Source organism: Plecotus auritus, assembly GCF_963455305.1.
Source record: "Plecotus auritus genome assembly, chromosome: 9".
NCBI lineage: Eukaryota > Metazoa > Chordata > Mammalia > Chiroptera > Vespertilionidae > Plecotus > Plecotus auritus.
Window position 1 is genome coordinate 130,433,573 of NC_137783.1, and position 144,179 is coordinate 130,577,751.

A 144,179-nucleotide genomic window follows, 5' to 3' on the forward strand; every position below is an offset into this window, starting at 1 on the left:
TCTTTCACAAAGTAAGCTATTGGTAAATAAGTGGTGGGCTCTACTATTACATGTGACAAAATATGCATTAGGTGAAAGACTCAGTTCTCAGTCCTCATTCGAGAAGAAAGCAGTCTCCTGGAGTGCCTCGCCCCCACTGTGGGTCTCATACTCCCTCCCTCCTATCCCCCCCTTTCCCCTAACAAAGTCCCAGGACATGATTCGGCCCAATCTCACTGAGTTTCTCCTCCCGATCAAGGATGGGTAGGGCCAACTGTGGGTCCTAAGAGTGGAAGCAGACAGAAGAAACCATATTGGACAGAGGTCTGAGGCTCAAGATGGAGAAGCCAAATCAGATGTAAGGATGAAGGAGCAAAGGAATGGAGGACAAGGGACAACTTTCAGGAACAAAATAAGAGGAGCAAGAAAGTGGGGAGTAAGAATCCACCATGGAGGTGCGACCTGCCAGGAAGTCATCCTGCATGAGACGACCGCTGCGTGGTATGTGAGGGACTTGGCCTGGGATGGATACCCCAAAACCAAGATCCGGGCCAGAGGGGCTGATGACCACAGAGGGCCTGGCCCCAGGCATCAGATTGTGAAACTGTCTAAGGTGATGGAGGGGAGGCCGGACAATGAACCAAGGGCTCTGGGAGGGTTTAGAAAAATACCTCTGGGTTGAAATTAGAAAATCATCTTGCTAATATCACTAAACCAGAAAAATAACTTTGGAGGGAGAAAGCCACACACACATCAAAAGCAAACCTGAATTAGAATTCTGGCTATCTGACTTACTAGCTAGAGGGATTCAGGCAAACAATTTAGACAAGTAACCTCTGTGCACTTGGGTTTTCATGGTGAAATGCAGATAATATCCATGGGCTGTTGTAAGGACTCAGTGAGATGCTAAGCTATGGGTAGTGATGATTTATTGAATACTTATTATGTACCAGGGGCTTTCATATACTTTGTCTTATTTCCTATAATAATCCTACAAGGTAGGTGAGCTATCTAATTTTTTTTCACTATAATTCTTATTTTACAGATGCAAATTGAGTCTCAGTCTGGTTAAGGAACTTGTGCTATGTTCCATAGCTAGAGAATATACAGGGTGTTCCCCCAAAATGTATTCACTTTAACAGCTGATCGCTCAATTGATGTTTCTTTCCTTTCAGTTTTAACCCATTGGAATTAATAATTATTCAGAGTGTGTACACATTTAGGGGGACACGCTTATATAACCATCATGCATGGACAATAATACTAGGTGTTTAACACCTGAGTCCTCTCCTTTCACTCTCCTGGCAGTACTAGCCACAGATGTTTTTAAAATCGTCTGCCTATTAAAGAGAAAGTTCTGGGAGAGTATTCCCTCTCTGCTGAGCTGGGATTTAACTGCCACCATGCTCTTTGTGAATTTGATAGCTTCCTAACCCGTGGAGGCTGTGACCTTATTGTAATGTGTTGACTTCCTCTGCTGCCAGTGCCCCCCTCCCAACTTCCCCCACCTCACTCTGCATTCATTTGTGGCTGTCTCTCACAGTGACATTTCCTCCTCTACCTGATTCCCAAGATGATTTGCTTCTCATTTGAGCTATAGCAGCCTAAGAGATAATGTCAAAATCCATCAATCACCGACAAGCTTTGTAAATAGCATCCCTCAGCTTTGCAGAAAGGATAATCTCTACTGCCCAGTCCCCTCAGGAACAGCCAGCACCTCTCTCCCCTCAGGAGAGAACCAGGATATCAGAATCCTTCCTAGAACGCGGAATCTCATGCCTGGGGGCAGGGAGGGATTTCAGCCACATAACACCTGAGTCCAAGCATAGGAAGATGGGAGTTGAGGAGGTGACATTCCCTGGGAGTTCTGGGAGCTACAGGTGAGACATGGGAGCCCTTGATCAACGTGGATAAACAAGAGCCCCTTTAGAGAGCCACAGGAACAATACCTGGGTCTTGTTTTTTCTCTCCCTCGGTATGGAATTCTGTTTGGGCCAACAATGCCTTGGGTGGTGTGAACTGGTTTTTGAGAAGAGATTAAGGTTGAGATCTCATGGTCACCTCTTCTCTCAAGACAAGCAGCAGCCACGGCTGAATGTAGCCTGTTGTAGATTTGCCTTATAATGTGTTTGTTAAAAAAGAAAAAGAAAAAAGGAATTAGTTGCAGCATTTCAAATGAGAGACTGACTGCATATGAAATTGCACATTTCTGATTTCTCTAGGAAAATCACATCAGATAATCTTGGCTGGCATTTCCACGGCAAGAGGGAGCTGGAACTAAGGAAATCTCTTTGGATGGGGTGGGCACTGTCTTCTATGTCCCGGTCCCCCTGTGACTTCACACTCACATAGGTTATTTGCCTGTTCCCCTGAGCATTTGAATTTTAACAGAGAGAGTAGGAAAAAATCACAATGGGGTTAAAAGAGAGCCCTAGTTTATAAGAAGAAAAGTAAAATAAAAGGTGCTTTATAACTATTGCCTTTATATATTGTTATCCCCGTTTTACAGAAAGAGAAACTGGAGACCTGAGAAGTTAATTAACATGCTCAACGTCACATGATTGGTAAGTGGTGGCATCATAATTTGAGGTCGGGATTCCCTGGCTCCCAGTTGTGTGACCACAAAATTTCACTCTGCATTTCTACCACACGGGCCTCCCCAGGGATCCAATCCCCTTATGAGTAGATTGCCCACACATTCCTGCTTCCCCAGGGAACCTGAGGCTCTGGCAGGCCCCACAGAGTTGATATTTTACCAACTGCTGTACTTGACACCAGAAAACTCCAAATGGAGTCTTACTTTTCTCTTCCCCTGGCTGGCATCCTCTCTGCTCTCTGAATCCTGAACGAGCATATATGATACTCAAATAGGAGAGGAGAAACTGCTTTATATATCATGGAGCTTGCCCTGTGCATTGAGGTTCAGAGGTTAAATGGCTCTCAGTCCTGCACTCAGCAGCCATCTGTACTATACATCACTGGCCTGAATTTTCAGCCCCATCAAATTCTTGAAGGCATCTGGTCCCAATTTTTGTGGTTGCCTGAGTGTGTGTTTATGTCCCAGGAATTACTGCCATTTCTAACCTGTGCTTTATGGCTCCCACTGCCCCACTACCCTTAATTGCTCTTGCAGTACATAGGGTTTTGTTTGAAGAGTCTTTCCTCTCTGGATTATTTCTGAGAGCCCTCAAGGGCTGCATGGATAGCAGACATTTGTCCATCGGGTTTCTGCATGGCATCTGCCCAGTTCTGTCAAAGCGTGCTGGACACTCCAATCTCCCACTGGACACCACTGCCAAGAGGTGTCAAGGTCATATGGGCTTCCATGCAGTGATAGTTACAATAGATGCTCCTCTCTCATGTTTTGTGTTTCTGCATGGCTATCAAACTGCTGGTAGCCTCATCGTTTTAGAGTCTTAGTTTGGTTGCTTTTTATCGCAGCAGCCCTCTGCCTTCATATATACCTATACTTTGCTTCATAAGGTCCAGAGAAAATGCCATGAGGAACTGGGCTGGAGGTATAATACTGAGCCAGGGTTTGCCCCTCTCCTTCAATAACAAAGGCTTTAAGTGAAGGCCATAAAAAGAGATAATGAAGGTCACTTCATAATACTAAATGGATCAATACAGTAAGAAGATATAACTCTGGTAAGCATATATGCACCTAATTCAGGGGCACCCAAATACATAAAAAAAAACTTCTGGAAGAAATCAAGGAAGAGATAGATAACAATACAATCATGGTAGGGAACTTCGATACCCCACTGACATCACCGGATAAATCCTCTGGACAAAAAACCAGTAAAGAAACAGCAATCTTAAATGACTCACTAGATCAGATTGACCTAATTGACATCTTCAGAACATTTAACCCCAAAGCTACGGAATATACATTCTTCTCAATGGGACATTTTCAAAGATAGACCACATATTGGGTCACAAGCAAAGTCTCTCCAAATTCAAGAAAACTGAAATCATATCAAGCATCTTCTCAGACCACAATGGCATAATATTAGAAATCAACTGCAATAAAAACAGTAAAAAAATTTCAAACACTTGGAGGCTGAATAGCATGCTATTAAACAATGATTGGGTTACCAAAGAGATCAAAGAAGAAATTAAAAACATCCTGAAAATTGATGACAATGAAAACACAACAATCCAAAATCTGGGACACAGTGAAAGCAGTCCTGAGAGGGAAGTTCATAGCTCTACAGGCCTACCTCAAAAAGCAAGAAAAAAATGGTAATAAATTATTTAACCCTGAAACTTAGAGAATTAGAAAGAGAGCAACAAGAAAGGCTCACAGCATCCAGAAGGAAGGAGATAATAAAGATTAGAGCAGAAATAAATGACATAGAGACCAAAAAAAACCCCCCCCAAAAAACCACCAAAAACCAAAACAAACAAACAAACAAACAAACAAAAACAATACAAAAGATCAATGAAACCAAGAGTTGGTTCTTTGAAAGTATAAACAAGATTGATGAAGCTCTAGCCAGTCTCTCCAAGAAACAAAAAGAGAGGACTCAAATAAACAAAATCAGAAATGAAAGAGGTAAAGTAACAACCGACCTCACAGACATACAAAGGATTATAAAAAAAAAATACTCTGAACAACTCTACTCCAACAAACTGGACAAACTTGACGAAATGGACACATTCCTAGAAAATTACAAGCTTCCAAAACTCAATCAGGAAGAATAAAAAAACCTGAATAGGCTGATAACTACTGATGAATTTGAAACAGTAATCAAAAAGCTTCCAGCAAACAAAAGCCCTGGACCTGATGGCTTCACAGGGGAGTTTTACCAAACATTCAAAGAAGAACTAAAACCTATCCTTCTCATACTATTTCAAAAAATTCCAGAGGAAAGCACACTTCCAAGCTCTTTCTATGAAGCCAGCATTACCCTAATCCCAAAACCAGATAAAGACACTACAAAGAAAGAGAATTACAGGCCAATATCCCTCATGGACATAGATGCTAAAATCCTCAACGGAATTCTAGCAAATCGGATCCAGCATTACATTACAAAAATCATACACCATGACCAAGTGGGATTTATTCCAGGGATGCAAGACTGGTACAATATCCACAAATCAATAAATGTGACACATCACGTAAACAAATTGAGAGACAAAAATCACATAATCATATCAATTGATGCAAAAAAAAAAAAGGCATTTGACAAAATCCAACACCCTTTCCTGATAAAAACTCTCTGCAAAGTGGGAATAGAGGGATCATACTTCAACATAATAAAAACCTTATATGAAAAACCCACTTCTAGGAATATATCCCAAAAAGCTGGAAACACCAATCAGAAAGGATATATGCACCCATATGTTCATAGCAGCACACTTCACCATAGCTAAGATTTGGAAACAGCCTAAGTGCCCATCAGCAGATGAGTGGATTAAAAAGAAGGAATTCTTACCATTTGCAACAGCATGGATGGAACTGGAGAGCATTATGCTAAGTGTAATAAGCCAGTTAGAGAAAGATAAATACTACATGATATCACTCACTTATGGAATATAATGAACAACATAAACTGATGAACAAAAACAGATCCAGAGACAGAGAAGCATCGATCAGACTGTCAAACCTCAGAGGGAAGGTAGGGGAGGGTGGGGGTAAGGGGGAGAGATCAACCAAAGGACTTGTATGCATGCATATAAGCCTAACCAATTGACACAGACAACAGGGGGGTGAGGGCATGAATGGGGGGGGGGTTGGGGAGTTAATGGGGGGATGAGGACACATATGTAATACCTTAATCAATAAAGAAATTAAAAAAAAAGAAAAAGAAAAACCTACAGCCAACATCATACTTAATGGGCAAAAACTAAAACCATTTCCCCTAAGAACAGGGACAAGACAGGGATGCCCACTTTTACCACTCCTATCTGACATAGTACTGGAAGTGCTAGCCATAGTGATCAGACAAGAAGAAGAAATAAAAGGCATCCAAATTGGAAAAGAAGAAGTAAAATTGTCATTATTCTCAGATTACATGATATTGTACATAGAAAACTGTAAAGACTCCATCAAAAAAACTGCTAGATTAATAAATGAATTCAGCAATGTAGCAGGATACAAAATTAACATCCAGAAATCTATGGCTCTTTTATACACCAATAATGAACTAACAGAAAGAGAAACAAAACAAAACAAAAAAATCCCATTTACCATTGCAACAAAAAAATTAAGATACCTAGAAATAAATTTAACCAAAGAGGTATAGGACCTGTACTCAAGAAATTACAGGATGCAGAAAAAAAGAAATAGAGGAAGACAAAAACAAATGGAAGAATATATCGTGTTCATTGATTGGTAGAATCAACATCATTAAAATGTCCATACTATCCAAAGCAACCTATAGATTCAATGCAATCCCCATTAAAATACCAATGGCATATTTCAAAGACCTAGAACAAACTCTCCAAAAATTCATCTGGAATAAAAAAAGACCCCGAATAGCTGCAGCAATCTTGAGAAAGAAGAACAAACTTAGAGGGATCACAATACCAGATATCAAGCTATACTACAAAGCCACTGTTCTTAAAACTGCCTGGTACTGGCACAAGAACAGACATATAGACCAATGGAACAGAACAGGGAACTCAGAAATTGACCCAAGCCATTATGCTCAATTAATATTTGACAAAGGAGGCAAGACAGTCTCTTGAATAAATGGTGTTGGGAAAATTGGACACATACATGCAAAAAAAATGAAACTAGACCACCAACTTACACTATACACAAAAATAAACTCAAAATGGGTAAAGGACTTAAAAGTAAGATGGAAACCACAAAAAAATCTTAGAAGAAGCCATCAGCAGCAAAATAGCAGACATTTGTCATATCAATATCTTTATTGATACAGCTCCTAGGGGCTTAATCACAAGGAACAACAACAGCCTGTAATTATTGAAATCGAGAGTCAGCAATGGAAACTAAGAAGAAAATAAACAAATGAAACTACATCAAAATAAAAAGTTTCTGCACAGCAAAAGAAACCATCAACAAAACAACAAGAAAGCCCACTGTATGGGAGAACATATTTGCAAATGTTATCTCCGATAAGGGTCTAATCTCCAAAATTTACAGAGAACTCATACAACTTAACAAAATAAAGATAAACAATCCAATAATAAAAAAAAAAACAACGGGCAAAGGACCTAAATAGACACTTTTCAAAAGAAGGTATACAGAAGGCCAAGAGACATATGAAAACATGCTCAAAGTCACTAATCATCCCGGAGATGCAAATCAAAATGACAATGAGGTACCATCTCACTCTTGTCAGAATGGCTATCATCAACAAATCAACAAATGACAAGTGCTGGTGAGGATGTGGAGAAATAGGAACCCTCTTGCACTGCTGGTGGGAATGCAGATTGGTGCAGCCACTGTGGAAAACAGTAGGGAGTTTCCTCAAAAAAACTAAAAATGGAACTCCCATTTGACCCGGTAATCTTACTTCTATATCCCAAGAAAACAGAAACACCAAACAGAAAGAATATATGCGCCCCTATGTTCATAGCAGCACAATTCACCATAGCTAAAATTCGGAAACAGCCTAAGTGCCCATCAGCAGATGAGTGGATTAGAAAACTATGGTACATCTACACAATAGAATTGTGTAAAAAAGAAGAAATTCCTACCATTTGCAGCAGCATGGATGGAACTGGAGAGCATTATACCAAGTGAAATAAGCCAGTCAGAGAAAGATAAACATCACATGATCTCACTCATTTGTGGAATATAATGAACAACATAAACTGATGAACAAAAATAGAACCAGAGTCATAGAAGCATCAAACAGAGTGCTCAACCTATGAGGGAAGGCGGGGGTGAGGGGGTAAGAGATCATCCAAAGGACTTGTATGCATGCATGTGAGCATAACCAATGGACACAGACAGTAGGGGGGGTGAGGGCATGTGCTGGGGGTTGGGAGCAGCATGGGAGCAGTCAATGGGGAAAAAAAGAGACTTATGTAATACTTTAAGCAATAAAGAATTAAAAAAAAAAGACTGCCTGCCTAATGCCTTCTTCCTTTAGATTGAGTTTTCTGTGCAAAGTTGACTATCTTGCCCACATTGAGCATGGCTGGGTCTCCGTGATGATTCAGCCTCCAGTTGGGATCCCTGAAATCTTGAGTGGCAGTCTTTTATATTATCTCAGGTCCTTAAAGCAAATCATTTGAAATAGGCTCATTACACAGTCTCATTCCAGACACAGGTTGGCTTAGTGTTCCTCTGGGAGCTTGGGTAGGCAGCTTCAGGGTCCTCTTTCCTAAAGAAGCAGCCTTCCTGACTCGAAGGAGAGTTGGCGTTTGGCTTCTGCACGGTGTGAGCTGAGTAACGGGCTACAGGGCCACAGTCACCCTGCAATAGGTGGGGCTCCTTGAGCCAACTTAAGCAACAGGGAGGATATGGAAGTGGAGCACACCCAAGGACAGAGTTATTGCTGGGTCTTTGGAAGGGACACAGGCAATAAACTCTCTTGTTACTGCCTTGCTCTGCAGACTGGTTTCATCCTCTCTCTCTGCAGACTGTCTGTCTTTGCCTCTTCAGTTCACTGGGTGGCCTGTGATTATCCCATAGCTCTCAGGTTATCATGTAATAGTTGCAAAATTGGCAAAACTCGTCATATCTTTCCCAATCCCAATTTCAGATTTCCTTAGGGAAGACCTTATGGTTTCCACTTGTACCAGTGTTTCCCTCTGATCCAAGAAGCCTGACCCATCCACCATGTCTGCATCTATGGACCAAAGGCAGTCCACAGAGAACGTCGATGTGATCATATTTTTTTCCCATCTTCGTACATTCACTTGTACCTTTCTGGGAAGGCATTTAAGAGGTGAGGGAAGAGGAAAACCAAGATGGCGGCATAGGTAAACACCTAAACTGCTGCCTCGCACAACAATTTCAAAACTACAACTAAAAGACAGAACGGACACCATCCAGAACCGCAGGAAAGCTGACTGAGTGAAAATTCTACAACTAGAAGGATAGAGAAAAGCTCACAGAGAATTGGAGGTACGGCAAAGGGGCTTTGTGCGCGCAGAGAGGAAGGGCGGCTGAGAGCCTGGCTGACTTTCTCTGGCGGAAGGGGGAAGGGAGCCCCCGACCGAACTGAACCCCGGTTCTGACTGCACTGAAACCCTGTTCCGGGCGAGCCCCTGGGGACCCACGCTCTTGTGGGGGGAGTCTGGACTCTCGGGCGGAGACTCAGGAGCCGGGGAAGGCGGAGGACTGAAAGTCCGCTCGCGACAGTGCGCACAAAGGCTGCGGAGGCTGCCACAGGCTTTCCCTAGCGGAAGGGAGTGAGAGGCTCCTGACGGCACTGAACCTCAGTTCTGACTGAAGTGAGCCCCAGTTCTGACTGCAGTGAACCCCAGTTCCAGGCGAGCCCCTGGGGACCCACGCTCTTGTGGGGGGAGTCTGGACTCTCGGGCGGAGACTCAGGAGCCGGGGAAGGCGGAGGACTGAAAGTCCGCGCGCGCGCCAGTGCGCACAAAGGCTGCGGAGGCTGCCACAGGCTTTCCCTAGCGGAAGGGAGTGAGAGGCTCCTGACGGCACTGAACCTCAGTTCTGACTGAAGTGAGCCCCAGTTCTGACTGCAGTGAACCCCAGTTCCAGGCGAGCCCCTGGGGACCCACGCTCTTGTCGGGGGAGTCTGGACTCTCGGGCGGAGAATCGGGAGCCGGGAAGGCAGAGGACTGAAGGCACACACGTGCGCGCAAGGGCAAGGCTGACGGGAAGCCAAGACTGAGACTCCACCCCATCCAAGCTGAGCACAGAGGCTATTGCAATTTGGCAAGTCTAATCCTATAAGGCTGTCTCCAGCACCGGACTTCTCCCAGCATAGACACAGCTGATCCTTACAGCCAACTGGCCTGGAGGTCAATTCTTCCCAGTTACACCAACAACAATCAAGACTTAATTACAACAAGGCTGTACACACAGTCCACAAAGGGGTGCACCAAGAGTGTCCACCTCAGGTTAACTGGGGAGGCAGACCCACTAGGCCAAATTGGAAACCTAGCACACAAATCTACCAACCCAGGGAAGCAGTGAAAATGCGGCGTCTAAGAATCAGATCACAAACAAAAGAAATGGAGGAAAACAAACGACTGGACATAGAATTCAAAACCACAGTTATAAGGCTTTTTAAGAATATCCTAGAAAAGGCCGATAAATATAACGAGACCCTCGAAGAGATGAAAAAGGACCAACTAGAAATTAAACATACACTGACTGAAATAAAAAATATTATACAGAGACCCAAAAACAGACAAGAGGAACACAAAAATCAAGTCAAAGAATTGAAATACAAAGAAGCAAAAAACACTCAACCGAAAAAGCAAAAAGCAAAAAAAAAAATCCAAAAAGTTGAAGATAATCTAAGAAGACTCTGGGACAACTTCAAGCGTACCAACATCAGAATTATGGGGGTGCCAGAAGAAGAGAGAGAGCAAGATACTGAAAACCTATTGGAAGAAATAATGACCGAAAACTTCCCCCACCTGGTGAAAGAAATAGACTTACAAGTCCAGGAAGCCCACAGAACCCCAAACAAAAGGAATCCAAAGAGGACTACACCAAGACACATCATAATTAAAATGCCAAGAGCAAAAGACAAAGAGAGAACATTAAAAGCAGCAAGAGAAAAACAGTTAATTACGTACAAGGAAGCACCCATATGATTGTCAGCTGACTTTTCAACATAAACTATGCAGGCCAGACGGGAGTGGCAAGAAATTTTCAATGTGATGAGTAGCAAGAACCTACAACCAAGATTACTCTACCCAGCAAAGCTATCATTCAGAATTGAAGGGCAGGTAAAGAGTTTCACAGACAAGAAAAAGCTAAAGGAGTTCATCACCACCAAACCAGTATTATATGAAATGCTGAAAGGTATTCTTAAAGAAGAGGAAGAAGAAAAAAGGAAAGATAAAAATTATGAACAACAAATACATATCTATCAACAAGTGAACCTAAAAATCAAGTAAATTAAAAACCTGAGGAACAGAATAATCTGGTGAATATAATAGAATCAGGGGCATAGAAAGGGAGTGGACTGATAATTCTCAGGGGGAAAGGGGTATGGGGGGGTTCATAAAGAGACTGGACAAAAATCATACACCTATGGATGAGGACAGTGGGGGGTAGGTAAGGGCAGAAGGTGGGGTGGGAAATGGGTGGAGGGGAGCTATGGGGGAAAAAAGGAGAAATAATTGTAATAATCTGAATAAAGATTTATTTAATAAAAAAAAAAAAAAGAGGTGAGGGAAGGTACTCAAGAGAAGCAGTGATGTCTAGCAAACAATCTTGGTAGCCAATAGTTCCTGAACAGTTCCTGTGTGTATGGAGTGTGTCACAGGAATCATCTCACCTAATATACACCACAAGATCGTATCAGCGCTGAAGAAACCAAGATGGCAGCATAGGTAAGCACCTAAACTGCTGCCCCGCACAACAATTTTAAAACTATAACTAAAAGACAGAACAGACACCATCCAGAACCACAGGAAAGCTGGCTGAGTGGAAATTCTACAACTAGAAGGAAAGAGGAAAGCTCACGGAGAAGGAGAGGCAAAGAGCTGAGGTACGAAGACGCGCGCGCAGAGAGGAAGGGTGGCAGAGTGCCTGGCTGGCTTTCTCTGGCAGGAGGGGGAAGGAAGCCCCCGACTGCACTGAACCCCAGTTCCTACTGCACTGAATCTCAGTTCTGGGAGAAACCCTGTGGACCCAGGATCATACAGGGGGAGTTTGGACTGTCAGGTAGAAAGAAAGGCACACAGAGACTCGGAGACTCAGGGAAGCCGCGGCGGCAGGGGTCTGGAGGCGCGAGTGCACACAAAGACTGGCTGCGGAGGTTACCACAGGCTATCCCTAATGGAAGGGAGTCGGAAGCACCTGACTGCACTGAACCCCAGTTCTGACTGCACTGAACCGCAGTTCTGGGCGAGCCCCTGGGGACCCACGCTCTTACAGGGGAAATCTGGACTGTAAGGCGGAAACTCAGGAACCGCGGAAGGCAGAGGTCTGGAGACTCACGCACAAGGGCAGGGCTGACAGGAAGCCAAGACTGTCTGCTCCACCCTGAGACTCCGCCCCTTCCAAGCTGAGCGCAGAGGCTTTTGCAATCTGGCAAGGCTAATCCTATAAGGCTGTCTCCAGCACCAAAAATCTCCCAGTGTAGACACAGCTGATCCTCACAGCCAATTGGCCTGCAGGTCAATTCCTCCCAGTGATACCAACAACAATAAAGACTTAACTACAACAAGGCTGTACACACAGTCCACAAAGGGGTTCACAAAGAGTGTCCATCTCAGGTTAACTGGGGAGGCCAACCCACTGGGCCCTATAGGACACCTAGCACACAAAGCTACCCTACCAACTCAGGGAAGAAGTGAAAAATGGGGAGACGAAGAAACAGATCACAAATGAAAGAAATGGAGGAAAACAAATGACTGGATATAGAATTCAAAACCACGGTTATAAGGCTTTTCAAGAATATCCTAGGGTCGGGGGGGTGGGGGAGGAAAAAAAAAAAGAATATCCTAGAAAAGGCCAATAAATATAACGAGACCCTCGAAGATATGAAAAAGGACCAACTAGAAATTAAACATACACTGACTGAAATAAAAAATATTACACAGAGACCCAACAGCAGACTAGAGGAATGCAAGAATCAAGTCAAAGATTTGAAATACAAAGAAGCAAAAAACACTCAACCAGTAAAGCAAAAAAAAAGAAAAAAGAATCCAAAAAGTTAAAGATAGTGTAAGAAGCCTCTGGGACAACTTCAAGCGTACCAATATCAGAATTATGGGGGTGCCAGAAGAAGAGAGGGAGCAAGATACTGAAAACCTATTGGAAGAAATAATGACTGAAAACTTCCCCCACCTGGTGAAAGAAATAGACTTACAAGTCCAGGAAGTGCACAGAACCCCAAACAAAAGGAATCCAAAGAGGACCACACCAAGACACATCATAATTAAAATGCCAAGAGCAAAAGACAAAGAGAGAATCTTAAAAGCAGCAAGAGAAAAACAGTTAATTACCTACAAGGAAGCACCCATATGATTGTCAGCTGATTTCTCAACATAAACTATGTAGGCCAGATGGGAGTGGCAAGAAATATTCAAAGTGATGAATAGCAAGAACCTACAACCAAGACTACTCTACCCAGCAAAGCTATTATTCAGAATGGAAGGTCAGATAAAGAGCTTCACAGATAAGAAAAAGCTAAAGGAGTTCATCACCACCAAACCAGTATTATATGAAATGCTGAAAGGTATTCTTTAAGAAGAGGAAGAAGAAAAAAGTAAAGATAAAAATTATGAACAACAAATACCTATCTATTAACAAGTGAACCTAACAATCAAGTGAATTAAAAATCTGAGGAACAGAATAAACTGGTGAATATAATAGAATCAGGGGCATAGAAAGGGAGTGGACTGATAATTCTCAGGGGGAAAGGGTTATGGGGGGTGCAGGAAGAGACTGGACAAAAATAGTACACCTATGGATGAGGACAGTGGGGGGAAGGTAAGGGCAAAGGGTGGGGTGAGAACCGGGTGGAGGGAAGCTATGGGGGGAAAAAGGAGAAACAATTGTAATAATCTGAACAATAAAGATTAAATTTAAAAAAATAAATAAATACTGATCAAAAAAAAGAAGATCTTATCAGTGCTTGTGATTAGCCTCATTTCACGGTGAGGACATCAGGTTTCAGGAGCTAGTTTAAAAAGTGACAAGAAAGCAGGATTTGGAGTCAGAAGATCTAGATTTGAATCTTGTGTCAGCATTATACTAATTTCTTGACCTAAGGCACGTCTTTTTATAGCTCTGAGTCACAGTTTCCCCATCTGTAAGGGAAGGATAATGCATAAAGAAGTAGAGGAGCAGGTGGTGGGGTGTGTGTGTTCTAAGGATTAAATTAAGGAATGCATCTGAAATGTTCTGGAAACTCGATGGCACGACACACTTAAAAGGGATTATTACTATTAAGGCAGAAAACTGTGGGAATAACCTTTTGGCCTTTGCCTGGTTCCCAGGATGTTTTAGGCAGGCCATTGTTTGCATAGTACTTTCATGCTCCTAATTTGTAGTGCATATGTTTGCATGTTTTACCTTTTAGGTGGCACCTTGAGTCTAGGGTGTGTCTTTCAAGTTTCTTTACATGACTTAGAAATGATGGGTGCCTAATGAATGCTAGATATACAGATGGAAATTCAGGCTTTCTGTGCATCTGTCTTTTATGTTTTTGTCACAATGTTTTTACATAGTCTGGAGACCTCTTAACAATGAGGGTGAAAGCCTTTGGAAATCTCAAAAAGCCCTGGATAAATGAAAGGTATTAAATGTAAAGGAGGCGCTATTACCACTACTGCTATTCAAATTTATAAGTAGTACTGGGGATAATAAATCTATAAGAAAAAAAGCTTTTATTTATGTTTTCTTCTTTGGACTTGGCAAATGCATTCTATATGGGTCATGTTTCTACTTTTCTGCTCGCTGTGTGCCTGAAGGCACATATTGAAATATCAAAAGAAGAAAGGGAAGTATAACAACATGGAATCACAAAATGTTGGAGCACAGAGATCATTATGTTCAGCCTTGTCACTTTACAGATGAGAAGACCAACTCTAAGCGACATGAAATGACTTGCCTAAGGTCACACAACGAAACAGTAACCTTATGTCATTATTCCTCCTCAGAAGAATGTCTAGTTTGTTGGCATTTCCTTGGAAAGAGAACAATTTTTAAAATAAAATCTCTTCTTCCAAGGGCCATTGCCATGGATCTTCGGCTCACTGATGGAAATGAGGCTGTGGAGGGAAAGTGAGGAAGGCCTGCAGGCCACCTTGCTTGTCGGCTCACTCTAAATGCACCACTCAAGTAGCTAATCATGTAACAGCAAAAACACATTCATCCAGGTGAATTTCTTCATATTAAATATCAAATCACTTCATTCAAATCATTATTTCTTTTTTAATATCTGTAGTTTATTTCATTTTAAAATATATTTTTATTGATTTCAGAGAGGAAGGGAGAGGGAGAGAGAGATAGAAACATCAATGATGACAGAATCATTGATTGGCTGCCTCCTGCACGCTCTCTACTGGGGATGGAGCCCACAACCCAGGCATGTGCTCTTGACTAGAATCAAACCAGAGACCTATCAGTACGCAGGCTGACGCTCTATTCACTGAGCCAAATGGGCTAGGGCTCATCCTTATTTTTCAAAGTCTCCATTCTAAGAACCCATCAATTTACAGTGAAACACACTAAAAGGAATTCTGCTCTGCACTGGCTGGAAGAACTTCAAGTGGAATGTATCTAAACCAGGAGGAAGCCATTCCCTTATTTTTCCTCTGGGTCAGAGGTCAGCAAACTGCGACTCGCGAGCCACATGTGGCTCTTTGGCCCCTTGAGTGTGGCTCTTCCACAAAATACCACGGCCTGGGTGAGTCTATTTTTTTTTTTAAAGTATATTTTATTGATATTTCACAGAGAGGAAGGAAGAGGGATAGAGAGCTAGAAACATCGATGAGAGAGAAACATCGATCAGCTGCCTCCTGCACACTCCCTACTGGGGATGTGCCCGCAACCAAGGTACATGCCCTTGACCGGAATCGAACCTGGGACCTTTCAGTCTGCAGGCCGACGCTCTATCCACTGAGCCAAACCGGTTTCGGCAGGGTGAGTCTATTTTGAAGAAGTGGCGTTAGAAGAAGTTAAAGTTTAAAAAATTTGGCTCTCAAAAGAAATTTCAATCGTACTGTTGATATTTGGCTCTGTTGACTAATGAGTTTGCCGACACTGCTCTGGGTGGTCGGTTCAGGTTCATGCTTGATTGAAAAATTGCTTTGATAAGTCCACCATCCGGTGTAAAAGAGCCTGTGTTTGGGTGTGGAAGATGCAGGCTTCTTTGCATAATAGAGTGGGAGCAGGGGAGCAGCTGAATGCTTTGTAGAAGATAGGTCAAAAATGCCGTTGGTATTTTAATGGGAATTGCATTGAATCTATAGATTGCTTTGGGTAGTATGGACATTTTAATGATGTTGATTCTACCAATCCATGAACACGGTATGTTCTTCTATCTGTTTACGTCTTCCTCTATCTCTTTTTTCAGTGTCCTGTAGATTTCCGTGTATAGGTCTTTTACCTCCTTAGTTAAGTTTATTCCTAGGTATCTTAATATTTTTGGTGAGATGGTAAATGGGATTGCTTTTTTAGTCTCTCTTTCTGTAAGTTCACTATTGGTGTATAGAAATGCCATAGATTTCTTGGCGTTAATTTTGTATCTTGCTACATTGCAGAATTCATTTATTAAATCTAATAGTTTTTGATGGAGTCTTTTGGGTTTTTTATGTACAATATCATGTCATCTGCAAATAAGGACAGCTTTACTTCTTCTTTTCCAGTTTGGATGCCTTTTATTTCTTCTTGTCTAATTGCAATGGCTAATACTTCCAGTACTATGTAGAACAGGAGTGGTGAGAGTGGGTATCCCTGTCTTGTTCCTATTCTTAGGGGAAATGGTTTTAGTTTTTGCCCATTGAGTGTGATGTTGGCTGTGGGTTTTTCATATATGGCTTTTATTATGTTGAGGTTTGATCCTTCTATTCCCACCTTGCTCAGAATTTTTATCAAGAAAGGGTGTTGGATTTTGTCAAATGCTTTTTCTACCTTAATTGATATGACTATGTGATTTTTATCTCTCAATTTGTTTATGTGATGTATCATGTTTATTGATTTGTGGATATTGTACCATCCTTGCATCCCCGGGATAAATCCTACTTGGTCATGGTGTATAATCTTTCTGATGTACTGCTGGATCCGATTTGGTAGAATTTTGTTGAGGATTTTGGCACCTATGTTCATGAGGGATATTGGCCTGTAATTCTCTTTCATTGTGTTGTCTTTATCTGGTTTTGGTATTAGGGTGATGCTGGCTTCATAGAATGAGCTTGGGAGTGTTTCTTCCTCTTGAATTTTTTGGAATAGTCTGAGGAGGATGGGTTTTAGTTCTCCTTTGAATGTTTGGTAAAACTCCCCTGTGACCAATAAAAAAATGGGCAACAGACCTAAATAGAATCTTTTCGAAAGAAGACAGAAGGAAGGCCAAGAGACACATGAAAACATGCTCAAAGTCACTAATTATCCGAGAGATGCAAATCAAAACGACAATGCAATACCATCTCACACCTGTCAGAATGGCTATCATCAACAAATCAACAAACGACAAGTGTTGGCGAGGATGAGGAGAAAAAGGAACCCTCGTGCACTGCTGGTGGGAATGCAGACTGGTGCAGCCACTGTGGAGAACAGTATGGAGTTTCCTCAAAAAACTGAAAATGGAACTCCCATTTGACCCAGTAATCCCACTCCTAGGAATATATCCTAAGAAACCAGAAACACCAATCAGAAAGGATATATGCACCCCTATGTTCATAGCAGCACAATTTACAATAGCTAAGATTTGGAAACAGCCTAGGTGTCCGTCAGCAGATGACTGGATCAGAAAACTATGGTACATCTACACAATGGAATACTATGCTGCCATAAAAAAGAAGGACTTACTACCATTTGTAGACACCTGGATGGAATTAGAGAACATTATGCTAAGTGAAATAAGCCAGTAAATGAAAGAAAAATACCACATGATCTCACTCATTTGGGGATAATGAAAAACATTATAAACTGATGAACAAAAAGATAGTTACAGAGGCAGTAAAGCATCAAACAGACTGTCTAATTACAGCGGTAAGGTTAGGGAGAGGTGGGGGAAATAAGAGATCAACCGAAGGACTTGTATACATGCATATAAGAGTAACCAACAGATGCAAAACATTGGGGGGTGAGGGCATGTATGGGAGTGGGGTGGGGGGGGTAATGGTAAGATATGTACACATATAATACCTTAATAAAAATTTGAAAAAAAAAATAAAATATCTTAAAAAAACAAACAAACAACAACAACAAAAAAACTCCCCTGTGAAGCCATCTGGCCCCGGGCTTTTGTTTTCTGGAAGCTTTTTGATGACTGCTTCAATTTCTTCCATAGTTATTGGCCTATTGAGATGTTTAGATTCTTCCTGATTGAGTTTTGGAAGGTTGTATTTTTCTAGAAATATGTCCATTTCCTCCAGTTTGTCCAGTTTGTTGGAATAGAGTTGTTCATAGTATTTTTTAACAATCCTTTGTATTTTGGTGGGGTCTGTTGTTATTTCACCTCTTTCATTTCTGATTTTGTTTATTTGGGTCCTCTCTCTTTGCTTCTTGGTGAGCCTGGCTAGAGGTTCATCAATCTTGTTTATCCTTTCAAAGAACCAGCTCTTGGTTTTATTGATCTTTGGTATTGTTTTTTTTTTTTTGTCTCTATGTCATTTATCTCCGTTCTGATCTTTATTATTTCCTTCCTTCTGCTTACACTGGGCTTTTCTTGTTGCTCTCTTTCTAACTCTTTGAGTTGTAGGGTTAGATAATTTATTACCATTGTTTCTTGTTTTTTGCAGTAGGCTTGTAGAGCTATGAACTTCTCTCTCAAGACTACTTTTGCTGTGTCCCATACATTTTGGATTGTTGTGTTTTCATTGTAATTTGTTGCCATGATGTTTTTTATTTCTTCTTTGATCTCTCTGGTAACCCAGTCATTGTTTAATAGCATGCTGTTTAGTCTCCATGTGTTTGATTTTTTGGATTGTTTTTATTGTAGTTGATTTCCAGTTTTATGCCACTGTGATCTGAGAAGATGCTTGATATGATTTCTATCTTCTTGAATTTGAAGAGACTTTGCCTATGACCCAACATATGGTCTATCTTTGAAAATGACCCATGTGCACTTGAGAAGAATGTATATTCTGTGGCTTTGGGGTGAAATGTTCTGAAGATGTCAATTAATTCCATCTGGTCTAGTGAGTTATTTAGGATTGATGTTTCTTTGCTGATTTTTTGTTTAGAGGATTTGTCCAGTGGTGATAGTGGGGTGTTAAAGTCTCCTACTATGATTGTATTGCTGTCAATCTCTCCCTTGATATCCTCCAGGAGTTTTTTTATGTATTTGGGTGCTCCTGTATTGGGTGCATATATGTTTACCAGAGTTATTTCTTCTTGTTGGATTGCTCCCTTTAGTATTATGAAGTGGCCTTCCTTATCTCTTTTTATGTCCTTCACTTTGAGATCTAATTTGTCAGATATAAGTATTGCTACCCCAGCTTTTTTTTCATTTCCATTCGCCTGAAAAATCTTTTTCCATCTCTTCACCCTCAGTCTGTGTGTGTCTTTTTTTCTGAGGTGGGTTTCTTGTAGACACTACTGTGGGTAAGGTTTTCTTATCCAATCCATTACCCTATGTCTTTTGATTGGGGCATTTAATCCATTTACATTTAAAGTAATTATTAATAGGTACTTGTTTGTCGCCATTTTTATTCTTTACCCCTGTGTTCTTTCTTCACTTCTTATTTCTTTTTACAGCAGACTCTTTAGCATTTCTCGCGTTGCTGGTTTGGTGGTAATAAACTCCCTTAGTCCTTTTTTGTCTGTAAAGCTCCTGATTTCACCCTCAATTTTGATTGATAGCCTTGCTGGGTACAGTATTCTTGGATTCAGACCCTTCCTTTGCATGACTTTGTATATTTCATTCCATTCCCTTCTGGCCTGATGTGTTTCTGTTGAGAAATCAGTCACTAGTCTGATGCGGGCTCCTTTGTAGGTAACTTTCTGTCTCTCTCTGGCCACTTTTAAGATTCTTACTTTGTCGTTGGTGTTTGCCAATTTAATTATAATGTGCCTTGGCGTCGGTCTTTTGGGGTTCATTTTGCTTGGGACTCTGTGAGCTTCTTAAATTTGCGTGGGTTTTTCTTCCCTATATCAGGGAAGTTTTCTGTCATTATTTCTTCAAACAGGTTTTCTATTCCTTGCTCAGTTTCCTCTCCTTCTGGCACCCCTATTATGCGGATGTTGTTTTGTTTCATGTTGTTTTGTTTCATGTTGTCCCAAAGTTCCCTTAGGCTCTCCTCCTGCTTTTTAATTTTTTTTCCTAGAAGCTGCTCTATTTGGGTACTTTTTCCTACCTTGTCTTCTAGCTCACTGATGCAGTCCTCTGCTTCTTCTAGTATACTCTTGATGCTTTCTATTGAGTTCTTTACAGCAGCAATGTCATTTTTCATTTCTTCTTGGTTCTTCTTCATTTCCTCTTGGTTCTTACACATATTGTCAAATTTGTCTTCCATTCTTTTCATCCACCTTAAGATCATTTCTCTGAATTCTTTCTCTGACAGGTTGCTTGACTCCATTTCGTTTACTTCCTTTTCTGGTGATGCCTGCTTTCCTTTCATATGCAGGCTGTTTCTTTGTCTCCCCATGATCTCTCTTCTCCAGGTGTCTGGTTATGTAGTACTCTCTCTCTCTCCTTATCCCAGGTGAAATCTGACCCTTTTGTGAGGGAGTGTAGAGCTCCTCTGAATCCACGTGCTTGTGGCTCTTTGGGACCAGTGTTCTCAGGTTTGCAGCTGTTTGGTGGGTGCCGTAGTTGTAGATTCCCTGGGCTTTTCAGGTTTCAGATAATATCCCTTTCCCCTTCACGATGGTGCGGTCTCCGCATCTGAGCGGGTTGCTCCGGGAGGTAACCCAGCAGCAGTGGGGGCTGCCTGGTCAGGGGAGCCCCGTCCAGCAGTCCCCCACAGTCTCCTGGAGTATAGCTGTCCCTCAACTCATCAACAAAAACTCCCCATGCAACCACACACTCTCCCTTTGTTTTCTCACTCACACACTATCTTGCAGTCTGCCTTCCCGTCGGCAGCCATCTCTGTTTTCTCGATAAGGACACATATATAATACCTTAATCAATAAAGGGGGAAAAAACAAAGTAAAAAAAAAAAAAGAGTGAATTGTGTAGGGAAAATATAAAAAAGTGTCGAATCTCACTTTGGGATGGGCAGAGTAAATCATGGATGCGTATGGGCATTAGCTTATGGGTAGGGTTGAAGGATTTATCAAATAAATTATAAGACACCGAGTTAAATTTGAATTTAAGTAAACAAATAATTTTTTTTAATTTAAGTATGTTTCATGCAGTTTTTGAACATACTCCTATGAACCGATTATTCATTATTTATCTGAAATTCAAATTTAACAGGGCATCCTGTTTTTTATCTGGCACTCCAACTATGGGTTAGGTTGGGTGGGGTTTTTACAATCAGAGAGGGAAACAGGAAGTGAGCAAAGGCACTGAAGAGACAGAATTCAAGGTGTATTTGATGAATAGGGAGGGAATGCAGCATAGGGAGTGTTGGGAGTTGTCTGAGCAATGAGGTAGAAAAATAATCTAAAACCAGATCCCAGGAAGCCACAGATGCCAGTCTCACTGATTTATGTTCTGTCAGCAATGGAGAGCTCTTCCATATGTTAAAGAGAGGGAAATCATATGCTCCCCCCACTGGACCATCCATCCCTCTATCCATTTATCAACTACATCAATATGACACATTAGACATTTATATTCTTGTTCTGCATTGCACTTGCTAAGTGATGTTTAACAAGTCACCTAGACCAGTGGTCGGCAAACTCATTAGTCAACAGAACCAAATATCAACAGTACAACGATTGAAATTTCTTTTGAGAGCCAAATTTTTTAAACTTAAACTTCTTCTAATGCCACTTCTTCAAAATAGACTCGCCCAGGCCATGGTATTTTGTGGAAGAGCCACACTCAAGGGGCCAAAGAGCCACATATGGCTCATGAGCCACAGTTTGCCGACCACTGACCTAGACTCACCCCCTAGCGGTTTGGCTCAGTGGATAGAACCTTGGCCTGTGGACCAAAGGGTTCCAGGTTTGATTCTGGTCAATGGCATGTACCTAGGTTGCAGGCTCCTCCCCAGTCTGGGCCCTGGTCGGGCTCTTGCAGAAGGCAACCAACCAAACAAACAAATCACACAATTGTTGAGCAGACAAGGCCACCTTGAATGCTTTCTTGAGAACTTGTTTGAAGATTTCAGGACTGTATGTAGGGATTCATAACCTTTTTACCCTAAAACATCCATTTCAGTCTGTCCATTTCATCCTTTTGCTAAAGCACTGGACTTTATCCCCGCGTTCTCACCAGTGAGTGAAAACCACATCCCTGTCTTTTGCCAAGTCAGTTGATTTGTGTGTAGGTGGGTGTTGCTGTTTGCATCATGTGTTCCAAAGCAGGTTTGCATGCATTATTTCCATTGACCCTTCAAGGAGCTCATTCTGCTATGATGATAGATTCTGCTATCATTCTGCTAGGAGGATAGATAGGGGTGGGGGTAACAGATTGGAGGTAGTGAGCCCACCAGGAGGCTGCTGTGAGAGTCCAGGTGACACAGGAGGTAGACCTGAACCAGAGTAGTGGAAGGTAGAACTAAAAATAGGAGGAATGAATGGAAAGAAATGACGCAAATAAAAACAAAGGGAAGTTCTGACACCCACATTTCAGGCTCCTTGACACTGCTTCCATTTCCTCTACGGACATGTCCTGGATGAGGGTGAAACCGGATGAGCCTTGGAAGTTTCAGATGACACCACCCCTAACTTTCCATTGGATAAAGAAGGGCCCAAAATAGCCTCTGGTCCCACAGGCTAGTGATTACTGGGACTCAGATTCCTGTTTGGAAAATGTGAGGAAGAAGCCAGACACTTGCCCACTTACCCTCTCACCAGCTGACCTGCGACACTGGTGCCTGCTGACTCAGAGTGTTTGCCAACTTCGATTAGCCTCGTGGCCTGGCTCAGCCGGGCATGTCTTGCACTGCTGCTAAAAGAAGCCTCCAGGGAGGGGCTGTGAGACTAGAGCCCTTTTCTTTCCTACTAAGTGTCAATCCAGACTGACTGCTTGACAGTTTGAGGTAGGGGTGGGGAGAGATAACAGTATTAGGAGAAGCAGAAGACAAAGCCAACTGTTAACCTAATGGTTACTTATAAAAAAGAGAAAACACGCCAAACGATCCTTGTGGATGACTTGTTTTTCTTCTCTTTGTTGGGACTTTGTAAAGTCCTCTGGAGTCCAGCAGAGTAAGATGGGCATTAGTGAGATGCTGTGTGGGAGCTTGTCACTGGCTCAGATCAGGCTGGTGGGATTTGGTACAGGTGATGACCTGCCTGCTCTCTGGCCCCTGAAACTCTATTCTTTGCACCATTGGGACAGGTGACGCCCATCGACAGGCTGAGCCCTCCCCTAGCATGTAACAATGCTCTTGTTCCAGGGAATGTAAAGGAATGTGAGAATCTCAGGTCAGGATTCAGTGTGAGAGGGAGCTTTGTGGTCATCCCATTCTGACTCTGAAGGTTGATTTTAGTATCAAAGGCTGTTTTTCTTGTTATTTTGTGGTTGGGCTCCTACTTATATTTCCTCTAGGACTAAGGTCCTGTCTAGTCAATCACCAGCATTAGAATCCCTGGCCACCAGGATAGGACCCTGCTTCCCGTGAGCGGAATTCTCTGCTGCCTCTGACTGGTGCTTACCTGGAGGAAGAAGAATCTGGGGCAGTGGTTCTAGCCTGGCTGGTCAACAGAACCACTGGGAAGCTCTGGGATTCTGAGTTAACTCATCTGGAATTGGTCTGGGAATAGGTTTTTTTTTTTTTATTAAGTTGCCTAAGTGATTTAAATGTATAGATCAGGATTGAGAGCCACAGGTCTGGTGGTTAAGATTGGGGACCTTGGTGTTTGCAATGACATGGTTGGGTCTTGAGGACATGGTTGATGTTAAGTGAAATCAGTGAAGTCAGATGAAGACAAATACTATGTGATATCACTTTTATGTGGAATCTAAAAAAGCTGAACCCATAGAGACAGACTAGAATGGTAGTTTCCAAGGGCTGGGGAGTGGAGGAAATGGGAAAAGACTGGTCAGAGTACAAACTTCCAGCTACAAGATGAATAACTCCTGGGGATCTAATGCACAGCATGATGATAATAATTAATAATACTGGATTGTATACTGGAAAGTTGCTAAGAGAGTAGATCTTGAGTGTTCTCACCACAAAAAGAAACGGTAATTATGTGATATGACGTGTTAGCTAACATGATGGTGATAATCATTTTGCAATGTATCAAATCAACATATTGTACATCTTAAACTTATACAATATTATGTCAATTATATCTCAATAAGCTTGGAGGGGATGCCAGAAAATACAGAATTATACAAAGAATGTCAAGAGATTATTAACATAGGGGCAGCAGTAAATTTACTAAAATTTTTAGGTAACATTTGAGCAATTTAAGGAAATAAAAGAATGCTTATTTGAAAAAAAAAAGAGATTTGGGGCCTTGGGATTAGATGCACGTGGCTACAAATCTGACTTTATTGTTTATTAACTGTGTGACCTTGGGGCTAGTTATTTAGCCTTGTGTGTTGTCAGCGTCCTTGTCTCTAAAATTACTCCTATCGCGTGGTTGACATGGATTTTAGATAGCATGCAAAGCATCTAGCATGGCATCTGGTACAAAATAGGGATGTATTACTACTGCCTGTTGCCAAACTCTTTTTCTTGTGCTCAACCAATGCCTTGAATAATTATTCCTACTGGGCTTCTGGAATTGGATTATCTGCCTGCGGCCCTCAGATGCCTCACTCTATGTACATGTCTGAAGAGTATTCTTTACCCTTTTTCACACCAAAATTCTGCTCACACCCAGTCCTCAACACTTTGACTTTGCTGCTTAGCCTATCACCTATAAGATCTGTTCTTGAGAAACTGGGAAACCAGGATAGCAAACCTAGTTCATCTTTTGGGTCAGTTCTAATCGATTGGTAGTGCTATATAGAGCACAGCCTTAAGGGCCTGAGGCTGAAACTAAGGATCATGAGTGACATTCCTCTGGGAGAATGAGGAAGAGCTGGCACCCCTCTGCCGATGTTGGTGTCCAGGATGATAGCAGACCCAGGAGCATGGACCACTGCTCTCTCTCTCCTCCGCCAACTCCAAACACAAAACAACTCAGTAAATTTTTGACCTGGGGAGGATTGGGCATTCCTGAATTTAGGAAGTGGTTCCAGAATACTGTCCTGGCAACTCACAGGAAGCCCTTCTGCTCTGCTCTGAGGTGGAAGGGGTGACAGCTGCCCCATTTCCAGGTATTGGAAACAGTTGGCACAGAACTCTAGAAACCCTGCCCTGGATTGTTCGGCACCGGGCAGTGTTGTGCCAACCTTTGGAAGGGCTTCCATGCAACATGAGCCTCTTTGCATGTTAACCCTTGAGAGAGCCAGCCTATGTTCTCTTGAAAGCTAGAAAGTGTAAATACCCCGGGCACTCCTCCTTTTTGATGGAAGCTCAGATCTTCTTAGGCATGCAGCTATTTTCCATTTCTTCTGTTTTCACAGTTCTCCAGTTTCACGCGTTTCCATGTTGCAGTGGTTAGTGGAGGGGCTCCATATCCAAACTGCACGGATACTTTGCTACTCACTAGTATGGGACTTTTGGCTACTTAATTGAACTGTGCCTTCATTTCCTCATCTACAAAATGCGAGTACAACCTGGGTGGGTGGATAGGGGCTTGGAGGAAGTGTATGGTGGGGGGGGGGGGGGCGGAATGGGAGATATCTGTAATACTATCAACAATAAAAAATATATTACAAAATAAAATAAAATGGGAGTACAAATACTGCCACATGGACTATGGATTGTTGTAAAGATAAGTGAGTGAATCCACATCAGGTGGCCCTGACAGTGCCTGCTTACAGTGAACACCGGTCATTATAATTGAGTAATGGGCTAGATGACAGGCAGCTGAACGGTGAGAGAGGACCTTCCTGATGGGCCACGGCTGTTTTTAGAAATGTGACTGGGGCTTCTTGCTCCTCTTTCAGACCATGCGAGGTCATCCATTTTGCCCTGGCTTCAGTCATTTCCAGTCAGCTGGGAGGGACACGTAAGGATAATGGGCTTCATTTGGAATGCACAGTCTAGAAAAATGTCTTTTATTGCAGTGTATCTCCTTCTCCATTTGCCTAAGTGTGTGTAGTGGTTGCATCTTAACTGCCAAGGAGTATTTCCAGTGGATAAACAAGAGTTGCCTCTTTGCATCTTCCAGAATAGACGAATGGCCCTGGATGCTGATGGAACACCAGGGAAATGAGACCCCCTCTAAGGGTCAGAGAAGAGTCTCAGATACCTGCACTAGGTGGGCCCAGTTTATCTGTCAGTAAAGGAAGAGCCTGTGAACACTTTGAGACTTGTCCATGGGACCCATAACTTCTCTAAGTGCTTTATGTGTATTAGTTCATCTAATGCTCACAAGATCCTATGAGGTAAGTGATAATATTTGATTACTTGTCCTTTACAAGTGAGGAAATTGGGGCACAGAGACATTAAGTACCTTTCCCATAGTCACACAGCTCTAGTAGCAGAGCTGGGGTTCAGACTCGAGCACCTATACTCTTAGTTACCATATTAAGCTGCCTTCTGGGAGGTGAGAAGTTGAATGCCAGAAAAAAAAAAAAAAAAAAAAAACAGACTGCCAAGGTCACCAGGAAGAGAAGATGGGCGTGCACTGGGTGCTGAAGTGGACTGAGCTTGAAAGAAAATGGAGGTTTCTCAAGCATTTGGGCCCAGAGGGCAGCTGGAACAAGGAATCCTGGACCCTGCTGTGCCAGGGAGGCCTATCTCCTGCACTGGCCAAAGCCCCGCTCAGCATGGCCTTCCCTATAGTCCGCTTTGAAGAAGTCTGCTATTGGGTATGGTTCTGTCATGACTTATCACGTGACACCCTTGTTTTCAAGGCCATTGTCTCAAGAAAGAAGATATATCCAGAGTGCTGGGGACGGTAGTGAGGCAAGTTGAAGGCTGCATTTCCTTGATGATGTCATGAACCCCAAGGAGCCGCAAGCCCCTTTTGGTTCAGACAGCTGCTATAAACAGTGGCTCCCCAGGATACAATCCCCACGGTTTGATACAGGTTTTCCTGACTCTGCCACTCAGCACCACACGGGATATCCCTTTGCCAGATGCTGTGTAATAGGGAGTGACAGCAAACACAAGCCAGTATCGTCTGCCTGGGAAAGTGTTATTCAGAGCCAGGCAGAAAGTTTGCACCGTGAATCTTTGGACACGTTCCCCAAGGCCCGATTGTCAAACAATTGGTAACATTTTCATAGTCACATATGAAGTGAAAACCTTCACTGGGGCACATTCCACCCCCCTCCCTAACTCCCATGCTGACCCAAGCCCCTCCTGATTTCAATCTTGTGACGAGTGCCCAACAGGAAAACATCCATGATGGAGGAGGCAGGAGATGAACAGTGAATTCTCGGAATGGTCCCCAGCCTTTAGGTGCTTGAGAAATCTCTTTAATCTATCTTTCTTTTTTTTTTTTAAGCACCACAGATGAAGCAGGAAGAACGAATGATAGACTCTGAAAGCTGAAATGTACCTCCAACACCCAGGTCAGTCTCTCCCTCTGACAGACAAAGGCTGAAGGCTGAGACCAGAAATGGCTTGGCCAACCGACTTAATGGCTAACCTACCAGGACTCCTGGCTCCTAAGGCAGGCTGGTCAGAATTCAGGTTGCCATATCGCCTGAGATGGGTAATGTGGACACCCTCCACCCCGGCCCATAGACAGAAAATCTTCAAATGCCATTTGCAGTGTCTAAACTGTGCACACACAGACACACACATACACACAGAGATTATGTCATTGTCCTACTTCCAGACACCAGTTCCTACCATCAGAGAAAGGTTGGCCACGAAGACCGGAGAAGCCCTTTGTATTCACAGTGTGGTCATTCTGGAGGGGCGAACCTGGGACTCCCCCACTGGAAGTTAATAGCTGATGAATTCAGGAAGCTTATTTAATTTGTGACCAACATAGCAGTTTCACAGAGAGAGGGCCGTGTTGGCAGGTGCAGAGCCCAGCTCCCCAGATGGGATAATCTTTTCCTTATTAATTTGCTGCATGCTGCCTCTCATTTCTCGCAGTCGTTCCAAACGTGTTACAAACGACCACATGCTCTGGGTCCTGAATCCACTACTGCTGTAGCTTTGAAAGGAAAAAGCATTGCCCAAACACTGCAGTGAGTTCTGTCGGCACACATTTCACGGTTGCCTTGAAGTCACCAATGCTCTCCCCCAACCCTGAGCCCTGCTCCACCAGGGACACCCACTGTCTGCTCTCGTGTTTCTTAGGAAATGGAAATCTAGATGGTCAGAATGTTTTCAGGGCCATATCGGAACTCAGAGTTCTAATTTTGGGGCCTGCCCTATCTTGCTATTCTCTAGAGTACATGGCAGGCTGGTTGTCTATGGCCCTTAGTCCAATCACTCTCAAACTCGAGTGGGCGTCAACGTCCACCTGGAGGGCTTGTTTAAAAACACAGGCTGCTGGGCCCCCAACCCCAGAGCTTCTGACTCTACAAGTCTGGGGGCCTGAGACTATGGATGTCTAACAAGTGCCTAGAGATGCTGGGAGGCCCACCGCAGGAGTCCAGTGAGAGAGCATGGGTCCTGCTCTCTCCAGGTAAACACTGCTCAGTATCTTCTGAAGAAGTCACTGTTGTTTACGGGGTTTCTGGTTTGCTTCGTGTCTTTTTCCTCTCCCCTCCCTCATATAGATTAAAACCCAGTTCAGAAACTTTTTTTTAAATATTAGGGCTCAATGGAGAATGTAGTTGACTAAATAAATTTGAATGTGTATTGCAGTACTTGATATGGATTTTTCCAAAACATGAGCACTTAAAGCTAGACAAAAATATTTCCCCTGGGTTCAGCCATTCCACACAGATCCGCTCCTGGGTTCTAAGGAACCGTTTGGAGAGTATATAATGAATGCAAAAGTTCTGTTTAGCATATGTAAGGGGAGGGGAGTAGATTTAGCTAATTGGAAGACCAGTTTTTACAGTTCCATGCTATTGACATTAGCAAGCATTCAGGATTGTTACTCAGACAAGCAAATACCAGGTCAGAGAGGTCCTGATCTAGTGTTTTATACCTAGTAAATCATTAAAGGGCTTCAGGTAAAGGCCTATGGAAATCCTACAGTGTCACATAAATGGTTCTTTTTTTAGAAAAAAAATGAGGAATATGTGTAAAATCACAATATTTTTGTTACTATTTAAACATATTCCTTAGGCATCTATTCACATATCAAAAAGCAAGGAGGTTGTCTTGAATTAAAATGGTGGCTAGAATTGAGGAAACAGACGGAGGTACTTGGGATAGATACTTGGGACAGATGGGCAGGTGGCTCATTCATTCGGTGGGATGGACATAAACACCGGTTGCTTCGGAGTGGCTGCACCTACTCCAGTCACTGAACTGGTTCTTAGGTGGGGACTCACAGAACCAACCACCAGTGAGCTTAACGTAGACAAGAGTTAGATTCCCAACTCTCCCTCCCCCTAAACTACCAAACAACCAACAGCCTTTAAAACCCCACAGCTTAAAAAAAAGAAAAAGCCCAGATTCCATCATTCATTTTGCTGGTCAACATTTTGAAGTTCAATCAAATCCATAGATGATTACTCTTTCTAGGCTAAATACTTTACCTACATTTATGTAGATATATTGTTTCTTATCCCAATTATTAACACTCTTTACTTAACAATGGCTTGTCAAAATGCAGCCATTTCCACTGACTTACAGAATAGACTAGATGTGAGAATATGGAGGAAAACGTATGTCTTACTTTGGGCATAAGCCCTGGTACTGCAAGCGTGCTGGCTGAACTGAGGCCAGGTCTGAAGCCTTTGGTTGCCAGGCCTATGGTGTTTGACATTTTACTTAGAGTCTAGTAACCACCAAATGAATAGGGATAATTTCACACTGATCTCTTCTAAAATTTAGTTCCCATTCTCACTCAGAACTGTGATAGTAGTCATAGAGTTAGTACAGCTAATAAAAAGAAAACTCCATAGACACTGCTAACGACCACAGAGGCTTACCAAGAAACAATAGGTCAAAGCAATGGTCTGGGTTATTTCCAGGCATCTTAATGATTAAACAGGTTTAACTGCTTGTACCAGGGAATAGAATACAAGTTAGCTACTCCCACTAACTTTAAGTTGGTTGATTTAGTAGATGCTTCTATTTTTGGTTTCTTTCTTTGACCTCATCTTTTAATGAAAACTTCATTATGTTTACCAAATTCCTTTCACTGCAAGTAATTCACATTTTATTGTCATTTCTTTTTTTACCCTTTCAACAATGTTTTAGTCTTCCTTGAAGATGAAAATTGTTTAAGCCTGAAGTTTACTAGAGTTCTAATTCCACGGCCTGGTTCAGGCTTTGGTTGGCAGTGGAGGATTGCTCTTAGAGTTTAGAGTACTTTGCAAATTTACTGGTCAGATTAGGATTGAGTAATTCATCTCATTCGATCTGCTCCTCCATCTACACAACACAAGTCAGTGTTGTTATGACTTTCTTGATCCTTATTTATAAGACAATACAAGAGGAAACCATGTGTGTGTGTTTGAAATAGAAATGATACATTGCGCAGATATAGTTCACCACGTTCTGGGATGGGTTGACTGTTCAAATGGAGAGTCGGAAGAGTAGGAACAGATGCTTTTTTTCCTTAATGGCTCTTTCTCTCATTTAAAATCCTTCCATTTATTTCCCTAAGATTTAGTGATAACTTTAAACACTTTAACTAAATTACCCAGCGGCTTGGCAGCCATCACAGAGGCAATCTTTTTAGAAATCCTAGCAATCTGTTAGATCGTGGGTACTGTGACATAAAATCTGTGTGGCTCCATGTACAAAAATTAAATCAGTGCAACGGATACAAACACATAATGCAAATGGCACCGTCTCCAAACCGAGGGTACATGACCCGCCTCTAAATATTGAATTTTATTTTTTTCCCCAGTCATTGACTTTCTAAATTTGGGCCAATTTATTCTCATTATCCCTAAGTAAACCTACTTTGATTTTTTTTTAACAGTTATTTTATAATCAAATAGAGCCAGCCAGTCCTGGATCCTGATGTTGCTAGGATACATAGTTTGATACTTGATGAAAGTATATCACTTCAAAGGGGAAGGTTTTCAAGTGTCCTAGAAAATGACACTCCCGCCTTCCACTGTGGAAGACAGGCCCAATCCTCGAGCTTCTTGGGAGCTCAGGCTACAGGATTGGCCTCCCATGCTTTGAAGTAAGCATCCTCTCTGGAGGGCTTGTGCAACTGCTAAAACCAGTCAGGTTGGTCTTAAAGCAAGGAACACACGTATTTATAATAAAACACGTTTTCATGTTTGTTTTATAGTGAAGAGAAAAAAACCCAGAACCCCCAGATTTTATGTACTTTGAAAATATATTTAAAAACATTAAAAATTCTATATTTAAAACATATATTATATGTTAATTAGTACACTTAAATAGAACTTGTATTTACAATAGGCTTCTGATGCCATTAAGTTTTAATGCCAATTTTTTTTCAATAACATAATTATATAAATATACTAAAATACAATAAATATTTTTGTTTGTTTTACATGGTGAATAATATCTTTACCATAGAGAGAACAAGGCCACAGACATTTACTTACATTTTCAATGGGAATCACCATAAAAAAGCAACAGGCCCGCTGCCATGCATGAAACACTTCTGCCACAAAGAGACCACAGCACGACTTTAAACAAAACAAAACGGAACAAAACAAAAATGAACAGCAACAGAGAACGATCTTAAGAAAATAAATCTTAGGTCAACGGAAACCACCAAGCGTGTGACTGTGATGTAATTTATTGGGTAAGAGAGAGCCACTGACCACACCATTGCTGAATGTCTCTTATTCAGCCACTCAGCAGACCTGCCCTTTGAACTCTTGGAGATTGTAATGGGGACTCTTTATTTCTTTTGTGTGTGTGTGTGTGTGTGTGTGTGTGTGTGTGTGTGTTTTAAATAATTTCATCCCTCAAAACAGAGCTGCAAAAAGTTAACATACAGCGGATATTCCACGTATTCATTACATGTTCAAAATAATTACAAAGACAGTATTTTCAAACAGTACAAAACAAACCTACGCTACAGAAATGCTTCCTTCTTTCAATGACAGGTATTCAGATGGTACTGTAAAAGATAGGCTCATTCTCAGTGAAAGACTGAACAAAGGGAAGTTATTTGCTGATAGTATCTTCATTCCCTGGGTCATGGTGGACATCCCCTTTTGCTTATCCTTCACCTTACTAAGATACAGCAATGTCTTGAGGTGTTTTGATAATCAAGAGCACTGGTTCAGGACACTCTCAGATTTGGACAGTGGGCTGAAAGGAATAGGCTTAGCCCTTTCACTGGGGTCCATTTTTTGCCTGGACCACTATTCCAGGCTCTCAACTTGACTTCTCCAAACCCAAGATGGCAGAGGTGAGGCAGGGACTCTCTACGTGAACAGACAGGATGGGCAGGAAGTGGCTGTGGCCTTCACTGGGGAGCAAAACTCTGCCAGCTCTGTCCTGGCCTCTTCCATTGAACAAGGCACCTTCGAGTGTTTGGTGTCCTAGCTGTGCGGATACCTTCCCAAAGCCTTGTCTCTGGACAAGGATTTCTATTGGTAGCCTTGATCAGTCAACCTGAGTTTTGGGGTCTTTTCCTGTTCCCTTCCCCTTTCCCCAAAGTTCTCAAAGGACAAAACCCTGGTTTCCTCAAGTCTAATTTCAAAGCAGTCAGTGCTCAGGTAGCTAACGCGTTGTATCTCATAGCGGAGGTCTCATCATCACAATGTCGCACTTGGTTCTGAACCTGCTCCAGGCTATGCCAGCTTAATGCAGTTATCCAGGGGTGGAGGGCCTTAAGTTGGCTTGAGCATGGTCCTCCAGAGAGAACCTCTTAGCACAGTTAGGTAATGTAGGCACTTAAAGCGGGAGGTCCAAAGCAACTTAACACGTGTCATTCCAGAGCCACCTCTGAAGGGTCCTTCAGAGGCCTCCCTTTTGGAATGTCTCAAGTACCATTCCCCACCCCGACCTAGACCTCAGGATGGCCACTCAGAAATTCCTCCTGCACCGCCCGAAAATATGTCAGCTCCACACAGCCGCCACATGGCCAATGTTCAGTCTCATTTCACCGGCAGTGTGGGTGCCTGTTCTGATCTAGGCGTCTCTGGGTCCATACAGAACTCCACCTTTTGCTCGCAAGACATTTTTAAGCCTTACCATGATTTTTCTTTTAAGCCTTACAATGATTTACCCAAATTGTTTGCCTCTTATTTAAAAAAAAAAAATCTTGGTCTTTAATTTTTGTTCTTTTTCTCATCTAAAAAGAAAGGAATCACTGTTCTCCATGCTTATGAGTGCCACGATGTGACATTTGTTCACACATTCATAGCAGTGGTAAACTATTTCAGAGCACGGAACTGAATTTTCTTCCTTAAGAGAAAACAAGAGGGGACCCAAAGGGGAAGGGGGGAGAGAATGTGCTCTAAGTCAATGTAGGTCTTTGCAACAAAACAAGCTTTTCCTGTGACCAAGGCCCAAAGGGTGAGTGAGAGCCTAGGAGGTGCATAGTGGGAACTGGAGTGAGCAGTTCGTTCAGTTGCCTGAATTTTTATTCACTTTCTAGTCATCTGATTGATTTTGCAAACATCTCTACAACATACAAATGAGTCTTTTGTCAACCAGAATATATACTGAAGGGGTTCTTTCCCCATTCCTACTCCCTGTGGGAACTTAAAAACAAAAACAAAAACCAACAAACAAAAAAAAAACAAAACACAAAACAAACAAAAATAGACCCCTCCCATCCCCCATCCCCTAAGCCAGTAAAGCGATGACAACAGCACCTTGACATTGTTTTAATTCCAATGCTATCAGAAGTTTAAAAGCAGTAAAACAGAGTACTAACAAGAATGAAGATACTTACTGTCTAAAATGTAAACGGAATGTTTTGGTTCAAATTTTTGTTGTCGGTTTTTGTTTTGTTTTGTTTTTTTTTGTCTGTTTTCTGAAAGAGGACAGTTTGTTATCAATTCACAATTAAAGCAGCATGCAATTTATTATTATCTTTTTTAAAACTTTTTTACGTTTTTCAATTCTTGGCAACGGCAACAAACCACAACATGATCGAGGAATGTAATGCAGACTTTGAAAAGTTGTGCGCAAAATGACTGTTTCCCTTCTGGTCATGGATATGTCCAATAAATAGATTGTAGAACCACTGTACTGTATAAACTTCATTTATACATGCAGTTCATAAAATTATTTTTTTTTCTTAACTGAATAATTTACCCTGTTATGTATATATACAAATAGATAATTTTTTGTCTCAATATAATCTATACAACATAAAGCCACTATCTTCCCCTTTTAATGGTCAGTGTACATACACAGGAAGTGTCTATCCTTATGAACCGCCAGCCAATTCGCTTTTTGCTATCCATGGTGAGGGCCCGCACGTACGACTGGGTAGTTCGGCACTGGGAGTTCCAGTGCCTCTTGTCTATGCCCCTGCAGCCCTCCTTTGTGTAACCCATGGGATTGCACTTGGTCTCGTAGAAGTACTGCTTCAGCTGGCCTTTGGAGACCGGGACTTTTTCCAGGACCGTGACCGTCCCGCCCGACATGTCCACGGCAGTCTTTTTATCCGCGGCCGTGACCCACTCGCTGATGCTGTCGCACACGCTCAGCTCCCCGCGGCGGGCCGGGTCGGAGTGGCGCCGGACCCTCATGGACATGTTTGCAGCATCCAGGTAATTTTTGTATTCCTCGAGCAGAAAGAGAAGAGGCGGCTCCAAAGGCACTTGACTGCTGAGCATCACCCTGGACGTGTACAAGTCCGCGTCCTTACTGTTTTCCTCCTGGGGCCGGGCTTTCGGGTCCTCGTCCAGCAGCTCTTCGATCACGTGCTCGAAAGTGTCAGCCAACGACGTCAGGCCTCTGGAGCCTGCCTTGGGCCCATTCACGCTGTCCAGAGTCCCATGGGTCCGCATACCTGGGTAGGCCAAGCTGCCTTGTCCTGGGACGTTCGCTTCTTTCATGGGGGCAGCCTTCATGCAACCGAAGTATGAAATAACCATAGTAAGGAAAAGGATGGTCATCACTCTTCTCACCTGGTGGAACTGTGGGGAGAAAGCAGAAACAGGGCACAAAAGTGGTTAGGGCTTTCTTTGGCAGAGGGATACGATGCAGCCGATTTGATTGTCATTCCAGGCCATTCTGCAGGGTCAAGGTTTTTTTTTTGTTTTTTTATGGATCGGTGATAAACTCCAGCTGCACCAGACACAAGTTAATGTCAGTAGTGTGCTGTACGTGGTTTAATATAAACCAGAGGCGTGCAGTGTTTTCCCTGAGGTTTAGCATATAACCCTGAGATTAGGTGGCGTCCAAGCAAGTGAAAAAGATTGTGGCTTCAAGTTTTCCGCCTTCCTCCTCTCACTTTAGAAGCTTTGTGAGTTAAATTTTTAATGATCTCTGCTCAGGCTGTCACAAGGAACATAACATCAGAAATGTTACTAAGCAACAACTCTAAGTGTAATAGTAATTTTTTTTTTTCCAAGTTAGCAACAGGGTCGTTTTGCAGGAGTGTGTGGCCTGGGGGGTCTGAGGGGGCCTTTGTTGCTATGTGATAACTAGGCATGAATAGCACAATAAAACGGAAGTCGGGGTGTTATAAGAGGGCTTTTCATTGACGTTTTTTTCTCCCATAATCATCTATTACAACAAAGAAGATCCAGTATCCTGTTTTACAGATAAGGAGACCAAAGGCCACAGAGGACTTGTCTCATGTCATGAATAAAGATTACAGTAGAATGTGGGCCCCCAACCCCAGCTCCAGGGTTTTCCTACTGCACCTGGGTGGTCAGAACTGAAAATGTTTTGCTTATTTCCAAACAGAAATCATTTTCTACACATTGATTTTAATGATGTGTCTATGCCTGAGGCTGATATCATGAAAACAGAGTGTCTGCCTAAGAGAAAACTGGGAAAGTCAGCATCACAAAGGCATCGAAGTCCATTCAGATGCCTCCCATGTGCGGCTCCACATGTATTTTCAGAACTCTCGGAGCCCCTCAGCCCTGGGTTTCTCAGGCTCATAGACGGGGTCCTGTGTGTGTGTATATGTGTGTGAGCGCACACACCGAGTTTATCATACCTTTGAAAAGCCGAGTGGCATTTTGCACGTTTTTGGAATAGGCAGCCAGTGCTTCTTTCTGTGCTTTTGAAGTTTCCTGGGAAGTCCCTTAACAGCACACCACAAAATTAATCTTTTCCTGTTTGCCAGAGGGTTGCTATCCTCTAAATTTGGCTCTACTTCTACCCACATGCTCTGGGAGGCCAATTAGAATGGATGAACAAGCAAAATGAAACATACCTACAGACTAACCCAGGGTGACCGTCAGATGGCGAAGGACTTAGAGCCACTTACCTGCAGCATCGGGTCCCTCAGCAGTAAGAGAAGCCAGACACTCTAACTTTATCCCTGCGCTCAGTTCTGGAGCATGGACTTACAAGAGAACACACATGTGCCAATCAGTAGGAAAAGGGGACCATTTTCCTGTCCATGAAGTGTCACTGAATGGGAAGGCAACCTGCCTCGTCAATATATCACACTGCAAAGATGGCTGAGAACTCTGGTCTTGAGAACCAAATGTTTCTGTTCTCCACTTTTACAAGAGATCACATTTTCTACCACCAACAGACTTTATTATCATCCCCAAACACCAACAAACTTCCCCGTAGATTCATTCTCCCTTCGCACGAAGAGCAAGCCTGCTCAGCACGGCTTGCAGTGCACCATGGTCTGAGGTTAGGAAGGGTGCACTGGTTTGAGTAAAACACAGATGTCCATCCTGCTAATACCGGGACTTTTGTGAATGTTCTGGATTCTGTACCATCAAAGAAATGGATCCTCCAAGGAGGTGTTTCTATTCCTGGCAGGCAGTACTTACACCACTGAATGAAAATCCTTCCTCCTAATGTTCCCAGGCCAAATGAAAATAACCCAAGGGACACCTCTAATGTAGGCCGATGAAAGGAAGCAAATTTAGAATATTTTACTCTAGCCATCTCTAGCACACTGGTAGAGGTTTACTGTGATCAGCTCTCTTTTAATATTATATTTCCTTAAATCTAAGATATTACCATTGTAAAATATACCATTTTAGGTACCACTAAGAAATTAAAAATGCAGCCAAGTAAACTGCTGTTTACTTTATCACTTAGAACTGTTATTGTATACTTACTCAAAAGAGTTATTTTACACTTATTTGGATACATTTATCATATGTAATTTTTGTATACTGGTATATGTAATAAAATTAAGTAAAATAAATTGGCTAAGGCAATGGCAACTATATTGTAACTGCTGCATAGCCAACAAGAACAATAAAATGACATCAGCTGTAAGACACAACCCAAATTCAGAGAGGCTAAAGAAAAGAAAAAGTGCATCTTATAGTGAACGAAGCAGAGTTTCTTTTTTAAAAATCTTTATTGTTGAAATTATTACATTATGTTCCTCTTTTCCCCCCACTGGCCCCTTCTAGCCCTCCCACACCCCTAGGCCTATGTCCCTATCATCTATGTCCACAGGTTATGCATATATGCATACAAGTTCTTTGGTTGATTTCTTCCCACCCACCTACCCATCCCTGCCTTCCCTCTGAGATTCCTCAGTCTGTTCCATGCTTCCATGTCTCTGGATCTATTTTGTTCATCAGTTTATACTGTTCATTAGATTCCACATATGAGTGAGATCATGTGATACTTGTCTTTCTCTGTCTGGCTTATTTCACTTAGCATAATACTCTCCAGGTTCCTCCATGCTGTCTCAAAGGGTAAGAGATCCTTCTTTTTTACTGCTGCATAGTATTCCATGGCATAAATGTACCACAGCTTTTTTATCCACTCATCTACAGATGGGCACTTGGGCTGTTTCCAGATCTTAGCTATTGTAAATTGCATTGCTATGAACATAGGGGTGCATACATTCTTTCTGATTGATGCTTTGGGTTTCTTAGGATATATTCCTAGAAGTGGAAGCACTGGGTCAAATGGAAGTTCCATATTTAATTTTTTGAGGAAACTCCATATTGTTTTCCATAATGGTTGTACCAGTTTGCATTCCCACCAACAGTGTACTAGGGTTCACTTTTCTCCACATCCTCACCAGCACTTGTTGTTTGTTGATTTGTTGATGGTAGCCGTTCTGCAGAGTAACTTTAATAAGTATTTACTAAGTGTCCACACTAACTGCTTAAATGGTCCAAAGTACTGAGGCATCTTAACTATAGACTTGAAAATTTGTTTTATTATTACTAATATAGTACAAGTCTTTTCTTAATGTTATTTTTGATAATAAACCTTTTAATGATATCTTTTTTTATACCAGCCTTAAAGAAGTTTATCCTGCCTTCATTGGTCTCATTTATCTTTGTATTGATTTTTTTTGGTTGAAAAAATGGTTAATTCTTTATATATAATTTTCTCATTAGTTCCACAAGCAAATCTTCAGAGGGACAAATAGCGTCTGAATAAATATTACTTGGCTTCCATCCTGAAGCCTTGTAACACAGGCATGCCTCAAAGCAGAACATCTGCATAGATTTAGTAGTTAACCACCTGGTGAAAAAATCCATCCCCAGGACCCATGAGTGACACTTCTTCAATGCTAACTGCCTACTCACAAGCCCTGAAGTCAGGTACACCTGACAACAAACCCATACTTCTTGTCAGAACAATGTAACTTACTAACTTTTTTGTTTCTGACAATAGTTTCTAGATACTTTGGACCACTCAGACACAGGCTGGAAATCTTGAATCATGTTTGACAATACATTTCTTGTATAGCCTTCAAATCTGGTCAGTGGAGAAGTCCTGCTCATTTTCCCTTTAAAACACTTCTCCTGTCCATCCCTTTCTCTCCAGCCCACAGCCACCTTCTTGGCTCAGCCCTCGTCATCTCATTGTGTGACTGCAATGTTCCTCTGATGTATTTGACATCCTTTCTATTCCATTCAACCCTAATAACCACTGCCTGAATAACCATGCTCATCTTATCATTCTCTTACCCAAAAACTTACAATCATTTTATTTTCCCCCTCTACCAGATCAAATCTAATCTCTTTTATCTGGTATTCAAAATTTGGCCTCACCCTACTTAGCTAACGTTGTATATTACTCATTGTTTCATCTCCATTGCTCTGGTCAGGCCAAAGTCCTGGGAGACCTATACACATTATTGCCTGTAAGTGACTTGTTCCATTCTCTCGGCAAACTCCTTTCTCTCTATTTGACTAAATCCTGCTTATCCTTCATGACCCAGTTCAGATATCAAATCATATATGCGCACCTTCTCTAATTATTCCTACACACACTCTCCTCCTGCTCCTTTAAAATTCCACATTATATCTCATTCAGCACTTCATTCCCTACTCACTTGTTCATTGTGAATGTATTTGCCAATGATGGTCAGTCTTTAGTTGAATGATAAGTTCTCCGAGGGAATTTATCATGTCTGATCTCCCATTAGCTTAACACAGAATAATGTAATAGTGTTCAGTAAAAATGTACTGATGAGGTCATTAAACCACAAGAAAAGACAGTTCTGACATCATTTCATGATGTCCTTTGGAAAGCATCAGTGAACTCACTGAAATCATTGGATCAAGCATAGGCTGTGCTAAACCCAAATTATAAGCTCTAAGAAATTTGATGGATTATCACCCATGAGCAATCTCTGGAGTTTCTCTAATAGGATAAAACCTTACTTGAATAATTAAGCAAATAACATTACAGCATACTAACTGTCCCTACTACTTCCTGTGTAGCAGTGTTTCTGACATCAATAGAAGACTTGGACAGTACTCAGGAATAATCATAATAGTAAAATGGGGAATTTTTAGTCTTTTAACTTCCTTTTTTAAAACTGACCTCTTCAATAATTTCATATACTGCATTAAAAAATGATAAAAGTTTAAGAGCTTCTAAGATAATTTTTATGTATTAGCCGTTCAGATGAGTCTTTATTACATAAAAGGCAAAGAGGCTGCACAATATTGCTAAGGAGAGCCTGAGTTTATATATCTGTTTATAAATAATAAATTCATTGGTGCCGTGTAATTCTGCTCCAACATTTACAACAGTGCACAATCACAATCAAGTCAACCAAATCTCTAAAATGCTAGGAAGGTCTTTTTTAGACCAACTCTCAAAAATTAAATATGGCATATAGGGCTAAAAAGGAAATCCATACAGAGGGAATAAATATTAGTTTTAAATATGACTCATAAGTCTTAAACATTCAACCAGATGACTACCCATGACAGCATGCTCTCCTGCTATACTAATACCTTGTACTTGTCTAAAAGACTAGAGAACATTCGCAAGTATCATCTAACTTGGTTCTTACAAGGAGAGTGGACAGGTATTGTTGTCTCTATTTTGCAGATGAGGAAATTATGGTTCAGAAAGGTTAAGTAACTGTCAGGTATCACAAAGCTAATAGGTCATCTGTCTTCTTGCCCAAGCTTTTACCATCAAGCCATGCTGGCAGTTTTGGAATATTCAACTGCAAGGAATAGAGAGAGGCTATGCTACAAAGAATGGTCAAAGAGCGAGTTTATACAATATAGACACAGTTGTCTGCAGTTGTGTATATCCCGGGGCCCAACTTTCTAAAGGCAGCATCATAGACACTAATTTGTAGTAGTGGATTAATCATGACCTCTAAGACCCTTCAACTTTAAGGCTTGATTACTTCAGTGAGTGACTGCAATTTTAGAGCATGCAATTTTCCTCTAAAAGGAAGTTTTGCAAAAAAATTTAGACATGTTAGAACCAAGTTTCTATGACAAAAGCTAAGAAGGAAAACCAAACAATAGTACGGATAATTTGGCATACAGAGAAAAAATGCAAAGCTTTGTTCCCAGTCCCTTTGAGTTTTGTCAATGAGCATATAATCAAACACAGTTTAAAGATATGGATTCTCATCTTAGTCCTATAAGCAATAAGGATAATGGTAATGTTGAAGAAATTATCAATTTAATTCCTTACACACATAATGCAAACCTATCAAAATACCACCTTAATTAAATCTTGCAAATCAATATAATCTTTAATTTTTGTCCAGCTTAACAAAGTGCATATATTCACCTTACTTTTGTTTGTTCATTCATTAGACATGGAATCTAATTTTCAAGTCTTATAGTCTAGGGGGGAATTAGAACATATATGTAAGTAACTAAAATATAAAGGTAGAAGCGACCCAGGACAAGTAAGATAAAGTTCTATGAAGACAGAGAGGCTACTTCCTGTTAGAGAATGAAGACTGCTTTGTGAAGAAGACTGCAAGGGATGGAAAGGATTTAAGCGTATCCAGAAAAGATGCCAGTGGATGGAGTGCAGCTTGGTTAAAAGCATGAAGGTTGATAAGCATGCAGTACATTTCTGGAGAGAAGAGTTCTGGATAGAAATAGTGAGAGATAAGAGTGAATGACTGTCAGATTTTGGAAGGCTCTGAGGATGATTTTAAAGAGTTTGGCCCCTGCCTTGCAGGCACAAAAGAACTGACGGGAGTTTCTGAGCACAATGCCTCAGGAAGGCCAGTTCATCACCATGTGTAGGAGAACCCAAAAGAATGATAGACTGGAAGAGGTGAATTAATTTAATGGTTTTATTCCTAGTGGCTACTGAACTTTAAAAAGAAATATTAAATAGTTACTTAAGTTTGGGGGTGGTGTTAAGGGTCTGGATAGATTTTAAACTTCATTCACTCATTCATTTTTAGGCTGAAGTGAGTTACAAAAAGAAACATGGTTAGAGAGAGAAGTGGGCTATGTGGTAATCATGAGTACTGTTTGGGTTGGCCAAAAAGACAGCATATTGGAATGTGAAAGGAAGGCGGGAATATAAACTTTCATTCCAATTATAATTACACTGAACTTTGATTCCACTGCTCAGCACTTTTAATTCAAAGATCTCCAAACACTTTGCAAATATTAAGTAATTAAGACTCATAGGACCCTGGAGGTATAGGTAACTATAATTATCCCTGTTTCGTACCGGAGGAAAAAAGGACCAGAGTTTTTAATCAACTCCTCTACTCGCTGTGGTTCCCCTGATAGAACAAGGTCAGGACCTCAGATTCCAAAGGAAAACTAGGCCTTCAGCTACAGGCACTAGTTTCTTCCATCCCTCTGCGTTATTTCTGTAGTATTTCCCCATTAGGTATTCATTATTTAGCTAAGAAGACTAAAAACAACAAAACAAAACAAAACAACAACAACAACAACAACAACAAAAACCCAAAAAACAAAAAACACTTCATACTCCTCAAAGAAAATAATTGGTAGTTGAAATCCATAACCAAAATGGTGGTAGGGGACGGGGAGGAGGGAGCTGATGATCATTATAGATGCTCACCTACTTACCTGAAATGACCAGCCAATTGAAACCAATAAATATTTTAGTAAGTGATGTCTGATAATGCAGCTGTTCCAAAGCTTTGAAGAGGTGCCTTTAAAAATGTAGTTTTTAACCATAATGTAGTTTATGTCCAGGGTATCCAATTACACTTCCTACAAAACAGTCCTGTAGACCAGAGTACTCGCTGATCCCCTGGTACACTCATGGTGTGGACACTCGCAGACATTTCTCAGCCTCGCTAAGAGTGCCAGAGACATTGCTGGTTCTCAGTTCATACCCAGAGTGATACATACATGTAACTACCATGAAAAAAGTATATTTCCCTGAATCATGAATTTGATAGATACATTTCCATAAATCTTTAACAGAAAGCACTTTAGCTCTAGTCCTCTATTAACCCCCTGTATTCCCTGCCCCATACCTGAAAGAGTGAGGATTTTTTTATTGGTCAGAGACCTACCTTATCCAAAAGTAAAACTAAACCATATTCTCTATTAGCATAGAAATTGGGTAAAAGTGAACTGTAATGATGGAATGAATTCTGGAATAAGGGATAGTAAATGCCTGGAACAAGGACCAGGTTAGGGCAGAGAACATGCCACCTGGCATTCCAATCCCAGGCACAGCTGTCACCATCCAAAGATCTCTAAGTGCTTCCCCCATTACTACTCCCTTGGGAAACCTACTGTTCTACTGTAACTAAAGACTAATCCCTGAAAGCTAGAGCCACCCAGAGCTGGCAGTCCTATCCCTGTTCTCACCATCTTCTCCTCTTCCTCAGAGTAAACACTGCCCAAACAGAGCACATCTCTAGTCTATAAGGAAATCTTAGCATCGAGCATATATACAAGTCACTTGCATATCAAATGGGTAGGCTGTCTAAAAATGTTGTTTAAAATATATTTTAGAACCACTATTTTGTAGATTATAAGAACCAAATGGCAGTCAGCATTCAATAAAAAAAAGTGTGACCTCTTTAATTAGGATTATCCATTTTCTTTAGAATTTCAGGTGGGACTTGTTATAATGAACTAAAGTAAAGTTCAGATTTAACAATGTTCTAACTAACAAATTGCCAAAAATAATGGGTTATTTATCAAATTCCCATACATGGTAGACTGTAATTTTAATTTAGAAAATACTATCTACCTGGTTCTATAAGTGTCAGTGAGATTTAGAAAAATTATCAAGTATACATCACATTTAATGATAGGGGTGGATGTCTACAGCTACTGTGAAACCACAGGGGAAATTTCCTATAAAAGAACCATGACTCTGGAAGTAGTGAGTAGGGAGATCATCACTGTAGCACAGATATTTTAATTGCATTGAAACATACAGACTTTCAATTTATAGAAAAATTCCAAGTAAGAATTCATTTTATGCAACCTAAAGTCTCAAAATTCAGGTAATTTTTGAGAGTTACATTTATAAATTAAGTGTATTAATGCAATTCAAATTTGTGACTAAAAATACTATGACAAAAAGAGAAATTTACAGGGCCTGAAATAAGTTTTAGGAAATGTACATATGGATAAACTTCCATGCATGAATATTAAACAAAGCCTACTTCTCAAAGTGTGGTCCATGGGCCAGCAGCATCACCACAGAGTTTATGAGAAATGCAGAATCTTAGCTTCCCTTCCTCCACCCCACCTATCCTATCCACTAAATCAGAATCTGTATTTTGACAAGATTCGTATATTCAAATTGATTCAGATACTATTAAAGTTGACTAAATGATAAAGTTGACTAAATGATAAAGAGAAAGGAAATGAAAGTCATCTTTCCTCCTTGGTTCAACTTGTTTTACTGGAACATTTATTACGTAGAAAAATATTTTTGCTTTTTTAATGGTATTAAGTAAAATCAGGGTTCCCTTTATGTCAACTGGCTTTTCCACTATGGTGTTTATACAATAAAGTAGAGGATACCTATAAACGTGATTGGATGAATGAGAATTTACAGAATACTAACTAATCTAAATCTGGCCTTCCACTTAATCACTAATTTTTATCTCAATGCTACAAGGCAAGCGCAAGCATAACTGGCTTCCCTGAATTACACAGCCTAACATCACTCACTCAATCAGAATCACACTGGAAACTACACGGCCAGCTACAGCAGATGGTAGATTTCAAGGCACATTAGTATTACTTGCAGCCCAATGTATCTGAACCTTATGAGTTCTCCCTGTCCTGAAATGGGGAGACAGGGGCAGGCAGAACTGACTCATCCATTCAATGGAGATTCTTTTGGTTCTAGACTTGTCCTAAAACAGATGAACTTCATCTCCTACCAAGTACCAAGAAATTTTTTGAAAAAAAGAAAACTCACAAAATAAAACAGCAGCAATAAAACCCTAAAAAACATTAGTGTAAGTATCTAGCATCAAAACCCCCTCTCCAACCCTAACCTGTCTCTACAGGCAACCCAATTTCTCAGTTGGGTTCCAACATTTGGGATCAAAACTAAAGTACCCAAAATGGTAAAAAGAAAAAAAAAAAGCTAAATTTCCAAAGAAAAATATAAACATTTTTGAGTTGAACAATGTATGAGGGAGTTATGGGCGTAGTTCCATAAACAGAACTGGAAACTGGTCCAGTAAGCTTTTCACAAAGGACTGCAAAGACAAGCCAGTTTCCAAGCACCAAGAAGTCACCAAGCTCACCAGTACAGACACAAGTGACTCCTACTGGGAATCCTAGCAGTGTTGCTATTAAATCATTTGCAAGTGGGTAGGGCTGAGATGACACAGAACACTATTTTCCCAGGCAGTACACCAAGTATTATTGGGTTCCACCTCAAGTCCTATATAGCACAGATGCCAACACAGATAAGGGGGTGTCCCCTCCAAATTACAACAAGGCGCACCTATCCCGCCAGGAGATGTTGTGAAAGCAGAGCACTGTCTTCAAAGTTCCTGGATCCAGGAATAAGCATGCTCTGTACCTAAAAAAAAAATGCAAGGGTGACCCAATTGCATTCCTTGTCCCTAAGGGGAGAACATGCAGTAACTCTTTGAGACCAGAGGATAAAGGGGATCCTCTTTAAGAAAAGAAGATTGCCACAATGTGGAGATTGGGACCATGCCGGAATGATCACAATTAAAGAAATAACACGAAACAAAGAAAGGAAGTTAAGACCAGTCTGTCCCATTTCAATCTCGTTTTCAGAATTGGCGACTTTATATCAATAGGTTGCTTTTAGGGTGTTGCTGGACATCCTGAGTTCCTGCCATGAGATGCTATGGGAATTGTGACAGCTGTGAACCAACACCCACTAGACACCGTCACCACACAAACACACTCTTAATGGACCCCAGAGATGTGGGAAAGGCATGCCCTTCTCAGTTTTTCCACAGATGGTGCTCCTGAAATTTTCCATAGCTGTGGCTAATTAGTTACCTGAGCAATTTCCATTATAGAAAGAATATCTGTACATAATTAGAGGTAGGTTCAAACTGGAAGGTCCCAACTGGAAGGCTTTAGCATCATTAATTCAGCAGGGCTGATGTGAGAATGGGATGGGTAACGCTCACTGATGAAGAGACCTCTCTAGATTTGACCCCATCCTCTGAAGGACATAGAACATTACATTTAAAAAAGCAAAATAGCCCTAGCTGGTTTGGCTTAGTGGGTAGAGCACCAGCCTGTGGACTGAAGGGTCCCAGGTTCGAGTCCAGTCAAGAACACATGTCCAGGTTGTGGGCTCAATCCCCAGTGGAGTGTAGGAGGTAGCCAATTAATGTTTCTCTCTCCTTCTTCCTTCCTCTCTGAAATAAATAAATAAATAAATAAATATATATATATAAAGCAAAAGATAGGTGAAAGTAGGTGGAGGAAGAAACGGGAAAGATAAGTTGCGTCTAGAGACAAAAGAATAGCATTCCTTTTAAAACGACTATGAAGAAATCCTAGTGGAAAGGTAAAATTAGCGAGAAAAGGCTCTCAGCTCTCTGTTGCTCACCTTGATGAGACCATTTTCAGGAATCAGTTTGTTAAACTCCACTGAAGTGCAAAGGCACGCGGCACAGCCCTTCTTCTGGGATGCACAGTCATAGCATACAGAGCGTGTGCGTAGATGCCAGAACATGTGTGGACACGCAACTCTTTCTATAGAAACTCAATGTTCTGAGTATTAACGAGGATTAACCTGCACACATAGAGAAAACTGGTGGTTCCACACATCCAGTTGTCTTTCGGGTTATTTTTGCATCCAACTCTATAATTTCTTTTAATTGCTTACTGTAAAGAACAGGGAAGTGATCGTTGTTTGTAGCTTAATGCAGGAGCAACAATAATTGACTATGTTCCCCTGCTCACTGCCCTACCCCAGCCCCCAACTCTTCTGAGTGTCCCTGTTCATCTGAATAGCACAAGTAAGCCAGTTTTCAGGCCCTGTGCATAATGAGCCATGTGGACCCTATTTAAGAAACTGGCCATGCTCCAGAGCTACTATAAAATACTAGTACAAGGAAAATATTAACATCTCAGATGACAAAAGATCCATATGGCTGGTCAGAAAATATCCACATCACTTAAGCCAGTAGCATGCATCTATAAGGGAAGATTCAATTCTGTGGTTCCATGAGTAATCAGGGCCGTGAGAATATTTGTTTGCCTCCATCCTTTTTCACTGAGCATTGATTCCTACAGAAAATATGCAAACTCAAAACAGCAATATATTTAGTCTAAGCAATGGAGTGAGGGCGGTGTTTCTATATAGTACTTATAAATAAGTTCAGTATCGGTGGGGGTGGTGGTATGTATGGAGGGGATTTTGGAGGATGCTCTGGGAAGCTGGATGTGTTAAAAATGGTTAAAAATAATAGCTGACATGTATTAGCTATGAGGTAAATAATTAGCCACAGTTTATGGGGATGGCTGAGGCTCAGAGAGGTTCAGTAAATTGCCTGAGCCCATACCCCCAGCGTGTTATGGAAATGGAATTTGATTCAGGCCTGGCTTCCATGCCTCTTTCCACATGGGGTCAGATGTGGACGTGGTGGCTTATATTCTGAAGGAGGTCTACTTGGCAGAGATATCCTGCAGACCTAGTGCATGAATTATTTATTTAAGCAAAGCCCCATATGATCATTTCTGATAAGCAGTTTGTTTATACACTATTTCCACAGGAGTTGAACATAACTCTAATGTTTCTTCTTTACTCCCCTCTTCCCAATATTAAATTATTCCTTCAAGGGACTGACCATGCATGCATACTTCATAGGGCATAGTGTCGAAACTATGCATAAAGGTCATTTGTTTGAAATGCCAGAACATTTCCTCCCAAGAAGATCACTTTGGGCCCTGAGACAGAACCACATGCTATTCATGCCAAAAACCACAACTGAAGAATACCTGGTATCAACTCCACATGAGTCAGAATGATTGCAATCAAGACTCAAGTGACATAAAATCTTTCTTTTGTACCCTAACCTAGTCCCCTCAAAGTCTGGAGGCCTTGTTACCTTAGGCCACCCACTCCATTTGACCTATAATTATTGTTATTTAAGGATAGAGCTGAGGCCTGGCTAGTGTGGCTCAATGGTTGAGCATTGACCCATGCACCAAGAGGTCACCGGTTCATTTCCCATTCAGGGCATATGCCCAGGTTGTGGGCTTGATCTGCAGTAGATGGTGTGCAGGAGGCAACCGATGTTTCTATCTCTCTCCCTCTTCCTTTCCCTCTTTCTAAAATAAATAAAAACATTAAAAAAAAGAAAGAATAGAGCTGAAGGCCTGAGATGTGAATAAAAGAAATGTATGGCAAGATAATCTCACATTTATTCTGAAGGAGTAGTTCAGACAGCTAGTTAGGGCCACTAAGCAGAACAGATGGGCCAGCGTGAAGAGAGAGCCAATCCTCACAGACTGTGCCAACAAGAGCAGCCGAGGTGAAACAGCCAAAGGAACAAGGGTCATGGAGCGGAGACCTCATGTGGACTCTGCCACCAAACTGGTTCCCAGAGGCCCTTGGCAGGAACAGCAGAGGCAAAATGGACCCCACAGCCAGACTGAGTTGATGCGAAACATGAACCTGGGCTGCCATCCTGAATATTTGTTGCGGGTTAGATGAAGATGGCACAGAAGACAGATCACCTTGCTTCTGCCCATAGCCGGCCCTTGGGAGAGAGCAGACTTCTAGAAAAGCAGCTGCAAGGAGCTTAAGAACAAAACTGGAAATGCCTGTTGGGAAAGCCTTCCCAGGTGTTAACAAAAGACAAGGTCTGCGTGTCAGTGGTGTGTCAGCTAGCTCCTGGCAGTCCACCCTTATGCCCGGGAATTATTTCTGGTGTAGGCCAGATACTGTCATCAGTGCAACTCCCCAGGTGCAACTCGTCCTCATGGCAGAAGAGGAGTGGCTTTCCTCTTTAAAGGGGCCCCACCAACCATCCTGTAAAAAAGACATTCAGCTGGGATCACAGAACCGTTCTGCCAGGCTCCATTTAACACACTTTCCTATGTGGTGAACCTCAGGGGAATTTTTTCTCAACAGAGTGCCCTGTCCTCTGAGAAAAATAAGGTTGAAAATCAATCTTTTGCATGAGAATGATAAGGAGTTATAGGAGGATGACCTGGAATATATGTTTTTCAAAATGTAAAGATGTTATTTAGGCTATGAATCCTGTTTTTACAGGATGCCCTATTTGAACAGTGTAGGAAACTGCATGGCAACTTTAAGGGACAAGTCCAGCAATGTTGCGTCATAGTTCAATGTTGACGTTGTACCCTGGTAGTTTTAATTTATCCTATAGAGTACGAATTGCTTCATTATAAATCTTGAATTTATAATGCAAAATCATTTTTTAAAAGAGCACCCCCTGGGGTATGAAAGTTCCAAGCTTAACAGGACTTCCTCAGTGATTTGGGCTCTATCTCTTGACCTCAGTCCCTGGAACTAATGTGAACAGCTGGAAAACAAGCCTTGAAAGTCTGGTACACAGGTCACTGTGGTGGTACAATTCCCTTTTCTGTTCCAACAAACACTGGGGGCTCCTCAGATCTAGCATTACTGGTTAGATGAATAATGAATGCGTGCTCAACTTTCCACGGCAGGAAATTCTGCAAGTGGCAACGTGGGTCCATTCCATGTGTGTCACCAGAGCTGGCGTTAGTCCCTGGCCACCATGAGGCATTGTTTCCATTGGAACTAATGCCCACACCAGCTCCTGGAACTGTGCAGTGTGCCCACTGCAAACCAGGCAAGGTCAGACACTAAGACGTCACTTAGGTATCCGCCTCCCATTTCTCCCCTTTCAGATTGATCTGAACTCTTTGGTGAGGCTGTGGAGAAACAGGCATTCTCATACACTGATGGTGGGGCACAAACCGTTCAAGCCCTTTGCAGGAGTTAGGCAGCATCTATCAAAGTTATAAATGTTCCCGCTGACCCAGCAATTCCACTTCTGAGAATAAATAAATGTACACATAGAGGAAGGTGCACATATACTTAAATGATATATATACAAGTAATTAATTGCAACAAGACATATAATAGCAAAAAAAATATTAGAAATAGCCCAATTTCCAGCTACAGGAAAGCAGATAAACTACAGTACATACTTATAGTAGAATACATGTAACTGAAAAAGCAAGTTAGCTCCCCATATACTGAAATGAAAAACACTGTGAAACATTTTGTAAGTGATAAAAAGCAAGGTGCATCCCTAACCGGTTTGTCTCAGTGGACAGAGCATTGGCCTGCGGACCGAAGGGTCCCAGTTTCGATTCCGGTTAAGGGCATGTACCTTGGTTGCGGGCAAATCCCCAGTAGGGAGTGTGCAGGAGGCAGCTGATCGGTGTTTCTAACTCTCTATCCCTCTCCCTTCTTCTCTGTAAAAAAAATCAGTAAAATATATATATTTTAAAAGCAAGGTGCAGAACAATGTATGCATGACATACTACCTTTTGTTTAAAAGTGGGGGGAAGTAATATGTCTCTATATTTACTTGTAGAGACATATTATAAACACACTACAGGATTTACATGACACTAATACAAATGATCACATATAGATGGTATGTGTTGGGTGGGGAAACAGATGGGCAAGACGCAGGTGGGGAAAAACTTCTCAATGTAGACTTTTTACTACTAGTTCAATTTTTGGATCCTGTAAATAAATTAACTTTTAAAAATTAAATTTAAAATAACCAATTTTTTTTTTAAAAAGTACTTTTGGTCCCAAAGACTGTTCTACACACTTCTGATACAACAGTCAAGAGTTACACCAGTTCCTTTGTTGTCCTGGTGGTGGCTATAGTCAAGAGTCTGGTGGGTGCTATACCAATTTCTGGGACATTCTCCTAGAGAAACAGGTACAAGATAGGACAGCTGGGTATAGAGGACACTCCCTGGAATTGGAGGCTGAAGACCCAAGTTCTGGTCCTGCCTTTCCCACTTGCTATTAAGTTGACCCTCTGAAATGGCAGATAATTGGCCATTTTTAACCAACAAATTGGGCCAATGCATGGGTGCTCCTTTATGGGTGAAATAACCCAAGGATGGCTGCCTCAGCTCTGTGATGAGGATAAGAGTTCTTGGCCTACCTGACTCACAGCATCTTGCCCAGGGTCACAGACACATGAAAATAGGCTCTGTGAATATAAAGGGCAACTCCACCAGCAACTGTTGTGGAACACAATACCAGTCGGAGGGGTGACCTGGCCAAACCCAGAGGAGAATGAGACAAATTCCCAAAAGTGTCTGAGACACTGAGATGGTGGGAAGGATAAAAACTTCCAAAAGATGGAATCTAAACATAATCAGAAAACAAGGGCATGCTGACAAAGAAAGACTTGAAGAGGAAGACCTGAAGAGGAAGAGGTGCTGTTTAATGACTCCCTATATGGTCATCTGCCAATTGAACATCCTGAAAATTCTGGAAGCTTAACTGGAAAATTGGGGAGACATAGATAGGAGCAAAGTTTATGACTACAGACTTGAATACAAATGCAAGATCCATGTGAAATGAATGATCCAAAAGAATGCCCCTTATTCCTTGTAATCAGTATAGTTGTTGGAGGACATGTGCCTGTACATACAGGTAAGCCTCCAACTTTCCTTCAAAATCAGATGCAAACTTCACACACTTCTGAAAATGCTCCCTAGAGGACCTTTCACCCCACGTTTAGAAATTGAATGAAAAAACACTCTTTGAAAAGGCAAAAACACACACCCAACTTCTCATCTTCATATGCACTGTCATCTGGAAAGCAGATTTCCCATTAAATGGCTGGTCAAAGCTGCACTGCGATGTTAAACCCATCATGAAAATCCCAGGGTGGTCTTCCTCATCTTCCTGAAGCGAAACATTCCAAGAGGCGAGAGATAACCACAGGCGGAAGTTCACTGGAGGTGCCCTAACTTGGTACTGCTATCTAGAAGGCAACCAGAAGGCTATATGTGGAACTCTGAAAAAGCAAGCAAAGAACTCCTTTCTATTGTGATTAAGGAAGATCCTTGTGCAAGGTGTCCGGTTCCAGCTCCGTGTAAGTAGTCTAAGTGGCGCAATGCATTCTGGGACCACCTCTGAATAAAACGATGCACCGTGACTTTAGTCCATGCTGAGACGCTAGTTCCAATGCCATTTTGGGTCAAGTACAACATCCTCTCACCTCCAGTTTCATGTTTCACAGAAGACCATCTTTCCCCACAAAAATTTCTCCAGGAGGTCTACTATCTTATATTATTTGAAGGCAGTGTTCCCTCTTGCACAAAAGGCTTTTTAAACTATCTCTGACTAAAAATAACACATTATATTTTAGTTGATAATTCCTTTATTCATTCAGCAAAAGTTATTAAGAACTCAGCAAGTTTAGATGCACTTTGCTTTAGGAAAATTATATTCGAGGCTGCTTCATGTAAAGCAGGAATAAATTTACTTGTGTATTCTTAATAGATTTTTCAAGTGGCTACATCCTGAGTTTAAATCATCACTGATCTTCAAGTATAACAAGAGACTCAGAGACCCATGGAGGTGGGTGTACTCCCAGCCAATTACCAGTTGCTTTCAAGGGAAGTGTTCCAGTGTTACTCTAAATGGCCACTTTTACATGGTTAACCATTCAGGTAAAGGTTCACAAGATTAAAAACAATTCTTTAAAAAAAATGTTAATGGGAAAGGGACAATAAGCTGACACTTCCAAGGTGTATGTCAGGGTCATGGACATAAGCTCATGTTTCATCAGCAGAGCTCTGGGCATTCAGTTGAAGCTGAAGGTCATAACCAGCTACGTTTCTGTCATACCCTCATGTGAAGGCAACTCAGGGGTAGCCCATGTTTATTCCATGAGAGAAGAAAACCCCACACATGTTTTTAAGCTCCACTTCTGCCTCTTCTCCCTTCAAAGCTAGAAGGGTCACCCATTCTTCTGTGGTTGGGTTGTCTGTGAAAGCTTGGCATTTGGATGTCAACTTGTCAGACTTAACGCTTAGGATGACTGTGACTTAGCCTTCTCCTAGAATTTATCTTTTAGCTTTTTGTTCATTTAATAGACATTCTCTGAGCATAGGTACCGGGGACAATAAAATGAATGAGACAGAATCCCTGCCTTTGGAGACTTCACTGCTTAGACGGGGGATGGATAGCAGATTAGACACATAAACCAGTAATTATCATTCAAGGCAGTACATGCTGTAATTGACAAAAAAAGGGCATTTCCCAAAGAGGAAATGAAAAGAGGGGGTAGGGGGAAGGTGACAGAGGAGAGGAGTCTGTTGGCCCAGTATTTTTCTCAATATAGATCATATATTGCAGCACAAAGATTAGGTTACTTGATCTGTTAACCTCTTAGCACCTACAACCCATAAAGCAAGACAGAGTACCCATGAAGAGCTCAATATTGGTGAGCTTTTGGAACATATAAGCTGGAAACTAAAAGACGCATTTATGGATACTTACCTAGAACTGATTTGCCATTCAAAATGCTTTCTGAGCTGAATATGATAACACTGAAATCTGTATCTTTAAATGAAGGGAGGACATGCTGAATTATTTAGCAAGTACCTATGGCTCTGCCTACTACCAATGTGCCCATCAGTTGTCTATGTGCTATGGGGACTAAGATAATATAGGAGACATAGTTTTTGCTTTCAAGGGCTTGTACTATTTTAATTGCAGAGTGAAGACTAAAATACATGGGAGAGAAAAAGATAACTTATACGACAGCTTCTTTGAGACAAAGACCGTATCTCATTCAACTTTGAAAAAAATTACCATTTATTCAACTTTCTACTATTTTGTATTTGGGATAACCATGCTTCCTCCCCTCGGGACTCTGAATTGAAATCAGAATAGAAACAGATTGCCAAACAGGAGTCATAATACAGGGCCCAGCCTCATGTTAACAAAGCTGTGTTAGAAAAACAGTGGGACCCACTTCCCACTATCTCGAACCAAGGCCCTGGAACCCATACAGTTAGAGGCAGAAAAATGGGAACTGAGAGAGCAGAGATCTTGGCATGGGCCTGCAAGCAACCATCCCTGGGTTTACACAACCATTCCTGTGTAATGGTTAGAATGCCAAGAAACTACAAATGTGGACATAGTGGTCCTACAGAGCAAAGGAGAAATGGGCTCAACCAATGTGCAGTGGTCTGTTGCTTTGGTTTACATGCTATAGAGTCCAGCAGATGACAGATCTAGTGGGTCTCACCGGTCGGATTACTCACTCCTCTTCTCATGGAAAGGAGCAAGGAATGGGGACAAGAGAAGGGTCCAGATGCTCCTGTTAGTGTTCTCTTTTAGGAACACAGCATGGGGGAAAAGAACTTCCCTTAACTTTATTCTAGGCATAGAAAACTTAACTTGCCCAAAATCACAGGTCTAGTAAGTGGTGGACCTGGAATTAAACCTAATCATCAGGCCCAGGAATGCAGGTACCAGTCTTAGACTGCCTCATGAAGTTTCTGCTGAGGAAATGTTTCTTTAAAGTCAAGGACTACCTATCCCAAGTAGGATATTCCAGAATATTTTTCTGGACTAGAACATCATATCCAATTACAGAGAAGACACACAACGATTTAATGATTGTATAATTGTTTATATAATTAACGACTAGTTCTGATACATAGACCATACATGACCTAGGAATTCAGATAGGGCAGGTTTATTCTCGGCAGGAGTCTTTCTAGAGGAAGTAGAACTAGAGCTGGGTCTTGCTGGATTAGTAGGATTCAGATGAATGAAAGGAGGAGAGAGTCATGAATAAACAAATTAGATGACAAGGATTACAACAAAACATTTTTGGTTTTGTCAACTTTGGTACAAAATAAAGGAAACTTAGTCATAAAGCATGCTTACAAAGTTTTTAATTGTCTTGATAGTAAGTCATAAAGGTGCTCTTTTAGGACTGGAAAGTGCCAATAATAATAGTACGAACATCCATGAATCATTTATTATGCCAAGCACTTGTCTAAACACTTCTTTACATATATTAACATTATCATTACCCTGAAAAGAGCTTGTGGCCCAGATATTTGAAATAAACTGTACAAGGTGACAGGCCTAGTAAGTGGTGAACCTGGAATCTAACTTGATCCTTGGGCCCAGGAATGCTGCCCCAGGCCTTTCGCTCTCAGATGGAAGTGTCTGATTAGGAACTGGATATTTTTCATTGACTCCAGAGAGAGAAGAAAAGAAGAGAGAGAGAGAGAAACATCAATGCATCAATGTGAGAGAGAAACATTGATTGATTGCCTCACGCACACACCCTGACCAGGGATCAAACCCACAACCGGGGTATGTGCCCTGAGCAGGATGATGCTCTATCCACTGCGCCCACTGGCCAGAGCAAAAGAATTTCTTTAGCAGTCCATGCTCTCAAAACCTCTGAATTTCTGATTATTTACAAGGCTGCAAATCCCTTCTAACCATGCTCTAAACCAAGTATTGGGACAATAAAGTAAATGATGTCTCTCTAAATCACAAGATATTCCATTTATTTGGCTTCCAGTACAGAAATTCAAACTTTCCTGTATATCTGAACCACTTGTAGAAGTTTCTAATCATAACATATACCCAGACCCTGCCCTAAACCTATGAATCTCAGGAACTAGGACCCAATATCCATGTTTTAAAAAAACACCACAGACCTATGTTAAGTTCTTCAATTGTTCACTTACCAGGATCTTAAGCAAAGCTTTAAGCAAAATTACAACTTTGGAGCTCAAGGAACCAGACATCAAAAATTATATGTTCCTTTCTCCTCTTTTTTTTTTCAAAGAAAAAAAAGGAAACTAAATTTTAAAAATCAGAATAAGCATTTTTTATCTTCCTATCATCATTTCTTCCTTGGCACATAAAAGTTCTCTCAGCTCTAGGGAGAGAGTGGGCACTAGGCCAAGGTGACAATATTGGCCTATATCTGTGCCAGGCACTCACATTAATGCCTCAAGAGTGAAATATGGTTTCTTTCTTGAATACTGCAGGTCACAGTTGTAGATAGCCAAAGTAATGGTAAGGGGGCTGTGTTAGAAGTCACCTGGCTGTAATCCTCACTCCTGTTCTGGAAGCTGTGCATCTTGGATCAAGTTATTTAGCTACTCTGAGCTTCAGTTTCCTCGTCTATTATATAGGAATAATATCTGTCCAATCTTTTTTTAAAGGTTATTTGTAGGATCAAATGGAATGAGACATGTGGATGCATTTTTAATGTATGGGACACTACACCTTTGGACAAGATTATTATTAAAATGTACAATCTTGTCTAGATATGACTTTAGCCAATAAAATCATGCAGGAATGTTAGTGATGACCAACCAGCTGAATTTTAGTTTCAGTACCAATGCTATTGAGGTGCTTCACCAGAGCAAGACTTCAGAACCTCCGATACTGCGTGGAACAGAAATGGTGAGGGTTCCCTAAGTTTTTACAGCAGGCGGACTCTGAAGAATAAGCACAGGCCTGGCCACGGTGGCTCAGTGGTTGAGCTCCAACCTATGAAGCAGGAGGTCACAGTTTGATTCCAGGTCAAGGCACATGCTTAGGTTTGGGCTCAATCCCCAGTAGGGGGAATGCAGGAAGCAGTTGATCAATGATTCTCTCTCATCATTGATGTTTCTCTCTCTCTCTCTCTCTCTCTCTCTCTCTCTCTCTCTCTCTCTCTCCCTTCCTCTCTGAAATCAATAAAAATATATTTTTAAAAAAAGAATAAGCACAGGCTCTGGAATAATAAATACTTCCAAGTTTTAAGAAAGTCACTGTCAGGGATGTGAAAACCAAAAATATACATACTGGTATTTTAGAAAAAAGCATTTTAAAATAAATTCTACTAATGATGATAAATTTTAGTGATTAATAAAATCTTTAAGATAAGGTCCTACTGCATTACTTCTCAAGCATTACAAATCTATAATTATTTCTAAAAAATGATGCAATGAGAAGCATTGCACATAGAAGCATCTACTTTATCAGGTTACCATTGTGAACACTCTTGACCAAGCAGATGAACACAGCTTTCAATGCCAGAAAATGATGACAGGAATGGGCAGGAAGACTGTCATTTTCATGGGAAAGGAAGGAAGATTTAGGACTTTGGGATTTCTACTTGTTGATTTTTGATCTAGAACAACAGTTTCCCAACTGGGTTTTGAAGAATGTCAAGAGGCCCCTTGCAAGGGTCATAATTGGGTCAAGGCGGGCAGGATGCTCCCACCTGTAGCTCAATTAGAACAGACCTGCTTATTTTTATTTTAACTATTGCAGTTCCATATAAGATTTTGTTAGGGAGGAAAACAGTGTCACAATTTACTTATTTATATTTATACCACTAACCTGAAGGTTGTGTCTACCCCTCCGATTTTGTCTGGAAGAATAGGATAGTCTCTGGCACTATTTATTTACCACTTATTCTAACTGCCCTCCTCAGGAGTGACAGAGAAGGCTAAGTACATGGCTATAGGTTCAGTATTTGAAGGAAAATGGGACCACAACTTCCTGTGTCCTATGATTTTTTTATTTTATTTTATATTCACAAAGAGCTACGTGCAAATTTGCTTCCTTGTTGTATATCAAGAGGTTAAACATTTCTGAGTGGATGACTGTGCTCTAGTTATATTGACATATTTACATGATCCATGAACACCACATACAGATTCTTACTTCTACCACACATTTGAGCACAAGCACCTCCTGAGTTCACAGCGAAAGGAGACCCAATGGATTGAAAAGTAGTTTTTAGTGAGCTCTAAAGAAATACCATTACAAAATTTAAACATGTTTTGACTAATGTTTAAAGGCAAGCTAGTAGTCACTGAATGGATTTTTGTCTTCTTTTCCTTAGCATAATCATGAAACCAGCTTCTAGTAAAGTAAATGAAAGCAGTCTCACAATTTAAGTTTCTTTAGGGGGAAAACACACAGGATTTATAAACACTGTCAAATGAAAGACAGATTCCTGAATACTAAGAGGCCCAAACACGTCCTTGTATTTAAGAAAAAAAAATCCATCATAAAATCAGTGGTCCAGAGGTTTCCTTCTATTGTGGCTTCTATTGGCATTATTACAAGAGTTCCTCATAATATATCCTCAAAAACAAGATGTTGAAGACAACGTCTAACAAGCATGTTCATTGTCTTAATTGAACGCAAAATGACATCTGAAAATTAGGGTATAAAAAAGGTCAATGAGTTTTTCCAAAATGTTCCAGTCCATAGTATGAGCTGGAAGTTCAGAAATAACTCAGAGAATTTGTTCAAAAGACTTTTTTCTAGTCTATTGACGCGAGTCTATAAAGAGGTCATGGGAGGTTTATGTGGGAGAATCAATGGAATTCCGTATCAAGTAGCTGCTGAAGACAGTTGGCTTTATATAGTGGGGGGAAACCAGCTAGCCCAGTGCTTGGTACCCACTGGGTGCTCAATTCATGCTTGGTGAATTAATGAATAAAATAATCATTTCCAGTGTATAACATCTTTACTTCTTTTAAAGAAAAGCTTTGAAACGGGAAACATACATGCAGGCTATAAACTATAAGATATATCAAAAAGGGGATGTAAATAATAAATTGCTTTGCTGATAATATGAATACTTGAAAGCTGTATGAGAGATCATAAAGAATAAATATTCGTGAGTAGTTGGAGTGAGCTATGCATCTGATGGTCTAAACTTGCATTTTAATGGCATCTCCATGTTGGTTAATCTCCACCTTATCTTACATATGAGTAAAGTTAAGTTATAATAAGTTATGAAAAAGTAGCTCTCTCCATGGTGAAGCCTGATGGGATTGGGGGAGGAGTCAACTTCTTTGACAGTTTACATTTAAAAAGAAGAACTCTTTGGAAAACTAATCATCTGAAGATTTTTATGGTTCCCAGAGAGAAAGGTGAATTTTTTTTTTTTTAGTTCAGCTGTTGAACTCTTTAAAAAAAAAATCTAATGTCAAAAGTTAATCTCTTGAGCAATTCAGTCATCTTAATCTGATCAGGACTATTTTTGTAAACATTCCCTTCTGTCTGATCCAAAATAAAAATAACTACTTTTGAGAATCCATAGGTAAGTACAGAAAGTAGTAAAAGTTATGCACTTTGCAAGGACATGGGAAGGATTTCTGAGACTTAATTCATGAAGCTGCACATATTTCAGGTAGAGGATTCAAAGAAAGAATATATTATTGTCACCATTAGGATTATATGGGAATTAAAAATAAAGAGCATACTTATGATATCAATATATTTGAAAAACTTAGGAGTACAAAAGTTCTGCAGAGTATACCTCATTCCAACCTTCCTAAAAGGATTTCAGTCTGTTTAAACATCTGTAAGAGGAAACTGACCATATGCCAAAGAAGCTTCTTTTTTTCATTGTTAGATTATAAATCCCCTTAATAAAATGCTTTGCATGCAGTAAGCATTAAATATTTGCTTAATTAAATGGAACTACAAGTTCTAGATACTATGCACAGCACCTAAGTTGATATCACTGGTCCTAGGTCTGCTCTCAGGGGCAATATAAAACAAACCTCCTCCCTCAGCCAGATCTTCACATTTGTGAAGGCTGTCCTCTAACATATCACACATGCCGCCCTCCAACCTCCCCAGCCATGGCAGGCATTAACGATCAGTTAGAACATTATTTTTTTTAAATGTTCTTATTGATTTTAGAGAGAGAGAGAGAGAGGAAGGGAGAGGGTTCGAGAGATAAAAACATCTATGAGAGAGAAACATTGTTCGGCTGCCTCCTACACACCCCCTATTGGGGATCGAGACCACAACCTGAGGATGTGCCCTGACCAGGAATCAAACCGGAGACCTCTTGGTTCATGGGTCGACGCTCAACCACTGAGCAACACTGGCCAGGCTAGAATGTTCTTTTTCAATGAGCCTGGAGAGCTCCAGAATTCTTAACCCAGCATTCCAGCTAGCTACCATCATGTGATTTGTTTTTTAAGGGAGATAAAACCATTTGCCACTCCAGCCTAGTCTTCTTGTCCCAAGCCACCCACTGCATGTTCTCTGTTCCCTCAACCATTCCCCAAATCCCCTATGCATCCTGGTCACAATGATCTCAATACATACCAATTTGTCAATGATAAACCTAAAGGAACCTATTTCAGACCCTTGAACTGAAGATAACCCTCTTTTAATAGTCTACTTAGTAAGTGGAGGAGAATTATTAACTTCTCCATTTCAGTATTATGCTTCTACCAGTACAGACCAGTAGCTATGTTGACTGGCCCTAGTCATACCACTGGCTCACATGGAACCTGCAGCTATTTAAGACATCTAGGTTTCCTTTCTACAGTCCATTAAGTGATCCCCAAAAACCTTGTCTCGATTTCCTATTCTATCCTACTTACACAATTGATTTTAACCTAATCATAGTATTTTCATTGAAGTGAATGTAAATGATCCAGACTCTATCATTCAACAGAAGGTCTGCTGGCTTTATGTTTCCATATGATAAGTACATCGTCTGTGCCTTCAGATACATCATCAGCCAACATGTTAATGCTGGATGTCCTTGCCCAAATGTTGCATAAGAGAGAACACCTTCGACAGTTTGGTCTAGGAATGTGGCCTGGGACTCCGCCAAGCATCTCTTCCAGCAGCATGGAGCAAATTTCTCAACCTTCAGTTTCCGCATGATGTAAAAGAAAGTTATCTGTGTTTAAAAACACTTCCCGTAATTCAAGAAATAAATGAGCATGTGAAAAGAGAGAAACTTGTTTTAGTTTGGGCACAGTTTCAGTTTTCAAAAGCACATAGAGGCAGAAAGAAAGCATCAAGAAATGCAGCAAATGCTGATGGTAGCAGCTCCAAAACCAAGACTAATTTAGACTAAATCCCATGTGGCAAAAATTTTATTCAATGAGTTTCCTTCTTTATCTCTCTCTCTCCCCTCCAACCACTTCTTCCCTCTCTTGCTTTCATTTTTAGAATTTTTTCCCTGAACAATAAAGTTTTCTGCAACTGATTGCTTCTATGATGATACAAAGTGAAGACAATATGATGACTTTGATTCTGTGCTTACCAGAAATTGGCACAAACTTAATGTATACTGTTTTCCATTTCCTGAGATATAATAATTGGCATCACCACTGGCATCCAAATATTTGAAACCATTTAAATGAAAATCCACCAGTAAGTTTATTCTTGCTACTGTCTAAATCAACTTTAACATTCTATATGTTCCAAATAATTTTATGAATGAACCAAACTGTGCATAAGAAATTTTAGAACTAAGCCAACTAAGGGACATTTATCATAGGTACTAGGAAGAAGCAAGTATTATCACATATATTTTCTCCAATTTTGGCCTTGGCACCAGTAAAACAAATAAATATTTTCCATAATTATGAAGTTTCGTTATCTACTTTGCTAGCCAGGATCTGACGCAACTATTAACAATCTACTTGTTCATTCAACAATATTTGTCAAAGTGCCTCCTCTGCTACCAGTGCTGTTTTAGATGCTAGTATGGGAACATACAGAAGTGAATGTATTAAATACAGATTTTGTCATCAAAGCATTTTTAAGCTAATTTGTAATGACTGGTTCCTGGTTGCATCACTGCTTTGGTTCTGGCCCAGATGTATATCTTTAGCTATTCTAAGGTTAAAGTAATTCTTATAATTTCCTTCTCCTTGTGCTCCCCCCACCCCTTACTTTCTTTGGTGTTTAAAGACTTGCTATATATATGAATCTTTATTTTATTCTTAAATCTTCCCAAATCATTAAAGTTAGAATTAGATCATATATTAAAAAAATTCTTAAGGTCTCTCTACTCAATTTATCTAGTGTTATTGCATCTTGGAAAGTGCAACGAATTGCCTGTAGTAAGTGAATAAAACCAGAGCCTTTGCATTCAATGCTGCAGTGCATATCCTTGAAAATAATATGTATTAAAGAGGAAACCAGCCCTTATTCCTGACAGGCTAGTCTACATTTGGCTACTATAATTAAAATGCTAAAAGTATATGTACTGACTTGGGGATCTGCCTATTTTAAAATCTCATCTCCAATCCCAAATGTGTATTAACCGCCCCCCCCCCTCCCAATACACTCACCCCACAAATCTGAATAGGACATAGTAACTGTGGCCTTGGGAAATGGCTCACATGGCAAACAAGCCATTTGGCTGGTAAAGCTGGTTATTTTGTTCTCTAGGTGGCACTATTACTTCAACTTTTGATGAGTTGCTTAAATTCCTTAAAAATGCCTGTTTATTTTCTTCGTATTTCCATTATAAATATCTTAATTTTATACATAGTAGTTGTAATTTAATGACAGGTTGCCTTCTAGTTTTCTTTTAATAAGCCAATTTGAAGTTAAGTGACTTTTTAAAATATCATTTTGCATCTCCTAGTTATATTGTCTCCCAATTAAGGAATCTTCCTTTGTCTGCCCTCCTCCCTCCAAAAATGAAGAGGCATGTCAAAAACACAGAAGGTCGTCATAAAGCTTCAGTCAGACCAAAGGGAACAAGATGAAAGCACATTTAAGAGCTACTAGGTTCTGCGAGCTTTCAAAATCAGGACATTACTACCATGACAACCAATGAAAGTTCTTTCAAGTGAACCTTTGGGGAAAACTGTATAATGTTCGTTACTCTGGCCTCTATAAAGATAAACTTTTACTTTATGATAGCTGTCAGTGGAGCTTAAAATGTACTTTGCTTCCCCCCAGTCCTCTCCTGTCCCACCCCCAGGCCTCCGATTCCTCTAATGGAACCTATCCTCAATTTTTAGGCAACGTGTAAATGAGACATTAGGGCAATGAGCCATTTTGTAGCATCCAGGATATTTGTCAGATTTGTTTCACCAAGAGCATAAGTGCCCCAGAGTTTGTACTTGAACGTGAGTAGTTGCATTTATTTTTAATTTTTTTTTTCAATTACAGTTGACATTCAGTATATTTTGTATTAGTTTCAGGTGTACATCATAATGTTTAGACAATCATATACTTTACAAAGTGTTCCCCCTGATATTTCAAGTACCCTCCTGGCACCACACAAAGTTATTACATTATGGACTATATTTCCTATGCTGTACTTCACATCCCTATGACTGTCACTGTACTTCTCATTCCCTTCAACTTTGTCACCCATTTGCATTTCTTTTTTTAAAATATATTTTTATTGATTTCAGAGAGGAAGGGAGAGGAAGAGAGAGATAGAAACATCAATGATGAGACTCATTGATGGGCTGCCTCCTGCACACCCCCCACTGGGGATGGAGCCCACAACTGGGGATGTGGCCCTTGACCAGAATTGAACCCGGAATTGAACCCAGGACCCTTCAGTCCACAGGCCGATGCTCTATTCACTGAACCAAACCTGCTAGGGCTCAACTTGCATTTAAATGAAAGCTTCCATACTTCTCTGACCACTCATGCTTTTCTACAGAAATGAGAACGCCTTCCTGGTGCACTTAGAGAACATACCCATTAAAGGAGTTTATCAGTCAGTGTATCAGTGAGCTCCACTGTTTCATGTCGGTCACCAGGGAGGGTTCCACATATTTAATAATGGGCCCATGACTCTCTGAAGGCTTGACTGTCAGCATTCTGGAAAGCCAGAGATGCATTTAAGTATAAAATTATTTGGGATTAAACAATTCTATGCCTTCAGCGGAATTTTAAGGGAAGTTTGAGGACACATATGCCTGAGTTTAAAAATACTAAAGCCTTCCTCTGTTTCTAGGGTTCAACCCCACATGCAAATGGCATATGGATTTCATTTGCCAACATCATTTATTGCTTAACATTACTCCATACCAAACAGAGTAAATGGATGCAGAGCGTAACTGGTAAGTTTGCTCATTCACTTCTGAAGCCCATCTGGGCATGTTTTTCATCCTAATAAAGAGAATATATCACAACGAAACTTAATGTAACTCTTGTTCAAATGTTTTCTTCCTCCACTGAACAGCCAGCAGTGAAACCTAGAATTCCCTGGAATTCTCTCCTCTCTGCCTATTTAAAATGCATTCACAGTGTGAGATCACAGAGCCTGCCAGTGGGTGAATGACGGCACTAGATGGCTGAGAGTCCTTCAATTAAGCAGCAATTTTGCAATTAGTGGAAACTGAGTGCTCTGTAACAATCGTTTGAAAACAAGCTGAGACGAGTCAGCAATTACTCTAGTAGAGGGATACGTTCACTTGCAATGGGCTAGCCTCAGCCCCCTCTCACAAACTGAAATCTTCCACCCGCCGGGAGAGGCAAGCTGAAATGATGTTTTAACCATCACAATAAATTCAGTATTATGAACATCTGAAATGAGAGTGCCTTTCATTTTTAAAAATGTCCAGAGTTTAACTGCATGCTGTTTTCATTCAGGAAGTCTAAAATTGTTCTTTGCTCTAGGACAAACTTCCTAAATCTTAAAATGGTAATGAACTACTTTGTGTAAGGCCTTTGCATTATGTACATCTTAAATATTTTTGAAGCTTTTAGTAGATTGAGTCTATGATTGAGACCCAAAGCGGCTGGCTGTTACATTCCACAAGTTTACCACCTGGAAATAGGTGAGTGTGTGGTGTGTGCGCTATTTACAGAAGGTTGTAAAGACAAATGTGAACAAGCTGTTTGCTATACTATCAGGTGGGCGTGCTCAGCTTGCTGTGTGAGCTGAGCTACAAACCAGAGCTATTTATGTTTGAAAGAAATGAGATTATCAATCATCTGCATTTTCACTATTGAAAAGCTGGGACTCAAAGCTCCCAGGAAGGAAGGGATAACTTACATTCGAATGGTGGCCTATTAAGCAGAAAACCCAGGGACTTTGAGCCAGGATTTTAGAAAATTGCATCATTTACAGATGCCCCCCTCCTCCCCACCACACACCAGTAAATGGAAATGAACCAGTAATCGTCTAGCACCTCCCCACCTCCTTTGGCCATTATGAGACTTAGGCAATTAACTCACGTGGTATAAATGTATCATTTGAAGTGACCATTGCATTAGGCAAAATAATCACTTTCTTGGTTCCTTTTTTTTGCAAGTCAAAGTTATACTTATTGAAAGGACATCCTAAAACAGATTTCCTAAATGCTTTATTTTCTCCATACTTGAAGGTTGACCTACATCTTAAATGACCTTAAATATCACTTTATAATAAATAAGATTTCCAGGCACTAATTCAGCTCTGAATGGGCTGTGAAAGGCTCCAAAGGTATGTGAAAAATTACTGTTATTTTGCTTTTAAAAAATGTGATGTCTAAGTGTGTCCGCAATGTTCTAATGTTTCAAAATACGTATGCAAGTCTTGTTTATCTGGAAACCATTTCTTTCTGCTTATATCATTTATAAATAGGAAACATTTTGTAACAACTTAAAATAGCTCTACATACATAACACTTTTCCTGTCATAATACTTATTATCCGTCTATATTTACCACCATTTATCACATTTTGCAAAATAAAGTAGAAGAAAAAAATACAACGACTTTATGGCTTTGGAATTCCAGTAATGGTGACCAACATGTTTTAAATTCCAGTAAAGGTTATGGTTACATTTCAACAAGTGTCTCTTTCCTTTCTCTTACCTCTACTGCTAGTCCTGAGGTTAACTCACAAAAGAAAAATCTTAAGCAAGGTATTTGCAAAATCAGGGAACAGGAGTTAGTAATTATTTTAAAGAGATGCTGTTGGTTCCCAAGGCCAAAACTTTGTAGTATAACTTTTATACGTGCAATGTGATCTATGATGTTTAATAATTTGAAGCACTATATGCCATAATCTCAGATACCTCCAACCTAAAAATAATAATGTTGCATGAGGTAAACATTGAGGATTCCCACGTTAAAACAAATTAAATCTGGAATTATACCTCAATAAATAAAAATGTAAAAAATATATGTATAAATATAATTTTATAAACAAAATTACTTTTGACCTTATCGCAAATTCATATAAAAATAGATTTTTGGATAAAAATAGAGAGGAGTTATTTTCCAACAAGTTGGGCCAGTTTGAAGGTTTCATAATAGCATAACACGTTTTATATGCAGTTAAAAACCAACGTTCCCTATTATATATTGCTTTGCTTTAAAAGATAACTGTGCTAGGAGAATTAATAAACACTCAGAAATATGCTTTTCTTTGCTTCTGGCCAAGAACATTCCTGCACTCTTGTCAGAAAATGTTCACTGGGTACTGCTGACATTGAGGAGTAAGTGTAAGACACCTGGAGAACCCTAAAATAAGATCCAGGAAGCCCTAATCCACCAGCAACCTTTGTCTGTCAAAGCTCCACCAGCGAGGAAAACTTATTGCATTGGAGCCAAAGACACCAGAGGAGTCAAAATTCATGGGGAGTCAGAAAGCATCATTCAACAAGTCCCTCCTACCAGCTCCCGAAGGGATCCCGCAAAGCCTTCCCTTCCCACTTCCCCACCCCCAGGCTCCCGCCCCCAGCCACTGCTCAGGGCAGCTCGGCCGGCAGAGGGCACCCTCTACCTTCCCTAGCACCGCTCTCCCTGCCCCCTCTTCCTCCTCGCCCCTCCACCCGCGTCCCTCCACCCCGCTCCACCCCAACACACAAACACAGCATCCTCCGACTGGGACTCGGGTTTATCCCAGCTGCCGTTAGGCCCTCCTCTCCCCGTCCCGCCCCCCGCCTCGCCCCCCCAGTCTGCAATTCTCCTGCTCTGCCCGTCGGGCATAAAGCCCCCAACCCTCAGCTATTTCTTTCCAGGCACAGCTCACTCACCCGTTCCTTCTTCCCTGCTCTGCATCCCCAGAGACACACCCGAGTCAGGGCATCCCCCCAAAGACAAAACTTTTACTTCCCGGGAAGGTGAGCTAAAGGAGGGGCGCGGGATGGGGAGAGGTGTGGGCACCGCCAGCCCCGGAGTTCCGCAGCCTCTTAAGCTGCGAGCTGCGGGGGTGTCTCAAGTTTTCCCACAAACGTCGGCATAGGACCTGTATCAGTCCTCTTTGGTCTCAACTCCTGGGGAGCAGGTGACACCGTGCCGCCGGGATGGAGCCCTGGGGTCAGGATGTGGGCCGAGGGAGCAAGCCCCCCCCCCCCGCCCCAAATCTTCGCGGGGACCGCCCAGCCCAAGGGAAAGATTGATATGCCAGTCTCCACCCCGTCACCTCAGTTAGAGCCCCCGACAGCTGGAGCCCTAAATCTCTCTCGGGACCCGTCCTCTGCTGGGAGAGGGTTTTGGGGGATCCCCGGGGCGCCGACTTCGCTCCCATCAGGCAGTTCCGTGTCTCCCCTAGGCTTTCTCTCCCCCACCCCAGGGCTTCCTGGGGCCCCTCTTTTTGGGGGTCCCGGCTGTGCCTCTGGATCCTGCGATAGGAGAAAGCTGCGCAGGAACAACTCCACACCACCCTTTTCTCCTGGAGGGGATGAAAGTTCTGGTCTCTTCCCACAACTTCGGGGCCCCGAGGCAACTTCCCCCCGCGAACCGGCGGCTGCCGCGCCAAGCCCCATACCCAGCGCTCGCCTACCTCAGGGTCCATACAAAGCTCACGGGTCCCCGGCGGCGGAGTCACATCGTTGTCCCGTTCCTGGCCCCTGCGCCCCGACCCGGTCCCCGTCGCAGAGCCGCTTGCCGCCCGCCCCAAAGCAGGGGTGGCAGCTGCAGTTCAAGTGTCTCATCAAAGCTTCGCGTGGAGGATGTGGGGGGCGCGCCGAGCTGGCTACTCGGCTCCGCCCGGGAGCCCGCGGCGCGACGGGGTGCGCGGGACAGCGAGCCGGAGGGTGCGCCCGGGGGCAGCGGCGGCAGCGGCGACAGGGAGCTCCTGCCTGCTCCTGGAGCTCCGGTCAGACATCATTTAGCCCTTCGGTTGCGCTAGGATTGGTCCAACGGCGCCGCCCCCCGCCCCCCGCCCCCTCCCCCGACTATCCCTCCCCCCGCCTCCCGTCCGGCTCCCCCGCGCCGCCGATACCAGTGCGGGGCGGCCGCTGACAGGGAACGGCGGCCGCTTAAAGGGAACGCCGCGCCTTTTCCTCGCCCCGGCTCAACCCCCGGGACTCCCGAGGCGCCCCCGGCCCGCGCGCCCCACGCCGCCTGCCCCGGGCCCTGAGATGGAGCCCCACGAGTCCCGAGCCCGCCTGGGGCTCCTCGGCAGGACGCACGCGCTGTGCCCGTCACTCCTAAGGGAGCCCTAACCCCCGCCCGAGGGGAACCCCGAGTCCCGCGCCCTAGGCGGAAACCCCAGCAGTGCGCGGGGGGGGGGGGGGGGGCGGGAGGGAGCGGGTGCAAATTCGGCGCCCTGGGGTCTTGCTCTCCTCGCTGGAAACTCCCTCCGCCCCATCCCAGCACCCAAGTTCTGTGGGAGAGGGCGTGCGCTTCCCCGGCCACAGACACACCTTCCCGCACCGCGGAGCTGCCAACGCGAGCACACAATGAAAGTGCACAGAGCAGGGGGACTATTGGTTTACTCCTCTGCCTTAAACACGCCGGCTTAACAGGAGTTCGCGCACTGACCTCTCTGGAGTTTGCCTAATAGGAATTCAATCAAGAGAATAACGGTATTCCTTATTAATGAACACCCCCAGATAACGTTACACCAAGTTACTTGCTCCAGCCAGGAAGCCAAGGCAATGACAGAGCTCACTAAAGCCACATGCTTTCTAGCCGACCAAACAGAAAAGAAAAAAAAAAAAGAAAGAAAAGAAAAAGAAAAAAAGAAAAGAAAAGAAGAAAAAGAAAAGAAAACGGGAAGAGAAAGATAGAAGAAACCCACCTTTTCAGTCACTACTTGTCAAAGTAAACATCAAGGCAGCTGCTCTGGGGAAGACTTCCGTCCCAAAACTCCAAGACTATTTTTTTTTCACGTTCCCTTTCGTTAAAGAGAAGGGGGGGGGGGGCTTTCGTTAAAGAGAAAGGGGGGGGGGGGCGCAAGTCGTTGATGCCCGGTCTGTACTCCTGTTCTGCAGCAAAGAAGTTAAATTATTGATAGTGGAAATTGCATGGCGGAGGTAATACTCGCACCCCCTGAGCGAGGAGCTCCATTTGATCTCGGCAGAGGCAGGGAGATTTCATGCTAGCTCGCCGGGGGGGGGGGGGGGGGGGAGGGGGGGAGCGGCAGCGCCAGCAGCCCTCGCGGCGGTGAATGGGAAAGTGGGTGGGAGTCCACGAGAGGGCTCCACGGTGCCTTGACGTGCGCTGTCATATGATACCTCCGCTGCCTCGAAATAGACACTCTAGTGCACGAATTACCAGAATCAAAATTCAGCGCATTTAAAATGATACATCTTTTATTAGAAGAGTTCCGTTCCAGGCATTGCATGGTTTTGCAGATGTTTTCACTTCTCTCCATAGCAAACTTACACACATAAACCAACCCTTTTAATGATGAACCTGGGCAGCAAAGATAAAAAGCCTTCTGTTTTAAGGGGGCGGGGTGGGGAGGGAGCAATTGGCTCATTTGATCCTCCTCTCACCCATCCCCTCCCCCTAGCTTTTCTGCTGGCAAACAGTCTTTCCCGTTCATATTTGCCAGTGGCCCAGACCCTTGGAGAGAATGAAAGTGGCTAGGGTCCAAGGACCATTTTCAGTTTGCCATTGGAAGAACGCTGTCAAGCGTCTACACAGGTTCCTGCATTAAAGCTGAATTTTCTTCCCATTAGTTCTAGCGTACGCAGGAGGACAGACCTTAAATTTCAGAATAAGGAACAACAAGACGGCAGTACTTAACTTGGAGTCATTGGACCTGCTCCCAGCAGAAGGATCACCTGGGTGCCTGTTAAAATGCAGATTTCTCTTCCAGACAAGGTGATTTAGTGGGGGTGGGGCAGGGTCCAGGGATTAGATTGAACAAGAACCCCAAACAATTCAGATGCAGAAAATCTGAGGTCACACTTTAAGAAATACTCTTTCTTAAAGGTTACAAAATGGAGTCAGAGGAATCTCCAATCCCCTCCCCCTCGCCCCCCACATTGAGGTAGGCAGTTTTGTGTGTATGTGCATTTTTCTGTACTCACAAAGAGGTTTGACCTAATAATTGCTGTAAGAATTTCCCTAAACACTCCAACCTTAATTTGGGGAAAGGGAAAGATTTATAAACAGTTTCCTTTCCTGGACCCTCTTGCGGTTATCAAGAATGTGCTGTTGAACCGAATATATAATGTTAATATATACTCAGTTCAGTTTACCTAAGGATTTACAGTTAACAAAATGAGTTCACTTTTATTAGCTGTTTTAAAGCGTCGAACGACCAGTGACAGAAAACATTATTCTCATTTTATAAACGAAGAACCAGAAGCTCAGTGTCACGAAAAAAAAAAATAAAATGGGCCCAAGTTCACACGACTAAATGCCAATGAACTCAGGAACTCCAGCTAGAACATCCCCACTCCAAAATAAGTGAAGCTATTTGTTCCTTGGAAGTGTTATCAGGAGGTGTGATCATCCAGAGCATCTTGGCAAATTGTTGGACTGAAGAGTCAAATTATTCAAATATATGCATATTCTTAGAGTGTTACACATTTAGCTTTGCACCTCTGTCAACTTGACGGAATACATGACCAATACAAACTACCCTACTGCACAGATGGTGACGTTTATTGGGGAATAGTCAATGTATGTGGAATATGCAGGCTAGCCAGAAGCAATAAAGGACAGAGGGCATGAATCTGGGCTTGCCCCCCTCAGAGAACCTCTATATTGATTCCCAGGGGTGTGGGCTGAATGCAGACACAATTTCTTTTAATATTGCAAAACCATTTAAGAGGCTAGCTTTATAAGTAAATAAAAAATACTTGTACTACTTTATAAAATACAGGAAGAGTCCTACCCTAAACTTTGTTTTTTTTTTTATTAAACTTTATGATAGCTTCAAACCGATGCTTACTTTCCAGCTTTACATTTGCTTGAAAATGAGTTATTTCCCCCAGGTTTTTAAGTTTAGTTGCAATTTACTCCCTTCCTGAAAAATATCTGGTAAGTGGACAGCAGGAATCTTAGCAACCTTCTCAATGCTGCTCAATTAGAAATGATGGCAAATCTTTTACCTGTTCAGTTCACATTGCCACATCTGCATTTCTGCTGAAGAAGAAGAAGAAAAAAAGTGTTCTCATTTCTGAGACTCTGGTTGTGTCTGTGGCCAATCTTCTTATTTCTACTTTCCCTTGACATTATTCAAGTAAATTTTTGTATCTTTACTTTCCAGAGTGTGGTGCAGTTTCACTGAGGAAAAGGCAGAGGAGTCAGAAGTAGCAGGAATATTTAGAAATTTTTTTAAAAAAAGATCAAATGCCAATTTAGATAAACCTTCTGATGAATCAGACCTCTTGACACTTCTGAGTGCTTACAAACTTTGAGCTGTAATTATAGTGTTTTACCAGACTTAAAACACTTGCCTTAAAAGTGCATCTTTTTTTATATATATATTTTATTGATATTTTACAGAGAGGAAGGGAGAAGGATAGAGAGCTAGAAACATCGATGAGAGAGAAACATCGATCAGCTGCCTCCTGCACACCTTCCACTGGGGATGTGCCCGCAACCAAGGTACATGCCCTTGACCGGAATCGAACCCGGGACCCTTCAGTCCGCAGGCCGACGCTCTATCCACTGAGCCAAACTGGTTTCGGCTTAAAAGTGCATCTTAAATTCAAAAGCAATGACACCAAGATGAACTAAAGTTGTACCAGTGCCTTACATGGAATTCTAAATGTTTGTATTTGTTTAATTCAGGTAACATCTATTCTAGAGTGTTCAAGGTCTAAGGTCAAACTTTTTACAAATTATTTTTCCATTGTGATGCTAAGGAAAAGCTTCACTGCTTGAAAAGAAAATGCTCCCTATTTCACTTTTGGGGCTTAAAAATTAATTTTGAATTTTGACCTTTTCTTATTTTTTATTATGGTCTAATACTATGCTAACCTAGTGTTCTAGAAAGACAAAGTTCAGGATTAAATGTGAATTCCCATCTATTCTTGTCAGGAAATATATACTTATCTTCATTATCCAAGTGGGAACAGGGGCAGTAAGCTCAGATTTGACATTGACATACTTTTTTCTATTAATAATTTTAATTGGCTGAGGTCAGTTTTAGTATCACTATAAGCGTCTATGTTTAATTATGTTTATTTAGGCTTCCTAGTTACTGCTGCCTTCAGTCTCCTTGCAAAACAAAAAGAAAAAAGAGTTGTTTGGAATCAAATTAATTGACCTCAAAAAACTGCTGAAAATTGGAGTAAGTAATTAGCATAAGGAAAATAATAAGCAAACAGAAAACTCTCCTGCTGAGCAGAGTGGCAAAGGTATTTTCAGATTCATGCTGGATGATGTCAAAGGCCCAATCCAACATTGAGCTATGTCACTCACAGTCCTCCAAATTATTAAGTGAGGACTGTCCTGAGAAAAATCTCAAGGGAGAAATCATACCCCTGTTCATTAGATGGCACCATCAAATGAGGTGTACTCCTCCACAAGCTTTTAATGTACCATAAGGACAACTCCATGGCATCCTCAAATGTGTCCCAATTGGTCAACACCTGTTACAGGAACCATGTAACCAGGCATGGCCATTAGTTACAAACAAAAGAAAGGAGCCACAGTAAAACAATGTTAGAAGGGCCAAGATTAGAAGAATAGAAAAAGAAGGTAAAAAATCGGTCCCATCTGGGAGTAATAGTTAGTTGGATCAAGAAATTCAGCACAAAAACCATTACAACTGAGACGAACCCCCAAACACATGAGAGTCATCAACTTATAACCCTCCACATTACCAGATTTTCTCTTAGAACATTTAAAAATTAATGGTGAAGAATACACTGGTTTACTCGTTGTGATGTTTTTGTAAGCATCATCAAAAGGGATGTGATTGTGGACTTAGGACAAAAGTTAGAGCTGACAATGATAAATGATTGTGGTATTTGTTGGTTTTACTGGGAGAAATGCCATGGGAAGAATTAGTAAGTTTAAACCAAAGGGTTTCAGGATATTGAAACAGATTATAAGGAGCAGATTACCTTATTTTTGAGAGCCAACTATTGAGGTTGTGTGATGATTGGAGTAAGAGATTTTCTAACATTAAATTTTGTATTCTTCATGGGAAAAGCTAGAAAGGTTTGCAAAAAGATAATTTAGAAAAAAATAATAACTGAAATTCCCCAAGTCATATTAAAGAATCACATTAAGAATTCGGCCTATTTTCATGTGATTCTGAATCTACACAGTGCCTATCTTTCTTTCTTTTTTTTTTTTTCTTAGATCTTTAATTTTTAGAGAGAGGGGAAGAAAGAGGAGGAGAGAGAGAAACATCAATACATTGATCAGACGGCTTCTGGAATGCCCCACACTGGGGATCGAACCCACAACTGGGGCATGTGCCCCAAACCGGGAGTCAAACTGGCAATCCTTCCATGCACAGGGTGATGCCCAACCAACTGAGCAACACCGGCAACACAGTGCCTATCTTTGATGGTCTTTTTGATGAAGGACCTGGGCAGGATGTACAACCGGCTCTCTTGTGCAAGTTCTCTAGATAGCACAGCCAAGGTGGAAATAAAATCTCCAATAGCATGTGTGGTAGCAAGGATCAGCCTTTAGATTTGTCTAGCATTCAGAATCATTTGGAAACATCTGAAACTCTTGACTTTTTCAATGGCAGTTTACCTTCAGTTTAATACCTTCATAACTACAGTCCTTCACATGATGAAAACTTGCTGAGCACTTTACAGCCAGACACTATTCTATTGACCATGATACAGGCATATGAATAAAATACATTTAAACTCTTTAGGGCCTCACATTCTAGAATATAAGACTTGTCTTTTAATCCACTTGGGCCACTTGTCAATTAAAGGTAGGAATTTTGTTTCGTTTTGTTTTGCCATGGGTTTGGTGTATAGGAAGATGAGCATCAGCATGCCCCTAGTGGCCAGGGGGTAGTAGTGACGGACAAGAAACTTGTTCCCAAACCTGGAAGGGCCCACCACCTTGATGAGGGCTCTTACTATCCTTGATTAGCAATGTTTTACAAAAATAGACAAAGGATAAAGGGTTGAGGGTGGAGGGACTAGTAGAGAGAAAATGAGACAGTTCAGGCAAATAACTTTTTCTGAGTATGATTAGGTAGACATAAAACAGTAGATTCAGAAGAGATCTTAAGAGATTATCTCATCTTCCTCACTACTCATGGGCCCATCATTGCAGATCAGGGAAGTAGACCACTCATCCTTTTTCTGAGGACCTTTCTAAGAATCCAGCAATTCTAGTGCTTGGAAGTTCCCACTTGTAACACATTTTTGTTCTCGTTGTAATTTATATCTTATTACATTTCATCCAACCTTAGTGAAGATGGAGAACAGCTGCTTACTAACCTCCTTGTGTTATTAAGTCACCACTCAGACTTTTCTCATAGCAAGAAATCGGATCTCACAACCTTTCTTCATAAACTCCAACTTCCAATGCATTAATCTTTCTCTTGGTCTACCCTGGACTTCCTCCAAGATCTCCATATTCTTCTGAAAATGTGGAGTCCCAAACTAGACATATGTGTGAAATTATCCAGGGCTCAGGAAACATGGGAGTCATGAATTATCTGAACACAGCTGTTGGGAAAAACTAAAGGGAAGATTCAATCAGATGGACAAATCCTCTTGCAACTTGGAGACAAAGTGGTTGTTTCATAAAAAGATGAGCCTTTATGTCAAAGTTGTATCTTCTAACCTTAGTATTTAGAGGAAGCATTTTTCAAAATAAACAAATCTTGATTGGGACATTTGAGTTTACTTCTTTTACTTTCAAAAAAATTGCTTAAGAACAAGTGATTTTTCTGTACTCCACTTAATTTCTCAAGTTGTGGGCCTTTAATTGTTAAATTGGATAGTATTTATTTTCACGTAATTTTAATATAATTTGGTATAATTTTGTTACTGTTTATTTTGATGCATAATTTATTTCAGAAGGTAAGGTCTACAAAAAGTTTGAACTTCTTTCCTAAATTCAACCATTGGCTCTCTTTTTTTTTTTTTTTTTTGGCACACAGTACCTAATTAGAATGGTGTAAGAGTAAGTTGAGGTCCATAAAAGAGAATTATTATAAACTGCATGATACCCAGCATTAAGTTTTCCTGATTATTTCACTTGTCAGGTATAGCTCCGTTATGAACTCACAATCCAAAGTGACCAAAGAGTTTGGGCCTTCTAATTCTTGATAGCCTAGCTGAAAGCATGGGATCAGCAGAAATGCCATTCCCACTACTCATGGCTGCCTGTTTAGGACATGTTTAGGGCATTCAATGGTAATTACAAAATCAAGCAGGTTGTTCCAAGAAGAAATTAGGCCAGACATGGAACAAAATCAGCACTCAAAAAAGATACTGGGTAAGAGAGGAGAACATTTATTTCCCCTGCATAATATTTTGAGAAGTTGTCAAGGGATTCTGAGACCAAAAGAAGACCAAGAGTGTTTGCTGTAAGCAGGCACTTCTGGACCCTTAGTCTACCAGTGCAGGGGACCACAGAGCGGTGAGTCTAGCTGGACCTCCGAAAGGGTGATGTTGATGCAGATGGACAGGACAAATACAATGCTTCACAAGGTTGAGGATAGAGGGATGGAGAAATGGGGTAAAATGGAAAATGAATGGGGGAACACATGCATTTAAATTCCAAGACACCCCTCCCCTCCTCCCTCCCTTCTCCCCATCCTACTGGGCGTGGCTCAGTGGTTAAGCATTGACCTATGAAACAGGAGTTACAGTTCAATTCCTGGTTAGGACACATGCCCAGGTTGTGGGCTTGAACCCCAGTGGGAGGCAGCTGATCAGTGATTCTCTCTCATCATTGATGTTTCTATATCTCTTTCCCTCTCCTTCCTCTCTGAAATCAATAAAAATATATTTAAAAAAAATTTTTTTAGTCATTGCATATATGTACTCAGGGAAACTCATTTTTCTCTGTTTGGACAGTAGTCATGACCTGGGAGAGGGGACAATGTATGTGAGATGACAGTGTGTATGGCCAGATAATAAATTTTGGAAGTCAGATGTTGATTACATCATACAAATTAAAAATATTTTGGGGATGCAAATTCAGACCACAGTAAGCTTTCCTCAAGACAGCCTTCATGTTGAATTAGAGAAATGAAGACCCCAAACTTATTACCAACTTCATGCCTCATGGAAATGTGGGTTAGCATTGAGAATCTTTTATATCATAGGTATAGTTTCCTGGAAGCCTTGGGGAGAGTGAGCCAATACTATCATATTTTCTGACTTTTCCAATAAAAACATCATATATTTCTAACATCTTTAGTTTAAAAAGTGTTTTCAGGATAAACAACTGAAGTTAAGTTGCATTGCTCCTTGCTTTATGTCTATACCGAATGCTAATTTGAATTATCATTGTCACATAATAAACATATTCTTATGGCATTACAACCAGATTGTGGATGTTGATTATCTTAGAACTACTTTGCAAACCAAATTTCCATTGCCTTCCATTTTATCTGCACACAAAACTAATTAAAGTAAGTAAAAATAAGTTGAATTCCATTAAAGAGAATCATGCTAACTCACCTACATGATACCAATTTATCTGAAAAAATATCTAGAAGTTTGACATATTCTCTTTTTTTTTTTTTTTAACACTTTGCTTGACTACCCATTTGTTCTAATATTATTTTTTGTTTTTTTTTTGGTAATTTATAGTTATTATTTATATGAAGAATTTATAAAGTATCTAATTTACCCTCCAATTAATTGATGTTTAGAAGGACACAACTTCAGAACAGTATTTAATAATAGAAATTAATCATAAAAGTGGAATTATATGAATGGATATCATATGAAGAACAAAGAAATAGACTTGAAAAATATTTTTTGGAAAGTGACATGGGTTAAAAAATATAAAGTTTAAATTAGTAAACATTTTCTAACATTTTTAAGACTAGGGATTTTAATAAGTACAATTACTTTTAGAATGCCTCCCTTATTTCTTGATCTTTTTGAAAGAAATAAATAAATTTTTTGTTTTGTTTTCTTAGGGAGAGGAAAGAGGAAGCTACAAGAATTTTGTTACTGAAAAATAAATAAAGCTGTTATCAAATATCAGGTAAGAATCTAGAACCAAATGAAGTAAGTCAAAACACAGAATAGTAAAGGAATTAATGAAAACTTGAGGTTTTAATTCATCTTAGCTAGTGTCTCAATAATCATTAAGTAACTATGGAGTGCTGAGGAACTTCATGATTAGTTTTGTCCTATCATTTTGAAATTAATGTTTATTAGCATGCTGTTGACATTTTTGTTAATTATGCTTACAGTTTAGTAATTAATCCAAGTTAGATACAAAACATTTTATTTTGAAATTCAAAATACTTAAAATCTTGTACAGACTGTCCATTATTTTCTTACTGGTGACCCGGTGCACAGATTCATGCACATTGAAAGGAAATTAATTAGAAGGTGGCTGGCAGGGCAGGACTGGGCGAGATGGGCCAGACATGCCCTGGAGCCAACCTCTCGTGGTCCCTCCCAGAGTCTGCTGAGTGAGCAGGGTCTCTCCAGCAGGTGGGGTCCCTCAGCCTGGCCTGTGGGGATGGAGCTGAAACCGGCTCTCCAACTTCCCCTGAGGGGTCCCAGAGTGCGAGAGGGCACTCTGCAAAGTTGCTGTCTTACAGGGTGTGGAATGCAAAGGCAAGTGTGCAGTAAACCAGATTTGGGGCCTACAGTGCCCCAGCAACATAACCCATGGGGTCGAAGGTGGAATCGTGCAGCCCTGAGACAGGAATTGGGCTCCCTCCTCTCTGGTTTCAGGGTGGGTCACCCAAAAACTGCCTCTGCCAAGTCACTGCAGCTTGGCAGTTCCTGCATTGAGCCTCTGCCCCCTGGTGGTCAGTGTGCATCATAGCGACCAGTCAGATGGTCGGACACTTAGCATATTAAACTTTTATATATAGATGTTTTATTGGAAAACAGAAGAAATATCAATGTAGTATGATTTTAAGGCCCATATCGTAGTCAATAGTAGTCAAGAGAATTTGGGTCCTCGTTTAAACTTTATTATTTTCTGGCCATGTGACCTGGGCAAGTCACTTCACTAGTCCAAGCTTGTTCACATAGATACTATAAGTTCCATAGACATGGTGGTTGAAGTTGAGAGACCTTCACTACAGTGCACCTCAGCTACTCAGTCAATAAAATAAGGGCAGTGGGCTATTAGCTGTAACCACTTGTCAAGTCTGGCAGTACATTCAGACCTTAGCTCAGAAAGAACAGATGACCCAGGTGATTTCAGTGCACCAGGATAACCAATGAGCTAGATCATCTCTAAGGTGCTTTTTGTAAATTTGGACTCCTTTCAGGAACTGCATATCATCTGGTAAACTAAACTTGGATCTTATGTAATTATTTCCCCTAAAGTTAGAGCCTCAAGCCAAGGTAAGGATTCATACTCTTCTTTGATTCTCTACATGACTTTGGCAGCTCTGCAAAAATCACTGACTTGTGCTATCCAAGACTTAAACCAGTATGCATCCAATCCCTCGTTTAAAACCACATCTTTCTAGGATTTGCTTTCCAGGAGGGAGATGGATGACATTTATTGGGAAGATGCCCAAGTAGATGTGTAACTCCCTCACCCAGACCATGTCCCAGGTTAGTTTCTAGAGCTGGTGTTCTGAGTTCTGAGTTGATGCAAATACACAAAGGACCCAGACACCAATTCTTGGCATTCTCCCAAATGAGATGCTATTTCCAGAGAAGTTCCAAGTTTGGAGTGGAGTCTTCTGAGGAAGAACATTGAATTGCACAAGGAAATCCAATAAACATTTTAGTCCCCAGCAGGGAGTGTAAGCCTTATAATTATGTTTAGCTTTGTGCTTGTCCATCCTCTTCTTGTCCATATCTGTAAACAACATGTTAGCTTTGGAGATTTGTCATTCACTGTGTTTCTGGAGAGGGCGTTCCTCACAGCATCTGCAGTGCTATAGTCACTAACAATTTGAAAAGGCAAATTTATGAAATGGTCTCTAAACACTCTAAATCCTAATGTAAACAATTTATAACATTTCTTACTCAATAACTCTCAGGAGTCAATTAACTTGGAACTCCCCTAAACAAGTTAAGAAAGGAATTAGACATTATCCATTGGGTTGATAAAATAAAGTAAGTGGAAGGAAGAATGTGCAGGTGAAGAGTTTCAGATACTAACCTTTCTCTTCAGTGAGTATATATTTATTTCTGAACAATTCTCTTTCCTACTAGTGTTTTAAACATGACAACAATGTTAATAATAACAGCCAAGATCACACAGGAATTTACAGATTCACTTACTGATTAAAAGAAAGGGGTTTGCAATATATGGACCTGGGTTTGAGTCAAGCTTTGCTACTTATTGGCTCTGCTAACTTAGGAATAGTTAATTTATTAACAGATGCCTCTGTTTCCTTATCTTTAAAATGGGAATAACAATAATCTCTGCCTAGGAAGATTGTTGTGAGGGTTCAATTAACTATGAAAATGTAGAATGCTCACCACAATGAACTCAATAAAGTTAGATTTTATTATTCATTTATTCGACCCTTACAAAAATTTTTAAATATTGTCACTCTCTCAATTTCGTGACTGTGAAAATGGAGCTTCAAAAAAGATAGGTGACAATTAGTGGGTTGAAAGTCTTTCATTAGTTAGCGAAGATTCACTATAATTCTAAAACAGCACTTGTGGCCACTAATTTTGAGATTCTCAAACATTTCATAGGGTTGTGGTGAAGATCTTGTAACAAAATGCATGTGCAAACCTAAAAATGAGAAACCCAAATCAAACCTGTGTGGCAGCTACTAGAGAGGGAAACATGATTTTATACTGGACTTTGGAACCAGAAAACTTTAGGTTGAACTTTAGTTTTTCCAATTAATATTTGCTATAGAATTTGGGGTAAATTACTTAAACTCTCTGAGCTCCATTTTCCTTATTTATACAATTAGAATATAATCTATCTCAGAGAGTTGCTTTGGGGTTTAATTAATATATGTCAAATGCAAAGCAAAGAACTTGGTGCTAGGCAAATGCAAAATAAATGTTGTCCCATTTCATCATAATTTGCATATACTTTTTCATAGTATAATAATGACAAAAATGATGTCTTTATAGTCTGTTGAGGTTAGTGAAGTCATGCCAGATATGTATGGTAAGGTTGAGTTAATGAGCAGAGTTTGAATTTTTCTATCTATACTAATAAAAGGGTAATATGCTAATTAGACTGGGAGACCTTCCGGACGTCCTTCCAGACAAAGCCATGGTGGCGGGACCAAGGTAGAGGCAGTTAGGGGCGATCAGGCCAGGAGGGGAGGGAAGTTGGGGATGATCAGGCCGGCGGGGGGGGGGGGGGCTGTTGGGGGCGAGCAGGCCAGCAGGGAGGGGGTCAGTTGGGAGCGATCAGGCTGGTGGGAGGGGGAGTTGGGGACAATCAGGCCGGCAAGGGAGGGCAGTTGGGGGCTTGAAGGCCAGCAGGGCGGGGGCAGTTTGGGGTGAGCAGGCCGGCAGGCAGAGTGGTTAGGGGCAATCAGGCAGGCAGGCAGGTGAATGGTTAGGAGCCAGTGGTCCCAGATTGGAAGAGGGATGTCTGACTGTCGGTTTATGCCCGATCCCTGTAGGATCAGGCTTAAACTGGCAGTCGGATATCCCCCGAGGGGTCCCAGATTGGAGAGGGTGCAGGCCGGGCTGAGGGATGCCCCCCCCCCCCCCCCGTGCACGAATTTCGTGCACTGGGCCACTAGTTTTTCAATAAAGTGATGGATTTCTAGGGCAGTAGGGTAGTGCTGATGGTAAAAGGATAAAGAGAGTAATAGCAAGTTCAGTCAATATAAACATGTCTATTATACCCTAACCAACTCATCACTCAGTTTGTTCTCCACTTGACTACTTGTGTAATGGCAAAAGTGAGTTTTAAAAGTTGTTTTTTTTCCAAATGCTAGTTTCCTTTTACCCAAAAGGAAAACTCAATGGCCAATTCCAAAAGGTAACAAGAGACTAAATGACCATTTCTGAACCTATGCTATGTTAACAAGTTCCCCTACCCAAGTGTTCTATTGTCAAATATGTTTGGGAAACTAAATAGCAGTTGTAGATTATGTTACCAATAGAAATCACAGGCACCTTCATGTCACATGTCAGTTGTTATAGATATTTTAAAATATAATGATGCTTATCGCCACTTACCAATCATAATATTTACCTTTTTTTAAAAAATATATTTTATTGATATTTCACAGAGAGGAAGGGAGAGGGACAGAGAGTTAGAAACATCGATGAGAGAGAAACATCGATCAGCTGTCTCCTGCACACCTCCCACTGAGGATGTGCCCGCAACCAAGGTACATGCCCTTGACCGGAATCGAACCCGGGACCCTTCAGTCCGCAGGCCGACGCTCTATCCACTGAGCCAAACCGGTTTCGGCCATAATATTTACCTTTAAAGTGCATTTAAAAAGCACTAAATTATTGTCACATAATATACCATTTTTATATTTTAAGTGTATTTCAATATAATTGGCTTCTTTTATAATCTTATTCTTTATTTTTATTAATTTAAAAACAGTATTCTGAGAAGGGTTTACACAGACTTGACCAGACTGCCAAGAGTGGAGTCCTTGGTACAAAAGTGGTTACAAAGCCCATGTTAACATTCCCCAAGGAGAAAAATAACAAGGCCATTCTGAAACACTGATTATGGAAGTTGGGGGATAAATAAGCTCTTACTGGAGGAGATAAAAGCAGAAGAAACCATTGTTTTCTACCAAACTAACCAGAACCATAATGAGCATGGACAGTAGAGATCAGTCTCAGTGGGCAAATGCCCCTTGAGGAATACTCACAGAAAGGACTCTTCAATTCAAAAACCCCATATAAATGTTAACCCTATTTTGGTTTCCTTTTTATGTCTCTGCTTAATTTTCTTCACAGTGCCTCTCTTTTCCATTCACTCACTCTGCAATATCCTATTCAAAAAGCTTTAGATATTTATGGAACCTCTCTATAGTCACCCAATTTGGGTATTTCTTCCCACAGTCACTTGATTACCTGGGGAGAGTAGGTAGTTGATAGTTTTCCTTGAAGCTAGAGATAAGGTAAATCAGTTCCAACTCCTTGTGGTTCTGATGTGTTTGGAATTTAGCATATTCTGAAGTAATTTCTAGATTCCGTAACATTCTAACATGCACTCTGGGCACAAAGATCACAGAGCATTTTTTTTTTTCTTGCTCTTTAAGGCAATTGGTTAGATTTCCCTTTTCCAGTGTGAGAAGATTTTGGAGCGCATTGGACATTCACTCAGAGGTTAAATATTAGCAGAGCACCTTCTGTCTCCTGTGGTAATCCAGAAATGACCACGACTGGTCAAAATGTCTCATCTAGGCCACACGTATCTTCTAGGTTCAGACTGAGCTGTTAAATTCAGAGGTCACATGTTGCTAAACGGCTGGTTTTTAGAAACTAGACTAGCTTTTTATTTTTAAATGAAATCTTTGAAATATATTTTAACATTTGTCTAAAATAGAATTCAAAGATGATGTCTGTCATGCCTAGTACATCAGAAGTTATTTTAAATATGGCATCTTTATAAAAGTCAATAGCTGCCTCATCAAAGGGCAATTATGTCCAGTGTGGGCGGCTGTGCCAATTGTTTTTGAACCACTGCAGCAATCCAGCCAATCCTAGGGAATGGCTTGCAGCCTTTCTACACCCACAGTTTTTCTTAATTATCTCCACCGGGCTGAGTTACTGGTAGCTAAGGACGGATCTATAGCATTTCCTGGATGTCAAAATGCCTACACACCTTCTGCAATCATTGGGCTACCAGCTACCTTTCATGTTTCTCCTGGTTGGTCTGTTTAATTATCTATTATCATGTGTTTATAATGCATTATTTATGAAGCCCAGACAATTTCAGGAAGTATTATCTTTGATTTCAAAAGGAAATGACCTGAAAAATTAGAACTTCTGTTTGCACAAAGAAAGTAGGCATGTGATAGTGAGTCTCTCATCTTATCACTTTAAAATATAATCTGTGGACCTTTGAGATCATTGTTCAAATTAAGACTTTCCAAGTTATCATTCCTCAGAACGATAGGTTCAATATCTAGATTCTTTCTATGCTGGGTTCAAATAAGCTGCTTTGATTTTTCATAATGTTTTCTTTACCAGTTGATGGCACCCAAAATTGTAAATCATCAAAGGTTAGGATGACTTAGGCCTTACTTTCCACCAAGAAATAGTTATCCAGCATATCACCCAAACTTAGAGCTAAGATGGTATTTAGAGTTTATCCTGAGGACACCGTCCTTGTATGTGTGAGGAAATAGAGATTGAGAGGGACTAATTGATTTTTCCAGCTACTGACAACTAGTTGGGAGCAAAGCTTGAACTCAGGCTTTTAATATGGTTCACTGTGTTCTCTTAAAAAAGGTAAGACTCCAAAAGTCTTCCCCCTCCTGGGGAACAGAGCAAATTAAAGGACCAATCATGACTCTAAGCTGTAGGCTCCACTAAGATAGGTGCACTCAGTTTTGCTCATTGCTAAATCTCCATACTCCTGGCACATAATAGCTTGTCAATTAATGCTTATGAAATAAAATTATAAATGTTAGAGTCTATAGAAAGTATACCTCTTGGGCCAAGTGGGAAATGGGTAATCAAACTTATGATTCCCTTAGGTGTCAGAGTATCTACCAAGATAAGCAAGATCCCAGGCATCCAAGACAGACATCAAGTTCCAAGGAAACAAGTCAGCATGAATTCATGCATCAGATATGTGCGGGGTGGTGACCGCTGAGAACCTTCCCAGCCCTCAGATTCTATGACTCATAAGTAAAAAGTAAAGTGCTTCTTGGCTTTGGCTCTTCCTATTCTCTGTGCTGTTTTGGGGGGAATTCGTGACTGTGCCTTAGATGTTGTGTCGGCACCAGGAAGATTCCTGCCTTCTTTGACTCTCTAAGTGTGGAAGAGTGAAAGAATGGCTGGTTAAAACTTTTCATTTAGGCCTGCAAAATTTGGGAAACTCTTTGTAGATCACTTTTTTAAAAAATTAAGAAAATCAAAATAGGAGGAAATAATTCCCTTAGATGGCTGAACAGGGTTTGAGACATGGTCTGGAGAGAAACAGGTAGTCTTTAACATGTGAAGAAATAGATTCTGAGTCAGTCTTCACCTCTTACTGGCAATGTGTTCTTAGGCAACTCTGAACCTGAGTTTTCTCATCAGTGAAAGGTGACTGATGATTCCTGTCCCACACAATTGCTGAAGACATTAAATAAGGAAACCTGTAAAGAGCTTTTGAAGCACTCTATGCATATAAACTATTGTTACTAGGAAATACAAATAAAATCTGCATTATAGCGGAATCCTTTACACAACTCTTTTAGAATGTTAGAAAAAGAGAGAGAAAAAGTCAATCTGAATTTTAAGAAACTCAGAATGAACACTACAGAAATTGCCAAATGAGAAGGAAGGCAGGGAGAAAGAATTAACATCTTGATTTTTGCACTCTGGGGTTTTGGGATGTTAGTCTCTATGGAACATGTGTATCTTTCTCAAGAAACACTTGTTAAAGCAGTAGCTTTAACTTCCAAAGTAAAAGATGAAAGATTTTATTTTTTTAAAAATTATAACTCTTAAGCCAAAGGGGGGAGGAAATTTTCTTTTTATTGTTCAAGAACTTAATCTTTCTCCCATAAAGGCATACCCACTCTCCATTTCCTTAAGATTCAATAAATGGAAAGTTCTCACTAAATGTTAATGTTTATTTTTATATATTAAGTACTACTCCCTGTTCTTTACATGGATTATGGCATATAAATTTAAGAGACTAACTGCTTGTTAAATCCACTAGGAAACACAGACATACACATACAACAGTAGCAGTTCAGTAGAGAAAGATACAAGCCAAAGAAAGATAATTTGAGATACTTCTGAGGTAGCAGTTGTAAAATTAAAATAGGCAACTCATTAAATTATCCACAGAGTGAAGAGAAAACTACAAAAATAGATATTTTTCTGGCAAGTCAGTGCTTTACAGAACAAATTTAGTTTTAAGCAAAATTTTAAAATCAGATGATATCAGTTCATATTCGTTAGAATCATTTAAATGGTTGGATTAGTCTGTCCTAATTAAAAGCAAAGATTAGCTTCACTGGCATTTGGTAGAAGTATATTTTATAAAAAATATGTTCAGTTAGACATCATTTTAACTGACAGATTGTAAGCAATTGGATAGAGTGAATGTTATTTGAGCAAGTTGGAGCCTGGTCCCTCAATCACAGAATTAAAAATAAAAATCCTTTGTAAGTCATGTCTCAATGCTGACTTTGTCTCATTTTTATTTATTTTTATTTTTATTTGTGGCTGATCAGCTCTTTTGTGGTCATCCAGGCCTTTGCCTCTCACATTGCCTGATTTGGGAATGTTGCTTCTTACTAAAGCTTCCCCTAGAGGACAGGCCAGGAAAAGGAAAGAAGCTAAATTCAGTAGCTTCTCCTCTTATTAAGAATTTAGATTAAAGATGTGATAGGGAGAGAGTCTAGCAAATGAATGAAGAAGCTTATGTATGTTGGTTGATTTTAGATCTTTTAAATGTCATCTTTCCAATGTACCCTGATAGGCAATTGACAAATGATATTTTGCAAGCCAACAACAACAACAAAAAACCACAAACTTGTTTCTAAAATCCCCATTTACTGCCTTGACCATACAAATTAGGTAATATTTAAAAATAACTAGTTTTCTGGTTCAGTGGAATGAAAATGCAAAGAGAGTGTCATAAGGATACCTCCCACTTATGGAGTGTCTGCTTTGCAAAGCCTTTTCAGACATTCCCTTCTATCCTCCAAAAATTGCTGTGTTGTAGGTCTTACTATCAATGACACTGAAAAAGCTACAGGCAGGATGAATATATTTTCACCTGAATTAATACTGATATATTCCATTGGGGGAGCTAGACCAAACCAAAATCTCACACAGAAATATGCAAGACCAGGGGGTACAAAAGTAAGCTAGGTTACTGTTATTATTATTATTATTAGGTTAAAAATATCCCCCCTTCCTATTATTCCCCTGTTCTTATCACCTTCTAATCTGTCTGATTTCAAAGAGGACTATTGAATTGTCTTGCCTTCATGCTGAGAAGCTCTATGTAAATATACATAAACAGTGACTACCAGGTGCACCATTCTTAAAGTGACATCCATTTCCAGGACACTTTAGGTGAAACCATTTCATCTCACAAGTCGAGGATGTGTGTGTGTGTGAGAGAGGGGATGACGTGACACTTTTGAGGTTTGTTTAAGTTGTTACAAATCTCGAAGTTAAAAGAATGAGACTGTCAAGCATTTTCCCTCCTTGTCTCCCAGAGACGTGAAATCTACAATTTTCTCACTTGCGCTGTCAGATAAATTGGCAAGTCAACTAAAAGGATAATATTCCCTTAAGGATGCATTCATTCGAAACCCTAGCAACTGTATTAGGCAGCAGCGAGTATTCGCTAGCAAGGAATCTAGCGAGGAGAAGGAACTCTACAATTTAGAGTGACAGATGCTTTTTTTCTCATCCATCAAGACGCCTCAAAATGTCACAATATTTACACCTCTTCCTTGGTGAATTAGAATCCAGAGATTGGCAGACAGAAAAAAAAAAAAAGATGCGACTGGTTGTCGCTTGACTGGGGAAAAGCAAGCGTTGCACCTTTAAATTCTGCCCACCATTCCCCGTGCTCCCCCCTTCTCGGGATTTTGCAATAAATCTCCCAGTTCTGCGTTCAGCCCTGCAGATCCGTATTTAAAACAGCACCATCTGGGAAGGGTGGGTGGTGATGGTGATGCGGCTCCTTGGAGTTCCTTTGCAGCACGCTTGGAATTGCATCAGACTGATCAGAAATCCCCCCGCCCCCAAGCCCAGCCCCTCCCGCCTCGCTCCCCGCCCCGCCCCTCCCATTCCCTCCTTTCGCGTAGCTGTGACTGAGAAAACGACTGGATCTCGGAACAATCTGTGCTCCACTCGCTGCAGGCTGGCTCCGTAAACCCTGCCCTACGCTCTCTTTGTGTGCTGAGCAGCCTATCACCGTCATCTGATCCTAGTGCCTGGTTTTTATTTATTTATTTATTTATTTTCCCTTCTAAATCTCCACAATATCCTCGCATTACCTACGAATCCATCCTTTTCACCTGAGCAGAGTGGGGATTCTTTCTTTGGCTCGCTAGCGGAGTCAAGTCTTGAGTTTCGGAAATAGGTTTTCCCCTACGCTCCCCCCACCCCCACCCCGAGCCTTAGCCTCTTAATTAAGAAGGACTGATCCGGGAAGGAGGAGTCCAGAACGCCCAAGCCCTGGGCTAGAAAACTGCCCGGGCCGGGCTCCGCGGCTGGAACAAAGGGCCCGGGGAAGGAGTGGGCTGAGGGTCGTAGGAGTGTGGACAGGTCGGTGGCCCCCCAGCAGGACGCCTAAGTCCCAGGGCTCCCAGAGGAGAGGGGGGAGGACAAGCTGCCGCGCGCTCTAGCCGCTCCGGGTCCCCTCGGGATGAGGCGGGGGAGGTGGAACGGAAGGCTGGGAGGCTCTGAGCAGCTTCGATCTCCTCCGCCCCCGGCCCACTCGTGCGGCGGCGGCCCCGCGGCGAGGCGGCCGCCCTCCTCCCGCGCCTCCCGGAGCAACTCGCGGTGGCAGGGCTGTCTGCACGCCCTGCTGATTGGCGGCTCTGTACAGCCGGCGCGCCGAGCGTTCTTCTCCAGCCGCCCGGGTCCCCTCCCCGTCCCTCTCCCAGGCTCTTCGGCCCGGAAGGGACCTTCTCCTCCCAAGCAGAGGCCCCCCTTTCCTTAGTTACCCCGACTGACTCGGACTTGGGCTCAGTGAGGCATCCGGCCAGGCGGGGGAGCGGAGCGCAATCTCCGCGGCTCCCCTTCCCTAGAGAAAGCGGGAGCCCTCTAGGGCAGCGTCCGAAACTCGTGGGGAGGGAGGAGAAAAAGGAAAAGAAACATCCAGGGAAGCGTGAGGGCGATGGAGGGGAAGAGATAGAATAAGGAAGGGATGGAGGCTGGAGGAGGGGGCGGGGTGGAAGAAGGGGGGGGCGAGAAGGAGGCAGGGAGAGGGAGGGAGGGAGGGAGGGATACAGAATGAATCCTTCTCACTAGAGGAGCTGAAATTACCTTGATTCATTTTGTGTTGGAAATTTAACGTTACTTCCTACCCTCTCCCCAACCTCAGCCTCCTCTTTCCTCACCGCACATAACCTCCACCGCCTCATTCTAAATGGTACAAAGTAAAAATTTAGGAAACCGAATGTTGTGTAAAAGGTTCATAATTAGTAATGAATCTACTGTACACACACACACACACACACACACCCGCAAAGAGAACGGAAAAGAGGGAGATGAAGGAGAGAGAAAGATCTTACATTTGAAATCAGACATTTGCAGGTCCAAGTTAACTAAACTCATTATATTCACAGGAAGGCGGCATAATTTCCCCCTTTCTCTCTTTACCCCAAGGCTCTCACCTAGGGCAATCCAAACTAGGCAAATACCAAGAAACAAACCCCCTCTCAACCTCTCTACCTCCTCCCCTCCACCAGGCGTCCTCTCGGGAAGCTCGAGTATCAAAATAGCTCAAGAATTGGGGTTGCGGGGTCCCCGCCCCGGTGCTTACCTTCTTTGCTGCTTACACCACCCCGGTGGCTAGATCCTGGAGATAAACACTTGCATTTCCCAAAGTTAACCCAGTATACCAACCCGGAGCTTGCCCAGAGTCTATTCCAGCCTACACCGCTAGGAAGCCAACTTCAGCGAGCTCAATGAGGGGACCAAACTGGGGTTCGCTTTCCAAATGCTCCGCTCCAAAATCCGACTCTTCAGCCCCGATTTCAGTGTGAGCTGAACCTCAGAAAAGACGCTTCTGAAGGGCGACACGGGGCTGGCTTTACTGTGGGGCCAAGCCGGCTACCTGGAGTACCACCACCTCGGACAAACCCGTTGGCTCTGTCCAAGGTGCTGAATGGACTCGGCTCTCCTCGATTACACACACCGGGAGCAGCAGGAGGAAAAGGCTAAAAAAATCTCTAATTAAGTGATACTTGATATTGCTCTGGAAGGTTTCTTCCACTTCCTTACGTTTTGTCACGTGCGGACGGCTTTGCCAAAGCCATCCTGTTAATAGTTGATCACATGTTGATGAGACCCTTTTCTTCTATGAAAGGTTTACCCGTTTCGTTATCAGTGATAAGCTCTTCTGACTTATTTTTTCTCCCACCAACCCCACCCCCATTTACACCCAAACTCCCAGTCTCTACCCCATCCTTACCCCCCACTCCACCACAACCCCACTCTCTAATAACATTATTGTTTTTAGATGGAAATTAATCCCCTCGCGAATGTCAATTACAATGCACATATATAAATCATAGAATATGCTCATACACCACACATAGAGGCAAAGAATGAAATGCAGGAAAGCTGGGAGAGAAGCATCAGCCTTGAACAGCCAATATAACACACACACACCCCTCTCCAGCTCCAAGTTTGTTCCACGCAGTTCCACATTGCTGTGTTAAATCTCAAATGATTCCAATTAAAGTTGCACTGTGTAAAAAACCCGATTCTCCTGGCCTGAGTAGCTGCTGTTCTTTGGCGTGTGAAATGCTCGGAAGAGCTGTGGTGTGCCCGTTGTTAAGCAACATGTCAAGATTTTTCAATTATAATGCAAGGTTTATTGCTACTCACCATTGTGCCTTTGCTGTCCTGGAGACTCAAGTGTCTTAAAATCCCGTCTCCCCAACAGATGCTGGAAGGTAATGTGTCTTGTTTGAAGTCATCATGTGAGAAGTTCGGCTTTGCTCAGTGGATCGCCCACCACTTGGTGTGACTTATGAATCTAATAACCCTTTGCAATATCCGCAAGCTTAAACTCTCAACCACCTTGGCGACTACAGAAGACAAAGCAACTGGCATCGATATGGAAAAACCTATAGATTTACGCAAACGTCCTCACTCCAAGAGACACGTTTCCTTTTGAGTTCTTACGTGATTCTAATGAATGAGCGAGGATGCCAATGACTGCCCAACTGCCCTGCTATATAGTGGTTGGTTCCTGGAGCTGCCTCCCAACCGCTCGTCACTGGGTCCTGGTACAGAAAGTTCCCAGGGAAAAGTGAGGAGTTTCAAGGTACCCTCATAAAAATAGTCCAGCCTGCACACCGCTCCCTTGCCCCCTGTTCAGGTCACACTTGGGGCTCTGGCAAAGCTAAGCTCGGCTGGGGAGATGTCTCTGTCGCCAGGTAAGAAAGCCTTCGCCTCGTCAGGCTAGGGCGGGAAGACCGCTGGGGAACTTGTTGCTTATCAGCGCCAGCAGGCTATCGCTTTAATAATAATGCCAGAAAAACGCACGGGGAGGGGGCGGGGGGGGGGCGGCCACGAAGACGACTGACTCTCTGTCCTGTTTACGTGACCAGCTCACTGTGACTCCCTTGGTATAAGGGAAACTTCTAAGAAAAGTTCATGCCCCTCCCCCTCCCCCATCATGACTAAGGGTCTCCTGCTGATGAGGTCGTGAGTGCTGATCAAGTGGGGGTGGGGGCCAGGCGGGGGGCGGGGGCGGGGGGAGGTTGTGTGTGTGGGTGAGTGACTTGTCCTTGGGAACAACTACGTGCGTCCAAGCGCGCATCCATCAGCCCGGCGACTTTCCCTTTCCGTCTTAGGGACTTGATGACTAGGCGAGAGGCACCGGGCCGAGCCACTAGTTGCCCACAGGAACCTGTGTAAACCCAGCTTTGGAGCGGCTGAATTGAATGAAGTTATAACTGCGTTCGTTCCAGTGGGTTAGGGCTCTTCAAATGCGAGTTAGCAGCCCGGGTACGCAGCTAGGTCGGCAAGGCAAGCCGCGGAGTGTGGAGCCGCAGGCAAAGGCAGGGAGGGGTGCCACCGCAGCGGATCGGCGCTCCGCGTCCGCCCCGTGCTGCTTCCCTGGAGTCGCTTCCGCATCATCCGGGGGCTCCAGGTCCGCCGGGGTGCCGAGGTGAGCGCGGCGGGAACCGGAGCCGCGCGCAGGAGGAGCCAGGGCTGGGACTGCGAGCAGCGGGAGGGGGCTCTCCCAGGAAGCCCCGCGGTTAGCACCCGCGCTTCCCAACCAGAGGCTGCGCAGGCTAGGAAGTGGAGAGGTCACGTGTTGGCGGAAAGTAACTTAGAAGGAAAAAGATGAACTTCAAGGAGAAAAAAGCACTATAAAACAAATCATTTTCCCACCCCCTTTCATCCCTGCTCCCTCCCCCCGGGTGTAAAATACAGGTAAAGGCGGGAGAAACGGAGAAGGGAGCCTCACTCTGCTGGAGACCTGGGGAGAACTGGGGGAATCTCAGGCAACAAAGTGTAAGTCGATCATTGGCAACTTTCCCCAGCCTAGGGAGGCGCTAACCCAAGGTATCTTTCCACTGACGCTGCCCTTTGCCTCCCCCCAGCCGGCTCTTGCACAGCTGAGCATAGGCACCGCGGATGACTGTAAACCAGTTGTTATGGAGATGCCGGTTGCTCTGAGGAGCGCAAATGCCCTGGGAAGTCTCTAGACGCATTTCAGGTTTCGTCGTTTTGGCACCATCACCACTATTTTACTCTCCACCCTGGGTTCCCACGAAGGAGAGCCCACCAACTGCGTCACAGGCCCTGGCTGCGGCACGATTGACTGCAGGGATGAAGCAGATAGATGCTGCCGAAGATGGTGGATAGCTCTTAAGTTTCAGACCATCAAGCCCTTTCCCAATTCCAGATTCTTTATGCCAATCAAAAGTGCTATACTTGAGTGTCATTCTTGCTTCCTTACGTGTAAAACCTCAGTTACAGGACAGAATGATCAGAAGCAACAGAACGTTAGCATTTAGTGGCTACTTCAAGGTCCTGCTCCCTTCCCCCTTCCATCCCAGAAATGCCTTCCTTATGGAAACAGGCTGTACTTCCTAATTCTGTATATGGACCTATGGTCATTGGAGCTCCCATTGGTACCAGTTTGTTACTACTATAAGTAAGTTCAGTGTTTGGTTTAGATCGCTCTACAGATGTTTCCACAGTCAACCTAGCTTATTCTAGGTTCCAGCCAAGGTACATATAGACAAATGCTGGCCAGACCTCAGTAGGGAAAGTTCTAGACTTGCCAGGCTCCTGGAGACTTAGGTTAGGTCATCATGGAAGGATGCCAGACATTCTCACAATAACCAGTGCAACAGTCCCCTTCAACTGAAAGGACTGCTCAGAGTGCCCACAAACTGCCACTTTTTTGTTGATCCATGAGTTAGCCAGCAGATGCTGCCCTAAGACTGGGACAGCTGGCACATACCATCCTCAGAGGTCTTGGGGTATAGATTTTGTGGACAAAACTGGTTTTCTGGGAGTGTAATTCATAATACTATAATTAAGTTCCCTTGCCTACTCAGTAACTCTAGTATAGATCTAAAATCTTGGAAATAACATAGGGAGATGACCACTATGTGGACATAATTATTCCCCATTGTCATCTATATAACATATTTATCTGACTTCTTTGTCAACAGTTTGTGGTCTATAGAGGGACTATCAGTTATTCTCTGAAAGTTAATGCTGTTTTATAATAGGATACCCTGGATTGCTAGATTGGATGCTCGGGGATTCAGAACATGAATGACTAATTCATTTGAAATTATTTAGACCACATATGATTGCACTAAAAACATTTCCCAAGGAATATTCTTGACCACTGTCTTTCTTTCTTGGAGTCATCACTAACACCTACAATATATGAAGCAAGATGAGGGGAAAGAGTTGCTATATAAATAGAGAGTTGCCATAGAGCAGGGGTGGGGAACATTTTTCCTGCCAAGGGCCATTTGAATATTTATAACATCATTCGTGGGCTGTATAAAATTATCAACTTAAAAATTAGCCTGCTATATTGGTCAAACATTTAATTAACTCAGTCTTAATGCCAGACCAAATGATTTCTCAGTCTTTATATGGCCCTTGGGCCGGATGTTCCCTATCCCTGCTATAGAGAGTTGTGGAGAGGCGTGAAGAGATGTTGATGACATACATTTTTTTCCTCTCTCGATTTCTCAATGATCTGAGGGAGAATTCTCTCTGCTTGGTACAGTATCAGCTCTCCATCTTTTTATCTCCATCCACTCACATATTTACTTTTCTCCCCATCTGATGAAATCCAATGTCTACTATAAGCAAAGGTTGCAGTTGTTTCATTTGTTACAATAGATGCCAAGCACTGTACCTGCCACAATTTTTAACTCTCATTTTCTCCACATAATTTATATAAATATCACATTTCTCCAGGTTCACCTGACCCCATTCACTTTTAGTACTGGGAAGAGCATTTCAAACTGAACAGTAAACACATCTTGTTTCTTAAAGAACATTACCTAACAATGTAGCCAAATTTAAAGCAAAGTGTATTAATATAACCAAGAAGGAAGGATTTTTGCTTTTAAACCATGAGTATTATGTTCCTTAGGTGAATTGGTTGATGTTCACATGCAGCGTTCTACCAAAGCCATAATTATAAAGCTTGTCCTCTGCCTGTACCTTTTTGAAGATGGGTACAAATACTAATAATGGGCTTATCAAGACTAGGTGGCACAATCCAGTTATAAAATAAATGAATCATGAGGATGTAATATAAAGCATAGGGAATACAATCAATAACATAATAATGACTTTGTATGGTGACAGAAGGTTATTAATATTGTTGTGGTGATCACTTTGCAAGGTATATAGATGTCGAATCACTATGCTGTACACCTGAAAATAATACAATATTGTATACTTTAATTAAAAAAGAGTAGGAGACATAAACATATCATTAAATAGATGAGTGAAGAGTCAGAATTACTGGGAGAGAGGTAACAAAACAGTAGTCTAAAAAAATCAGAAATGAAAGAACTTTCCTTTCTTCTTAAGGAATTAACAGGTACTTGGAATATCTCTTGAGACAAAGTCTACTCTCTTGATTTCTAAAAGGCAATTCAACAAATCACATAAAAGGAATGGTTTGGGTACTTTCTCCCCCATATCAAGGCAGCAGTGATGAGATAGTACTTTCTGTTTTTTCCTCCCAACTTTTCTTTCCAAATCTCTTTGGTTGTAGTTAATTACCAGGCTCTCCATCTCACCTTGCATTGGGTAGATTACTGGATAGATTATTTCCTTTCTTCCCTTTTACTCCTACTTCTCCTCCCCTTCAGTACTTATTCTATGCCAGGCACTTTGATAGGGACTAGAGATCTGTATATTAACAATTCCCTACCCTGAAGAGTCTCAGAGTTGAATAGACCCAAGATCTAATCTCTTAAGACTTAGGAAGTGAGGTGAAGATGATATAGTTGAAGCATGTTTGGTTAATTATTGACAAAATGTCATAGTGCCTTCTCTTGGTCACTAACTCAGGATTGTTTGTGATAGTCAATGAAGAAGAGTGTTCACAGAGAGGCTTCAGATAGTGGCATAACTGTTGTTTTAGAGGCTTAAAAAACAGATAGCAAAAGAGTTCTGTTTATGATATAAAGAGTGATTCTGACCAGGTAGGAAGAAAGATTGGCTCTCTTAGTCACTTCCTGATCTCTAATGGTTCTCCACAGGCAATAGAAGGAGAGGCAAAGAATCACGATGCACAATTTGGAAAGCTTTTCGAAAACAAGAATAGGCAATGATTGCCAAGAACCTGGTGTTGAGATCATATTTAAAAAGAACTCAAGGAATCTTCCATCTACAAACCTAGTTTAGTTATGAAGGAAATAATCAGAGCATCAAAAAGATGCAAGCAAAAGAAAGCCTTGGAAAAGTAATGAGGAGAAGTGATGATTTAGTTGCAGTAACCTCTGTGCATTCCCAAGCCTGACAAGTAAGCATGAGACAGAAGATCTGGACATGACTTAACTCAATTTCAGGAAAACCAGACCACCCCATAATGAGGCTAAAGCAAGACCACATGGAATATTAAAAAAGAACTGAATGACTCTTTCTAAGCCATCTTGCAGACAAGAGATGAAGTATAGTTAGCTAGTAGGTGACAAGTGATGTTGCTGATATGAAAAGTTGATCAGAGATTAAGACAGATCAAGAACATGTCAGGTCAGGACTTGCAAGAAAATATACTTAGCTAAATGTAAGATCATATTAGAATCAAATAAAATAAGAAAATCACTTATCTTAAGATCATGGAAAGGCAAGTGAAAACTAGTAAAAGTGGTAGAGTCTATATCACAGTGACATCTAACTAAATATGTATGAGATTGAATCTGCCGAGAACATCTGGAGGAAAATTTTCACAGGTGCTAAACCATGCTTATGATAATTTAATGTGCACATGAATCTCCTTTGCAGTTTGTTAAAAAGCAGAACCTGAGTCTAGGGTGCCGACTAAGATTTGGCACCAGATGATTGGGTTGGACCACACTTTGCAAATGCTACTGCAGCCTATGGTATCATTTGTATTATGCTTTCATTGAAAATGAGCTAATCCCTTTATTAACTGAAGTGAATGGCAAATAACAAAAAATAATTTGAGGAAGAGACCCATTCTTTTAACCTTAATGTTACACAAACCAAAAACTCACTCTTGAATCCATTAATTCTAGAAAGTTCCTGAACACAATGGCTGTCAACCTCTCATTATCAATAAGATTGGCCATAGTTTAAATGTTTGTCATTTCATAGATATTGGAATAAAAGAGAATCAGCTTGGAATATATTGGGCACGTTGCAAATCTGCAAAGGAGTCAGGGAAAATTATTCTAGTCATGCAAAGAGGAATGGTTAGGTCATATTATGAGTCCTGAGCTCATTCTGGTCTTCTTTCTATAAATAGGTTATTTTGGAACTAGAGAAGGCATAGCAGAAGGCAACCAGAATGACAGAGGGATTTGGGGAATTTGCTTCTGCTGAAAGGTTAAAGAAACTAGGTCTGTTTTCTTTTGTAAGGAGAGAAAAGATGGTACCTTACTGAGGTGATAACATTCTAAAAGTGGTGGAAGTAATAGGATGCGACAAGAGTGCCTTATGGAAACACGAGTAGAAGGGTTCTGGCAAGGAATGAAGGCCATAAGAATGGCTGTAGCTTTTCTAAAGGCCCTCAGTTAGCAGTGTTTCTATTGGCAAAATTCCACTAGTCACAAAGGATGGGTAAACACTGGATTTAGATCAGGAAAAAAGTGCGAGACAAAGTGAGGAGGCCAGGGGGGATCTTATCTCTTTATTCACTGAGAACATTTCAAATGGGCATTAATTAATCCTATGAAGCCCTGCACTCAGAACACATGGTGAACTTTACCGGCATTCCCCAGACTCAAGGACTCTGCTTCTGTAACACATCACATTTCTGTTTCCTCTTTATTTCTAAATGGCACTTTTTCCATCAGTTCAACAAAGAAATGTAAATAATCAGTTACAATACCCAGGGCTCTTCCTCTAAGTTACTTTATCCTCTGCACCAATCTTGGAAAACATTCTCTTTTTCAGCTGATAGAAAAGCATTGCCCATGAATTTGCATATGAGATCCTTCATCTTCTGATCCCTGAAGTTCAGAGATGGGAGGACTTACTGGTCAACACCATCATTTCTCAGTAGGGGAATATAGAGCTCATAGGGTTAATAATCATGTAGTTTTGTTTGTTTGGTATTGGAATACATATACTTTTCAGAAACTTTGAAAATCCCCCAATGAACTATCTGGAAAATATCAGTCATATCATGAGTTCACTGAGAACTCTAATCCTCTTTCAAAATTCAGCTTTTAGCTCTGTGTTTTTTCAATAAGACAACCTTTGGGAGGGGGTTTGCTCTAGGTCCACTGCTTTAAGTGCTCTCAGGCTGCTGTCAATGGTAAATAATTCAGAAAAGCAAGTAGGAGAAGGAGGCAGTTTTCTCTAGCTTTTCATTGAAATATATAAGGCCCTATATGCATGCTATTATCTCTAACTGTCTCTGCCTCCACCAGTACAACATGGGATTTCCAATTTCCACTTCCATACTACCTTATACCCCTCTGCATCCTGAATAAGGCTTAGCCCAAGGAATAGAAGAGGAAAGTATTCCAAAAAGAGAAAGAAGCCTCTGTGAAGCCCCTGAGGTACGGTATTAGTTTGTGCTGTGTAACAAATTGCTCCAAAATTTAATAGCTTAAAATTAAATCAACATTTATTACACCATGTTTTCCATGGGTCAGGAATTCTCAATCAGCTTAGCTTGGCAGTTCTGGCTTGGAGGTGAAGCAGGCAGATCAGTTATGAGGCTGTATTCAAGATTTCAGCCAGGGAGGCAATCATCTGAAGATTGGGTGGTGACTGGGGGCTCCATTTCCAGGCCATTCTCGTGGAAAGTAAATTGGTGCTTTCTGTTGGTGAGGGCTTCAATTCCTCCTATGTGGACCTCTTCTCAGGCTGCTTGAGTGTCCTCACAATATGGCAGCTGGCTTCCCCCAGAGCAAGCAGTCCAAGGAAAAGAGCCAGGCAGACGCTCTCCTTTTTATTGCCTAGTCTTGGAAGTCACACAGCTTCCCTTTTGCCACATTTTATGTGTTAAAAGTGAGTCACTAAGTCTGGCCTATCTGCAAATAGAATAAAATTAGACTTCATCTATTAAATGGGAGATTATCAAAGAATTTTATAAATCACCACACATGGGAAAAACTTTGACTTTTGCACAATATAATACCAAAAAGGGCAGTGCCCCTGGGGCAGTGTGGAAGAGGGAGAGAGGCGTGCAAGGTGAGGCTGGAGAAATAAGCATGTGGGTTGGATCATGCAGAGCCTGTAGATGATTTTGGATTTTTGTCCTCAGGGCTTTGGAAAACCATAAAATTGAAGGAGTTACATGATTAACTTTACATTTTAAAGTGATTCCTCTGGCTGCCCTGTGAAGACTGGATTAGAAGAGTCCAGGTTTGGAATCCAGGTAGGAGTCTATTAAAGGTCAGGTGAGAGATAATGAAAGCTTAGACTTAGAAAAGTGGGTGAATGTGAGATATATTTTGGAGGTAAAGGACTTGGTGATTTATTGGTTCATGAGGAATGAGGAGAGAGGATTCTGGCATGAGCAAGGGCATGTTTGAAGGAATCACTTATTGAGTGGAGAAGACTGGAGGAAAAGCAGAATTGCAGTATTGGTGAGAGATGGGGGTATCAAGAGTTTAGGTCTTTTTAAAATTTTATTTTTTAAAAATGTATTTTTATTGATTTCAGAGAGGAAGGGAGAGGGAGAGATAGAAACATCAATGATGAGAGAGAACCATTGATTGGCTGCCTCCTGCATGTCCCCCCGTGGGGATTGAGCCCACAACCCAGGTATGTGCCCTGACCAGGAATCGAACCATTACCTCCTGGTTCATAGCTCGATGCTCAACCACTGAGCCACGCCAGCTGCGCAAGAGGTTAGGTCTTTTAATTCTGACAGCCACAGTGGAGATGGATTAAAATGATAGTTACCATCCACTGGGCACTAACTCTCTGCCAGACACTGAGTTCAGGACATTATCTACATTTTTCTGTTTAATCCTCTCAATAATATGACTGTTACTGGAGAAAAAATATGGAGAGGTTAACTAACTTTCCCGAAGTCAAACAGCTTGTAAGCGATAGAGTCTGACTTATAACTTAGGATTTTCAGATTCCAAAGCTTATGCTTTTAACCATTAGACTAAATTTACTCCTCCTTGCCTTCTCCCTCCTTAATATATCCATTATTGCTTTTATTGCAGTCTACTTGTGTTAGAGTATTGTGACAAGCCAGTCTCAATGAACTAACTGTCCCCTCCATCCCCTATGCTGTGGCTGGTATATGGCTGAAGATTAATATAATTTTGCTACAAAAATTAGAATTAAACTGCTCCTTTTATCTCTGGGAAGACTTGTTTTTTAGCCTCATGCAACATAGAAATACAGGTTAGAATGTGAGGTGAGACTGGAAGAAGAGTATTGAACACTAATTGTGCTATGTTTCAGGAAGTCTTAAGCCATTTCTGGACTCTCCCCTTCCCCCACCTCCATCCTAAAAGGTAGCAAATGCATCCTAGAAGAAGCCTAGATAAAACAAAGGCAAATTCCTTTATAAGATGCAGGTTATTCTTGAAACCAAGAGCTACAAATCAAAGATGGGGTATACACTGCAAATTAGGGGGCACTAATGTGATGACTCAGAGTCCCAGAATGGGTCTGAGTTTACAAGTCACTGAAGAGATGTTCCCAAAGTCTTGACAGATCTATGTTGAGGCAGAAACAAGGACATCATATTCTCCAATATTACTGTGATTCAGAATCTAAATAGTGACCTGAATGCCAGAAATGTCAGCTAAGAAATGGGAAAAGAAACAAGTTGGCCAGAGATCTGGGTCTGCTTGAGAGGGCGGTGAACCCAGTGATTTGGAATGAAGATAATTGTAAAAAGCTTAAAATTTTGAGAGAAAAGGAGGACTCTCTGGTTCCCACACTGGATCTTTCTTGGTGGCTCCTGCCTCTGTTTCCCACCTCCTGTAAGTCAGGAATCATCTGATGTGTTGGGCAAGGGACTACACTGGAAAGAACTCTTAATTCTGACTCTATTGCTAATTGTTTTGTCTGACCTGGGCTAATGGTCCTCTCTCTCGACCTAGTTTTTCCATTTATATAATGGCATTAGATTTGCATTGGTTATGGGCTGGATTATATTTCTCCTCACCCCCAATTCATATATTGAAATCCTAATCCTTACTACTTCTGAATATAACTTTATTTAGAGATGGGAGTCTTTAAAGGGATGATTGAGTTAAAGTGAGGATGTTAGGGTAGGGTTCTAAACTAGTATGACTTGCTTCCTTATAAGAAGAGAGAGACACCAGGGATGTGTATGTCCAAAGGAAAGATCACATAAGGATAAGCAAGAGAGTGGCCACCTGTAAACCTAGGAGGGAGACCTCAGAGGAAACTAACCCTGCTGGCACTTTGAACTTGGATTTCCAGCCTCCAGAACTGTAAGAAAATAAATTTCTGTTGTTAAAGCCATCCAGTCAGTGTCAGTGGTATTTTGTTAGGCAGCCTAGAAAACACACACACACACACACACACACACACACACACACACATATATATATATATATATAGTTCCAAACTGCCTAATTATCTGCCTTCCTATTTCTATAAAATTTCCTTCAGTAGTTTTAGTATTGGGATTGATTGAAGTGGACTGTAAATTCTTTGACAGTTTTCCCATGAAGAGGTGGGATCTATGTGCTCATTACCCAAACCCTGGTGGGCCCTGTGACTGCTTTGACCAACAGAATAAAACAAGATACTGTGGCTGCGTGGGGAGGGGGAGGGGAGGAGGCAATTGACCTGGTGGAGGGGGAAAAAAAAAAAAAAGATACTGTGGCTGCTTCTGGGTCCAGGCCTTAGCAGATTTTTAGCTTTCTCTTCCTGTCTCTTGGAACACTTGCTCTTGGAGCCCTGGGCCACTGTGTCAGAAGTCCAACCACCTGAGCGGAGAGAGCATTTGAAAGGCGTGAGACTAACATGGAGATGGAGAAGGGCCCCACTGAGCCCAGCCTTCCAGTTTGTCCTGCCAAGAGTCTGGGCATGTGAGTAAAACTGTCCTGGAACCTCCAGACCAAACCATCCCCAACTGAAGGCCACCAGTGACCCAGGTCAGTGCCATGTGCAGTGAAAGAACTGCTTGGCTAAGCCTGCTTGAATTCTTATCTCACAAAATCATCAGATATAATATGGTTGTTGGTACAAATAAGCCACTGAGGTTTGAGATAGCTTCTTACAGTGATGAAATAAACATTTATGAATGGATATACTGGCTGCTGATAGTTGTATCAACTTTATACAAGCCTGTTCTTACCAGTTCTCACTCGGTGGGAAGAAATAAGGTACAATTATTAAGGGACTGGGCTTTGGATTGAAATTTGGTTTTTGATAAGCTCTGTCATTGACAAGCCACATGTTTTGTTTCAAAGTCACTTGATATCTCCGATCTCAGCTTCCTCATCTGTGAAATAGGGATAATCGACCCTGCTTTAGTTTTAAGAATGTAATTAGATGTCACACTGCTAGGCAGACAGTGAGCATCCTGTAAATGGTAACCGCTATTACTGCAATAGTAATGCTACTGCCACTGCTGATCAAGATGATGACACGACACCATATCAACCAGTGGAGTCAGATGAGATGAGCATTCCAAACAAATCGCTCTCATAGCCTGCCACAGGGCCAAACTCTTTCACACAGTAGCATTTCAATCAAAGGATGCAATGTCCTTTAAAATTCCAGTTCCACCTGGCAAGAATAATACATTCAAAGACATTATAAACTGGAGGCTGTGTAATAAAGTGTAAAGAGCATAGGACTTAATGTATTCTAGAATTAGTTTTGGCTGCAAGTGGCTCAACATCCAAAAAACCCCAAAAAACAGTGGGTTAAATATGTTAGAAATTTGATTTCTATGTAAAAGTCCAATTAGATTGTCCTACGTCCTATGACATCCCGTGGTGTCAGGGACCTTGGCTCTTTCTATCTCTTGCCATGTGAGCCCCTATTCTCAGTGTCACCTCAGGATATAATATGGATCTTCCTTCTTCACCATCAAGAAAGAAGAAATGCTTGGAGGGGGTCATACCCTATTGCTTAAGGGCACTTCCCAGAAGTTGGACACACTGCTTTTGCTTATATCCATTGGCTGACAGTCACGTGATTAGATTGATCTGAAACACAGTTAGGAAATGTGGATTTGATTCAGGATATCCACATACCCAGCTAAAATTTAGGAATTCTATTACTGAGGAAGAAGAGTATTCTTCATATCCTTCACCCCAGTGAAGGGTCTGGCACAGTGCAGGAGCTAATAAATAGTTGTTGAATTAGATTGAATCAAGGAAAGTGCAGGCTGAGGGGCACAAAAGAGAGCACAAAAAAGCAAAGTTGTTAACTCATTTCTTTATTGTGTGATATTCTCTTGGCCTTGGTTTCCTTCTGTGAAATGAAGACATTAGACTCCTTGATCTCTAGGAGGACAATTTTGAACCTGACAGCAGTGAACTAATTAACATCATTGCACTCTATATACTCAGAGTGCAGGTTTTATACCTTGAATTGAGGTAAAATCCATAGCTGGAGGCCTCATGTTCATTAAAAGGGCCTATAGCATTACTTGGAAGTGTCAGATGCTGGCCCACCCAATTCCAGCAGGGAGAATTGCATTCTAACAACGTTGAGTTCCTCTGCACTCTCCCATTGGATAAGGTAGGCTTTGCTTCCCTTCCCAAATTATTTTACACTGCTGCCCTTGGCTGTTAAACAGAGATGTCACCTCATTTGTAAGCCATTTTTCTCTTTCTTTATGTACTTTTTGCTGAGTTTAATAATAATTTTGACCAGTTAAGACATTGTATGATTTCAGGTAATTCACATGAATGAAAGGCTGTTCCGACATACTATGTGGGAACTATTTTAGAACCTTATTACTTGCCCTCCAGTGCTAAAGAATGACACTGAGACATGAAGATTTTGTCACAGAGATCCATGTGTCTATGGGAGAAGGAAATGCAATGAGAATTTCACACTCCTTCTTACAGAGGCAAGGTCTTAACCTGAAAGATTGCCAGGGGCTGCATGTGTTAGCTTATCAGTAAAATAACTGTAGATTCCAGTGAGTTCTACATTTGAATCTTAAACACCCAGAACCTGATCTGATATGCCCTTCAATCTGATAAAGGAGCGAGAACATGTGTAAAAGCTATTGGTGAGTGAGGCTCCATAAATATTGCTATGAGCATGATTACACTTACTTGTTTATTTTCTCTGTTTGTCATGGAATGCAGGAACAGGAGAGCTAATGTGCCACGACTTGCCCTCATATCAGTTCCAGCAAGATACCTCTGTAAAACCATATGTTTATAATATTAAGGAGTTAACTTAACCCATTTTATAAAGCTTTATTTTATTAGCAAATTCTATAATAGGTTTGCATCTGATCATCTTCCTTTGGTTATGATAATGACATCCTTATCCTCTTAATGATGAAATTTTCCCCACTCCTTTGATGTCTGTGCTAATTGCTATCTATTGTAATACTTAAATTCAGAATTAGAATGAGTTCCTTCCTTCATCTGTAGCTCCTAAAAAAGTCAAGTTGTGAACACAGTGACACCAAATCAAACCCTAACTCAGAGGCCTATAATCATCTTACTTAACAGCTCAATGATTCCACTGTTATAAATGGTTCATTCCTTCCATCACCAATTGTTTACTGAGCACTTCCTTGGGCTCAGTATGGGTGATGAAAAGATAGTTATATGGGATACTAGAGGCCCGGTGCACGAAATTTGTGCACGGGGTTGGGGGAGGGTGTCCCTCAGCCCAGCCTGCAGCCTCTCCAATCTGGGACATCCCTCTCACAATCCAGGACTGCTGGCTCCCAACCACTCACCTGCCTGCCTGCCTGATTGCCCCTAGCCGCTTCTGCCTGCCAGCCTGATCACTCCCTAACCACTCCCTTGCCAGCCTGGTCACCCCTAACTGCCCTTCCCTGCAGGCCTGATCACCCCTAACTGCCCTCTCCTGCAGGCCTGGTTCCCCCCAACTGCCCTCCCCTGCCGGCCCAGTCACCCCTAACTGCATTCTCCTGCTGGCCTGGTTGTCCCTAACTGCCCTCCCTTGCAGGCCTGGTCCTCCACAACTGCCCTCCCCTGCATGCCTGGGTCCCTCCAAACTGTCCTCTCCTGCAGGCCTGGTCGCCCCCAACTGCCCTCCTCTGCTGGCCCGGTCACCCCCAACTGCCCTCCCCTGCAGGCCTGATCACCCCTAACTGCCCTCTCCTGCAGGCCTGGTTCCCCCCAACTGCCCTCCCCTGCCAGCCTAGTCACCCCTAACTGCATTCTCCTGCTGGCCTGGTTGTCCCTAACTGCCCTCCCTTGCAGGCCTGGTCCTCCACAACTGCCCTCCCCTGCATGCCTGGGTCCCTCCAAACTGTCCTCCCCTGCAGGCCTGGTCGCCCCCAACTGTCCTTCTCTGCTAGCCCGGTCACCCCTAACTGCCCTCCCCTGCCCTGATCACCCCCAACTGCCCTCCCTTGCAGGCCTGGTCCCTCCCAACTGCCCTCCCCTGCTGGCCTGATCACCCCCAACTGCCCTCCCCTGCCAGCCATCTTGTGGCAGCCATCTTGTGTCCACATGGGGGTGGCCATCTTTGACCACATAGGGGCGGCCATCTTGTGTGTTGGAGTGATGGCCAATTTGCATGTTACATCTTTATTATATAGGATGACCCTGTTACTATCTCCTCCTTAACATAAATAGTATATATTTTGGAAAAAACTAACAATTTCACAGACTGTATCTGGAGTTAAGATAAATGAGGATGGGGCATGGAGAAGAGGAAAGGGTGGTGGTGGTCATGAATTACAAAGTAAAGGCCCTGTAGGAAGTCTTAATTATTTTTTGGCTTTCATTCTGGAATTTCTTCTAAAAAAAAATGCACTCACTTTGCAAACTTTGCTTGGAATTTTAGAGTACACACAGACTCACAGAAGGCACTTCATGCAATCCAGCTTTATTAAGAAACATTTATGTTGCTAAAAAAAAAGCATGCAATGTGCTACTTGTAAGATTTCCCACATGATTATTGACCTTGCCCCAGAGTTTTATGCATTGCTCTATCATGTCACCCAAGATAGAAAGCTTCCTGATAAAAGGCCAGAGTGTCTTTATGAACAGAAATTGTTATCATCGTTATTATCGTCAAAATTCTCCTAATCTTTCGACCATTTGGTTGATGATTTAAAAGCCTTTGGATTGTATACTTTTTCAGTGATTATGATCTGGTTTAGTTAAAGGGCTACAAAAACCCTTTAATTTAGGAGACAGAAGGCAGAGGTGTGACATGGTATTTATACAACTTCTAAGCCAGATCTGTTTACTTGTGTTTTATTTGCCTATCATCATGACTCTGGTAAACAGAACAGACAAAAAGACTCATGGATTATCATGAACTTAGGGCAGGTAACTATAGACATAGTCCTAGAGTCACTTAGGTTCTACAAGCAAACAGCAAAATTAAAATATCTGTTACCATGAGTTTATGACTGAGTGAGTGTGTGTGTGTGTGTGTGTGTGTGTGTGTGTGTGTGTGTGTGAACACTGATCTTTTCAAGGAGGGAGGAAAGAAATTTAACATTGCAATTATAGAGGAACTTTCAACTGGTAGATGCTCAATAGATGTGTTGGTTGGTGACAAAAGCATGAGACATATAGAAGGAAGACACTTGATTTATTGCAAATAGTCTCGAAAGTCATGATTCTTCCATTTAGTTAAATTAATGACTATTCACTACGTGTACACAAACCATAAATTGTGCTATGCTCTCTGAGTAATTCAAAGATGCATAATATCTTTCCCTGAAGATATTCACTGCTAGTGCAGGTTGGTAAACTCATGTGTAGTCACTATCCTGTCTTGCTCCCACATAAGACATTTCTAATCAATCATGGTGCTCTTTCTGTCTGAACCTGGATTTGGTCTCAAAATCCTTTTAAACAAAATGCTCTAGGCATCTCTTTCCAATCAATCTGAGTTGGAACAAGCAATAAGATCCATTTGCCATTTTGACTCCAGGGGAGGGACAGATATATACACAATACCTATAGTACTATGCAGATCATAATCATCAACAAAAATAGATATTCCTTAAGTATTTACTATATGCTGAACCAAGTTCTCAAAAATTGATTGTAGTAGCAATGTCTTGCAGATGAAAACTATTTAAGGAAATTCTATTGGAACCTTCTTTTGAAAAGAATCACTTAGAAAGCAAATCATCCTCTGATTGATCTGCTTGATGAGATAAACTGCGTATTGAAATTTCTTTGTGTACCACACATGTAAGAAGGAATATAGGGTTCAATTTCAATTGCCTTCTCAAAACAAGTAGAAAGGAGTGGTTTTTCAAGGAAAAATTATCCTAAGTAGTAAAACAAAATTAAAGTACTCAGTGGGAGTGAAGGGAAAGAATATGAAAAGCAGTATTACTACAGGATTTCCTTCTCACCTCCATTTGTCATGGAGAAAATATTCATTTCCCCTTTATTCCCTAATGGAAAAAAGATCTGATTCTTGTTAGATTAGCTTTCTTAGGAACATCTAACCCTTAATATGTTAGCAATGCAAAGGAGGATATTTTTTAAAGTGCGGCATTTCAATTTAATAAGATGCTATAGACTGAATGTTTATGTTCTCCCAAAATTCATATGTTGAAACCTAATCCCCAATGTGATGGTATTTGGAGGTAGGACCTTTGGGGAGGTCATTAAGTCATAAGGGTGGAGCACTCAAGAATGTAATTAGTGCCCTTATAAAAGAGAGCTTTCTTAACCCTTCTGCCAAGTAAGGATACAGCAAGAAGACTGCTGTATATGAATCAGGAAATGGGTTCTTACCAGAAACCAGATATGCAATAGCCCTGGTCTTGAACTTCCTAGCCCCCAGAATTGTGAAAATTAATTTCTGTGTTTATAAACACCCAGTCTATGCTATGCTATTCTACCAGCCTGAGCAAATTAAGACACAAGGACTTTCCTTAGCACCCATAAGAGATTTTTTAAAATATGGGGGTATGTACATGATGCAAATAGAAATATCAAATGAGCAGAAGGGCCCTAGGTATGGCATTTGTTAAAAAATTAAACAGGGAGCATTTGAGATCTTGCTCTCTAGCCTATGTTGTCAGTTTGGGTCAAATAAACTCATAAGAATTCAAAAAAGAAAAAGTTAAAAATTAAAAAGACATACAATATTCCTAAGCAGAAAATTTCGGGCTCCATTGGAATGCCTCACATTGACTTTTCTAGTTCTTTCTTTCTTTTGAGGGAATTCTTGGATGAAAACAAATTTGGACCATTGATTGCCTGGAATGTGCCACATAGTAATAACAGCTACTTAGGTACTTTCTGAGTGCCAGGGATTGTTCAGAGGGTTCATATGTCTTAGCATTTAATCTTCTTGACAGTCCTGTGAGATTGATACCAATAAATGCTCATTTTACAGATGATGAAACTGAGGCAGAGAAACGCTAAATGACTTGGTCAAAGTATATAGTTAGTAAATAGTAGAGCTGAATGAGAACTCTTAGAGATGGTTCCAGTGCCTGCATTCTTAACTGAGAAGCTTTACAGCTTCCGATGATAGATTGAGGCCTTGAACTGGTACTGTAGGTTTCCAGGGATAGTTCGTCTTTGAAACATTACTATTAGGAATATTGGCCTTCATAATTATATTTGTCCTTTTAAGACCATATGAACGAAGCAACACAAGAATGACCACACTTGGTATTTGCCCCAGAACCCATGATTTTGTTCATTCGTGTTCAACAAAAATAATTATTGGAGTCCTCTCTATTGTCTGTTTGTTTTTATCTCACCAGCCATTTCTTCTTGGTTTCCGTTTGCTGATTGTCTCTCAGTCCCCAGACTTCTAAATTGTGGGGTTTAGTCCTTAGTTTTAGTTCTTGGTATTTTTCTCTATTTACAATAAGTTTTTCATTTACTTATTAAGTTATATGTGTTTAAATACCCTTAATATGATGTTGACTTTAGAATTTATATTTCTGTCTCAGACCACTCTATCATTAGACTTCTATATTCTACCCCCTCTTTGATAGACACTTGGTGTCTAACAAACAACTCAAATTTCACATGGCTGCCTGTGCTTCCAAAATTTGCTTCTCCCATGGTCTTCCCACACTGGAAATGGCAATTCTACTTTTCTAGTTGCACAGCATAAGAATCTTAGTGTTATCCCTAACTGCTCTCTTTCTCTCACACCCCATTTCCAACCCATTCACATATTCTGTCAGCTCTTTATCTTTGAAATATAGCCAGAATCCAACAACTTCCTACCACTTTCTTATATTCCCTTGGTTCATGCGTTATTACCTCTGACTTGGTATTTCATCAGTCTCTTAATTGATCTACTTACTTCCACCCTGGCTTGGTTATATTTGTTTCCAACTATACTATTCTCCTGTTCTTTCAACATATCAAGCACAGGCCCTCTTCAGTACTTTTTGGATTAGCTGTCCCTTTACTTTGGCATTCTTGCTTTAGACTACATGACTCACTCCCTGACTCAGTTTATTGGTTAAAATGTCATTTTGTCAGAAAGGTTTTTGACCATCTCAGACAATATGCACCTTAGACTCACTATCTAGCTCCCTCACCCACAACATTTTCTGTCACATTATTTTGCTTCATTTTTTCTGAAGTATTTATCAATAATTGACATTTTATATCCTTATTTGTTTCTTGTTTGAATCACTCCATCAGAATGTAAGTGCAACAAGAGCAGGGACTTTATTTTGTTTCCTGTTGTATATCAAGCTCTTGGAAAAGTATCTTGTGCATAGTTGGCATTCAATAAATACTTGTGGAGTGACTGACTTACTGACTGACTGAATAAGTGAATGAATAGGGATCTACTATGAATCAGACACTAGGCTGGCTATGGGTTTATCAGAGAACAAGACAGATGTGATTTCTGCCTTCATGACTCACACTCTATTGATTATTTGCATTCTTATTTTCTCTAAAATGTAGCTCAAATTTATAATCAATTGAGAATGGAGAGTGAAGAAAAAGTGGAGAAAAATACATTATGGTATGGCACAGTATGTGAACACCTTTGTAGCATAGACCCGGACTATGGGGTAAGGGGGCCCGGATTGCTGGAATGTTAAGAGGTCCAGCTTCCTATTGCTATCTGAGCCTGTGCAGAGGTGTCAGCTTTTCTTTTATCTACTGGGGGTGTCTCCTACAGAAGCCCCAGGGACCCTCAGGCGCCCAGCCTGCATTAGTGCTGTCCTGCCTTAGGGGACCCTGGAAAACAGCCAGCAATTGTCTTCTTCCTTTTCACTCTCTGTTTTCATCTGGGCCTCCTTCTAGTAAACTGTGTTCTATTTTCCTCTGGATGGATGGCTACTCTGGCCCAATGCCATCTCCACAGGAAAACAAGGAGCCCTCCTTTCTGGGATAAGAGATTTCTCATTCTCCACTGCAGCTCCCTCAGAAGATAAGGATTTCTGGCATGTTTTCAAGGATGTTGCAGCTGAATTATCCACCTCTGTGCTTTCTCCCATTTGCTTTTATGACATTTCTTCCATTCTCTATTGTTCCTTGTAACTTTTGTTGATGACAAAAGATACCCTCCATTTACATTTGAAAAAGGGTAGCAGCTCTGTTGTAAAGCCAGAACAATACCTACTGAAGCTCAGCTTCAGTCCCACTTATCCCATTGAGTAGTCCTTTAATATTTCAATTAAATAAAGTCCTCTTTTAGTACCCGCTGCTGGGTCTGTGAAGTTTACTAGTATGATACATGTTTTATATTCATTTCCATGTTTAAATTCTAATATTTTCTCTCTGGCCCCAGAGCAGCTTAATACACTGCAGGGAATACTTTCCCTTGATGATGAAAACAATATTTTTAAGGTAAGTGGGGCTTTTAGTTTAAGTACAATCAGGGGACTCATTAAGGAATGCGTTCAATGTCCCAATACCTGGATTCTCACTTCTAAACTACTATATATGCTGGAGTTTCAAATATTGTTCTTTGATAATTTCAGGAGATGGCGTGGCGGGGGGATAAACGATTTGAGTAAGGTTAATGAAAAGTCAGTAACACTGCCCTAGCCGGCTTGGCTCAGTGGATAGGCATGTGCTCTGACTCGGAATTTAACTATGACTTTCTGGTTCATAGGTCGATGCTCAACCACTGAGCCACACAAGCCAGGCACTGCTTGCTTTTTTAGCCACATTGCTTTCTCACACCTCCACAGTCATGTTTCAGCCATTTTTGGATTTTGTTCACTTCCTTGAATTTTCCAATCTCATACATTTTCTTTGCCTAAAACACATCATCCTCTTCTTTCCCATTTAGCTCTTCTTTTCCTTTGGTTATCAACATCAGTGTCACTTCCTTTGTGGGACCTACCCCGATTTCCTCACCCGGTTTTGAAATGTCAGCCATGAGCTCCCATAGTGCCCTTGACTTCCATGACCATAACTCATATTGCTTTTTAAAATAGTTCAGTGAGTTGCCATTGCTTTTATGATAAAATCCGAATTTGTTTTAGTACTTAGCCAATCAGCTCATCACTTATGACCTTATTCCTCTACCTCGGGCCCACCCTTTCTCAAGGACCTTTTATTCAGCCACTCTGGGTCACTTCTTAGCCATCTATAATTGCCTTCATCACCAAAAAATGTCTTTGCCTTTTATATTGGATTTATATTATGATTAGAATTAAACATATGCTCTTTGCAAATAATTATAGAAAAAAAAACCCAGAGAAATGTAACATTTCTAAGGTAAACTTAGTTCAAAAATTTTAAGACATTCTCTTTCTTTACTACTTTTGAATTTAATTTCTAGAGACAGCCCATCTCATTCTTAATCAAAGATTGCTACCCCCGACTGTGTCTTTATTGAACTGAATAAGTGGGGGAAAAGTCTTTTGTAAGCATGAAATCCCAGTCAATCACATTTCCCAGGCTTAATTGGGAGGAAGCTAGCATTAGATCTGTCTGCTCTAGACATATCCCAGGTTGTCCAGTAGAGTTAAGATTTCAAGTAATTTTATGTATTTCGATATTTGCATTGTGCTGTTTATTTAAATGGGAAATTTATTTTTAAAATGTTGAAAGGCATAAATAAAACACAAACTTAAAGGAAATCTTTTGTCAAAGTCTCTGATTTGGCAATCACTGTTGCTGTGTATATATAGCAGCTTCATAGGTCATGGGTGACAGCAAGGTCTCCTTCCTTATGTAGTTTCCTTCACAACACACTCTAACTTCCCCTGTGTTCTTTCATGTACTGTAAACCTTCTGCTCATTTTTGGATTATGGTAAGAGGGGGAAGAGATTTTTTTCAGAAAAAAAAAAAAAAAAAGCTTACTATTGTCAATAGGGCACCCCCAGCTTCTTGTGGCAATGTTATCTTTCTGTGAAATGAAGCACGGTATTAAAACTTTTTCATTTTAAAATGACCAAGACCCAACTAAAAATGTCCTCAGCAAAAAAATGGAATTTACCGGTTTGTGTAACTCAATAGTTTACAACTATTTTGGCTCTAGAATCCTCTTACGAGTACACTTAAAAATTATTGATGACCCTTAGAAGCATCGAACAGACTGTCCAACCTATGCGGGAAGGCGAGGGGTGAGGGGGTAAAAGATCAACCAAAGGACTTGTATGTATGCATATGGGCATAATCAATGGACAGGGGGTTGGGGTGAGGGCATGTGCTGGGGGGTGGGGACAGCCGGGGGTGGTCAATGGGGGAAAAAGGAGACTTATGTAATACTTTAAACAATAAAGAATTTTAATTTTTAAAAAAATTATTGATTACCCTCAAAGAGCTTTTGTTTATATAGATTATACCTATCAATACTTATTATATTAGAAATCAATATTGTGAATTACTTGCAACTATTTCTTTATGATCTGTGAACTCTGTCCTTATGGGTGCACTGGGCTGTTCCACACCATTGACTTTTTGGCTTTTTTTTCAGGTCAGCAGGACAAGGAAAATTTAGGTTAAGGGGCACTTAGTTCTTTTGTCTTTCTAATCCACGAGGACAAGTTTTTAAAGCCTGAACTCTCACAATTACCTTCCTCTAACAGGATTCCTTACTTGGGTTTGTATTTTCATCAAAATTATGCTCAGTTTCAAACTTTGTATGTAAAAAATGCTTTGAAAATATTTGAAGATTCATCTGAGTGCTGATTTTGGTACTTAGGCAGAACTGATCTGTCTGTAGACAAGCCAATTTTGGAAAAAAAGCCTATAACAAACACTGTGCTTTATTTTTTCTCTTCAATTGCAAACATTCAAGGATGCATGGATTTATTTATTGAAGAAACATTTAAGCAGAATATCAAAATGAGACTAACTATGGGGGTAAAGAAGGCCTCTTTGAACCGATCTTTGTTGTGGGAAGATCAGGTAAAAAAGAAGTTACTGGTAGAACACAGAGCAAATTCAGGAGTCTCTAAAGTACAAAAGAGCTGATAAATGTGAGGATTATAAAAGAGGCCAGTGAGTCTGGAATAGAGTGAGTAAAGTACACTCTATGAAGAAAGAGAATGCAGGAAACAAATCACGCAAGCCATTGTACAACAGAAAGTCACTGAAGGATTTCAGACAAAAGGGAGGAGAGACAAGATGTACAGAAGTGTAGCAAGTAAGGATGCCCTCTCCTTGGCTTTGCATTCTAGGGAAACTAGACCATGGGTGGTTTCTATGTGCACTCCTAGCTGTCCCGGGTGTTCTGTCTGCTCCTGCTGTTCTTTACATCCAGAGGCTGTCTCTCCAGCTTCACTTGTTGAAATCCTACACAACCTTCACTTGTTGAAATCCTACGAAGCTATGAAGTTGGGCTCTTTGATGCTATGGAAAGCACATGGACATTGGCATCTAGGATATCTGGTTTTGTGTCCTGGATCAGTCACTCTTAAAACCATGGTGGATCTTGCATAAGATTGTTAACCTTTCTGAGACTTTTGCTTCCTTTTAGACGACAATAATATCTATCCTGAAGAGTTGCTATAAGGATCAAATGAGATGGCATTTGTAAAGAACATGTCACATGATAAATGCTCCATAATGCTAATTCTTTCCTAACTCAGAAGGCAATATGGTGGTGATTCAAAGCATAGGCTGTGAATCTGAAAGGTTTGGGTTTGCATCCCACCCTGCCATAAGCTCCCTGGTTGACGTTGGGCATTATTTCCCCTCTTCACAGGTTTCTCATTGGTAGGTGGAGACAAAAGGCGAGGCTTACATGAGATAATCTACTGAAAGCACTTGACACAGTGCCTGACAAATAATAAGTAGTCAATAAATACTAGCTATTATAAACAAGAACAGTGCTCAAAGTGGGTGATTTGTGAAACACATACAGTGTGATCTATGAATACTTTTCAAAGGAATAACTGCTGATGGGTGTTGGTAAATTCCAATCTGGGGCCTCGGTGATTAGCTAAGTCCAGGGAGGAGAGAAATGGGAACTGACATAGATAGACATCCTTAAGGATCTTGGGCATCTAAGAGTGAAAGCAAAAGCAGACATGGGAGGCAAAGTAGGCTACATACGCTGATGGTGACAAACTTTAACTTCTTCACAATTTTGGTGCATGAACAACACAAACTGAATAAGCTATAAACAATGAGAATAAATATCTTAAAAAATACAACTAAATTTCAATGAGTCAATATTTCTTTCTTGGCGCTATTTGAAGAAATTTAGAGTCCAGAATGATAGCTCCCACAGAATGCATGTGTTTCTGTCTCTGCTGGTATAGAGACAAGCTTGCCAGCTCCACTCAGGGCAGGGGTGGGCATTCAGGCTGGTTGTCCTTGAATATGTTAAATATCACATGCACTCCAATGCCACCCCTACAATCAAAGGGTACAAATGGCCCAAAGTCCTTGAGCAAAGAATTTTGTGGAAATGCCAAGAAAGAACCCTCCAACAACAATATTGATCACTGATAAGATGATGACTCTTTTTCTTGGTACAAGCTTATACTTCAAAGGTAAGCCCCCGAGTTCTAGAATATTCCTAAACAGGGCACACATGCTCAGCCACTAGCACAGTGGCAGTTTATTGAACTTATATTTGGTTGCAGAAAGGTGGAAAAAATTCTAAGGAACAGTATTGACAAAGAGTTGGAGTTTTCAGAGCAACCCCTTCACACAACTCCATTCATATCACAGTCGGTATAAGTTGTGCAGTGCACAGCTGTATGGCCATTTCTTTGGTAGCATTAGAATTTCCCAATTCCAAAATACATAGATGAGTACTGAGCCTTTATGTGCTGGATGCTTTCTAATAGATGATCTTATTTTACTAAATTGGGCCACACATCTCAGGAGTCATTCTGGATTCTTGTCTTTCTCCTGCCTTACCCCCAACTCAATAGCAAATCCTATGTTTGACTTATGAAGTGTAATATGAATCTGATCACTGCTCAGCAGCTCCTCTGCTACCACCTTAGGCCAAGTCCACCTCATCCATCAGCTGGAGGATCTCAGCAGCCCCTCTGAACTCTATACCTGTTTCCACTCCTGTCCTGCCCAGCAGCCAGAGTGTTCTTTGAAAAATGTAAGTCAGATCATGCCACTCACCTACTTGAAACCCTCCAGGCACTTTCCATCACACTTCAAATATGATGCAACCTGCTAACACAGCTTACACGATCTTGCCCCATTTCCTGCTTCTCTAATTCCATATCCTCGTTCCGCCTTCTTTGTTCCTTGTGCTCTAGCCACATGAGCCACTTGACTAACCTTGGAGGTCTTCAGATCTATTTCTTCTCTGGGATCTTTGCACTTGCTCTTCTCTTTTATTGGAATGCTTTTCTCCTAGATCAAATGTCTTTTCATCTTATCATTTTTGATCAGGTATCACCTCCTCAGAGATGACGGCTATATCTGAAGTAGCTTTCCCAATGAAACCCAGTCACTCACTATCCCCTTAACCTGCTTTATTTTTCTTCAAAGTACTGACTGTTATTGTTTACTCATAGGTTTACTTATTGTCTATGTCCCTGGCTAGCATATAAACCTTATGAAGACAGGGACTTTGTCTTGTTCTCTCTTTTCCCTCTATACGTAGAACAATTCCTAGCACACAGTAGGTACATAATAAGCGTTTGTGAATAAGTGCTCAGTAAATTTAATTCTTAGAGCAGGGGTTCCCAAAGTATGGCCCTGGACCATTAGCATCCACATCAATTTAGAACGTGTTACAATGGCAAATTCTCAGTTTCTAACCTGGAATTACTAAATCAAAAACATGGGCAGTGGAGCCCAGCCATCAATGTTTTAACAAGCTCACCAGGAGATTCTGATGCATATACTCAAGTTCAAAAACCACTGCCTTAAAACAAACATGCAAAATAGTATTAGGCCTGTTATACAACTAAGAAATTTTAGAGAGGTGGCATAGTTCAGACAACTTAAAGAAGAAAAAGCATTTATTACCAAATGTCACATTGTAAGCATTTAATAAAAAACAATAATAGTATTCATAATGGAATTGTTACCTCTTATGTGTCAGGGGCTATATTTAATCTTCACAATAATTCTGTTCCACGGGTGTAAATGTGTCAGTTGGTAAGTTTACTGAGACTCAGACAGTTTAAGTCATCCAGGATGACCCAGCAAGCCAGACACAGAAAGGTCTGCTTGCTTGCTTGCTTGCTTGCTTTCTTTTTTTCAAAGAGATCTAACTAAGGACAGATCACTGATGTGACAGCAGATGTGCAAGGAAAATACATTTGGCATTTTCTGAAACAAATGCCAAGTTTCCACACTTGGAAGTGATGAATGGTAGGTCTTGATATCAATGGAACCCTTGGAAAGGGAAGCAGATGCCCTTTCAGCCAAGAGACACTGGCCCAAGCTGACCTTGGTAAGCCCCAACTTCTTCCCCCTTAGAAACAGGCTGCGTGGCACTTTGGGCATGGGTGACAAAAGCTTGGCTGGGGCACCAGGAAGCATGAATAATCATGGGCTCAGCAAATCACATGGGCTCCCCTGTCTTCATGGAAGAGAACTGATGTTTGATGGTGATGGAGAAAAAGATGATGGGAATATATAAACATATATACTTCTGAAGTTAAGTCACAGTTGTTCATGGAACTGCACATCCTGAACACATACAGACAAAACCCCAAACAGCAACCCCCTAAAATCACGCTACAGCAGTCTGGTCGATTCAACCATGAATTTAAAAATAAAATTGCATTTTACCTTTTTAAAATATATATTTTTATTGATTAGAGAGAGAGAGATAGAAACATCAATGATGAGAGAGAATCATTGATCAGCTGCCTCCTGTCCCCCCACTGGGGATAAAGCCTGCAACTCAGACATGTGCCCTTGACTGAAATCGAACCTGGGACCCTTCAGTTCGCAAGCTGATGCTCTACCACTGAGCCAAATTGGCTAGGGCTAACCATGAATATTGATGGGAAAATTACATCAACTGGCCTTTCCATTTCCTCCTTATTCTTTTCTCTGTTTGGGGTTTTCATAGCAACATAAATCCATTCCCCATTTTATAATCTCTATATATAAAAGCCTAAGCAACCATCCAACCATTCGACCATCCAATCGGTAGCTATGATGCGCACTGACCACCAGGGGTGGGCAAACTTTTTGACTCGAGGGCCACAATGGGTTCTTAAACTGGACCGGAGGACCGGAACAAAAGCATGGATGGAGTGTTTGTATGAACTAATATAAATTCAAAGTAAAGGAGCGGAGGGGAGACCAAGAGAACTGGATAGAACAGCCAGATCCGGCCCGCGGGCCATAGTTTGCCCACGGCTGGGGTAGACACTCAATGCAGGAGCTGCTGAGCTGTGGTGACTTGGCAGCTGCGGTTCTCGGGTGATGCATCCAGAACCAGAGAAGAGGGAGCCCAATTCCAGGGTGCGTCACCTGAGAACTGCCCTCTTGCAATCAAGGACCCCTCAGAGGATGTCAGAGAGCTGGTTTTGGCCCAATCCCCACAGGCCAGGCCAAGGAACCCTGCCAGTGCATGAATTTGTGCACTAGGCCTCTAGTTTTGTAATAATAAGGAAGTAAGCATTCATGGGATAAATATGCTTTTAAGTCTCTAATGTAAATAAGACCAGTGTTGAATTAATCTCCACTTAAAGTTGGTATCTTTACAGATATGTACTTATGCTTGGAGGATTTTCCAAGGATCTGACATTGCTCGTAGGCTGCTATTGGCCTAGAATCTAAGGGCTAAATGGCACAGGAGACGTAGACTTATAGAAAGCAAAGCTACTGTGCTAGGAGTTATCAAAAAAAAGGGATATGTGTCTTCAGTTCCTACTCAACATTTAGCATATTGTAGACAATTAAAAAATCTGTATGGAATGAGTATTTAGATGGTGGATGTGCAATAGGTATTCAGCAAATATTCTTTGGTTGGATAAAAGACAGAAGAGAGGACCCTTGCTGTAGCTAGCATGTAATAGGCATTCAATGAATATTTCTTGATTATGAAAGTACTACCAAGAGCCTCAGTGCATGTCCAATGAATGTTTGAGCAAATGTTTGGCATGTACCAGACAGTCAAAGAATGACACCAAGATGAATAAGCAGTCATATGTCCTGCCACACAAATGACATCTGCAAAGTAATAGAAAGACACTGGACCACCTCCTGTGAGCAGGATTCTTGGAACATGTCCTTTTTTAGTAGGTCTCTATGAATTCCATAGCTTCACCAGAACCTTGAGCTGTTTGTTTATGTGACAATGACTTTGTTTCTTTTCTCACCCCTTCTCCAAGGCACACAGACACATATTTATGCAAACTCACTCATTAAGGCAAGGGTACAATTTAGGCTTCTGACATGTCCACACTCATTAAAGCCACTAGAAAAGTCTTCCTTCCCCACCCTTCCCAAATGCCCAAAGAATGGTTCTGTTTATCACCTGGATCCACTGTGTTGGCCCTCATGGCGGAGTTCTGATATGTTTGGTGCTGTCAGAGCCTGTGACATCCTGAATTTCTTTAGATATCTCCCTCCCTCCGCTATCAAGAAACAAAGCACATGCAACCAATTACACTGAACTCTCAATAAAAGGACTGTTGTGCAAAAGCTTTTCTGAAAAAAATAATATTTCATCTGTGACTGGAATTTCCTTTAAAACCAAGGTTCTGTCTAAGCTTGATTTTAGTTTTCTTTGGGCCAAGAGATGAACTAGATGTTGCTGGGGATCTGAAACCTCTTCTAATTATGGAAGGAGGCATTATCTGCTAGGAGTCTTAATTCTTGGACATTGTTATTTAAGCTCTTTGTGCCTCAGTTTATTTATGTGTAAAAGGGATTAATAATAATAATACCTATTCAATAGGATTTCGATGAGGGTAAAAAGTTATAGTATGGAAAGCACTTGGACCAGTTCATTGCAAGTGCCCAGGTGGTCTATTTTTCCTGAGCACAGAAGTCAAGTTTGGGAGACTCCACAGAGATTGTGGGGTTCCTTATCTTGCCAAGTGGCCTTGGTAGGAGGGAAGGGTGATGAGGGGATGGCCCTGCTGAGGGAGATCTACCTCCCTTTCATTCAATCTGTGCAGCACACTTGCTTATCTAATGGCTTGGAGCTCTATGTCATATTTCAGGTAGCAAAAGCTTTTAATTGCTGTTTGAAAAGAAAAGAGGTTGAAAACCATGGGTCTAGTATAACCTTCCATTTTATAGATGAGAAGACTGAGGATTCAAGATCTCTTGATCCCCATACCAATGCTTGCTCTACTATCCAGCTCTGTTCCCTCCCCTCACTTATCAAGGTTGACTATTCTCATCCTATGGTCATAATTGGGACCCCAGTGGATAAACATGAGAGACATAAGTCAGCTCTCACTTTCCAGTTAAAATGAGTCCAGATTCAATATTTTGTTCAAGGCTATATAGTAAAAAATTCATTTGGACTACAATATTGGTTTCTTTTATTCATTATTCAACACAATTTATGGAAGAACTACTATGTTTTAGTCACTTTCAGTACTATTTCTATTGTACTCTCTAGGACCCTCTGTCCAGCATAGGACTATAACCCCAAGGCATAAAAATTCCCATAATGCCCCAAGATTACTTTGCAAGGTTTTGCCTCTCTCATTCCACTTAAAGATCAAAAAGATTTAGGAAATCTTTAAGCCTTCTGGGGAAGAAAAAAAAAAAAAAAAAAAACCCTCAAAAATCTGAGTTGTAAAGAGGCCAGAATCTACTTTCAACTGGTATCTTCAATTTCTTGGTGTGGCTTTTTTCTTTTATAAAATGAAGATGAAAATGCCCATCTCACAGTTGACTGAGATAATATGTCAAAAGCCCTAGGCTTGTACTCATGCCTTGCAGAAGAAATTCAGCCAATGAAATCTTCTCTCTTCTTCCCCAGTGAATAGATGTCTTTCTGTTTTCCCAGGTCCCTTTAGGGGTCCACTCAGACAGCTTGGCTCTACTAAATTCTCTTTTCTGAACTTTTTCCTCGGACCCAGATGAAAATTTCTTTTTGTGTCCTCGCCGTGCAAGGTCTAATCTTCCGGTTGACACAGTGGCTGTGTTTCCTTCCATTGAGTTGTCTTTTCTGGACCCTATTATTAGCCTGGTGAGGTAAGCAGGGCAGGCAACATTGTTCCCATTCTTCAGACAATAAACTGAGTTTTAGGGAGGTTAGGTGACTTGCCCAAGGTCATGCAGCTCATAGCATCCAAGCTAGAATGCAAATCCAGGTTTCTCTGACACGCAGTCCTTTGCTCTACCTGGCAGCCTTTGGCTGACTCTGGTTGAAACCTTCCTCTAACCTCTCCCAGCAGGGTCAGTTGTATTTTTGTATCAGACAATTTTAATCGCCTCTCAATGGGTGGTAAAAATACCGGTGAGGGAGGTCACTTCACATAGAGGAGGCTGCCTCTGAGGCCTGGAAACGTGTGGGAGGCAGAGGGAGGCGGTTGGAATGACGTTCTGCCCCCCACACCGTGAGTGTCGAGGAGGTGGGACACATCGGGACAAGCGAAGCGTAAAGGAAGAGGGAGACTTTCCAAGCATTGCCCTATAAAAACACAGCCGTGACAAAGGAAAGGTTGCTTACAAGGACAAACTTGACATTTCCTTGAGTTTTCAAGGGGAAGGGCTGAGTCACCATGGAAACTCCATCACTCCTCCCCCTTCACCCTCCTCAGCCCCATAGACCTTGAGGTGTGATCTACAACAGCATGACGGGCGCTCTGCATTCCTGAGCACCTCACCCATCCAGAGAATTGCCCTTTGCCCACAGCTTCTCACCCAGGCAAGCAAGGTTCCAAACTACTGTTTTAATTTTACGCCGACTCCTAAGTTTAATGTGTATGACTGCTAACTTGAAATCATGCACATTAAACTTTAACTTACCAATCTCTTACTCAGAGACTCATGTAACATTTCATCTGCTATTAACAGAGGATCCAAATTAAAGTGGCTTACATGTGTTTGTTAAAAGTCCTATCTGAAATAGGAAGAGGTAGGAAGGGAAGTGGTTGCAAGATTGGTTAGCTCAGGGGCTTATCTGTAGAGGGTTAGTTTCATCTTTCGTGTCACACAGGACCATGGTCTCAAGAAGGCTACCAAGACTCAGGCTTCATTCATATTCTTTTTAAAAAATATTTTATTGATGTCAGAGAGGAAGCAAGAGGGAAAGAGAGATAGAAACATCAATGGTGAGAGAGAATCACTGATCGGTCACCTCTTGCACTCCCCACACTGGGGATCGAGCCTGCAACCCAGCCATGTGCCCTGACTGGGAATTGAACTATGACCTCCTGGTTCATAGGTTGACACTCAACCACTGAGCCATGACAGCTGGGCTTCATTCACATTCTTAAACAGATGGACCCAAAGGCAGAAAGGGGAGATTTCTTCCTTGTGAGGTCTTTCTTTCCTTAACCAGGTAAAGTCCTCTGGCAGATAATCCCTTCCTCTTCCTTTTTGGTCAAATTGAATCTTGCCCTTCATTCCAATAAGCTGGGCCAGCAGGAACTGTATTATTACCACCAACCAGCCTAGATAAATGAAGTTTCATCCCCTAGAGCTGGGAGAGGCCCTTCTAGCAAGACCAGACTGTCCAAGGGGAATACCCCTAAATGAAATTAGGGCATGGTGGCAAAGAAGGAGGAGGAAATAAAGGCAGCTGAATAGATGGCCAGATATATCTTCTGCAATATTGCCTAATATTACCCAAGACTGTTGTAAAGATTAAATGAGATATGTGGAAAATATTTTGCATGGTTCTTGGCAGATAGTAAGTCTCAAGGTCACCTTCTCTGCTCCTATTTTTATCCCATCTTCTACTTGCTATTCCTTAAATTGGCTCCCAGCCTTAACCTATATTCTCTGTTTAGAACGTCTCCCCTCCTGTTGCAATAATACTGTCTTACTCTGTTCTGCTGCTCTAATAGAATTCCATAAACAAGGTGTTTTATAAACAACAGAAATTTATTTCTCACAGATCTGGAGGCTGGGAAATAAAATATGCCATCACATTCAAGTGTTTGGTGAGAGCCTGCTTCCTGGTTAACAGAAAACTGTCCTCTTGCTGTGTCCTCACATTGCCAAAAGGAGAAGGGAGCTCTCTAGGGCCTCTTTACAAGGGCACTAATCCCATTCCCCAGGGCTCCACCTTTATGATAATCACCTCCCAAAGGTTCCACCTGGAAATAACCATCATTGTGGAGATTAGGTTTCAACATATACATTTTTTTTGGGGGGGACACAATCATTTTGTTGATAGCAACTACCAATACTCAACAGCCTATCTCAAATGTCAAATATACAATGAAGTCTTCCTTAAATTCTCAATCCTCCAAGGTATATTTGTTCCTTGACTATGATTTTATCATACTTTGCCTTTTATTTATGTATTTTCTGAGACTCCCTACAGTGTGAACTTTTTGAGTCTTAGATTAGATCTCATTAATCCCTAAATCCTTTGAATAACATCCTAGCAGGCCTCACAAAAAAAATAGGTACTCAGGAAATATATGTGGAATTGAATCAAATGCATTTTGTTCAAAGCTGCTACCCTGGCTCCACAGTTCTAGGTCTCCAATACTGGTCAGGGCTGTGGCAAATCCTTTTGTTTCTTATTGTGGTAAAATATACATAACATAAAATTTACTATCTTAACCAGTTTTACATGTCCAGTTTAGTAGCAGTGGGTACATTCACATCATTGTGCAGCCATCACCACTATCCATCTTCAGAACTGTTTTATCTTCCCAAATTGAAACTCTGTATCCATTAAACAATAACTCCCTGGGGAATCCTCCCTTCTCCCTTCTATTTTCTGGCAACTACTATTCTATTTTCTGTCTAAAAATTTACTGTAGATACTTCATATAAGTGGAATCAGACAATATTTATCCTTTTGTGTCCTGTTTACTTCACTTAGCATAATAGCTTCAAGGTTCATCCATGGCATAGCCTGTGTCAGAATTTCATTCCTTTTTTAAGGCTAATATTTCATTGTATGTATATATCACATTTTGTTTATCCATTCATCTGTTGATGGACATTTGGGTTGTTTCCACCTTTTGGCTACTATGAATAGTGCTGTTATGGTCCTACCTGGTTTGGCTCAGTGGATAGAACATTGTCCTGCGACTGAAGGGTCCCAGGTTCAATTCCGGTCAAGGGCACCTGCCCAGATTGTGGGCTCAATCCCCAGTAGGAGGCATGCAGGAAGCAGCCGATCAATGATTTTCTCTCATCATTGATGTTTCAATCTCTCTCCTTTTCCTTCCTCTCTGAAATCAATTAAAAAAAGTCTTGCTTATAAGGCCAATCTTCTTCCAAAAAAAGAAAAGAAAAAGAAAAAAAATAATGTTGTTATAAACATTGGTGTACATATATCTGTTCAAGTCCCCACTTTCAATTCTTTTGGGGCAAAAGTGGAATTGCTGGACCATCTGCTAATTCTGTTTAATTTTGTGAAGAACCACCAAACTATTTTCGACAGTGACTGCACCATTGGCACATTCTTTTGACTTGTCCCAGTGCCACACCTTATGAGTTGTAGCCTCAAAAATGAAATTGAGGAACCTGATTACCAATCACAAATTCCCAGGAACATGTGATTGCCCTGTAGGTCTGGTGCTCATCTTGGATGAAACTTGGATTGGGAGTCTGTGGGAAGCTCTTGAGGCACAAAGACAGTGGCTGAGAGTAGATAGGATAATCCTTAGAGAAAGAGGGTTCATGTGGTTTCTGTAGATCCACCAAACAAGTGTTCACCACACACACAAAATTAACACTCAGTTTGGCTACTTGTAGTTCAATATTAAACCTATGATCTCTTCTTGGCTTTCCAAGGGGGTCTCCCATTCTCTAATCTGAAGTCCTGCCAAGAAATTGGGTTAAGGGAAACCTCAGACCAAGTGTCCCTTCCAAGTCAAAATATTTCATACACTCCAGATGCCATTCTCTTTCGAGAAGGGAGCAGAGTCCACAACTGGATAGGAGGACTGGTCCTTGGCAATGTTACAGACTGATGACAGATGACCTGTCATTACAACAACTTTGTAAATGTGTTTTGCCAGCACTAAAGGGGGGAAAACCCCACAAAAGGAGAGGAAGAAGAAAAGGTCTTTAACATTTTGATCACTGAAGTCTTGTCATCCATCAGGACCTGGCACCCTGCCACCTACCCACTTGGCCACTACTGGACCAGAAATGATGAACATAAGTCACTGTGGTTTTTCAAAAATAGAAGAAAAGAGATTTGGCTAGAATGTGGCATGTCTGGATTTCCAGATACATCTTCTTATCCAGGGAAATGAAGGCCCCAGTTCATGCTATTGTAGACCTTATTACAGGGGTCCCCAAAATCTCAAGGTTATTAGTCCCCAAAGAGCACAGAAAGATAATTTTGCTTGGCTTTATCACTTTTTCTGATTATAAGTGTAGTAGATTCTCACTCCTTTAAAAAAAGAACAACCAACAACTTTTCAGAAATGAATGACTTACAAAATAAGAATTCTCCATAATCTTATTCAACAGATAGAACCACTGGAAATTGTTTGGCTTAATAGTCTTCTAATACACAAATGCTAATATAAGTAAAGACATATTTTTCCTACATATAATTATTTTTTTATCTAAATGGATTAATGCAATAATGTAGCTCTGCAATTCTTTCCTCATAACAATAAAACTCAGACATCTTCCCAGATAGTACCTGGAACTCTCACTCATTCTTTACAGCCAGCATGAGTTTCTATTGTGTGGATGAACTTTATTCAGATCCCATTTACAGCTATGCAGGAAGTGAGAAAAATATTTAATAGTCATATTTTTTCTCATTCTCTCTCTTTCTTGCTTCCCACGCCTATAGTATTTTATTGGTCAAAGGTGACTTTTGGATCAAAAGTCAGAGTGGTTTTGTCCACTCTAGTGGCTGTATGGTTGCTTTAAAATTAGCATCTCTTTTAGGTACTCATTGTGATGCTCAATTATTTATTTATTTATCGTCAGATTAAACATATCACTCTTCATCAAACAGTAATAGAATGCCCGCAGCCCTACAGCATTCTAAGAGGGACCCCAGAGCTGTAGATCTGGGCAGAATCAGGCAACAGGGTCAGAGAGCTGCATCTGTAGTTTCTGAGCTGCCTTTCGATTTTTTCCCCCTTATTTGGTTTCCATGGGAATTGGTGATGTGCATGGGGTGTGTGTGTGTGTTTGTGTGTGTTTGTGCGCATGTGTATGTGGTTTGCATGAGTGTGTGTCTGGGCAAAAAGCCTGGGTAAGAATAAACTCCCCAGAGCAAATGCTGATCTGTGCAAAGCCCCAAGAGGCAGGCAGGTGGAATTTTGGGGTTACTGAGTAGCAGGAAAAGTGACCCTAGTAAATTAGGACAAAGCTCAGGAAAAAGCTTGGATGCTATTTCTGTGGTTTTTATAAATTCGGAGAATTGATTCATTTGCCAGTGAAATGATGCCTTGGGCATCTCTGATTAATTACATGACTCTAGGCCCCTTTGTGACAGATGTTGTGACTTCTGAGTAATATGCCGTTGAATAAAACAGAAGATCCTGGAAAAACCTCTGACAGTTTTTATTATTTACACCTTGTTTGTGCCACAAATGTTGGAAAAGAGATTCGATTTAAGATGGATTCTGGATTGCCTGTGTGTGAGTGTGCATGGGGATGGGGTGGGGGGGAGATTGGGAGGTGTGATTGGAAATGGGGAGGCTGAGGATTTAGGATCGATTCAAAACATCTTGCCATTGCTTTCAGAACACTGTTGTCTGTAGTTATAGAAATGTTAGGCTGTGTTACTTAAGAAAGGCAGCCTTAGAAAGAAGCTTTTCTTCCTCAAGTGCTAATTTAAGCACAGCGTGGTTTCCCGAGTATAAATACAGATTTAGTGTGTACTCTAGCCTGCTCAATATAGGATCATGTAGCTGCAAAAGCCACCTTGTCCTCAGTCTCACATTGCTGGGTACTGGAAAGAACGGTCAGCCTCACAGTTTTGCCTTTTTGTGGGGATAGGGATTGTCTCCTAGGGACTAATGAGACCATTACACCCTTTGTGATAATGGCCTCAATTCTTTACAGTAAATTGCCCTTTAAGTGTATAAAGTTCCCTCAATCCATGAGCAAGGGTAGGCATGGATTTATTATCCCTGTCTTCACAGTAGGGAAAATGGGGTCAGGAGTAGTAAGCAGAAGCCAGGTGTTATGGTTATTAGAAACAAGGGCTCTGGAGCCAGAGAACTGGGTTCAAATCCAAGCTTCTGTCCTTATTCTGATGTGACCTAGAGCAAGTTATTGAATTTCTCTGCCCTTTAGTTCCCTTTTCCATAACTTGAGGATAGCAGTTTCTACTCTAGAGAGGTTATTACGAGATGAAGTAAAATAAGACATGTTAAGCATTTAGTAGAGCTCTTGGCACATAAGAAGCCCTTGGCAAATGTAGAAACTCTTAGTAATAATGTACTCAGGGACACAAAGATAGTAAGCCATGAAACAGGACTAGAGTTTGAGTTGGACTCTGAGCTTTGTCTGCACCATATAGCATGTTCCAAGACTTTTCTTAGGGTCTTCCCTGTTGGGACAATCTAGAACTACCCCTTTGTGGAAGCTGCAGTTTGAAATGGACTGATTTTGCCACTGTGGGGCTATTTGGGAAAGTAAATAATTCAGAATGAGCAAACACAATATGAACCCCTATTAAGGGGCAGGCAGGTTGACAATGCTATCTCATTTTATCAGCACACTCTTGCCCATTACAAAGATGAAGAACAAGAGGCTCAGGACATAAACAATTTGCCCAAGGTCATGTAGCTAGTATGAGGCAGAGGACACCAAGATAGAGCTGTCCAACACCAAAGCCATCTTTTTATTGCTCCATACAAGGCCCATAGTAAAGGGACCTTCACTTTTTTTGGGAGGCACAAATTGGGGCTGAGAAGGTGTGGGCTGTATTTGGTTTGCCTGCCTGCTCAAAAGATGACTTCCTTAGTCTGATTCCTTGGACTATTTCAGGGCTGCCATGTCATTCACTCCCCCATCCCTGTCATTTGCTCCCCCCACCCCCTCCAGAGAGCCCTAAAGAATGTGCAAAGAGAAAAAGAAATCCAAGAAATCTATTATTGGCACTCACCCTCAATTTGCTATTATGACGTCCATCCTGCAAAAAAGTGTTTATACCCTTATAAGGTTCCCAGCATCAATTTAGCTATGTTATCTCCCAGTAGATGATACAAAATGCAATCTCAGTAGCATACGGCAAAGAGAGGTGGGAGAGTTTCTTGGCTGAGGAATGAGAGAGAAATGAAAAAGGGCCTACTATGCTGAGTCACTAAGGCAAAGCAGCTTACTATGGACCACATTCAGGCCTGAGCCAAGATGCCGCAGCAAGTCAGATACTGGTTGGGGCAGCTGAAATGTTCCTCTTTGGAAACGCCTCTTCTAAGAAGTCACAGCCAGAAAGAAAGGGGAAAAATGCCAACATCCTGAACATTTTAAGTTCATCAGTTATATTTTTACACAGTTAAATCAAGCACAAAAACAGAAAAAAAGAAAGTCATGTTTCCACCAGCTTTCCTCGAGCCTCCCCCAACACAGCCGGATGCCTTAGCTCTCTTCCTTTGTCACCGTATTAATCCAGCTACCATTACTGTGTGATGCTCAGGGGCCAGGAACTGAGCGCAGAGGTCAAATGCCTTATCTCACTGAATCCTTGCAAAAATACCATGGAGTAGGTACATTTATCGTCCTCGTTCTGGAGATGGAGAAACTGCTGCTTAGAGACATTGATAATTTGGTCAAATTTCAGAACTTGAGAGTCAGAACCAGAATTAGATTTTTTTCTGACCCCAGAGATGGAACACTTAATTGCTATGTACCACTATCTCATCACTGAAGCTGAAAGAGATAAGAAATCTTACAGTTCAGAGGTCCCAAACCTGACTTATTATCAGAATAACTTGGTGAGCTTAAAGCAAAACAAATACCATCCCTCCAACAAAACAATACAAAAAAGGAAAAGAAGGAAAAAAAGAAAGGAAGAAAGAAAGGAAGGAAGGAAGGAAGGAAGGAAGGAAGGAAGGAAGGAAGGAAGGACAAAATACCCTGTAGATTCCCGACTAGAACCTTCTTTGCTCTGAAACATGTTTACACAGAAGCTTTTTGTTGGATCCTGAAAAGTCATATTTGTGCTCCTCCTCTTGTGATTCTAATAAAGACCCAAGTTAGAAAAGCATGGATTTTATCTAGTCCATTCATTTACAAAGCAGGAGCTTAGAATAATGGTTTCTTGACCATGGAAGTACATCAAGTTGGTGTCAGACCAGAACCTGATTCCTGGTCCTCTCTCCATATTACCACATCCATCAATTGATTAATGAACTGGTAATATATGTGATCAAATCATTAATTCATTAATCCTATGAACTTGACATGCTTTCAAGGGAGGGGAACACAATGGGATCTGGGATATTATCAAGAACCATTTTCATCAGGGAAGTTTCTAGGATTTGGAGAGTTGGGGAAATCACAGATCAAACCCCAGATATTTTCAGAAAGAGGAAGAATTGCTGAAAGCATGGGTAAGGGTATGAGAATGCTCTATCAGGACATGAGAATATCCCCATCAGAGGAGCCCACCAGTTCCAGAAGAGGAAGCACTAGGAGATGAGTTCTACAGGAAAATGGAAGTGAGGACTGTGCAGGTGAAGAGGCTAGATAGGTATGTGCTCTCCTCATCCCTGGAAACTGGTGTATAGACATGGTGGATAAGCAGACACCAAACCAGGTTGTACATCTAATCAACTGAGTCATTTAGAATTTACTTGGGTGATTGAAGTAGTGTGTCTAGGATCCAGTTGTGACAGAAGTGGTGGGGCAGAGCTATATCCAATGTCTAAGCACATTATGCCTGGGATGTGCCCTTGGCTGTCAATGTGGCCACTTGTTCCTTAACCCTAGCCCCTTTCCTGAACTAGGATCTTCAGCCTTCCCGCTGTGGTTGGGAGCCACTCAATGCTCGACCAACACATTCCTCTGCTGTTTCACTTAGTCAGAGTCTGTTTATATCCTTTGCAATCAAGAATCTTGACCTGTGTGCCTCTCTACACTGAAGCCTACTGCCTCCCTGCTAAGTTTCTCAACAATTTTGTTTGACCTGTTCCAGGCTTTTCTCAAACAACAACCCACCAAAGAGGCTGATTTAAAGGCTTCACTTTATTTAATATTTATTTGTGCGGTACTATCACTCCCATTTTTAAAGATGTGAAAACCTAGGCTAATAGAAACAAGTAAGAGCACCTGAGTTCAAATCCTCTCTCTGATACTATACTTAGTTCTGTGATTTTAGGAGAATCTTTTGACTTCTATGAATCTTTATTTACTTGTCTTTGAAAGGGAGACTGTGACTACCTATCTCCAAGGGTTAAATGTAAGGCAAAATATTCCATATGTTATAAAATGTATCCTAAAGTTATTATCATTGTGACCCTATTCCTCAGATAATCTCTTGCATTTTAACTCACATTAAAAGATGTATTCAAAAAAAATTATAGTCTAATACCCTCTACCAATGACATCCAAGCCAAAATGCAAAAATTGGATAATTCTGAAGAAAATTGATTTTCAGCTACATTTTTTCTTAATATGTTTTTATTGATTTCAGAGAGAAGAAGAGAGGAGAGACAGAGATAGATAGATAGATAGAGAGAGAGAGATAGAAAGAGAGAGAGAAACATCAATGATGCAAGAGAATCATCAATTGGCTGCCTCCTGCACACCTCCCCCCCACCCCAACTGGAGATCGAGTTCACAACTCGAGCATGTGCCCCGACTGGGAATCAAACCCCGACCTTCTAGTTCATGTTCATGGGTCGATGCTCAACTACCGAGCTACACCTGCTGGCCTTCACCTACATTTTGATTCCAGCCTGTCAATGATTTGTTTTGTTGTTCCTGATGAATTATTATTATTTTTTTTTGAGTTATGGCTCTTTTATAGGAATAGTGGGATGAAGGCATCTCTTCTGAGGAGGATGAGACAGTACTATGTATTTTCCCTAAAATATGTCTGGTAATAGAAAAACTAACTCTTAAAGACTCATGAGGCATGACCCTACCAAAAATAATAAAGCCATCACTTAAGACACTAATACCATTCATAAGGGTGCCACCTTCAGGATCTCATCTAACCCTAATTACTTTTCAAAGGTTTCATCTCCTAATACCATTACGTTTGGAGATAGGGGTTCCACAAATTAATTCTAGGGGGACACAAACATTCAGTCCACAACTCTCTCACATACACATTTTTATCCAAGTTCTGAATGAATTGAGCATTTACTATATAATGTGTTGAGCATTTATTATGCATCTGTCACTGTTCCAGTTGCTTTACATGTTTTTGTTAATCTTGATAACAATTCTATGAGGAATATCTCATTATCACCATTTTACAGGTAAGGAAATTGAGACAAAGAGTGTTAACTAACTTGCTCCAAATTCACAAAGTCATTACAGGTCAAAGCCATGATTTTAGCTTCATAGGTCTGATCCCAGAATCTGAGTTTTTAACACTATACTCTGTTTCCCACTGCTGAAGAATTCAAATGTAAAAAAAGTATTTATTTTGGGCCTTGGCTGGATAGCTCAGTTAGTTAGAACATCGTCTCTATACACCAAGGTTGGGAGTTTGATCTCCAGTCAGTGCACATACAAGAAACAACCAATAGAACAACAAGTCCATGTTTCTCTCTCTCTCTCTCTCTCTCTCTCTCTCTCTCAAAACAACAACAACAACAACAACAAAACAGCCCTAGCTAGTTTGGCTCAGTGAACAGAGTGTTGGCCTGCAACTGAAGGGTCCCGGGTTTGATTCCGGTCAAGGGCACATGCTTGGGTTGTGGGCTCAATCCCCAGTAGGAGGTGTGCAGGAGGCAGCCAATCAATAATTCTCTTTCATCATTGATGTTTCTATCTCTCTCTCCCTTCTCCTCTGAAATAAATAAAAATACATTTTAAAAAATCAATAAAAAGTATTTATTTTTATAAAGGTTTAATCTGCTCCTTGCTTATTCCACCGTGATTGATCATAACTGCTTATTCAGAATAGTTTCTCTGTCTTATTCTTCTCAGCCCCTCAGATACTGGAAGAATCTCTCTTGTCCTCATCCTTTCTTCTCTTTTCCAGATTAAAGAGACCCAGGACTAGAACAGTTTCTCGTATAACAGGATTTCCAGCAACCTGGCCATCACCCTTTAATCTGGACACATTCTGGTTTGATTGGATCCCTTTTGAAAAGGGATTCTCTTCACTGGACCTAACACTACACACATGTGTTTTCTGATTAGCACAGGAGCCAATATCACATTCCAGAAATTACAAACCAGGGCATTTCCTAATTATTGAGCACTTATTATGTGCCAGACTCAGCGGTGGCTATTTTTCACACACCAAAACTTCTCAAAGTTTCTGCTGAAGTACCCAGAAGACAGGGAAAGTGAGAGTGTATTCCCAAGGAACCGGCGGCATAGACCAGGCAGCAGCTGTCTGTGTCTTGAAAGTTCTTTACCACTTTGAGCTTTCAAAAGGGCAACTGATTTTTCTTTCTACTCAATAATAGATCTGTTTGGCTTAATATAAAAATAGGTTGTGAATGTCTTGCCATGGAGTAAAATAAAAACCCTGGGAACATGCCTTGTATTTATGCCATGGCCTCCTATACTCCCAAGCATACTGCCAAATACTCCTAGGAATTTGCCAACCTAATCCGAGAAGTGTAACCATACATTATCTTTAGTACTTACAACAACCAGTAAAGAGAAGTATACTTGGGGACAGCTCAAGAAACACTGGCTCAGATGTAACTTGCCCAGGCTGTCAAAGATAGTAAGCCGAACCTGGCTTCGAATCTAGACCTGTGAAGTCCTTTCCACTACATTCTGGGTTACTTTTGGAGAGTGGATATGAATGCCTATCTCAGAAATTGCATGTATGAGTCTCCTGGATAGCAGATGAAGATTCCACTCCAGAACACTTTTGAGCCAGTCTGATTCACAGATACAAGCATCCTTCTCTGTGAGCTCAGCCCAAGTTGATGTGCAGTGCTGCTGGCTATTAGACATCTTGGCTTATTTAGTTTTCATAGCCCTGGGCACAGCCACAGCAGCTACCCTTGCTAACCAAGGGAGCCCTGGAAGTGACTGGACCCAGTTGCTGGTAGTCAGTTGTCCTGTGGACCAGACAATAGAACAGCTGCAGGACAATGCTATAGGCTGGTCCTCCTCATGGCGGCACCAAGCCTAGTGGGCCCCTCACCTCCCTGCATCTCTTGACAGTACATCAGCCGCACTGGCTTCACCTGGCCATTGGTCTGGACCTCTAGCACTGTGCATTTTCCATGGCACCATTTTGGTCCCTGCTCAATGTCTGAGGATGCTGAAGGGTACATCACTAACGAAAGTCTCTTAATAAGGGAACAGGGTCAAATAGTGGATTAGCATTAGTTCCTGGGTTCAGATTTCACTTCACTCTTGTAGCTGCCTTTTTAATCTTCAGTTCTTTCATCTAGATAGCAACTAAGCTACCTAGGGTTCTGGTGAGAACCAAATAATATAATGTGCATATATCAGCTGGTACATAGCAAGTGCTCAGTAAAAGTTAGCCCTCAGTAACGTGTAATTAACAAATCACTTGCCTTTCCCAGGTAGTGTCATGTGAAAATGAGAACTACGTTTACGTAGGCCCATGTGATTTTGCATGTGGTGTTACAGAAAAGCACTAGAGGAGAAAGCTGTTGTGTTGTTGCCTTGTGCCTAAGCTTGGGAACATCTTTCTCTTCTCAGGCCTCAGTTTCCATCTGCAAAATGAGGGCTCACTGAAGTCCTTCTGCGACTCACATTTCAGGCCCCCAGTGTTCAGTAACCTAGTGAGCCATTGGGAATGAGATTTGGGGTATTCACATTAGATACACATGCTGCTCAGTGCTAAGAGTTTCCTAATCTCTCGCTTCTCTCATGAGCAAACTGCATGGGTGGTGGGGGCTAGGGAGGGCCTATGCTTGAGGCATAGGAGGCATAAGAACATTCAATTCAAGAACAGACATTCTGGGGACAAAAGTGTGTATTTTAAATTAGAATTCCAACAGAGAGGTGGAAAATGGAAATGGCTTTATTCTTATGATCATAAAGTTAAGTGTCACAGAGTTGTGACTAATTCACAGGTAATATTAGCTCCAGAGCTGAGCTTTCAGGAAATAGATACACATATGTGCTATATTTAATGTCTCCTTTCTTCCCTTGCTGGCCAGAGCCTCAAGTGAGCCTTGCTCATGGGCAGGTAGGGAATTTCCTTGAGGTGTTGACTGCTGCTGTCGCTTAATAGTCTGTTTACTCCATGAAAAGGGGTGGAGGAGCCAAGACAAAGGGTGCACCATAGGACAGAAATTGAGCTCAGAAGAATTTAAGACTTTATGTCCAAATTCAGACTCTGAAAGGCTGTGGTTGTCACTGGGATTTGTGTTTGGGCACTTTTTCTGTCAGGGAATCTGGCCAGCTTGTTTCCTTTCTGTCATCTGAAGTATCACAGGCATCTCCACATTAGGTAAGCGAGCCATCAAACGCTCATCTGGCCAATGAGAAGGGAAGGGACTGAGGATGTATGGGGAGCAAGGGAAACATCACACACTAGGCTTCTTGGTTTACATATTTTTTTTCTCATTAATCTTTGCAGCATCCTATGAAATAGGTGTTGCAGTCCCCACTTCACAATTAAGAAAATAAGGTCCAGAGAGATTAAGGAGCTTGCCAAAGTTTAGGCAGATAAGAAATGACAAACCCAGTATTGGACGGAGATTCATCTGATTCTAGAATATTTGTTTTTTCTAGAAAACCACACTTCTAGCTCAGTATCATCTTCTTAGCTAAGAGTCAGGATATATTTAACTTTCAGTTAGTTCCCTACATCTCTTCAGTCATTGCTTGTTTTCCAGCTCCATCATCTCCCTTGGTCTATTTTAGAAGGTCATTATAGAGAATATTAAATTCAATTAGAATAAATTGAACATGTATCATGTGACACTATGCCAGGCCCTAACAGGCTAAAGTTAAGTTTCTAATATTCAAATGCAAAGGGAGAATATAAATTAATTAATATTATATAAAGCATGAAAAAAATGCCCAAGGTGAAATATTATATTTTACAATGCAAATTCTTAAAGCAGGAACTCTCACTCTAAAGCTCAAGATAGCCATGACTAATTAATTACAGACCTCCTTCTCTGATAGCCTGAATGAAACCTCTAAATTCTTCTCATCTTCCTCAGGAAGCGATTACCAATTCATTTGGAACCTCTTTGTTATTTCTGTGTTATAAGGAAGCAATTTATTTGGCTTGAACAAACAATAAAACTTGCTTGGAAGAGGTGGTATTTGAACATGGGCTTGAGAAGCAAGCAATATTTTAGTGGTTAGTGAATACTCATTGGAGGGGAACAATTTGAGCAAATTCATGAAGGCCAGGAGGGTGGGAGAAATTTAGGAATGATGAGTAATCGTGTGTGTGTGTGTGTGTGTGTGTGTGTGTGTGTGTGTGTGTGTGAGTGTTGGTGATGGTGGATGGGAATTAGTCCTTGAAAAAAAGGACTGGAAAGTTGGGTTGGATTAGAGCAAAGAGGGATGTGGACGAAAAAGGGGCCACATGCTAACGTGACAAGCTCAGGGAAGGCCTGCATGGTGGTCTTGCAAACTCAAAGACCTAAAGTAATCACAAAGGATGGTCTGAAATTAAAACCTTAACTAAAGGCTGGGGGAAGGTAAATGGGGGGGTGGGGGAAAGGAGATATATGTACTACTATATGTAATACTTTAAACAATAAAATAAAAAAATAAAAAAACAAATTAAAAAAAATAAAAGCAGTTATAGTGGGTAATCACATCCTAGTCCAGTATCTTCCCTGACAAAGGTCAATCTTTACCTTATCTTTTTGCATCTAAGATAACATACCTGTGAAATGTCAGGGGAACTTGTAACTTCCCTTTTTCCTGATCACTCAGGGCACAACCAGATGCTCCTGGGAGCCAGGACGGAGACCACAAATCCCTTCATTGTTATTGTTATCATGTTAATTGTTGACTGTTAACCATCCTGTACTCACCCTAGTAAAAGAAGTATGAGTCTATCATTTTACTTTTTATCCAATCCCAGAGCTTTTCCCCCTGTTTGCTTTCTCCCGCCTCCCTAATCTGGCACCAGTGGATTTCACGTCACCCACAAGGTGAAAAACTGCCATTCTCTGGAGCATTATCCCAATCCATTGAGATTCAGCTTCCCAGCAATTGTTAACAGTTTGGCTCAAATAAACTTACAAAAATTCTTTACAGGTTTGAATGTTTTTTTTATGTTAAGAGGGCCTTGAAAAATCATGTTAAGATTGCTGTAGTTTCTATCATCTGCCAGGAGGCGCCATGTTCAGTTATGCTTTAGTGTGGCCCTTCTGGTGGTCGGGTGCAGAAAGGGTGAGAGGGGTTAAGGGAGACCACTTTAGACTGGACAGACAGGGAAGATTCACTGTCTAGGAGCTACTGGTATATGAGCTGAAATGTGAATAACATAAAGGAAGCATCCATACAAGGATCCAGGGAATGGAAGGCCCTACAGTGTTTTTATACTTAAAGTCCCTCTGGGGCAGAAAGGGTTGATGTGGCTGAAACCTTGCCAGGGAAAGGAAGGTGATGCAGATAAGGTTGAAGAAGTAAGAGGGATGCAGTTTTAAGCAGGGAGATGCCTTCATTGTGTTGCATTTTGAAAAGATCACTTTGGCTACTACTTGAAGAACAGTTTAGAAAGCAGTTTGGAAGCTATCTTCATAGTCTAGGCTAGAGCTGATGGTGGCTTGACCTAGCGTGGTAGCCAAGGAGATGAAGAGAGGCATACAAAGTCACAGGGATGTAAAGTACAGCATAGGAAATATAATCAACAATATTGTAATAACTCTGTATGGTGCCAGGTGGGTACCCGAATGACACTTTGTAAAGTAGAGGATTGTCTAACCACTAGGCTGTACATCTGAAATGAATACAAAATAATGTGGAATGCAAACTGTAATTGAAAAATAAAAGTTTAAAAAGAAACAAAAAAAATTCAGGTTGTATGCTGGAAGTAGAAGTGATTGGAGTTGATTTAAGATTAAATATGGGGAGTGGTGAGGAATAAAGAGTGATTTATAAGTTTTGGGGTTGAGAAACTGAGTGGTTTAAAAGAAAGGGAAGGAAAAGAAAGCATGGGAAGGGATAAGGACTATCTCTATATTTTGCCTTTTTTTCTGGAAGGATTTAACACTTAATAGAGTGGGGGAAGTACCATGTGACCCTCCTTGCTTTACAATTGGACTTTATGGTTTACTCAGAGAACAATAGGCACTGCATTAAAAGGCATAGAAGGAAATGTTCAGAAAAGAATGAGTTTATTCCCTTCTCACACAATGCTAGGGGAAGGTACAAGGTTTTAGTATTTCTGAAGAGCTATTTGGCAAACTGTATCAAGAGCCATAAAAATATTCACACTCCATTAGCTAAGAAATTCCAATTCTAGGAATAGATCCTAAGGCAATGCTCAGAGAAAAACATAACAGCTCTGAACATATGTTAATGTCAACATTGCTTCTATTATGATAACAAATGGAAACGTCCTAAATGTCTGACAATAGATGATTGCTCAAAAACCATTGATGCATATAATGTTATATTAAATGAGCATTACAAAATAAGATTTTGGTAGCATAATTAATGACTTGAGGAAAATACAAACGTAAAGTACAAGACAATAAAACAAGCATTCTCTAAACAAGCACATAAGTGGAAATAGAGAGAAAATGCATCATTTCAGCAGCTGGTGTTAAAGTTCTCTGGGTTAAACATTTGCAAACATTTGGAAATTGTGCTTTGATAAGTTGCTTGCATGGCTGTAACATACACTGCCCCCCTCCCCTAACCACCAGAGTATATTCAAATAATGCTTTCTAAAGAAGTGCATCCTATTCATTGTAGGTGTTTTGCTTTGCTGAGCAGAACACAGAAAATATGCAAGTCCATGGGCAGAATAGTATTGTTTTGCGTGAGAGATGGCAGTAAGGAAGTCAGGGCACTATGCGGGGAAAAGAGGGAGAAAGGCTAGAGAAAAAGGACATCTGGAGGTGGGGGGTGGGGCAGCACAGCGAGGGCGTTCTGGTGAGGTGTTTAAGTGGTATCTTCAGATTGTTCGCTGTGGGCTTTTTGTTGTATATCCTCTCTTTCATGTCCCTTATGGTATCTTCAGTAAATTGACAATTTTTCACTAATTAGAGTGGACATCTGTTTGATTATGTCTATCCAGTGCCTATTTCATCTTCTGCTAAAGACACCTTAGTTTTCCTCTGGGGAACCACCCATTCTTCTCTCCCAGTTCATGTGATTTGGATGTTATTGATCCACCCCTCACCACACCACCAAATTCATGGGTGGGGCATGTGACCCAGACCAGGCTAATAGGAGCATATCACATGCTTTCCTCCCAAGGATGGGCATGGGACCCCATGGAATGGAACTGGGGATTCCTCCTGGGGACTCTCCAAGAGTGGAATGTCTCCTTTCTCTCTCTCTCTCCCTCCCTTCTGTCCCTTTTCTCTCTCACACTCTTTTCCTCCCTCCTTCTACCCCGCTTTCTCTCTTTTGGGTTTTGGGTTTCGAAGGGAAAGTGTGAGCTTAGCCAGAATTGTGAGGAAAGCAACCTAAAGCTTTGGTTGCCCCTCTTGCCACGCAGAGGAGAGTCTGCCTATGAATTTCACCAACCTGGAGGAAGACCGAGCCCATTGAAACTGGACTACTGCTGTACCAGAGGCTAGAGTTATTGCTGCACCGGTTTTTGGAGATTGCAGGTATGTGTTCTTAAAAATGTTAAAACATGTTTCAGATTTTCAAAAATGTGTAGAATTGGTGTAATGAAAACCTGAATACTCATCCTCCAACTTCAGAGTTAAAACATGACCCTCATGGTTAAAGTATACTTTTTTACTTCTTCCTTATTATAACCCTGTTCTTCCCTCCTGAACTTGGAGTTCATGTCTTCCAATCCCCTTTCCCTTTATACCTATTCTTCAGCTATATTTTTATGTACCCCTAAACAATAAAATATACAAATGGTATTATAGTATAGGCATTCTTTTGCAATTTGATTTGTTTCATTCAACATATTTGTGAAAATTGTCTATGTCCCAATATATGGTTTTAGTTCACTCATTTTCTCTGCTATATAGTATTCCATTGTATGGCTATACCACAGTTTATTTATCCCTTCTCCTTCAGAGGGGCATTTTAAGTTGTTACCCTGAAATTATCTATGATCCAATAAATTAATTTTGTTGCTTAAGCCAGTTTTAACTGAGTTTTCTGTTACTTGAAAGGGTTCTAACAAATAAACAAAAAGCTTTTATGTGATGTATTGCAAGCTCAAAAAAAAAGGGGGGGAGGGAGAGGAAACAATTGATGCCTTGGTTACAATTATGAGTCTTGTAAGAAGAATTGGAATGTAATGTACTTAAATGCTTCATGGTGACACTGAATAGTCTTTTAAAATTTGTTTTAAACTTTTCCACAATATGTATTAGTATTTGCCAACCCGTTGGAGTGGCAAACTGGTGCACCTTGTTTTTCTTCCTCCCTCAGAGCTTTCCCCTTAGAAATGGATAGCTTCCGGGCCCCCCACTGGAACCCAAGCCCATGAGTCACCCCACTTAATAGTGCTAAAGCAAGGAAAAAATAACATGGAAATACCATCAGTCTTTACGTAGGGTGCCTTGGAAGATGGTGCAGGAGTGGAAAAGGCAATGAGAAATCGTTTTCCAAATTAGGTCTAAGGCAGTTCAGATTTAGAATCTGCTAGCACGAAAGGGCCTTAAGAGTGATCTAATCCCACCCCCTCACTTTACAGATTTGGAACGTGACTCAAGAGAATTAAGGTGATTTTCCCAAGGTCACACACTTAGTTCATGGTAAGGCTTGGATTTGGCTATATGTGTCTAGATCTTTTGTTCCATTATCTCAGCTGAAGAGCAATGGTGAAGCTATTGCTTTTGCTATCAGCTGTGCTAAAATCCCAAGAATTCACTTTAAATGGGTTGTCTTCCCCCCCTTTTTTTCCTTTTTTGTTTATTTATTTATTTATTTATTTATTTACTTAGTGTGTGTGTGTGTGTGTGTGTGTGTGTGTGTGTGTGTGTCAGGATAACTTCATACACAGCATACACGTACTAGTATATATGTCTCTGTTTGTAACAATAACAGCAGTTGCCAATCTGGACCTGCTACATGAGTGGATGGGAAAGAAGGTGAATGGTAAGAACACCAACAGTGATTTTTAGGTCAAGAATGAGTTATAGTACATGGACTGATAATTTAGCAAGGTCAACATAAAACTTCCTAAAGCAAAACTACAATTATAAATATGAAAATAAAAAAGTAGACTCTAGACATTTCAGGTTGTAGGAGTTTTTTTCTCTGATAGGTGGCAAAATATTAAGCAAACATCACAGAGTTGGAAAGAAATATTGCTAACTGATGATGAAAGATATTTACATGGGAGAATCCAATCTTAGCTCATCTCCTAAATTGCTGGGTCCTTGGGCAAGAGGGGCATCGACACTCAAAGTGATAACTTGGAGTCCCGGGAAGTGCTCAATCATCTGGGCAGCTTTGTGTTATTATTAAGGTGGAAGGCAAGACTTAAGCATGTCTGTTGAAAGTTTAACCATTTTTTCCTGGCTCATGTGGCTCAGTTGGTTGGGCATCGTCCCATACACCAAAAGGTTGCCAGTTCAATTCCCGGTCAGGGCACAGACCCAGGTATCAGGTTCCATCCCTGGTCAGGGTGTTTGTGGGAGACAAACCAATGGATGTTTCTCTTTCTCCTCCTTCACTTCCTCTCTCTCTAAAATCAATAAAAACATAAAATAATATATATTTTTAAAAAATTTAACCATTTTTTAAAACAAAAATGTGTTTGGAATTTTCCCTAAGGTGACCAGACTTCCAAATTAACTAGCCATCCCATTGCTTTTCCCGATCCTTTTAGGTAATTTGTGTCCTCCTATACACAAAATGGTACAAGTCAACGTCATACAAACAGCTGAAAAAAAGGGCAGCTTTAGATGTGATTGCCACTAGATTTAGAAAAATGGATCTGTATAGATAGGAATTCCTTAATGAGCAAATGCACTCACCGCCCTACACCATTTTCTCAGAAGCATAAATGTTCATTTATCCATTTAGGCAAAAATTTCAATGAGTCACCGAGAACATAAACTAGGGAGAGGCAATGGCTAGGATTGTAAAGCAGGAGAAAGAGCAAATATTTAAACTATAAAATGAAGATGGGTTACTTCAGAAGTACATTCAGAAAGAACAGGAGGATGACCCAACAGGATCACACAGAGTACCAATGGGCCCACTGAGGGGATAAGTCAGCAGTGATCTGAGATAAAGGACACAATCAGGAGAAAGAATGGGTAACTTAGAAATTCATTCTTAAAAGTGTTCTGTAATACTAAAAGGCAAATCCATACTTTTCAAAAAGATGTTCATTGCTTATTGTCAATAGCTCTGAGCTCAGCCTCTGTTGAACAATTTAGAATTTATTGAGCATCTACCAAATTCTAATGTGTTTCCTCTTTCGTGATAACTCTGAGAGATCAGAAGTAACTGCCCTTGGTATTTGGCTAAAGTGCATTCTAAGGCTGGGTGTGAGCTCAGCCTTAGGATCTGCTTGGATCAGCTAGTGCTGCCTGCCACTGATGTAGAAATGGGAATGGTAGCATGAGCACAGGAATGTGATATTGTTGTGCTAATTCCCACTGAATACCAAAGATGCAAGAGGTCATCTGGCCAAAAAGCCCTTCTGATCTGTCTATCATCAGTAGTAAAAAAGATGACTTGGACACAGTCTCTACCTTTATGGAGCTCACATTTTAGTGAGAAACTTCAGGCACATATACAAATAATTCTAACAGAATGTGCTTTATGTTCTGGGGGGACTATGTTCAAAATGTCATAAAAAATGTAGAGCTGGAAGCATTATTTTGTCTGGGAGAATTGAGAGGGACTTCGTGTAGTGATGGACATTTGATCTGGGTCTTAGAGGATAAATAGAAGTTCACCAAATAGAAAAATAAGAAGGAGATCATCCTTTTTAAAATTTAATATATTTTTATTGATGTAAGAGAGAAAGGGAGAGGGAGAGATAGAAACATCAATGATGAGAATCATTGATCAGCTGCCTCCAGCATGCCCCCTACTGGGGATTGAGCCCACAACTTGGGCATGTGCCCTTGATGGGAACCAAACCTGGGACTCTTCAGTCTGCAGGCCAACACTCTATCCACTAAGCCAAACCAGCTAGGCCAGGAGATCACTCTTAATACTGGCAACAGGATGTATAAGACACAGATACATGGAAAAACCCAGATTATGAAGCACCTTGTAATGTTCCATTATTACATTTAGACCATTTTTTTTTTTTTTTAAATATAAGCAATAGGGATCCTTTGAAAGTATTTGACCAGTTTCGCTTTTGAAAGTTTGTGTAAGCAATGTGCAGGATATAATGACACTAGGAGAGAAACCCCATAAAACAAGAAAAGCAAGTCACATCCTATATAATAAAGAGGTAATATGCAAATTGACCCTCACACTGTCGCAAGATGGGCACCTCATGTGGTCAAAGATGGCCGCCCCCATGTGGTCAAAGATGGCCACCACAAGATGGCCAGCAGGGGAGGGCAGTTGTGGACAATCAGGCCTGCAGGGGAGGGCAGTTAGGGGCAACCAGGCCAGCAGGGGATGGCAGTTGTGGGCAATCAGGTAGGCAGGGGAGGGCAATTGTGGGCAACCAGGCCTGCGGGGGAGGGCAGTTGGGGGCAACCAGGCTGGCAGGGGATGGCAGTTGGGGGAGACTGGGCTGGCAGGGGAGCAGTTAGGGGGTGATCAGGCTGGCAGGCAGGCGAGCGGTTGGGAACCAGCAGTCCTGGATTGTGAGAGGGATGTTTGACTGCCCACAGGGATCAGGCCTAAACTGGCAGTTGGACATCCCCCGAGGGGTCCTAGATTGGAGAGGGTGCAGGCTGGGCTGAGGGACACCCCCCTCCAAGTACACGAATTTCGTGAACTGGGCCTCTAGTAAAATAATATATGTTTTATGCATAGGATACACAAATAATGTGTTCTACACATAAAAATTATCTGATGTGGCTAGATAAATGTCAAAGAATAGGCTTATGAATAATGAAATAAAAGTGAATATGGATTAAATACTTACTATGTGCTAGAAATTGTGAAAAAAAGATTTTTGTGCATGAATTCATTCAGAAAACATTCACTGGGTAGCTACCAAGTACCTGGCCCTATACCAGGCACTGAACACAATGAAGAAAGTCTCAGCTTTCATGGAATGTATATCTAGAGAAAAGAGACAGAAAATGAATGGGTACATAATTTGTCAGAGAATGGCATGGGCTCTGAAGAAATGTGAAGCAGGACAAGGAGGTTATAGTGGGCTGCTATTTCAGCGTGTAGTAGGGAAGATAAGGTGGAGATAAGAAAAACTATGCAGACATTCTGGAGATAATTTGAGGCAGAAGACATGGTAAGAGGAAGGCTTTAAAGCAGAAATGTGCTTGGTGGCTTAGAGAATCAGCAGGCCAGTGAAGCTGGACCAGGAAGGAAAGGCAGTAGGAGTTAAGATCTGATAAATGGCAGGGGGCCGGGCTAATGGGGCCTTGTAGACCATGATAAGGACATGTATAATCTCATTTACTGCTCAAAATCATCCTATCATCCTATCTATTATTATTTACATTTTACAGAAGAGAAAATTGTCAGAGAAGTACTTGTCCCAGGACACATGGCTAGAACATGATTGATCCAATTTAGAATCCAGGTTAGAATGGCTACAGAGCCTATACTTAAAATCACTGCTTCCCACTGATATTCTTTTTTTTTCTACTCGAAGCCATCCTCCATATCAATTGCTTTATCACTTATTACATGTTTGCCCCTCCTTCATTAAACATCTCCTGAGCCAATGTCTTGCTGAAGAGTCCCTGATCACTCCAGCCAGCTGTGTTCCCCTTGTCCTCTGAAGTCTCAAAGTATTGAGCAATGACCAGTCTCATATACTTGTCATTTAAGGTCTAGTTTGGTTAGCCATTTTGTAGAAATCTCTTCAACATTCTATCCCAAATTACCAGTTATTATAACTGTCTGGGAGACAGGAAACATTTTTTTTCAGCAAATATGGCATAAGAAAAGAATTTAGATTTTGTAATTAGGAGATCTGAACTTTGAATCTGATCTGCATTATCCATAACCATACCTCTACATACATCACTTAATTTCTCAGAAACTCATTCTTCTCATCTGAAGTGCTGCCGTGGGGGAGTAGATGGGGTCACTTAAGAAACCTATTTTCTCCTCTGCCAAACTGGCTTAACCACCGCCACCCCCCCCCCCCACACACACACACACAAAGTTTTCTCTAGCTAATTGATCTGTATCCCATTCAGTTGCTCATGACCAAACCCAGGAAACATTCCTGACAATTACCTTTCCCCCATGTCTACATCTAATCAGTCTCAAAGTTTCATCGATTCTACCTCCTCAATGTTTTTTTTCAAAACCAGCTTTTTCTTTCTACCACACTCTGGTACCATTTTCAAGACACTGTCATAGTTCATGTGGAATATTCTAAGAGTCTACTAACTGGTCATCCTCTCTCAACCCCCTCTGCAAAGGGGAGTGGGTCATTGATCTTCCAAACCTAGTGATTTCTGGTTGATTCAATTTTTAAAATACTTTCCAAATCTTACTTAACCTAATACATGTGCTCTTTCATCTCACACCATTCTTTCCCTCACTGTTATAGACCAAATATCTCCCCAGCCCCCAACTGTTGAAACCTAATCCCCAGCATGATGGTATTTGGAGGTGGGGCCTTTGGGAGATACGTAGGACGGTGAGCCCTCCGGATGAGATTAGTGTCCCTTTAAAAGAGACTCCAGAGAGCTATTTCCTCCATGTGAGGAACGGCAAGAAAATTGTTGTGTGTGAACCTGGAAGCAGGGCCTCACCAGATACCGAATCTGCCAGCACCTTGATTGTGGACTTCACAGCCTCCAGAACTAAGAAAAAAATAAGCCACCTAGTCTATGGTACTTTGTTTTAGCAGCCTGAACAGACTAAGACAAGGATGAAATGAGATAACTCTTTATGTTCCAGTCACACCAGCTTTCTTCCTGCTTCTTGAACATCTCAGGACTTTCCCACATGCTGTCCCATCCTACCTGTCTTCTTCTATCTCTCACTTATCCTTTAGGACCCAGCTGAAATCATCTTCCTCGGAGAAACTTCTGCTTTTACAAACCAGTCCAGGATCTTTTACATTCTGCTTCCATTGCACCTGCATCTTCCTTCCTGACACTTAACCACATATGGAGTCAAATAATCATAGGTACGATTATATGATGATGTCTACCTTCCCCACTAGGCTGTATACTTAATGGGGACAGAGCTTTGTATGACTTATTCATCAGCTATTATAGCGCCAGCTATTAGCAAAGGCTCTGGCATATATAACAGGCACCTATACAGTTGTTATTCTCAACCAATGAAACCCAATGCACCCTTATTATAATAAATATTTTGTGAAACACCATTTCTATAAATGGAATTCATAGATAACACAATCTTCCTACATTCACAGTTACAAAGAATCCAATTACAATGTAAGTGTGATGTAAAGCATAATTAAAGGGAAATTAAATAATAATAAAATGATATGTATTTTAGTATGTACTTGCTTGAGCACAGCGCCCTGGAAGATACTGCACAAGAGTCAGGTACTTGCATCTATACATAGAATCTCCAGGAACCTGACACGTGCCGGCAGATACAGGTGTCAGTCTCGAACGCCAGGAGTGATGGCTCCTTCCATGAGGGGAATTTTAAAAAATGGTGAACACCTGTTAGCAAAGGTATTAAAAAAAACCTACAACCTACTCTTGATTCACATGGAAGGTGCATTCCTAAAAATTTTAGTGTATTTTATTTATTTTCTTTTTATTGAATTTATTGGGGTGACACCAGTTAACAAAATTATACAGGTTTTAGGTACACAATTCCACAACACATCATTTGTACACTGTATTGTGTGTTCACCACCTCAAGTCAAGTCTCCTCTGGTCTAATTTCAATGTATTTTAAAGCCTTGAAAGTGAAAAGAGTTTGTGTATATGCACAATGAAATCAGATATTAGGCATACACACACACACACACACACACATATGTGTA

The 144,179-nt window shown here is 41.3% G+C and overlaps 1 protein-coding gene across 4 annotated transcripts; it reads right to left on the reverse strand.

Annotated features, from left to right (window-relative positions):
• Positions 1 to 33,757: 33,757 nt before the first annotated feature.
• Positions 33,758 to 89,884, reverse strand: BDNF (brain derived neurotrophic factor). 4 transcript variants are annotated; one of them, XM_080688486.1, is made up of 2 exons: positions 89,456 to 89,884; positions 33,758 to 35,036 (listed from the first exon to the last, which is right to left on the reverse strand). In XM_080688486.1, exons 1-2 carry the CDS (start codon positions 89,456 to 89,458, stop codon positions 34,272 to 34,274), a joined length of 768 nt encoding a protein of 255 aa, XP_080544612.1. In that variant the 5' UTR covers positions 89,459 to 89,884; the 3' UTR covers positions 33,758 to 34,271. The 4 variants fall into 4 exon arrangements, with proteins under 4 accessions (XP_080544612.1, XP_080544611.1, XP_080544610.1 ...); XM_080688485.1 differs by lacking the exon at positions 89,456 to 89,884 and adding an exon at positions 88,469 to 88,752; XM_080688484.1 differs by lacking the exon at positions 89,456 to 89,884 and adding an exon at positions 88,386 to 88,752.
• Between the last annotated feature and the right edge of the window lie 54,295 nt (positions 89,885 to 144,179).